General features: G+C 42.5%; 1 protein-coding gene, 1 non-coding gene and 1 pseudogene across 2 annotated transcripts; 1 reads left to right on the top strand and 2 right to left on the bottom strand.

Annotated features, from left to right (window-relative positions):
* Positions 1 to 27446: 27446 nt before the first annotated feature.
* Positions 27447 to 79665, bottom strand: LOC121547034 (annotated as a pseudogene).
* A 2102-nt stretch (positions 79666 to 81767) lies between these two features.
* trnap-ugg lies at positions 81768 to 81848 on the bottom strand. The gene has a single exon. It is a non-coding gene; the product is annotated as a tRNA-Pro (tRNA).
* Positions 81849 to 86821: 4973 nt separating this feature from the next.
* On the top strand, positions 86822 to 138235 carry LOC121547033 (protein shisa-9A-like). Its single transcript, XM_041858130.2, has 4 exons — positions 86822 to 87718; positions 89049 to 89155; positions 130537 to 130680; positions 134941 to 138235. The coding sequence occupies exons 1-4, from the start codon at positions 87201 to 87203 to the stop codon at positions 135999 to 136001; spliced, it is 1830 nt and encodes a 609-aa protein (XP_041714064.2). The 5' UTR covers positions 86822 to 87200; the 3' UTR covers positions 136002 to 138235.
* Positions 138236 to 144179: the final 5944 nt, after the last annotated feature.

Below are 144179 nucleotides of genomic sequence, written 5' to 3'. Positions count from 1 at the left end.
AGAACCACACCGGCCAACATAGAAACAAATGAACTAGAAAATCACCCTAGCACACAAAACACATAGAAACAACACACCCTGGCTCAACATAACAGAGTCCCAGAGCCAGGGCGTGACAATGACATGGCAGAATAGGCAGGCTTTAAACTGGCTGTTGGCAGAAAAAGGTGGAGTTTGTGTTATGTTTGGGGATGAATGTTGTACCTTCATTCCCAATAATACTGCTCCGGATGGTTCATTCACTGAAGCAATGACTAAGCTCAAAGGACTACGAAAAGAAGTTAAGGACAATGCTGGGCATGACGCTCACACTTGGGATTGGATGGACTTAACTTTGGGAAAGTGGGGAGCAATGTTTACAAAAATGGCAATCATGATAGGCATAGCACTTGTAGTAATGGGAATGGTATTTTGTTGTGTACTGCCTTTGTTGAAATCACTTTTGATCCAAACCACAGTAAAGCAAATGACTGTACAGACAATTGTTAATAAGTCAACCAAAGAAATACACCCTGTTCAGGGAGCTCCAGGACAGTATGTTAATGAATATGGAAAGCCCTGTAATATTAAAGTAGGACCAATGGACTGCCCATTTGGGAATCCTGAATGTCTGTATGGTGTTGTCCCTGTGGGGTGGATGGGCCTGTCATGGTTACAAAGCTCAACAGCAACAATTGGAGGTTAGCTTAGAGGGAAACCTTCCGGATTTGTACCCAGTACCCGACTGGGCTCCTTGTCCTCATCAGGATGGGTCAGACAATGAGGAAGATACATTGGTCTGAATATATATTCTTATAAAAATGTAACCACAGATGGCAAGGCTAAGAATAAGTATATGCACATGCTTACACTCATTTTATGTTAACTTTTGTTTTATTGGTTGGGACTTAGAAAGTCCCAAAGGGGGGATTATATGGATGATTTTCTATATATGGATGATTTTCTAGTACATATGTTGTAGAATTAAACACCTATATGCCTTAAATGCTTATGGATTGAGAACCAGTTTAAGGGTTAAAACAGAGCAGAGACATTTCTTTAGTGCAAACGCTGTGCTTTGATAACTCCCCTGCAGCTGGTCTGGGTATGTCAATGACATGTGATGGAGATACAACTCCTCGTGGTGGCTGTGTGGAGATTGGAGTAACAATGGAACTAGTGTTATCATTTGTTTGTAGCTTATGACCTGAAACATAGCCACATGCACATAATCTCAAGGGTCCTGGGAGGGTGCTTTTGGGGATTGGCTTAAATGTATGTGGTTGAGAATGGGTTATGTGCCATGACATGTTTAAACCATGTTTAAGTATTAATTGATATGTTTTATAATGTGTTATGAAATGATAAAGGTAAAACAGAATGAACATGATTGATACTTTGTACTCCAGATGTATGTCTGGATAGTGAATATAGTCAATACAGAGTGTGATTGTTCTTTAACGTACGTATGTATATCATTTTTGAGTCACGCCACTAATAAGAGACAGAAGCCCCACTTAGAGAAATGCTCTAGCCTCGTGAGTAGCCAACATGTGATACTGAAAGATGTTATTCATTCACATAGAGAGGAGTAACTATGTAATTTGTATAAGCATGACTATGCATTTGTGTCTGTATAAAAGGAGAGCTCCGGGTCAGGGCAAGCAGTTGTTCCATGGAGCAAGCTCGGCTTTGTTACGCAATAATAAAGTCCAATTTTTGGATTCACAAGCTCCAGTTTCTTGAGAGATATTTTTGAGTTGACTACTTTTGAGTCAAATATTTCTACGACAGTACATACACAGCTATGCATAATGTAAAGTACTGTAAAACTGTGGATTTACTGTATTTTAGAGAGTAATGGAGATGGAAGCCAGGCAAACTGCACATACATTCATCTTTGTGGATGAAGCTGGATTCAACCTGGCAAAAACACGCCGCAGGGGAAGAAATGTGATTGCTGTTACACAAACCACTCATTGGCCCCTACAATACAGAGAGGCTCATTTATTTTCTGGATGACCTGCATAATCGACTTGTGCCAGCGGAGGAGAGAGGGGCAAGAAACTCCTCTACCTTCGTTGTTGTGTGGGAGAATGTGGCATTCCACCACTCTGCTGCAGTCACAGACTGGTTTGCTGCACATCCCAGGAAGTCAGTACTATTCCTGCCTCCATACTCCCCCCTTCCTAAACCTCATGAGAAGTGTTTCCCTGCGTGGAGGTGGAAGGTTTATGACCACCATCCACATGACCAGATGTCCTTACTGGATGACACGAATGTGGGGTGTGGAGACACTTCTCCTGAAGACTGCCAGGGTTGGATTAAACATTCCAGAAGATACTTTCCAAGATGCATCGCCAGAGAAGAAATAAGATGTGAAGTTGATGAGAACTTGTGGCCAAATGCAGGAGAGAGGGAGAACTAGAACCCTCACAGTACTGTAAAGTATGAGTGATTATACTATACATGTATAATGTTTGAATGTTTAAAAAAATTAAATATTATTGCAGCCCTGGAATTTCAGGATTTAGTTTTTGTTTCAACTTTTATTTTTCACAAGTAAATTACGATGTGCAAAGATTATCACGAGAATTTCTATCTCTATTTCAACCTAAGCTTGAATCATTACCAGAGGTTGTAAGGCTCTGGTTTTAATCATAAATGATTCAAGGTCCACAACCAGCAAGAATGATCTGTATTTTTATTCATGGCGAGCTCTGGCGCCAAAACCCATACACTCCTGTTTTATACCCCTTGACACACAAAGGCACTTTGCTCCGCCCACCTTTAGGAGGCTTTTTTTAACCCATTTTCTCAGTCCCCTTCACCCTGGAATGTTTAGTCCTGCCCCCTCTGTTAGTGGGTTGCCACTACATTATAACTCTAACACCGTTCACACATTTATACTGTATTTGGGGTTAAATCTTTTAGTCATTATTCTTAAAATACAAATTAATCTAACAATCCACCCCTTTGATTAGATGTTTTCACATTCAGGATAAATTTATTTTACAAGCATGATTAATCTCAGAGATTACGTCAGAACTAATAAACATTTCATCCAATTGCGGTCTTTCAGGGTCCAAATCCTCGTCATCCACCAAGCCTGGAGGATCGTTTTTCACATTCCCCTGGTCAGAGTCCGGAGTCAGTCCATCTCTCATTATTGATTAGATACTGCATTTCACCAACGCCTGACTCACCAATCCTCGGACACAGGGAACAAGACAACAACCACATAATACAAGAATACCCATACAAACACTGACCGCTCCTAAGATGGTGGCTGCTGTGGTTTTCCATTTACCAAACATTTCATCAAACCACCCTATCCACAATGTACACACTTCTGAGTTCTCAGTTCATTCTTCACTTAGTGCAGTTAATTCTGTAAGAGCTCTGGTGACTGTCCCATCCAGTGTGGTATTGTTAGGGATAAATGTGCAACAATGGCTTATCATTCTATAGACACCGGCCCTTTCTGCCTGATCTAGAACCAACCTCTACTAAGTTATGAGCGGGATGGCGGATAATTGCTCGGAGATCCCCTTTACTGCATCTCTAGTCTGATTAATAAATCGTTGTTGGTTGTAATAATTTATCCAATCCACATTCTTGTTTATTGTCACCCACCAGAAAAATGTTGTGGTAAAACCCTCCCATATTTGATTCATAGCTTTGTATTCGTCTGGAACACCCCTGGGGATGCCTATACCATCTATCCAAATTGGGCTATTTCCTTCCTGACCTATATTTCTCCTCCTCCTGATTATTCTTCCTGTCACTGGTCTTTGATGACTAATTCTTACAGGTTTGGACCAACAATACTGGTGCACAGTACCCACCCATCCTTCTGGTAATGTCTGTCGAATGCTCCCTTTGTTAGTACATGCCCACCACACATCAGTCAGAGGGATGGTAAGGTTCATAATTTTTCCCCTCCCTTCCTTATCTAAATCAGTCACATTCATTATCTCCTTACAGCCATCAAAATCACCCAAGTTACGGGTGCCATTTCTATGTCTGTAACACTGGTATTCGCCAGGAGTTAAAGTGAATCTAGATGGGCTGGCCGAGTAAGTCAACTTTGCCAGCCCAATCCCTGTGCAATTTGGCTCTTTTTGATTGGACCCCAGGTCTAATACACAGGGAAACATTGCCTTTGGCATTGGGGCGGTCAACATTGTCGGTCGCCCAATGGAGCATACATAACAATTGGTCTCCCCCAAGGCCCTAGCGGTGTACTTCATCCACTTTAACCAGAGATTCTCATCAGGGACCCCCTCCACTTCCCCTTGGTTCCATTCTTGGAGGAGAAAATCTTTCATAGTGGATGGGTTAGTCGAATTGACTCCGTCATCCCTTGACTGATCTACTTTCGGTCCTATTGCTATTAATGGATTAATGACAGTACCTGTGCCCTCCATATCTTTTGACTCCATCAAATGTAATCTTAGACAAGTATCCCGTCCGTATTCGTCTGCGCAAGCCCAGTAAGTTCTTTTCATGTCCTCTTTAGTGACCTTTACTATTGTTACTACCATCTCCATGAGGATGTCGTTATACCTTCTTATCCTCCATCTGGACGTCCAGCCCCCCCCCCCGTTTTTTGGGACATCTAGTACCTATCTTCCTGATCTTATTGCTAAATCAATGATCTATGCAATAGCTGTTTCGCCTTAGATTGTACCTTCCTCTGATTACTGCAGCTCATTGCATTAATTTAGTTTAAAATATCACCCAACAAATCATTCCATCCCACAGCATAGCAAACACCACCCATGAACTGCTGAAAATCCCCTAAATTCAACATAACAACCCTTTATAAACATCATGTTGTTTTTTATTTGAAAAACCCAATTGAAAAACAACAATCAAAGATAGCCAGGCTCAACTTAATTTGGTAGCTCACTTTTATGAGCTAAATACTGCCTAACTTCACTACTGCTCCCCCTCACCCTTAGCAACATTCCAATGAGATAAACTAATCTCTTTCTCCTGGTTATACATTTTGTTAACCATCAATTACCATCAGTAATCTAAAGATGGTAGTACACACAAAACATGATACAGATATCCCCAGTCCTAACCCATCAATAATGTTTGTATCAATCTAATTCCTCATAACTAATCCATAAAACCACTCAGAATTCCTCGAGTATGCAATGATTATTTAATTGATTACCCTAAATCTGCTACATGTGATCTCATCTCAAATGATCCATTATCAATTATTTGATCAACCCCCTAGGAAAATCTCTCTCCCCTTCTATTACACAATTCAGTTATTTTTACCTTTAACTTCATACTTATAACCAATGTTTTTTCAATCCATCATCCTAATAGTAAAAATGATATCCCATTGTTCACGTAACGAAACTAAAAAAAATTTTTTTGAATCCACCATTTATTTTCATCCACCTCTGGTGTTACTCAACCTATACAATAAAGTAATAACCATTTGAATTCATCAAAGCACTTCCTCTCAGTAAAGTCTCCAGACCTCCACTTGAAACTTTCCAGCTCAATCCAACTCGCTTGACTGTCTCCACTTTCTCCAGCCAACCAGTGCCACTAATAATTTTCCTTTGTCCTCAACTCAACCCTCACAGCTCTATCGCCACTTCAGTTCGCCATCCAATTTCTTCAACTGTTCTCTCTGATTCGGCCCTAATCAATAAAACAAACACTTGATATCGTTGATAAGCATACATTTAAGGATGATATTCCTATCATCTGAACTATGTACTTTCATAATGTCATTCGTACTTGTAACATATTTTCATAGACCTATCTAGAATACTACTAAAGCTATCTAATGCAACTTTTAATACACGTAAAAACTCTGTCTCCCTACACACCCATTCCCTATTGAATAAGTGAGTCTTTAACCCCAACCACGCTTCAAATCTTCCATTCAGCATTAACCAACCAAATACTAAGTAGTATCCAGTTACCATTCATACCAGCCGTTGAATTCCCTCATACACACAGATTTCACCTTATGCCATTCAAATGCCCAACAAAACATAATAGTTCAATGGAACCCTCTATTTGCTCTCTACTATTTATACATTACTTCTATAACCACTTTAGTTATGGTCCGATTACCCATTAAACCTTATCACATAACCTTATCACCTAATCAAACAACGGCACAACCTTAAACTCATATCGGCCGACTGGTAGCCCAGTAACCAAGAGCACCGTGTCAGCAACCGAGAGGTCGCCGGCTCCAATTCCCGAGCCGACCAGGCGAAAAATCTGCCGATGTGCCCCCGAGCAAGGCACCCAACCCCCACTGCTCCTGCAAGTCGCTCCGGACCAGAGCGTCTGCCAAATGACCAAAAATGCAAATGTAAATATTCTCTACTTTCTCACTCATGACATACGTCTAAGTTTGGGTGAGAAAGTTCATACGTATATATCGTTGGAAATTTATAGGTACCTCTCAAATAATCGCCCGTGGTATTTTTAGCCAATTCTTAATCGACCACGAATCATTTCTTCAAACATTTTACCCGTGGAACCAAAAAAATAGACTGTCCTATCTCCGACATTGCCCTTTCCTCTACCCCTGCAGTCACGATGGTTATGACCTGTTCTGTTACAATATTTACACGGGGCCTTACACTCCCTTGCCAAATATTCCTCTTTGTTACAGTTAAAGCACTTCCTCTCTCCTTCGCGCTTCCAAAATACCCTCGCTGTCTCTAGCCCCTCCCCTCGCTGTTTTTTCAAATCCGTTCCACAGTTTACATGCATCTGCTTAATCATAACTTCTAACTTTTCCACATCGAGATGCCCAATAAATCCATACCTCTTCTCCCAAATGGATCCATAAAACATATTTCTTCGATCTCTTCCTAACATATATCTTTCATCCCCCGTTAATTATCGGACCTCTTTAGAATATTTATTTCCCATGGTAGAAAAATAAGAAATCCTCCCGTTTAGTAATAATTCAATCCACAATTATTTTCCTAGGAGTTATTATTAGATGCGTCTCTTGAGCCAATGTTATGATCTGCTTTTGTAATTAACCATTTAAATTATCTAACCCATAACCCAGAGGTTTTTTTAAAACTCCGGTTTCATGAAAGGGGTCAGATAATAATTTTTTCTCATGCAATCTAATTCAGTCCCTCCTTGAAACAATTATCACGTATTTCGATGGATCATTAAGTCTCACACGTATACAACATTTAAAGATTTATTTCTAACACTATCCGTAACCTAGAGGTCGTAACTGCTCCAGTTTCATGAAATAAACAGAGTTAGAGCAAATCCCCAGTTGTTTACGTGACTTTTGACCTGTTTAATGTATCTATCGCACACAATGAAAATTATCCCCCTTCCTGTTTATATTGTAAAGACTGTATCTTGTACAATCTCAATATTAACTAGATTATTTTGGTAATAGCTATTTACCTAGGGTCAATTACGGACCCCCCTTCCTTCCATTATAATAATAATTATTTCCTTTGAGATTTTGGTAACTATTCTCTGCCCTTCACAATAATTACTATTCTTATACAAGTTCAAATAATTACACCAAAACCCATGAATAAAAATAACTGACCTTTTCCTTGCAGTTTGGATTTAAATGATTTTTCAAACTCGTTAACGTCTTTATCATTCATAAGATTAATCACCGGCCTGTTTATAACCTTAACATCGAAGGCCAGGACTATTCTCCACGGATGCAATCACCCGCCCGTGCACGGTTTCGGTGTCCTTAGAATGACAAAGACGTATTTAAGCTCCGCTCGAAGGACCACTTGTCACAAGAATTTCTATCTCTAATTCAACCTAAGCTTGAATCATTACCAGAGGTTGTAAGGCTCTGGTTTTAATCATAAATGATTCAAGGTCCACAACCAGCAAGAATGATCTGTATTTTTATTCATGGAGAGCTCTGGCGCCAAAACCCATACACTCCTGTTTTATACCCCTTGACACACAAAGGCACTTTGCTCCGCCCACCTTTAGGAGGCTTTTTTTAACCCGTTTTCTCAGTCCCCTTCACCCTGGAATGTTTAGTCCCGCCCCCTCTGTTAGTGGGTTGCCACTACATTATAACTCTAACACCGTTCACACATTTATACTGTATTTGGGGTGAAATCCTTTAGTAATTATTCTTAAAATACAAATTCATCTAACAAAGATATAGAACAAATAAAGGCTATTGAAGCAAATTGCTGCATTTCTGAATCATTCTTGTTACATATACTTTAGTACGGTCAATAAAGTGAAAAGGTGTTATTCTTATTCTATAATGAAATACTGATTTATGTGACAAATCATTCAAACTTCAAAGAGGAAAGTTAATCATTTATGTAATGCTCCCTGTTGTTAGTGTTTTTTAGGTCAGTGTGTTATGAGTGACAATGTATGCTTTCTGAGTGAGAATTGTTGCCAGTGTTATAGTGGAACAAGCTTATTTTGAGACATGTATGAAGTGTTTTGGTGGTTTTAGTGAGTTTTGGAGGTGAGATTAACTGTTTGGCCAAGATGCATGTTGATAATGCAGACTGTGTGAAGAGTTTTGAAAAAGTGGCTTCAGTATTGACCGATGCTTGATAGCAATTGAAAAAAACTGTAATGCAAAAACGAAAGTAGGGTGGTTGGTCAGGGTGGATGGGTGGGCGTATTCGTATAATGCAAATGTCCAGCAACCCAAAGTTGCGAGTTTGAATCATTGACAACTTTAGCATTTTAGATAATTTGCAACTTTTCAACTACTTACTACTTTTTAGATACTTTGCCACTACTTAGCATGTTAGCTAACCATTTCCCTAACCCTAACCTTAACCCTTTTAGCTAACCCTTCCCCTAACCCTAACCTTAACCCTTTAACCTAACTCCTGAACTTAACCCTAAACTTAACCCTAATCCCTAGTCTAGCTAACATTAGCTAGCTAGCTATGTTACCCACCTAGCTAGAATTCGGAACATGTCATACGTTTTGCAAATTCATAACATCAAATACAAATTAGTAATTTGTAAAATATCATACGAAATGGGTGATGGACATCCACAAATTAATACATACAATATAAACATAACATACTGTATCATACTAAATGGAGCGTCTCAGATTTACTTACAGAATAATATGAAATGCTCTGAGACCAGGTTGGCTTCAAAGGTAGGATTCATATATGCCTAATGTAAGCCTAAACTATGAGTATATCAAAATCAATCTCTTTCTTGTGCTCCTTACATTCTGTTTGGTGCCTAACGTTAAGTTTTTAAAAGTTGGGAGCAGTGTTTATGTGTTTGTGGGAGAGAGAGTGGTGTGTGTGTGCGTGTGTGTAAGTGAGAGAGCAGGTTTCAGGCAGTGTTTTTTGCCACACTAACCATGTTTCCATCCAAATATCTCATGTGGATGAATTACCTGACGCATGACAAAAGTCACGACCGAACTGATGGAAACATGAAATGCAATTTTATAAATGCCAACAGACAATTTGTTCATTCTGCATGGTGGAATCTTTTTATGTCGGTAAAATTAATTATGCGAGGAATGGCGGTGGAAACGGCGTTATGCACAAATATTGATATACCACTGAACAAAAATATAAACGCAACATGTAAAGTGTTGGTCCCATGTTTCATGAGCTAAAATAAAAAATCCCAGAAATGTTCCATATGCACAAAAAGTGTATTTCTCTTAAGTATTTCTGTCTGCAATGAAAGCCCTTTTGTGGGGAAAAACTCATTCTGATTGGCTGGGCCTGGCTCCCAAGTGGGTGGGCCTGGCTGCCCAGTGGGTGGGCCTATGCCCTCCAAGGCCCACCTATGGCTGCACCCCTGCCCAGTCATGCTGAAATCCATAGATTAGGGCCTAATTTATATATTTCAATTGACTGATTTCCTTACTTGAACTGTAACTCAGTAAAATCTTTGAAATTGTTGCATGTTGTGTTTTTATGTTTGTTCAGTATAATAACCATCATATTGAAGTAAACGTGGAGTCACGCAATTATATGTTGTGTGGTCCACGCACTACGATTTGGGAAAGCATGCAGTTTATTAGGCTACAGAGTAAATAAATTAGGATGAACTTCACAGGGTGGTGAATGTGCAAGGTGATGAGCTTGATGCTCCTTTCCAATAAATATTGAGTATGTTATTCTGGTAACATGATGATCGATGCTTGGCTGCCGTTTGACAAATACAAATAATATCGCTCTTATCCATAATAATCTCATAATGTAGGTAGGCTACCCCCACTGTATCTGCGAGCTGTTGGCTAGATCTCATGTGCCAAGACCAGAGTGGGCACATTTGCGATATAACAGTTTTTGTGACAAAACCATCAGTAGAGTTGAAAATGCAATGGAAACCCATTTAACTTGTATTTTTCATTCGGTACATGGGAATTTAATGGTAAAAGTTATTTTCATGTCCACTACATCATCACGCACAGCCTTTTATTGTTTTATGCAGATTTGAGAATATTCACATGAAAATTTGTTGCAAATTGGATGGAAACCTAGCTACCGACATGCAGATCATTGTGGATGTATATTCCTCCAGCCAAATCACAGGTAGGCCTTTGCAAATATGAGCAAATCAGCCATTCTATGCAGTATTCTATTATAGTGAACAGTGAGAAGTTAAATTCAATATGTGTTGTATTGAGAAGAAGTGTGAACATCACTAGGCTGGTTTCCATTGACCCAGGTTTATTTCGACAAAAGCAATGTCGCAAAAAAAATCCCTGGACATGTGTAATGGAAACGGCAGGTATAGGATACATTTTCTAAAGATCTACAAAAATTGTATCCGTTCGACAAGTGTGGATTTTTCTTCTGTCTAACTTTCTTTATTGCAAAAAAATGATGATGGAAATTGTGTTTTTCAAATAAATTATGATTGCCGAATCATTTTGAAGGTAGGCCTGCGCGGGGCACGTCACAATAAAGCTCAACTCCACAATTAATTCTAAATGCCTACATCTTGCAAAATCAATTTTTTCACTATAGAAAAAGTGTTTCTTTGCAGGACAAGGATTGTCCTGACTTTCAAGAATGCTTGAATTGCTTCGCCTTGCTTTTCTGTTTGGCTGGCTAGTTTCACCAATTATTTAAGATCTACTGTACAGGGGTGCAAGTTTCACCATGGCACAGACCCTGGAAATACCTTGGCACATGAGAATTATTAGAATATGGCAAGTATTAGTGAATTATTGCATTCTATCCATGCTGGCTTTCGCGAGCTACCTGAGACATGAAACAGATAGGTCGGAAGGCATACAGGCTGTCACCAATTTATTAATGTGCAATTTGCCTAAATGGGTAATGAAACACTTTGTTATGATGAGTTTCTGGTATTGAGAAGTTCAGGATGCAAGAGAGCAGTCAACACTCAGCTGGAAGTTTGATTTACATTTATTTCAGTACTGGATCATATAATAAGACAAACGTGCTTTTGCCTCTTATCATATGACTGACTTCCTTACCAAATCTTTAAACGTATATAATGCCCTTCCAACCTACTTTTATCATACCCAGTTGCTAACTATTACTAACTGCCACTCACTTCCTACATATCATTCCTCTCCCTTGGTGTCGTGTGGCACCTAGCCAGGCCATTCCATCACGCACCCATCCTAAGATTAGCACCAGTGGCACCCAATCTATCTTGGCACACTGACCTTCTGTTCCTCAATCGTGACACCACTAACACATGGTGTGTCCCTGTTCATTATCACTCATTCAGCTTAGGAGTTTACACATAGTAATGAATATTGTATCACAAATCATCATATCAATACCCATTTTCTTTATTTTTTGTTGTTGCAAGAAGAATTCCATTATTTAAACATTATTTAAATCACACAATTCACACCACTTCCACAACAGTATATATTATCCCCTGGTGGTATATATCCTTGGAGTCTAACTATTCCACATAACTGAGAATTCACCCCTCCCCTCCATTCTCTATATTTGAATCTAAACAGATTCACAATATATTTAATCAATAAAGGTATACATTCTCAGTCATCTGGATCATGCCTGATCAAACATCTCAAACCACTTATTAATTTGGCCTGAGTAAAAGATCATTCCATGATTAAAACTATATATTCATGCTACATATCTATTTGTTGAAAACCTTACTGATATATAAGGAAAACAAATCCCACATAGAATATACTCATACATGCTACTCAGAAATACATTCTTAACATCATAACATCATCCAAGAAAATAGATTATTACATTACATATTTTTAAATTACATGCAGATTATAATATCATCAAATGAAAATATCTAAATAAAAATAACGTCAGCCGTCTTCATCCATGTTCTATCAGAGGAACCCCAAGCTTTTCTCTGGTCACTTGGGGGCGCTATCTGATCGACTGAGGTAGCCTTCTTTCCACAGTTTCATCCTGTAAACCTTAAATTCCACGCTATACTTTTCCAACCTAACATTACCCATTCCTCAATTAGCATTATCAATGGACTCTACACTGGAATAAGATGATACAGAATAATTATTAGTACTCTCTCGCCTTGCATTAATATTGACTGATACATCTCTAGCTGTAATCACTGGCATGTTAGTAATCGTATGTACAGATCTCAAAATCAATCCCCGAAAAATTGGAAAACAACACCCCATAACTATAGCTACAATAAGTACTATTGCCACTTTTGGACCTAGAATGCTTGCCATCCATGTTCCTATTGAATTAACACTAAAAAACCTTGAAAAAACATAAACAGCGTAAAAATTACCATATCCCCCCACAATCTTTGCATCTCTATTTGTACTCTTAATGCCTTCCTGTATGTCTCTAATATTTCCCATAGCTTTACTTAAATTCCCAAGACCTTCTGATTCCGATGGTAAGGAAGTACAACATGTGTCACTCCAAACAATTGCACACACACCCCCTTGAGCAGCTGTAATAGCATCCAATGCTATGTGATTATCAATTGCATATTGTCTAATGAGTGCCATCTCAGAACCAATAGCTTGAAAACCCATAACGGTTGCATTAGCCACTCTAGCAACATCATGACGTGTCAATGCAATGAGATAATGATTGGAATATTGTAATTCTGTATTCCCAAAAATAGTCTTAAAAACTAACTGAGTACGTGTAAATATTCAAAAATGTTGAGGTATTGCATTGCCAAATCAATAGGATTCGAAATCTTTAAATGTACATAACCAAGAAGTTCCGAAGCATCCCTTCTAAAACGTCCAGTAATGTTCGTATTTACAAATTCAACAGGCTGAACCACATAGATGAGGTCGTTTAAAGTACAGACTCCACATATTTCCCTGAATAGTGGAGGAAGAGTAGTCCATATATTATTTCCACAACACCAAAAAAAACCTGGAATCGGTAAAGTTCCCACTTTTGAAATGCAATATTTTCCCCCCATATCCTTAAACATCATGAGACATTGAGAAGCTCTCAAAAATCCAATATCTATTGCTGAAACCTCTTCTCTCTGTCTTCCCTTTACGCACACATCAAATACAGAAGATGCATTCACCATAGCTGATACTTTAGTGGGCACAATTGATAAATCACTAGATACTTGAATGTTATCTTTATCATAGAAGATCGGACATCTAGTAACTGATGGCAAATATTCCGGAATCGCAAATATGGTTGAATGAACTTTATGCAAATCTATACCATTCTCCTGTCTTACAGAAAGATGTTAGAATAAATAACATATTGTCACGATCGTCGTAAGCAACGGACCAAGGCGCAGCGTGATATGCGTACATCTTTTAATGAGTACTTATTTTAACAATAACAAAACCATACGTGAAGTCCTAAGGTTAACAAAACACAAACCTCTCCGGAACAAGATCCCACAAATGACAAGTGCAAAACATGCTGCCTAAGTATGGTTCCCAATCAGAGACAACAAGCCACAGCTGCCTCTGATTGGGAACCACCCCGGCCAACAAAGAAACACATGAACTAGAACATGAACATAGAACACTAAACATAGAAATTAACACCCTGGCTCAACATATAAGAGTCCCCAGAGCCAGGGCGTGACACATATTGAGACATCTTATGAAGAATCCCCTCATTCTTGATGATCATGTTATTGGTTTTGCCTATGTAAATGTTATTGGGCAAAATTATCGGTCTGACTGATTGTGATCCCATCACAGGATGCGTATTCAATACATACTGATAAGCAAGAATGCATAGTGTTGGCAAGCCTTATGACCCCTGAAGTGGTACAGCCCAATAAGGAAATACATCCTCAGTTGATTTGGTAATTAGTGCACACACATAACATGAATTTTAAGTCAACTTTCTAAGTTTCTGCTTTAAAGTTTTATACCACAAATTAGATGCTATGGGGTGAATAGAATGTACTTGTGACTCAATATTCTCATAGATAATATCTTCCTCCTTTTCTACCAATTCAGCATTCTCGTCCTCAGGTAAAGTCGCTGGCCATGTAATTGGAGCATCTATAACCCCAAATACCACTTTCCTTGGTATCCAATAAGGGGCACAAACACCTTGCCAATATTGTGGAAGGTAGGTATATAAGTGATCTCCACAATACCATACCATGCTATCAGTTGCTGGCCAGGGCAAATTGGTATCCAAAAAATCCTTTTTATCTGGACATCCCTGTGTAATCCCCATTTTGTATAGAATTGTATGACTAGCAATCGATGTCACACATGTTAGAGGTAGAACTTTCTGTTTAGTCCTAATTGCCACTGGTTGCATATTTGTTGGTGTCAACACTTTCCATAACTCATTACAATAGTCTACGGTTGGTGTGTTAGCACCTGTTGCTGCTAATGACATTAAAAGTATTAATACTTCCTTGTCTTCAATAGATTCATTTTCAACCTTAACACCGGTTAATTCCTCACTTAGAACTACAAAAGTCACATTATTCACATAAAAAGGCTTGCTCCCCGTAGCTCTGAGAGGATAATATAAACAATGCATGTCATCCTCAGACACAGGAACATGTTCCATTACCTCCATTTCTATGTACCCATCAGGCTGACTAACCTGTCTATGTGTACGCTGATGGTGCTGTTCATGGACGATAAGTCTCATGCCCATATTTGTTGTCCTATATTCATGTTTCAAACGTCCATTCTCATCATCAGATTCTCTTGACACATTATTATCAATAACCATCTTCCCCCTCTGCTCAGAATTATCAATCACTAGCCCCCTAGAGATAACATCTGTCAGAGTTATAAGGCCTATGATAAATGTTACTGATGCCATATCTCCACTTATCCTTCCTAGGAGTTTGCATCTCGCCATGGTTTCTCCCTGACTCCTCCAGAAACACCCTCCTTTCTCTCCACCACCACCTAGGTATGATAAAAAAACACAAATACAACAACAAGCAAAGAAATGATATAGAATATAAGAATAACACAACACTATACTGCTAATCAAATCCTATACATATGTCTTCCCAATTTCATTCCTTCCCCAACTCCTCCACTGTTGGTGTCTGTGCCGTGGGTGCCCCTTTAAGCCTGGATGCATGTATCCACTGTGGTTGACCTCTAACCTTAACAGCTGTACGTGTTACCAGAAGAACCTGAGTTGGACATCCATAACGTGGCTCTCCTTGAATAACCACAGGTTTTAAACTCGTACCAGAACATAATCTCCTGGCTGAAAATTGTGTATCGGTTTCTCCCCTGGTGAAGGAAGGGAATCGATTACCTGTTGAGAATATTTGGAAACAAAAGAAAACAAATGTTGAACATAATTTTGTTGCAATTCCTGTAGCTGTGTTATGTCCCCCCACTGGATTCTCCTTCATCAACGCACCTAGAGGAAAAGGTCTAGCCATCAACACTTCATGAGGAGACGATCCAGTACACGCATTAGGCATTGCTCTTATTGATAAAAGTACTAAAGGTAATGCTACCAACCAATTCATCCCTCTTGCTAGATGTATTTTCATCAGCTTATCTTTAATCAATCTATTAGTGCGTTCAACCTGAGCTGAGCTCTGCGGAGAATAAAGAACATGAAACGTCCACTTAATCCCTAAAGCTGCTGATAACTGTTTAGTTATTCTGGACGTAAAAGGTGTGCCATTATCTGATACAATACCAATCGGGATTCCAAACCTAGGAATAACATGTTCCATCAAACACTTCACTACTGTTTGAGCATTCTCTTTCCTTGTCGCAAAAGCTTCTGTCCATTTAGAAAATCTATCCACAATTACCAGAAGATATGAATACCCCTTATATTTCGGCATATGCGTAAAATCAATTTGTAATTGCTGAAATGGACCCTCAGGTTTTGGTAAATGTTCCCTTTTAGGTGGATTGATGCATGGATTACATCTAGCACAAATTAAACATCTCTGTATAAATTGTCTAACTTGTTTCTCCAAACCTATCGTAAAAAATAACTTATTTATATAAGCTCTCACGCCCTTGTACCCTACATGTGTTACTCCATGAACATAGGAAATAACAGAATCATAAGTCAACTTTGGTAACGAAATTCTATCATCAATATTTCCACAAACCTTCTTCATCCTTCTTACAACCATTCATTTCCCATAATCTTAATTCATATTCAGTCGCTTGGTTCTGGAAAGACCTTAAATCCTCTCACGTGAACGGAGGATCTGCTTGACTAATTAGTTGTACAGCTATCAGTTCCTTTTCCATTCATGGTGGAAGATCCAAACAAAGCTAAGCTGCATCATGAGCATATTTATCTGCTAAATTATTCCCTCTTGCGATCTCCGAATCTTCCTTAGAATGACCTTTACATTTTACAATTGAAATGTTAGCGGGTAACATCATAGCCTCAATTAAACTTTTAACTAAATCGGCATGCTGAATATGTTTTTCTGCATTCGTTACAAAACCTATATTTTCCCATATTTTACTAAAATCATGTGCCACTGAAAAAGCATATTTTGAATCAGTGTATATGGTGACAGTTTTATTCGCAGCATAAATACATGCTCTTGTTAACGCAATTAATTCAGCAGCCTGAGCTGATGAAACTGGTATTTTATATGCATCAATGCACTTTCCTTCATCGTCCACAACTGAAAATCCTGATAATACAGTTCTATCATCTGGTCTCACTGCTGAACCATCACAATACAAAACCAGATCATTATTATCTAATGCCGTCTGTTGTAAATCAGCCCTCATGCTAGATGTTGAATTAATGACTTCCATACAATCATATATGATATCTTCATGATCTATAACACTTTCAACTCCATGTAATAATCCTTTTAGATTTAAAGCTGGATTCGTATGTGTTGCAGTAGAAATAGTCAAATATTGAGTTCCAGTCAAAATATGTTCGTAATTGCTACGCCTCTGGCTAGTCATGTGTTGTGTGGTTATGTTTAGAAAAATGATATTCACTGTGTGTGAGGTGTGTAAAATCATTGGATGTGCTAACACAATAGTTTGGGATTTCTCTACCATTAATGCACCAGCAGCCACTGCCCTCAAACAAGGTGCCATCCCTTTAACAATCATTGGTAATATCTTACTATAATAAGCAACAGGTCGCATACCTCCTCCATGCATTTGAGGCAAAACAGCTGACACAACACATCCATCGTCTGACACATATAGATGGTAGGTCAGATTGTAATCCGGTAAACCCAGTGCTGGAGAATTGCATAAAAGATACTTGATGTGCCGAAAAGAGTGTTTCATTTAATCAGTCCATACAATATCCTCAGGAGCATCCTTCTTCATTGCACCGCGCAGCATCGAATCATACACTGCGTATTCAGCCAACCAAGGTCTGCAATAATTCACAAGTCCCACAATAAACAACATTTCAGTCTTATTCCTTGGCCTTTCAATGTCTTTGATCGCTTGCACCTTCTCTGGTGACAAAAATCTACATCCATTGCGTAGTATGTATCCAAGATAATCCTTACAAAACTGCAGCTTTTCGAGTGACGCTCTGTGACCCCCATTAGCCAGATGCGTGAGTAGTACAATGGAATCCTTTACACACTCTTTCGCATATAGAAACGTACTGTAAAAGCGTCAAATTGCATGGGAGAGACAATTGAGCCAAGTGCCTATTTACAGCTGAACTATAGACTGCTGCTGAATCAATAAATCCCATTGGTAGACAAAGCCAAATATATTGTTCCCTTCTAAATGTAAAAGCAAACAACGGCTGTGTTGTACAGGGATGGAGAAATATGCCGAGCATAAATCAACAACAGTATACCATTTAGAATTAGCAGGCAATGCTGTTAATATTGAATTAACATCTGGCACAATCGGAGATATCGGTATTATGGCCTCGTTAATTTTCCTGAAATCCTGTGTAAATCGATATTTCTTACTGCCTGGTTTTAGAATTGGGTTTATAGGTGTATTATTCGGTGACATGCCTTTATAAACCACCCCTTGTTGTAGTAGACTTTCAATAATTGGACTAATGCCTTCTTCTTTTTCCTTAGATAAAGGATATGGTTTAATAAAGACTAGATACTTATTTGGATTAATCTTTGCCTCATAAGGGGGAACATCAATTAACCCCACATGATTAGCATGTAAGGCCCATAACGAAGACGGTACACCACTTAACACGCATGGAGGACATAAAGTGATGACATTGTCCTTGTCTATACCAATCACTGGTTTAATGTCAATCTGTAAATTCTTTACAAAAAAATGCTTTGGTTCCAAACCATAAGACCAGATAATACAACTCTTGTTTCGCTCCTCTCCTGTTGGTGACAAAATGATATATTTATTAAAAGAAGTAACCAAAGCATCAATATCGTTAAAATCATTCCTTACTGCACATGCAAAAGTCACAATATTATTAGACGTATCTTTCCATAACAATAAAAGGCAATTTGGTGATATGAAGAGATGTTGTGGAATTTCCTGCATTGTATCTACAGTGGGGGAAAAAAAAAGTATTTAGTCAGCCACCAATTGTGCAAGTTCTCCCACTTAAAAAAGATGAGAGAGGCCTGTAATTTTCATCATAGGTACACGTCAACTATGACAGACAAAATGAGGAAAAAAAATCTAGAAAATCACATTGTAGGATTTTTAATGAATTTATTTGCACATTATGGTGGAAAATAAGTATTTGGTCAATAACAAACGTTTCTCAATACTTTGTTATATACCCTTTGTTGGCAATGACACAGGTCAAACGTTTTCTGTAAGTCTTCACAAGGTTTTCACACACTGTTGCTGGTATTTTGGCCCATTCCTCCATGCAGATCTCCTCTAGAGCAGTGATGTTTTGGGGCTGTCGCTGGGCAACACGGACTTTCAACTCCCTCCAAAGATTTTCTATGGGGTTGAGATCTGGAGACTGGCTAGGCCACTCCAGGACCTTGAAATGCTTCTTACGAAGCCACTCCTTCGTTGCCCGGGCGGTGTGTTTGGGATCATTGTCATGCTGAAAGACCCAGCCACGTTTAATCTTCAATGCCCTTGCTGATGGAAGGAGGTTTTCACTCAAAATCTCACGATACATGGCCCCATTCATTCTTTCCTTTACACGGATCAGTCGTCCTGGTCCCTTTGCAGAAAAACAGCCCCAAAGCATGATGTTTCCACCCCCATGCTTCACAGTAGGTATGGTATTCTTTGGATGCAACTCAGCATTCTTTGTCCTCCAAACACGACCGAGTTGAGTTTTTACCAAAAAAGTTCTATTTTGGTTTCATCTGACCATATGATATTCTCCCAATCCTCTTCTGGATCATCCAAATGCACTCTAGCAAACTTCAGACGGGCCTGGACGTGTACTGGCTTAAGCAGGGGGACACGTCTGGCACTGCAGGATTTGAGTCCCTGGCGGCGTAGTGTGTTACTGATGGTAGGCTTTGTTACTTTGGTCCCAGCTCTCTGCAGGTCATTCACTAGGTCCCCCCGTGTGGTTCTGGGATTTTTGCTCACTGTTCTTGTGATCATTTTGACCCCACGGGGTGAGATCTTGCGTGGAACCCCAGATCGAGGGAGATTATCAGTGGTCTTGTATGTCTTCCATTTCCAAATAATTGCTCCCACAGTTGATTTCTTCAAACCAAGCTGCTTACCAATTGCAGATTCAGTCTTCCCAGCCTGGTGCAGGTCTACAATTTTGTTTCTGGTGTCCTTTGACAGCTCTTTGGTCTTGGCCATAGTGGAGATTGGAGTGTGACTGTTTGAGGTTGTGGACAGGTGTCTTTTATACTGATAACAAGTTCAAACAGGTGCCATTAATACAGGTAACGAGTGGAGGACAGAGGAGCCTCTTAAAGAAGAAGTTCCAGGTCTGTGAGAGCCAGAAATCTTGCTTGTTTGTAGGTGACCAAATACTTATTTTCCACCATAATTTGCAAATAAATTCATAAAAAATCCTACAATGTAATTTTCTGGATTTTTTTTTCTCAATTTGTCTGTCATAGTTGACGTGTACCTATGATGAAAATTACAGGCCTCTCTCATCTTTTAAGGGGGAGAACTTGCACAATTGGTGGCTGACTAAATACTTTTTTTCCCCACTGTACCTCAATTACTTTATCCGAAAAAGGCATATTTACAATCTTCATGGAAATTATCATTGCAGCCGCTGCTGCATGGCAAGAAGCTAATCTTTTTATCCCTTCCATAGTAAATAAGTTTGGCGATAACTCTGCCTTAATCAATGTAGTTTTCTGCAAGTATGTATGTTGAGTGCTATTAGAAAATAATTGCACAACTCGGCTGAATGTTTACCTCAATGCCCTTTGGTGAGCAAAAAATGGTCGCATTCAGTTTACTTAGAAGGTCTCTTCCCATTAACGCCATCGGAGTTGTAGCACTTACTATAAATGAATGTTGAAAATTACTATCATCCAAATCAATTTGCAATGGGAGAGATATAGGATCAATTTGCGGAGTTCCACTAATTCCGATAGACTGGACCTTCTGATTACTTAAAGGACATCTTAAATCTTGTTGCCTTATACATGACATGGTTGCCCCTGTATCAATTAGAAATGGAATTATTTTACCAGATACACATAAACTTAACTGTGGTATTTCTAATGGGCTGTTCGAACTATGTAATTGTGGTGCATTTATCATGTATTTAACTTCCTCCCCGCCTATCGGTGTTGAATGTCATTTCCCCCATAATAGATTACCTGGCATGTCCTCTCCAAGTTTATTCTGGGCATCAGGGTGCGGTTTGTCAGGAGTCCAATTCCCCCTCTCTCTATTTCCATATCTCCTTCTCTCCTCTTGTAATCTAACGTTACACTCTTTCCACCAATGCCCCCATTGTTTACAATAATTGCACGTATCCATATCTCTGTTAAACCTCCGTCTTCCTCCTCTGGAATTACCGTTTGACCTGCCTCACCCTTGATTATTAGTATAAGGTACGAATTGTCAATTTTTATGCTGCTGATATGGTACCAGTTTATCCTGTTGTCTGTATTGGGGAAATTGCAGTGCCTGAATTGTAGGTGTCTGCTCATTGAATAATCCTACTGCCTCTAATTCCCAAATATTTTTTAATAACTGTAATGGTCTTATTGTATATATTTCAGGTGTTGACAATTTAAGAGTATATGCAGACACTTGGTCCAAGCCATTCAAAAACATGCTTACGAAAAAAGTGTCCTCCACATCATTTATTTCCAATTTAGCGTCCTCTCTCCATGTTTTTTGAAAACGTGTCGCGTATTCAGACATTGTTTCATTTGGTTTACGTCTGCAATTTAACAATTGTGAAACATCCCTTTCCTGACTAGCATGTTCTTTTAAGAAAACAGTAAGTTCCTCAATGTGTGTTTCTTTATGATCTCTACTTAACCACGGAAACCTATTATATTATCTCCCGGTCCATCATTATCATATGATAAAGTCTGACATGAGGTTATCAATGTTTCCATGTTAACATTTGGCATTAGAGTATTTAGAATGTATCTGACTTCTTTACCACTCATCCACCCATGCATTAATGCTGTGCGCCACCAATTCATAAATCCTAATGGGTTGATTAATGGCTGCGGCGCATCTTTTATAATTTGAGAAATTTCAGCTAACGTAAGTGGTTTATCCAAAACCCTATCTTCCATTACTAAAAGTTGTGCCATAATTTCTTCCTGAAAAAAATACCTTCTTCATCCTGTCTATTTCTATCTCTACTTGCCAAATCATCCACCATCAATTCAACTCTTTGACAAATATTTTCCATCTCAGTTTCTAAAATACAAGAAAAAACACCTTTTATATATTTTGTCTGGATGGCTGAGTTTGGGTCAAGTGTAATATTTTTCTCTATTTGGTACCGTTCTATTGCTTCAACGAAGAATTGCATCATTTTATTTGCTAAACTATCGTTGAAATCAACCTTACAGTTTTGTTTGAGTATTGCAAATATCCTTTTATATTCACTATCTACACACTCTCTAGTATATCTAATTTTTTTAATGTTTATTCATCCCTTTTGACCTTTAAACCTTCTTTCTGCTGCTTTGCAAGCTTTACCAAATAGTTTTAACCACAAATTCCTGCATTCCTTTCTCCACCGTTTGATTTCAAAATTATCTATTTTGACTATAGGAAACATGTAGATTGAGCTGATTTTAGGAATACATTTTTTCATAGCCTGACTTCCATAAGATTCTATAAATAACCACTCATATATATCGCTATCCTCTTCTATGTCAATACTATAAGCTGGAGGCTGACTAGAGGTCGCTAATTGTGGATACATGCCTTTAATGCTTTCCGACCCTTTAATAGCCCCTATGGATTGAGCCTTTTCAGAAGGTAAATGATGTTGTTCCATTGCCCAATTACGTAACTTCCTAACAGATTTTTCCTCCTTCCTCATTATATTTACCGGCCATTGTGCACTCATTAAATCCCATGCGGTAAAGACCTCTTTCACGTACTCTAAGTCCCATTTCGGGTTGCTTATGGCTGTATTATCAATTATATACTTACGTGCGACTTGTAATTTATCCCTTTTAAAACTACCATCAAGAGGATAGTCATTATCTGTCCATGCTGATAAATCACTAAGATATGGTTCCACATAGAACTTTTTTTTATTTAATTAACATCCAGTCACGTGGTGTTTGATGTTCAATGCTCTTAAAAGAGATATGTTTTAGATGCGGATTTGTCTGCAACAATTTCGTCATAACTTTCCGTTCCCTTCTAGGTAAATCTAGCTCTGATTTATGCTTTATTGTTTACTGCCCGTATTTGGTATACTAAATTGACTCCCCATTGTCGCGTATATTTGTTTATGGAATATTAGTAATTAAATGTTTGAATCAAATCTCCACCTCGATCTTTAGTAACATTTTGTTTACCTATGTCTACCATTAGTGCTTATGATTCAATATATTACATTTCACTGGCTCCCTCTCCTGGCCGTTTTGAGTAATTAGCAAGGTACAAAGCCTCTCTTCCGTTTATGACGATTTATTACGTCAAAGGTCCGTAACCTATTCCTTTTATACCCAATGTCTTTTATAATGTACTTTTACATTACGGGACTAAATTCCCACTCTCTTTTTGATGTACCTGTACATTAAGGGTACTCTGCGCCCACTCATTTTATAATGTACTGTTTTACATTAACGGAAACAAATCCACTCTCTCTGTCCTGCACCCACTAGTTTGTCCTCTCTTGCCTTTACTCAGTATTTTAAACACACCATATTTTTGAATCATAGCACCATGTCATTGTCCCATTTGATATTCTCCTTAAATCCATTATACACAACTCAACACCACTCATTGTCCCCCTTTTAAAATATCGAATTTTAAATGTTCGTTACAGCTTAGCTTTACCACAGATAAGCAGATTTTAACATAATAATAGAATGAAAGTCTGCTTACCTGTTAGTTTGTCTGTAGACTGTATCGTGTTTGTGACGGCAATCTGTTATGATGAGTTTCTGGTATTAAGAAGTTCAGGATGCAAGAGAGCAGTTGGAAGTTTGATTTACATTTATTTCAGTACTGGATCATATAATAAGACGAACATGCTTTGCCTCTTATCGTATGACTGACTTCCTTACCAAATCTTTCAACTTATATAATGCCCTTCCAACCTACTTTTATCATACCCAGTTGCTAACTATTACTAACTGCCACTCACTTCCTACATATCATTCCTCTCCTTGGTGTCGTGTGGCACCCTAGCCAGGCCATTCCATCACGCACCCATCCTAAGATTAGCACCAGTGGCCCCCAATCTATCTTGGCACACTGACCTTCTGTTCCTCACTCGTGATACCACTAACACATGGTGTGTCCCTGTTCATTGTCACTCATTCAGCTTAGGAGTTTACACACATTAATTAATATTGTATCACAAATCATCATATCACACTTCAACCACTACATTTTTATTCGACAGTGTATTATTCATTTTCTCGGGTGTGACTTCATTAAGTTTCATCGACACAAGATAGTTAAATGGAAACGCACCCTAGCCTGCAAATGTCGCATCTATTTTCTATGCAAACTTTCTAAATGTCGACAGAATATCACTGGACAAGCTAATAGAAACATAGCTAGTGGCAGGTTTTTTGTGTTGCACATGCTCATAACGTTTAGAAAATGGGAACAAGCGTGGGGTGGGCGGAGCACACAGGACACTAGCCAACATCATTTTTCCTCCCGTGGTATCGCGATACTACTCGGTATCGTGATACTTGGCCTGTTTCGTTAGTAAAATGTTGGTATTGTGACAACACCATTTTAAAATACTTTAGAATTATTTGGACATGAAGCATGAAAATGCTAAACAGTAGAACCGTTTTTCCTCTCTGGAGTAAGGTAAATCCAGCACATTCTGCGACTGATGACCTTGTACAATACAATGGGGCAGTGCTTATTCACAGTAGGCTACAGGTCTTGATTGATTGATTTATTGAATTTATTAGACCATAAAAAAAATACATACATAAGGGTCTCCAGCCAGTTATCATATACAATTTAAGAAAATCATCAAAGACAACACAATAAATGTCACGATCATTAACGGAAGATACGGACCAAGGCGCAGCGTGATAAGCGTACATTTTATTAAGTACTTAACACGACACAAAACAACAAACAAACGATACGTGAAGTCCTAGGTTACACAAAACAAACCTTTACGGAACAAGATCCCACACCGACTAGTGCCAAACAGGCTGCCTAAGTATGGTCCCCAATCAGAGACAACGAGATACAGCTGCCTCTGATTGGGAACCACCTGACAACATAGATCTAAACGATCTAGAACATCAACATAGAAAATATAACACAGAAACTACACACCCTGGCTCAACATTTCAGAGTCCCCAGAGCCAGGGCGTGACAGTACCCCCCCTCAAAGCGCGGACTGCGACCGCGCCACACAAACACAACAGGGTAGGGGCCGGGTGGGCATTCCGCCTCGGAGGCGGATCCGGCTCCGGCGTGACCACCACTTTCTCTCCACCTCCCCGTTGCGCCCCTGATCTGGTCTGGCACCGCTGACTGGAGCTGGCCCCGACGACGGTGGATCAAACCGTACAGGCTCCGGAGTGGATCCGCTGACTGGAGTTGGACCAGACCCCGGTGGAGCTGATTGCTCTGGCTTCGGAGTGGAGCAGCTGACCAGTGCCGGACCAGGCACCGGTGGAACAGGCACGGGCCGTGCCGGACTGGACACATGCACCACTGGCTTGGTGCGGGGAGCAGGAACGGACCGGGCTGACGACGCGCACCACTGGCTTGGTGCGAGGGGCAGGAACAGGCCGGACCGGGCTGGCGACGCGCACCACTGGCTTGGTGCGAGGGGCAGGAACAGGCCGGACCGGCTGGCGACACGCACCACTGGCTTGGTGCGAGAGCAGGAACAGGCCGACCGGGTTGGCGACGCGCACCACTGGCTTGGTGCGAGGGCAGGAACAGGCCGGACCGGGCTGGCGACGCGCACCACTGGCTTGGCGCGAGGGGCAGGAACAGGCCGGACCGGGCTGGCGACGCGCACCACTGGCTTGGCGCGAGGGGCAGGAACAGGCCGGACCGGACTGGCGACAGCGCACCACTGGCTTGGCGCGAGGGGCAGGAACAGGCCGGACCGGGCTGGCGACACGCACCACTGGCTTGGCGCGAGGGCCAGGAACAGGCCGGACCGGGCTGGCGACGCGCACCACTGGCTTGGCGCGAGGGACAGGAACAGGCCGGACCAAGCTGGCGACGCGCACCACTGGCTTGGCGCGAGGGACAGGAACAGGCCGGACCAGACTGGGAACACGCACCACTGGCTTGGTGCGGGGAGCAGGAACAGGCCGGGCTGGAGAGCGGAGAGCTGACACAACCCGTCCTGGCTGAATGCCTACTTCCACACAATACGTGTGAGGCATCAGCACAGCATGTGGCACTGGCGCAGGATATACGGGACCGAGGAGGCGTACTGGAGACCACGAGCATTGAGCCGGCACACCCCGTCCTGGCTGAATGCCCATCTTTGCACGACACGTGCGTGGTGCTAGCACAGGACGTACAGGACTGTGCCGGAACACTCGCGGCACAGTACGTGGCTCCGCATAACACGGAGCCTGCCCAGTCACACGCTTCCTAGCCTGAGTACGGGGAGTTGGCTCTGCTCTAACCCTAGGCTCCGCCAACCACCCTTTTAGCCCCCCCAAAAAAAATTATTGGGGCTGTCTCTCGGGCTTCCTCCTCGGCCGGTATCCTCTGCGTTGCCGCTGCTCCTCTCTATAGCGCGCCTCCACAGTCTCCTCCCAAGGACGGCGATCCATTCCGGCCTGAATCTCCTCCCAAGTCCAGGATCCCTTCCCGTCCAGGATCTCCTCCCAGGTCCAGGCTGTCTGTTCCTGGACACGCTGCTTGGTCCTCTTTTGGTGGGACCTTCTGTCACGATCGTTAACGGAAGATACGGACCAAGGCGCAGCGTGATAAGCGTACATTTTATTAAGTACTTAACACGACACAAAACAACAAACAAACGATACGTGAAGTCCTAGGTTACACAAAACAAACCTTTACGGAACAAGATCCCACACCGACTAGTGCCAAACAGGCTGCTTAGTATGGTCCCCAATCAGAGACAACGAGATACAGCTGCCTCTGATTGGGAACCACCTAGCCAACATAGATCTAAACGATCTAGAACATCAACATAGAAAATATAACACAGAAACTACACACTCTGGCTCAACATTTCAGAGTCCCCAGAGCCAGGGCGTGACAATAAAGCTTAAAAGCTTATTTCCATTGTGGTCCATTAAGACTTTCTCTCCACTGTCTGGTGTTCTGGCCCTCAGTCAGTATTCACAGATTCAGAGTAGCAGTGCTGGATCAGTTTTGCCTTTGAAATCATAAGGAATAAAAAGGGAGACCTGATCCTAGATCAGCACTCCTACTCTGAGATGCTTTATGAATTGGGCCCTGATGTTTTATGGTCCGGAGCATGTCCTCTCCTCTGATTGGCTCAGGCCTTCTGTAGTTTCCTGAGGTCCTCGTCCATGCCCCGCCCACTGAGCTGCTCCAGGCTGTGGTAGCGATGGATGACCTGGTCGGCGGTCACTACCACCACCCTGGCAGCCTATAGCGGAGCTCATGTCCAGGCCGTTTTGGAGCCCCCCCCGCGTTACGGTGGTAGTGGCCGGAGAACACCGCCTTCTCTCCTACACAGCACAACACAGAGAGAGAGAGAGCGAGTGTGAGGAAGAGGAGGGTTATCATCAAAGCTTTTGAAATGAGATCTATTTGACTCTACACTCACAAGACCTGTTATGCCCATTCACAATATTGGTGTTTTGTCCAAAAGAAAACAGTAACCCCAAAAAGTATTGACAGTATCGATTAATAATTTATTAGCATTTATTAACCTTAGGTGACATGGTGTCTGTCTGGTGTCTGGCTCTGTTGGTGTTGTTGTTGAAATCTTGTTCTGTTCCTCCATACAGCTGTGACGAGTACTGAGTATACGAAGAGGCAGGACGCAGATGCAGGAATTAACAAGGTCAAGCTTTACTTAACAATGAGAAAGAGAAATAACAAACATAGAGTAAATGACACGAAGCTTAACAATCACACACAACATCATACAGAACAGTCCAGGGCTAAATAGGGGTGGTGATGAGATGATGAGGTGCAGGTGCGCTGGAGGTGATTAGGGTGCGTTGGGTTTCCATTCCGGTGTTGCCGAGGTGGTGCTCTCAGACCGGTGGCTCAGTAGACCGGCGAATCAGAGCGCCGGAGGGGAGCAACGGGAGGAGATGTGACAACAGCTCCAGTCTGCATCCTGTCTACATGCATATGCAGAGCTAAATGTAACATATGCAAATTGTCCCTGATAAGGGTATCTGCTCTGCATATCATAGCAATATATTCATATTAGCTCAATATAATTGCATAATGAGATCATTGGCTATGCCATATCTGTCAGATAGACTGAAAGCGAACGCCTGAGAAAGGAGAGAGGGAGGGGGTGGGAGAGGGGAGACAGAGAGAGCGAGGGAAAGAAAGAGCGAGAGCAAGCAGAGAAACTGAACTCATTTTTAGAATATTTTTGGAAAATGTAGAAACTGTTACTCGGGGGTACGTTTTTTTTTTCAATTTATTTTCCATCACAGTCGTCATCGTCATTATTGAAATGATTGCTATCACTTCCCCTGAAGCGGTGTTTCTGCAGCGCTCTGTTTCTGCAGCGAAATAGAAGGCAGTGAACTGATTGCACACTCACACTGGTTGGCCAAGCAAGCCCCAGTCTGAATAAGAAGCATAAATGAGTTTTCTCTTTTTGTGAAGGTGTGGGCATGTGTGTGCGTGCATGCTCTACTGTGAGTTCAATCCAGGTTTTGGCAGACAGAGGAAGTAAGATGTTCCGTTTCTAACAGTAGAGCAGTAGCTAGACTGCTGCTCGCTTGCTGCCATTCCTCTGAAGTAATACACCATAAACACAACAGATGCCAAGGATATAATGAAAACTGGCAAAAGCTGGCAACAAAGAACCTCAATTCCGGTCTACAGTACAAATGAAGACATCACTCATGTCCTGGAAATCGATCCATAACACTAAAATAACATCCAGAAAACCCTGGAGTTGCTTTCCAAGAACAGCCTTTTTTTTCTGATCAGCAACATTCAGATTCTACAGACATTTGTCCTGCACAGTGCATATCACCAAAAACACTCTTGGGATTATCACTGAGAAAATAAATATAAGTTATATTAATAGCAAAACAGTGGGTGCACACACTGCACCATTGAATAATTAATCGAATTTAGATGAAAATGTATGATAAACATATTATTTTTGCAGGCTAAATTCCTTTGCAATCAAAACCCAAAGGCTATGGTCCTAGCGTATAGTTATGCCAATGCACCCCTCTGTTTTCCTGTGGTACCCCACGGCAAAGTCATTTAGGACACTACGACAGCTCCCACTCAACCACAGAGGGTCTGCCAACTAAGGTGGGGGTTAATGTGTGTGTGTGCGCGCGTGTGTGTGTACACTGCCAATACTGCAGTCCTCTAACAGTCCAACAGAACTACAATTAGACAAGCCTTCCAAACCTAAACCTAGAGAAACCAAAAACAACAACAGAGGGTAACGTTTGATCTAGATTTTAATCACTAGGATTAATCATACTGTAATTACAGGGGGGGAAACATTCTCAAAAGTTGAACATCACTCATCAACATATCAACCAGCATGCAAGTACTGTACGCATTTCTCAACCTTTCTGCCGCCCCTAATAGATTAAGAAAATGCAAACGACAGCAACATGACGTAAGCATCAGAGAGAGAGAAAAAAAGCAATTCTCAGGAGGAATAATAAGATGAAGAAGTGAATCAGCTAGACGAAAGAAGAAAGAAATGTATGTACTTTTTAAACCAGTATGGTTTCCTCTGAGGACCATCTCAGTAGAGCTGCATCCAGAAGACTGTCATAATTAAACACATCAGAACGAGAGGGGAGAGGGAGGGAGAGAGAGAGAGCTAGGAAGGAGTGAGAGGGAAGGAGAAAGATGGCGCGCTAGGAAGGAGGGAGAGATAGTGAGTGAGAGGGAAGAGATGGGGAGATACAGAGAGAGAGAAAGCTAGACAGCAGGCAACCAGCCAGCCCAGTCTGAATCAGCCATACCTCTCTCTCTTTCTACCTCTCTCTCTACCTATCTCTTTCTCCCTCTCTCTTTCTTTGTGTGAAAGACGTTTCCCATTGTGATGTCCTACCTTGGGATTATCAATGCGTGAGACAGAACAGTTCAGAGTGTTCAGATAGAAATGTATTGTGTACATTATTTGTGATTCATTGTTGAGAATAGGGAGTTGTAAGAGCTCTATTTAGTATTTGTTCTATCTTCAGTTGGCACAGCAGGACAGGAACTGTGCCTACCCTGCCTAATGCTTGAAGGGTATCACGATCTGAGGGTTTGGCTGTCACAAACCTTACACAACCATCCTATCATTGTCTGGAACACTGGAGTTGAGAAAACTCTAGGTACCCTAGAATAAAAATAAAAAGCTATGTTACGATAAAATCATCCTAAATTAATTTCAATGCATCAGCTTTACACCATCATGTAATGAGCTCATAAAACCAAAGAATTAGAATTAGAATTATTATGCATAAAGCAAGCCATGTCACTTTTAACACCTCTGTCAATGTTGAGGAGGAGCATTCAGCCTACTCTGCTCTGGTCCTCTTGATAGCGTGGTGAAGCATCAGGATGAATTGGTGGTGATCACTTGTCAACAGCCAGTGTTACTTGCTCATTCATATCTCCAGCTAGAGTCAGACCTGCTGGGAATCCTAATGGGAAATTAATGACATGATAAACATCTTCACACTCAGTCTGTCTGTCTGCACTCACAAGTGTTATTAGTCACTGGCTCTAATGTCCCAGTCAGTCAGTCCCACTCAACACCAGACAGGGAAACTCAAGAGCACTGGCTGTTTCCCTTAGGAGTTTTTCCTGACCACTTCATTAAAAGGATTGGATAAATAAGTGATCCAACCTGTTCAGATCATTGATTTCTTCAAGGGCAAATCTCCATCCTCTCCAGGTAAGGACCCTGTAACTCCCACTCTCACACTGTTCGCCCCTCAACAGAGATGTCACTGACACATCTGTAAGACTGTGCAGAGTGTGTGTGTGCACGTGTGTGTGTGTGAATGCGCGTGCATTCGCACCCTTTGTGTGTGCGGTAGAGGGCGGGTGTCATTAGAGTATTGAACTGGAAATAATTCATAATGAAAGCGTGTCTAGCTGTAGATAATTTGCATGACAGAGGGAGGTACAAAATGAAGTAGCTAGTGTGGGGATTCTCATCTATAGCCTGGGCCTGAGAGATAAATCACTCATCCAACATATCGCTCTCTTACTTCTTCCCAAATGGCACCCAATACAGAGGACTACTTTTAACCAGTCCTTTTCATGATGAAAAGTAGTGCAATATATAGGGAACAGAGTGCCATTTGGGACTCAGCCTCTGTCTCAGGATCCCTTTCCAATGTCACCCCACACACACTGCTATTGTAACTACTACTGTACTGTGTGTTCCTGTGGTGTGTGGGAGTAGATCAGAGGTGCACAGCTTCAGTCCTTGGAGGCTGCAGTCCAGCTGTTTTCCATCCTTGCCTTTTATCCAGAGACTTATTCCGAAGTGATTTCTGATTTCTACTCTCTATCAGTAACAAAACAGTATACATTTCCACCTGCCTGGGAAACCAGATATGTACATTCTCCAGCTCTCCACTCTCAGTAACATCAATGAAGGGCCAGGGAGAAATGAAAAACCAGTTAACACAGTGGGGGAAAAAAGTCAGCCACCAATTGTGCAAGTTCTCCCACTTAAAAAGATGAGAGAGGCGTGTAATTTTCATCATAGGTACACGTCAACTATGACAGACAAAATGAGAATTTCTTTCCCAGAAAATCACATTGTAGGACTTTTAATGAATTTATTTGCAAATTATGGTGGAAAATAAGTATTTGGTCAATAACAAAAGTTTCTCAATACTTTGTTATATACCCTTTGTTGGCAATGACACAGGTCAAACGTTTTCTGTAAGTCTTCACAAGGTTTTCACACACTGTTGCTGGTATTTTGGCCCATTCCTCCATGCAGATCTCCTCTAGAGCAGTGATGTTTTGGGGCTGTCGCTGGGCAACACGGACTTTCAACTCCCTCCAAAGATTTTCTATGGGGTTGAGATCTGGAGACTGGCTAGGCCACTCCAGGACCTTGAAATGCTTCTTACAAAGCCACTCCTTCGTTGCCCCGGGCGGTGTGTTTGGGATCATTGTCATGCTGAAAGACCCAGCCACGTTTAATCTTCAATGCCCTTGCTGATGGAAGGAGGTTTTCACTCAAAATCTCATGATACATGGCCCCATTCATTCTTTCCTTTACACGGATCAGTCGTCCTGGTCCCTTTGCAGAAAAACAGCCCCAAAGCATAATGTTTCCACCCCCATGCTTCACAGTAGGTATGGTGTTCTTTGGATGCAACTCAGCATTCTTTGTCCTCCAAACACGACGAGTTGAGTTTTTACCAAAAAGTTCTATTTTGGTTTCATCTGACATTCTTCCAATCCTCTTCTGGATCATCCAAATGCACTCTAGCAAACTTCAGACGGGCCTGGACATGTACTGGCTTAAGCAGAGGGACACGCTCTGGTCCCAGCTCTCTGCAGGTCATTCACTAGGTCCCCCCTTGTGATCATTTTGACCCCACGGGGTGAGATCTTGCGTGGAGCCCCAGATCGAGGGAGATTATCAGTGGTCTTGTATGTCTTCCATTTCCTAATAATTGCTCCCACAGTTGATTTCTTCAAACCAAGCTGCTTACCTATTGCAGATTCAGTCTTCCCAGCCTGGTGCAGGTCTACAATTTTGTTTCTGGTGTCCTTTGACAGCTCTTTGGTCTTGGCCATAGTGGAGTTTGGAGTGTGACTGTTTGAGGTTGTGGACAGGTGTATTTTATACTGATAACAAGTTCAAACAGGTGCCATTAATACAGGTAACAAGTGGAGGACAGAGGAGCCTCTTAAAGAAGAAGTTACAGGTCTGTGAGAGCCAGAAATCTTGCTTGTTTGTAGGTGACCAAATACTTATTTTCCACCATAATTTGCAAATAAATTCATAAAAAATCCTACAATGTGATTTTCTGGAGAAAAAAAATCTCAATTTGTCTGTCATAGTTGACGTGTACCTATGATGAAAATTACAGGCCTCTCTCATCTTTTTAAGTGGGAGAACTTGCACAATTGGTGGCTGACTAAATACTTTTTTCCCCACTGTAGGTGATTCGATAAATAACAGTCATACATTAAAATAAGTCACATCACGACACCATCCTCCTTATAAAACAAGCTTTGTTTCCAGAAGGTATCAAAATTGTCAATAAATGTTACACCCACAGAGCTGCAATAGTCTCGTAGGCAGTTATGGAGGGCTAAAAGTCTGCTGAAACATTCAATGCCACGATTTAGGGAGGGCAGAGGGCCAGATACAGTGGCTTGTGAAAGTATTCACCCCCCTTGGCATTTTTCCTATTTTGTTGCCTTACAACCTGGAATTAAAATGGATTTTTGGGGGGTTTGTATCATTTGATTTACACAACATACCTACCACTTTGAAGATGCAAAATATTTTTTGTGTGTGAAACAAACAAGAACTAAGACAAAAAAACTGAAAACTTGAGCATGCATAACTATTCACCCCCCCAAAGTAAATACTTTGTAGAGCCACCTTTTGCAGCAATTACAGCTGCAAGTATCTTGGGGTATGTCTCTATAAGCTTGGCACATCTAGCCACTGAAGGAGCTGGAGCAAAACTGCTCCAGCTCCTTCAAGTTGGATGGGTTCCGCTGGAGTACAGTAATCTTTAAGTCATACCACAGATTCTCAATTGGATTGAGGGGTCATTGTCCTGCTGGAAGGTGAACCTCCGTCCCAGTCTCAAATGTCTGGATGACTGAAACAGGTTTCCCTCAAGACTTTCCCTGTATTTAGCGCCATCCATCATTCCTTCAATTCTGACCAGTTTCCCAGTCCCTGCCGATGACTCTGGGGCATTTCAGAACAGGTGTATATATACTGAGATCATGTGACAGATCATGTGACACTTAGATTGCACACAGGTGGACTTTATTTTTCATTTCACTTCACCAATTTGGACTATTTTGTTTATGTCCATTACATGAAATCCAAATAAAAATCAATTTAAATTACAGGTTGTAATGCAACAAAATAGGAAAAACGCCAAGGGGGATGAATACTTTTGCAAGGCACTGTATTATGGGCCCTCATGAATACTAAATCGAATACTAAATCATGAGATATGAATGGGGAAACACACAACTCATCTTGGTCATAGTAGTAGTACTTGCCTTATGTCAATTCACATCATGCTTGACAACACAAAGGAAACATGGATTCAACTTTACATCATCTTATACGTAGTTAAAAGGATACTGCGAGCAATGCTACTGTACCTGTAGACTTCCAGTCATTGCGCTAATGCTAGTTAGTATTGGCTTGTGAAACTACCACTAACTTCCTTCATACTGCACACAGAGACATAAAAATGGGTCCATGAGGTCATCTGACTCTGGGTAAGTAAAATATCTCAGTATCCCTTAAAACGTCCCCCATTCTGAGAGCACGAGGAATAACAATGCTCATGCATCTATGGATGCCCATTCAATAGAAATGACTTCAGAGTCCGACACAATACAGTAGAGAGAGAACCCTCATCTTTCCCAGTCCGTAAACACACCGAAACCTCCATCACCTAAATTGAACAGTGAGAGTCTATGTGCGTGCAACAAGTTACACATTCCCCAGAGGACACTGGACATTCAACAACTTCATTTTGGTTCCCGTCCCCTGGGCTCTGACACGCAACCTGGTGCTACACTATACATTACATTATCACCAATCTCTGGTCCCACGGCTATACATCTCCTACCTCCATCCCTCACCCTCTCAGGCTTAAAACAAGGGGGTTAAAGTCTTATCTCCTGCCTCTAATCAAATCCCTGGGGATGATAAATGTCCCTTTAGTTTAAGAGAAAATGTTCAGCTGCTGTTAGATAGAGACTAGGATTGCGCCCCAAATTACGCCCTATTCCCTATATACACTGCTCAAAAAAATAAAGGGAACACTAAAATAACACATCCTAGATCTGAATGAATGAAATAATCTTACTAAATACTTTTTTCTTTACATAGTTGAATGTGCTGACAACAAAATCACACAAAAATGATCAATGGAAATCAAATTTATCAACCCATGGAGGTCTGGATTTGGAGTCACCCTCAAAAAGTGGAAAACCACACTACAGGCTGATCCAACTTTGATGTAATGTCCTTAAAACAAGTCAAAATGAGGCTCAGTATTGTGTGTGGCCTCCACGTGCCTGTATGACCTCCCTACAACGCCTGGGCATGCTCCACAGTCTGTGGTGCAACGTGGCGTTGGTGGATAAAGCGAGACATGATGTCCCAGATGTGCTCAATTGGATTCAGGTCTGGGGAACGGGCGGGCCAGTCCATAGCATCAATGCCTTCCTCTTGCAGGAACTGCTGACACACTCCAGCCACATGAGGTCTAGCATTGTCTTGCATTAGGAGGAACCCAGGGCCTACCGCACCAGCATATGGTCTCACAAGGGGTCTGAGCACCGCCAGCATTCAAAAGTGACCAAACATCAGCCAGGAAGCATAGGAACTGAGAAGTGGTCTGTGGTCACCACCTGCAAAACCACTTCTTTATTGGGGGTGTCTTGCTAATTGCCTGTAATTTCCACCTGTTGTCTATTCCATTTGCACAACAGCATGTGACATTTATTGTCAATCAGTGTTGCTTCCTAAGTGGACAGTTTTGATTTCACAGAAGTGTGATTGACTTGGAGTTACATTGTGTTGTTTAAGTGTTCCCTTTATTTTTTTGAGCAGTGTAGTTCACTACTTTTGACCAGGGCCCATAGTAGTGCACTATGTAGGGAATAGGGTGCCATTAAGGATGCAGCCTAGCTCAGCCTGGGAACCCGTGGCAGGGTAGGGTGGATAGGAGAGGAAAGGAGGAGAGAGCAGAGTAACACACTTAGAACAGGCTTATCTATCTCCGCTAATGAGTTACTGTATGTACAACTCTAGCGCCATTAGCTATGTTGGGAATTCCAATGTGTTTTAGAGAATACAACAGGGCTGAATGCTAACGAAGGTAGCATGAATCTGTGATGGGAGCTAGAGTAGATACTACCGAGACTGCTGGGGGCATCCTAATTATTAATCTGTATGTGGAGGGAAGGGGTGGGGTGCTCTGACTATACTAAAGGCAAATTAACCAAAATATACCTATGAGACTTTAACGACCTGAACCCTACTCTTTACAAAAATAATAGTTACCTTTCCATTCAAATTCTGCACTGATCACATTTCAAAGGTGATTGAGTACCACAATTGTTATTATAGCTGAACAGAAACTGGGTTAGGAGCAGTATACTATTCCATGGAGGGCCTATGTGATATACTAAACAGTATGTATGTGATATACTGAACAGTATGTATGTGATATACTGAACAGTATGTATGTGATATTCTGAACAGTATGTATGTGATATACTGAACAGTATGTATGTGTTATACTGAACAGTATGTATGTGATATACTGAACAGTATGTATGTGATATACTGAACAGTATGTATGTGATATACTGAACAGTATGTATGTGTTATACTGAACAGTATGTAAGTGTTATACTGAACAGTATGTATGTGATATACTGAACATTATGTATGTGATATACTGAACAGTATGTATGTGATATACTGAACAGTATGTATGTGATATACTGAACAGTATGTATGTGTTATACTGAACAGTATGTAAGTGTTATACTGAACAGTATGTATGTGATATACTGAACATTATGTATGTGATATACTGAACAGTATGTATGTGATATACTGAACAGTATGTATGTGATATACTGAACAGTATGTATGTGTTATACTGAACAGTATGTATGTGATAAACCAGGGGAAGACTAATAGGTTTTACCCCCTATATGTGCAGCTGCCAGAATGCACATATATATCCTGAGAATGTTTCCTGCACACGCGTGCACACAAACAGATGGAGGAAACAGACTCTCTATAGCTAGATGTCGAGGAACACAAGGTACAGTACACATTCTGAGAATATACAGACAGTAACGTATGGAAGTGATGTGGGAATGAGTAACATCTAGGAAATAAGACTATTTACCATGAACAATAAGACAGTGGGAAAACACCCTCTTACCCCCTGCAGTTTTCCCAAACATATGGAACATAACACTTATTTTGAAATTGTGCTTTATTTAGGGATACAAAAAAATGCCCTGCAGTGAAAAATTATTCATAGGTACTAGCCAATTTTCCAATAACAGGAACAAATTGTCTCTAAAAACTCAATATTTCCTTTGGAGTCTTAGTACCAAAATACACTGAAGCCTGCCTGCCTACTGCTGTATAATGCAGGCAGAGCAGAACAAATAAAACACTGTGTAAACAATAGCTGAGAGACCCTAACCCGTATCTCACCCTGATGATTAGGAATGATAGGAATAGCAGCACCTCCTGGTTACACACAGAGAGGAGGCCGATCACAGCTCTATGCCTGCAGGCCAGAACAGACAAGCTAACACACAGAGAGAAGAGGCTGATCACAGCTATATGCCTACAGGCCAGAACAGACAAGCTAACACACAGAGAGAAGAGGCTGATCACAGCTCTATGCCTGCAGGCCAGAACAGACAGGCGCCTTAGAATAGACAATATGTACAGTAGACAATATGGTAGCCTTGTACATTACATTTACATTAAAATTTTTGTCATTTAGCAGACGCTCTTATCCAGAGCGACTTACAGTTAGTGAGTGCATACATTATACAAAAAAAAATTTTCATACTGGCCCCCAGTAGAGTAGACAACATGGCTCACATCACTGGGAGAACATTGTCTGTGTGTGTGTGTGTTATATTATTATACTGTACATCTCAGGGCTCCAAACAGACAAGGGTATGAGTGTGATGGTTAAAGGCCCAGTCGTTTAACACTCATCTCACATGAAACAATCACCCACAAGGATAAGGGGGCAGAGGGAACACTTATACATGTACTAATGAGGGGAATATGAACCAGGTGTGTGTAACTGACAAGACAAGACAAATGGAATTATGAGATATGGAGCGGCAGTGGCTAGAAGGCCGGTGACGATGAACGCCGAAGCCTGCCCGAACAAGAAGGGGAGGCAGCTTCGGAGGAAGTCGTGACAATAATACTGTGAAAAAGTGAAAATTATGATAATACCCTTTTAGTGTAAGAGCTCTTTGAAAAGACCGTCTGGAATGTTAGCCTGTTTTGGTGGGATGGAGTTTTGGCCTGCCTGGTGACATCACCAGGTGGTAATTTAGTTAATAGACCAATAAGAAAGAGTTACAAATCTCTCTGCCAATAACAGGAAGTTTTCCGTTTTCCTCTCCCCACTCAGACCACTCAAGCAAGATTTTTCCTAGCTAAATTCTTGCTTGAGACATTGCTCTTGCTAAGAAGCTATTTTTGTTTCTTTTTTTTTACCATTTTAATTTAAAACAATCACAGTAAGGAACTTAAATGTTACCTAGAAATGATTTGATATTGAAATAAAAACGCAGCATTGGGCCTTCAACACTCCAATTCCCTAGGCTCTAGTCTATCACTGTACTAGTATAACAACTGGGGAAATATTAGTGTGGATGAGTTAAACAACTTCATCTTGATATTATTTTTATATGAGCTTGACATGTTGGTAAAAAGAGCAGAACCTGACATCATTCTTTAAATCTTACACAATCTGTTCCTGAATAGAAGTGTTGAACGTTTGCACTCAGGCTAGAATGAATGGTGCGTGTGAGAAAAAATATCTCAGTTCAAACCACGAAAAATAAAAAAAACAAGGAGGCCGAGATGCATATTTTTTTAATCCATGCTCTAAGGAATGCAAAACGGGGAAAGTGCAAAGTGCTAAACAAAAAAACAGCATACATTTCGGCTTTTACACCTTGTTACGGATACAGGTATCCTGTGTCTTTTTTTGTTTTTCCTCTCCTTCTGCCCTAATCACAGGTGTCCTGTATGTTCCTGATTGGTGGTCGTTGGGGTGTCTGCTGATTGCTAAGGTGGACCAATCAGTGAACATTCCTCTGCATTGCACCACCTGTTTCTGGTTTTTCAATCACACATCCCATTGTTTAAAAGCCGGAAAGTTGGTAATTTTGTTAGAGACTATTTTTCGTATGTGAGTATGGATACTGTGGTGTCCTGTGTTTTGTTTACTCACTAAGTTGCTGGTTACTCTGTTTGGTAACTTTGTTAGACTATTTTTCGTATGTGAGTATGGATACTGTGGTGTTTTGTGTACTCACTCATTTGCTGGTTACTCTGTTTGGTAACTTTGTGTGTTTCTGGGAAAAGGGGAATTTAAGCAAGTTGCCCTTGGGCGTACATTACCCGTAGGAAGAAAACTGTCTAAAAACACTAGTTAGACCTGAGCGGACCACCCACTGTACTTTTGTATGATTAGCAGTAGCTTAGCGGTTCTTGAGGCAGGCAAGATCAGTTTAGGGGTGTTTTACACTATTGTTTCATTTCTTGGGTCCTGCTCAGCCCTTTTTCCCAAACCTTTACCGTGTGTTCAAAAATAAACCTTTTATGTTTGACGGTAGTTTATGGTTGTTGTGTAGTTTTTGTTCTCACTGTTCCATGTCACGATTCTAATTTGCATGAATTATGTTACGGGTCTCTTCTCCATCCACCCTAGATGTTTAAAGCCACGGGGTTCGTAACATAATGTGGGGGCTCGTCTGGGCTCTATCTCATTGATACTCATGCAAATTAGTTAGTGTCTGGTTCAGTGTTGAGCTTGGCAGCTGTAACTACCTGTTTTTTTTGTGTTCAGTATTCGTCGGCTCGTGTTGCTAGTTTAGGATGGCTACTTTTGAGTTGGATGCATTTTTGGAAAACCCTACGTGGGAGGTTTTTGAGAATTGCCGTAGAGTGGATCTACAGGCTTTGGCTGACCACTTTTCTGTACCCATATCAAGGGTTTTAGTGAAAGCAGAAGTTAGGAAAGCAGTGTTAGAGATATTATTGAACGAGCGAGTGCTTGAATTACCGCCGCCGGACCCTGCTGCTCCTGTAGGGGATGTGGTTGCTGCTCCTGTAAGCCCATCGGTGTCTGAGGACGAGGCTAAGGCTCCAGCCACATTGCCCCGTTTTGACCCACTCTCCCCACTGACTGACAGTGATGCCAGGATGGATGTCCGCTCGACACTGCTCCAAATGGAGGCGGAAGAGCGAGCACAGATCAGGCAAGACAAGCTGGAAACGCGTAGGCTTGATCAGGAACTGGAGACGCGTAAGATGGAACTGGAGACGCGTAGGCTTGATCAAGAACAGGAGACGCGTAAGATGGAACTGGAGACGCGTAGGCTTGATCAAGAACAGGAGACGCGTAAGATGGAACTAGAGGCAGAACAGGAGACGCGTAAGATGGAACTGGAGATGCGTAAAATGGAACTAGAGGCAGAAACAGCGAGGTTAGTCTCTGCTCATACTATGTCTTCTAGTGAGCCGTCCTCACCAGCTGTGTCGTCTGCTACTTTTGATATTAGTAGACAGATCACCTTGGTACCTGTGTTTAGGGAGTCAGAGGTTGATTCCTATTTCATTGTTTTTGAACGTATAGCGGCAGCATTGAAATGGCCCGAAGAGGTATGGTGCCTATTACTTCAGTGTAAATTAACAGGTAAAGCCCAAGAGGTTCTGTCAGCGCTACCTCTTGAAGACAGCTTGAATTATGACGTGGTCAAAGCTACTGTTCTTCGTGCCTATGAGCTTGTTCCTGAGGCATATCGACAGAGATTTATGTCTCATAAAAAGGCTTCTACTCAGACTTATGTGGAGTTTGCTAGAGACAAAGGAAATCTGTTTGACAAATGGCACAGTGCTAGTAAGGTAACTGATTTTAACTCTCTACGGGAGTTAATCTTGTTAGAAGAGTTTAAAAATTGCTTACCCGAATGCATTGTAGTTTATCTGAACGAACAGAAAGTATCCTCACTGTCGGAAGTGTCTGTATTGGCAGACGAGTTTGTGTTGACGCATAAGAGCGTGTTTTCGGCTCGTACAGGGCCGCAGAGTTGCTAACTTTTAGTCCTAGTCGACCAGCAGTACATCCAGCACGCCCAAAATATGTGCGTCACTGTTTCTATTGTCATAAGGTGGGACATATGGTTAATGATTGCTTTCTGCTAAAACGCAAACAGGGGATGCCTCAGCACGCCAGGCCGCCAACGGGTGTTGGGCTGATTTGTACGGTTGTAAGGCCGGAATCAAGACAGGGGCCTCATAGTGAATGTGGTTTGAAAGTCCCTGTCCCAGATCACAGTTATGAACCGTTCATTTTTGAGGGGTTTGTTTCTATATCAGATGACGAAGCGTCTCAGCGTCCAGTTAGAATCCTCAGAGATACTGGTGCGGCGCAGTCGTTCATACTATCTGATGTGTTGCCCTTGTCCAATAATACATATTGTGGTTCCAGTGTGTTAGTACAAGGAATTGAAATGGGATTCGTCCCAGTGCCATTGCACTTTGTGAACGTACACTCTGAGTTAGTCAGTGGAGTGTTCAGAGTTGGCGTACGTCCTATGTTGCCAGTAAAAGGTGTGACATTTATAATGAGCAACGATATTGCCGGAGGAAAGGTGATACCCGTATTGGAGGTATTGGATGAAAGTGACCAGTCTCTCTCCGAGGAGCTGGCACAGGGTTATCCAGATGTGTTCCCCGCTTGTGCTGTCACACGTGCTCAAGCACGACAAGTGGGTGAAGTGATAGATTTGTCGAACACGATTCTATTCAGAGAGTGTGACCCAGAGGATAGTTTGGGTGCTACCTCTGGTAAGCTGGTGCAGTCTGACCAACAGTCCAGAGAAAGAAAGAAGGATGTGGAAATTGTTGCTGAGGCAATACAGTTACCAGTCACTCGTGAGCAGCTGATCGCTAACCAAAAGGTTGACATTAGCCTGGCTAAATGTTTTTCTAGTGTTGTCTCAGAGGAGGAGCTAAAGAAGAAAAACATGGCATACTTCATTGATGGTAATCTCCTCATGCGTAAATGGACATCCCATGTTGACGCTGGCGGAGATTGGAATGCTGTTTACCAAATAGTGATTCCTACAGCCTTTCGACAAAATGTTTTATCCCTCGCTCATGATCACCAGTGGTCCGGACATCTGGGAGTCACCAAGACTTATGATCGAGTTTTGCGACATTTCTTTTGGCCTGGTTTAAAACAAGATGTGGCTCAGTTCTGTCGGACTTGCCACACCTGTCAAGTAACTGGGAAACCGAACCAGGTTATTTCCCCCGCGCCTCTTTGTCCCATACCGGCCATAGGTGAACCATTCGAACATGTGATGGTTGATTGTGTTGGACCATTACCAAAGACAAAATCTGGGAACCAGTTTATGTTGACGATTATGTGTGTGGCCACCAGGTACCCAGAGGCCATTCCTCTGCGAAGGATTACTGCTCCGGTGGTGAGTAAAGCGTTGATCAAATTCTTCTCAACTTTTGGGTTACCTAAGGTGATACAAACTGATCAGGGTACAAATTACCTTTCTAAACTTTTCAAACAAGTGTTAAAATCCTTGTCAGTTACACACTGTGTGTCAAGCGCATATCACCCAGAGTCTCAGGGTGCGCTTGAACATTGGCATCAGACACTGAAGTCTATGCTCCGTAAATATTGTTTGGAATCTGAAAAGGAATGGGATGAGGGAGTTCCTCTAGTTTTGTTTGCTGTCCATGAGACAGTAAAGGAATCCTAAGGGTTCAGCCCAGCTGAACTGGTGTTTGGACACACCATGAGAGGACCTATGAAAGTCCTTAAGGATCAGTTTTTATCACAAGAGTTGTGTGTGAAAGAAAATGTGTTGGACTACGTTAGTCGCTTTCGTGAGCGCCTACATGGTGCCTGTGCTCTAGCAAAGGAAGCGCTGTCTTCCTCACAGAGACGGCTGAAACGACACTATGACACACAGGCTGTTTCTCGTTCACTGCAGCCAGGTGACCAAGTTCTTGTATTGTTGCCGGTGCCAGGAGCGTCATTGTCAGCACGTTTCTATGGTTCTTATGTAATTGAAAAGAAACTAAGTGAAACTGACTACGTGATACAGACTCCTGATAGAAAACGGCAATCTCGTGTGTGCCACGTTAACATGTTGAAGACATACCACACCAGACCCGTCACTCAGATAGACTGTCCAGAGAAACTGGCCGAGTCGGCTGTCTCTATTGCTGCTACGGCTGTAGTGGGAGGTCATGTTAATGATGTGGACGGAGATGGTTTGGAGTTGCGCAATACTCAGCAGCAGTGTGCTAGATTGCCCAATTCAGAGATGCTGCTGTCTCTCCCGTCAAGCCTGATTCATTTAACGGACGGACAGTCAGATAATATTGTGAGACTATTACACAGCTTTCCATGCCTTTTTAATCCGCCACAAAAAGGGGTCGGATAATGTGTTGGCAGATGCTTTGTCTCGTGTTTAATGATCTAGTTTTTTTTTTTTTTATCCCGTCAGGATGCTGTTGATCTTTGAATTTTGGGTGTTGTGATGGTACGTGTGTCGCAAACCATTGTGGTTTGCTCTTTTAAGGGTGGGAGTGTTACGGATACAGGTATCCTGTGTCTTTTTGTGTTTTTCCTCTCCTTCTGCCCTAATCACAGGTGTCCTGTATGTTCCTGATTGGTGGTCGTTGGGGTGTCTGCTGATTGCTAAGGTGGACCAATCAGTGAACATTCCTCTGCATTGCACCACCTGTTTCTGGTTTTTCAATCACACATCCCATTGTTTAAAAGCCGGAAAGTTGGTAATTTTGTTAGAGACTATTTTTCGTATGTGAGTATGGATACTGTGGTGTCCTGTGTTTTGTTTACTCACTAAGTTGCTGGTTACTCTGTTTGGTAATTTTGTTAGACTATTTTTCGTATGTGAGTATGGATACTGTGGTGTCCTGTGTTTTGTGTACTCACTCATTTGCTGGTTACTCTGTTTGGTAACTTTGTGTGTTTCTGGGAAAAGGGGAATTTAAGCAAGTTGCCCTTGGGCGTACATTACCCGTAGGAAGAAAACTGTCTAAAAACACTAGTTAGACCTGAGCGGACCACCCACTGTACTTTTGTATGATTAGCAGTAGCTTAGCGGTTCTTGAGGCAGGCAAGATCAGTTTAGGGGTGTTTTACACTATTGTTTCATTTCTTGGGTCCTGCTCAGCCCTTTTTCCAAACCTGTGTTCAAAAATAAACCTTTTATGTTTGACGGTAGTTTATGGTTGTCGTGTAGTTTTTGTTCTCACTGTTCCATGTCACGATTCTAATTTGCATGAATTATGTTACGGGTCTCTTCTCCATCCACCCTAGACGTTTAAAGCCACGGGGTTCGTAACACACCTTCATCAGTGCTGTACAAACTAATTAAGAGGAGACACATACTTAAGACGCACCTGTCACAGGTGCAACAGGTGCAGGTAACAAGACGCACAGGTGCGTCTTCTTAAGTATGTGTCTGTTCTTAATTAGTTTGTACATGACTGATAAAGGAGTAGAAGCCGAAATGTATGTATTTTTGCATCTCTGCCTCCTTGTTTTTTTCATTTTCATTGTTTGTATAGAAGTGTTGAAAGTAATTTAATCCCTACAATCTTCCCTTTTAATTTGGATGTTTTCAAAGAGGAGTAACTTTCCTCTCCATCTGAGCAGTGGGAACAAAAAACCCACTAAAACGGCTCATTATAAATGACACCATTTTTACATTTTTAGTCATTAAGCAGACGCTCTTATCCAGAGCGACTTACAGCGGTTGAACATACATTACTGGAGGAGAAATACAGTCTGGCTGTCCATGCTGCTTTTAAATAAAACGGCATCATCAGCCATGAATCAAATTCCTGTATTCCTACCATACTAACTATACGAACTGATGAAGGCTGTACTGTACAGAACAGAAGGCTGTCATCTATAATTAAAAAGATCTACATGCCCTATACGTAGTCTGAATTTATAATCAACTCCAGAACGCGTGTGAACAAGTGTACGGATGAGAGAGGGAGCATATAAGAGGTGATATACAGTAGGAGCATATGATGCAAGACCGCTCTGTCCCAAGTCTTATCATGTTTTGTGAATCTTTAACTAGTGTTGTACAGGAAGTAGTGTGACATGATGGTGTACAATACAGTAATTATCTTGTCACGTTATAGAAATGTTGGTCCCACCATAGACCATATACTATAGTAATGCCATGGTTATATTCATGCAAGCTGAAAACAGGTATAATAGTTGTGAAAAAGTACTGTCTCGCTACCTGCAATGTAATTACACAGTACTTACATGGGTATTACCCTGTAACTACTCGGGTAAAAAGTGTGCGTCCAGTAAAGTGGTACTGAAGGAGATAGGAAGTTGGCCTGTCCAGATAAAAGATGAGATACTCTCCTTCAAAAGTTAGTTACCCTTGTCTCGAAACCTATAAGCCAATAACAACCGGCCCTGATTAGTGTATTACTGCCAATAGCGAGTGAGTACATTGATTAGTCCAGTTACTGTACTGTGTTCCTCCTTGGTCTGCCTCCGTATGACTCGTCCAGAAGTAAACCTGTTGTTACACTAATCCCATCTCTTCCTGCTGTGAGGGCTGTGTTACACAGCTACATCTGGGCTGTGTTCACTAAGCACAAAACGGAAGGAAACCACTTCGGTTTTTAAACCACTAATTGACCAACATCAGTTCAATTATTTTAATTCCATTAAAAAAATAAAATAATGTTAGCTCGATGCGCACATTGCACAGTTTCGCTGAATTTTTTTACATTTTAGTCATTTAGCAGACACTCTTATCCAGAGCGACTTACAGTTAGTGAGTGCATACATTTTCATGCTGGCCCCCCGTGGGAATCGAACCCACAACCCTGGCGTTGCAAGCGCCATGCACTACCAACTGAGCTGTGCGATGTAGTACGGCGTTGTAGTTTCCAACAGGCCAATATTCTACATAGTTAAGCACATAAAACGTGGTAATTAACTACAGTGACCATAATCCATTGAGCATCTACTTGTCTGGTCTGTGTTTCTTTTACGCTTGCTGTGGAAAAGACAGAAGAATGAATGATCGTGAGGTGAGGGCCCATAATACAGTGACTTGCAAAAGTATTCATCCCCCTTGGCATTTTTCCTATTTTGTTGAATTACAACCTGTAATTTAAATTGATTTTTATTTGGATATCTTGTAATGGACATACACAAAATAGTCCACATTGGTGAAGTGAAATGAAAAAAATAACTTGTTTCAAAAAATTCGAACTAAATAAATAACGGAAATGTGGTGCGTGCAAATGTATTCACCCCCTTTGCTATGAAGCCCCTAAATAAGATCTGGTGCAACCAATTACCTTCAGAAGTCACATAATTAGTTAAATAAAGTCCACCTGTGTGCAATCTAAGTGTCACATGATCTGTCACACGATCTCAGTATATATACACCTGTTCTGAAAGGCCCCAGAGTCAGCAACACCACTAAGCAAGGGGCACCACCAAGCAAGCGGCACAATGAAGACCAAGGAGCTCTCCAAACAGGTCAGGGACAAAGTTGTGGAGAAGTACAGATCAGGGTTGGGTTATAAGAAAATATCAGAAACTTTGAACATCCCACGGAGCACCATTAAATCCATTATTAAAAAATTGAAAGAATATGGCACCACAACAAACCTGCCAAGAGAGGGCCGCCCACCAAAACTCACGGACCAGGCAAGGAGGGCATTAATCAGAGAGGCAACAAAGAGACCAAAGATAACCCTGTAGAAGCTGCAAAGCTCCACGGCAGAGATTGAAGTATCTGTCCAATTTAAGCCGTACACTCCAAAGAGCTGGGCTTTATGGAAGAGTGGCCAGAAAAAAGCCATTGCTTAAAGAAAAAAATAAGCAAACACCTTTGGTGTTCGCCGAAAGCCATGTGGGAGACTCCCCAAACATATGGAAGAAGGTACTCTGGTCAGATGAGACAAAAACAGAGCTTTTTGGCCATCAAGGAAAACGCTATGTCTGGCGCAAATCCAACACCTCTCATCACCCCGAGATGTTTTTCATCGGCAAGGACTGGGAAACTGGTCAGAATTGAAGGAATGATGGATGGCACTAAATACAGGAAAATTCTTGAGGGAAACCTGTTTCAGTCTTCCAGAGATTTGAGACTGCGTCGGAGGTTCACCTTCCAGCAGGACAATGACCCTAAGCATACTGCTAAAGCAACACTTTCGTGGTTTAAGGGGAAACATTTAAATGTCTTGGAATGGCCTAGTCAAAGACCAGACCTCAATCCAATTGAGAATCTGTGGTATGACTTAAAGATTGCTGTACACCAGCGGAACCCATCCAACTTGAAGGAGCTGGAGCAGATTTGCCTTGAAGAATGGGCAAACATCCCAGTAGCTAGATGTGCCAAGCTTATAGAGACATACCCCTAGAGACTTGCAACTGTAATTTCTGCAAAAGGTGGCTCTACAAAGTATTGACTTTGGGGGGGTGAATAGTTATGCACGCTCAAGTTTTCTGTTTGTTTCACAAGAAAAAATATTTTGCATCTTCAAAATGGTAGGCATGTTGTGTAAATCAAATTATACAAACCCCCAAAAGGCAACAAAATAGGAAAAATGCCAAGGGGGGTGAATACTTTCGCAAGCCACTGTATATACAGAAGTATGTGGACACCTGTTACGAACCCCGTGGCTCTAAACGTCTAGGGTGGATGGACATGAGACCCGTAACATAAATTATGCAAATTAGGAGTGTGGCATGGAATAGTGAGAACAAATAGGACACAACTACCATCAAACACACATGGTTTATTTCAGAACACACGGTAAGGGTTTGGGAAAAAGGGCTGAGCAGGACCCAAGAAATGAAACAATAGTGTAAAACACCCCTGAACTGATCTTGCCTGCCTCAAGAACCGCTAGGCTACTGCTACCATACAAAAATACAGTGGGTGGTCCGCTCAGGTCTAACTAGTGTTTTTAGACAGCTTTCTTCCTACGGGTAATGTACGCCCAAGGGCAACTAGCTTAAACTCCCCTTTTCCCAGAAACACACAAAGCTACCAAACAGGGTAATCAGCAATTAAGTACGTACACAATACACAGGACACAACAGTATCCACACTCACATAAAGAAATAGATTCTAACAAAGTTACCAACAGGGTAACCAGCAACTTAGTGAGTACACAATACACAGGACACAACAGTGTCCATACTCACATACGGAAAAAGTCTCTCTCTTTCTCAACAAACACAAGACTGGTTTTTATACAATGGGATGTGTGATTGAACAAACGAGTAACAGGTGGTGCAATGCACAGGAATGTTCACTGATTGGTCCAATCAGCAGACACCTCAACGACCACCAATCAGGAACATACAGGACACCTGTGATTAGGGCAGAAGGAGAGAAACACACAAAAACACAGGATACCTGTATCCGTAACACTCCCACCCTTAAAAGAGCAAACCACAATGGTTTGCGATACACGTACTATCACAACACCCAAATTCACAAATCATCCTATCGGGATAACAAAAAAAAACCTAGATCATTACACACGAGACAAAGCATCTGCCAACACATTATCCAACCCCTTTTTGTGGCGGATCTCCAAATTATAATTTTGCACGACAAGTGCCCAACGCATAAGGCGTTGGTTCTGGTTGTACATCCGGTGGAGAAAAACTAAGGGGTTATGGTCAGTATACACTATCACTGGTAATGCACTGGAACCAACATAAACTTCAAAGTACTGCAGAGCTAACAACAAAGCTAGAGCTTCTTGTTCAATGGTAGAATAGTTTGTCTGACATTTGTTAAATTTCCGTGAAAAATAACAGACAGGATGGTCCACTCCACTCTGGTCTTGCTGCAGTAGAACAGCACCAGCACCTCTGGCACTTGCATCTACCTCCAGTTTAAACGGCCGTTCAAAATCTGGCGCAGCAAGAACAGGAGTACTACACAAGAGTGCTTTAGCAGTGTTGAAAGCAGTACAACAATCTTCAGACCATACAAATTTTCTCGCCGGACTGAGCAAATCCGTTAATGGAGCAACTACCGCAGAGAAATTTTTACAGAAACTACGGTAGTAGCCAACCATCCCTAAAAAACGGCGTAGCTCTCTTCTGGTGGTAGGTGCGGGAAATGCGTTTATAGCTGAGACCTTGGCATCTACAGGGCGCACCTGACCATGGCCGACCTGTTTACCAAGATACGTAAAGGTCGCTCCTACCAAGTGGCGTGGCGGGAAGCTGTCTCCGCACCACGTGCTCTCACCACTGGTGTCCCCCAGGGCTCGGTTCTAGGCCCTCTCCTTTTCTCCCTATACACCAAGTCACTTGGCTCTGTCATATCCTCACATGGCCTTTCCTATCATTGCTACGCTGACGATACACAACTAATCTTCTCCTTTCCCCCTTCTGATAACCAGGTGGCGAATCGCATCTCTGCATGTCTGGCAGACATATCAGTATGGATGACGGATCACCACCTCAAGCTGAACCCCTGGCAAGACGGAGCTGCTCTTCCTCCCGGGAAGGACTGCCCGTTCCATGATCTCGCCATCACGGTTGACAACTCCGCTGTGTCCTCCTCCCAGAGTGCGAAGAGCCTAGGCGTGACCCTGGACAACACCCTGTCGTTCTCCGCCAACATCAAGGCGGTGACCCGCTCCTGCAGGTTCATGCTCTACAACATTCGGAGAGTGCGACCCTGCCTTACACAGGAAGCGGCGCAGGTCCTGGTCCAGGCACTTGTCATCTCCCGTCTGGACTACTGCAACTCGCTGTTGGCTGGCCTCCCTGCCTGTGCCATTAAACCCCTACAACTCATCCAGAATGCCGCAGCCCGTCTGGTGTTCAACCTTCCCAAGTTCTCTCACGTCACCCCCCTCCTCCGCACACTCCACTGGCTTCCAGTTGAAGCTCGCATCCGCTACAAGACCATGGTGCTTGCCTATGGAGCAGTGAGGGGAACGGCACCTCTGTACCTTCAGGCTCTGATCAGTCCCTACACCCAAACGAGGGCATTGCGTTCATCCACCTCTGGCCTGCTGGCTCCCTTCCTCTGCGGAAGCATAGCTCCCGCTCAGCCCAGTCAAAACTGTTCGCTGCTCTGGCACCCCAATGGTGGAACAAGCTCCCTCACGACGCCAGGACAGCGGAGTCACTCACCACCTTCCGGAGACATTTGAAACCCCCACCTCTTTAAGGAATACCTGGGATAGGATAAAGTATTCCTTCTAACCCCCCCCAAATTGTAAAGTGGTTATCCCACTGGCTATAGGGTGAACGCACCAATTTGTGAGTCGCTCTGGCTAAGAGCGTCTGCTAAATGACGTTAATGTGCCCTTGAGCAAGACACTTAACCCTAATTGCTCCTGTAAGTCGCTCTGGATAAGAGCGTCTGCTAAATGACTAAAATGTAATGTAAAAATGTAACAGTGGCCTTCCCAAACTCGCACTTTGCTAAGTTCAGGGTTAGAGAAGCGGTTGCTAGACGTTCACACACTACCCTTAGAGTGTTAACATGATCAGACCACTCAGTTGAATAAATTACCAGATCATCAAGGTAAGCACTACAATTAGGAACTCCAGCCAATACTGTGTTAACCAGGCGTTGGAAAGTGGCTGGTGCGTTCCGCATCCCAAATGCCATAACAGCATATTGTAGGAAGTGATCTGGGGTCACAAAGGCAGAGATGTCGGAGGCACGTGGGGTTAACGGCACCTGCCAGTAACCTTTAGAAGATCTAGTTTGGTTACATAAGTAGCAGCACCAACAGTATCAATACAGTCATCCAGTCTGGGTAACGGGAACGAGTCGGGCACTGTGACAGCATTGACCTTCCGATAGTCCGTACATAATCTGGATGTCCCATCAGGTTTAGGAACCAGAATGCACGGAGAACTCCAAGGACTTGAACTTGGCATAGCCAGGTTATTCTCCAGCAAATAACCGACCCTCACCCCTCATTATCTTTCTCTTAGCGACGTTGACACGATAAGGATGTTGCTTGATAGGTGCAGCGTTTCCAACATTAATGTCATGTTCTAACACATTTGTACATGTAGGAACATCATTAAAAAGACATGGAAAGCTGTGTAATAGTCTCACAATATCATCTGACTGTCTGTCCGTTAAATGAATCAGGCTTGACGGGAGAGACAGCAGCATCTCTGAATTGGGCAATCTAGCACACTGCTGCTGAGTATTGCGCAACTCCAAACCATCTCCGTCCACATCATTAACATGACTTCCCACTACAGCCGTAGCAGCAATAGAGACAGCCGACTCGGCCAGTTTCTCTGGACTGTCTACCTGAGTGACGGGTCTGGTGTGGTATGTCTTCAACATGTTAACGTGGCACACACGAGATTGGCGCTTTCTATCAGGAGTCTGTATCACGTAGTCAGTTTCACTTAGTTTCTTTTCAATGACATAAGGACCAGAGAAACGTGCTGACAATGACGCTCCTGGCACAGGCAACAATACAAGAACTCGGTCACCTGGCTGCAGTGAACGAGAAACAGCCTGTGTGTCATAGTGTCGTTTCATCCGTTTCTGTGAGGAAGACAGCGCTTCCTTTGCTAGAGCACAGGCAGCATGTAGGCGCTCACGAAAGCGACTAACGTAGTCCAACACATTTTCTTTCACACACAACTCTTGTGACAAAAACTGATCCTTAAGGACTTTCATAGGTCCTCTCATGGTGTGTCCAAACACCAGTTCAGCTGGGCTGAACCCTAGGGATTCCTGTACTGTCTCACGGACAGCAAACAACACTAGAGGAACTCCCTCATCCCAATCTTTCTCAGATTCCAAGCAATATTTACGGAGCATAGACTTCAGGGTCTGATGCCAACGTTCAAGCGCACCCTGAGACTCTGGGTGATACGGCGCTTGACACACGGTGTGTAACTGACAAGGACTTTAACACTTGTTTGAAAAGTTTAGAAAGGAAATTCGTACCTGATCAGTTTGTATCACCTTAGGTAACCCAAAAGTTGAGAAGAATTTGATCAACGCTTTACTCACCACCGGAGCAGTAATCCTTCGCAGAGGAATGGCCTCTGGGTACCTGGTGGCACACACATAATTGTCAACATAAACTGGTTACCAGATTTTGTTTTTGGTAATGGTCCAACACAATCAACCATCACATGTTCGAAGGGTTCACCTATGGCCGGTATGGGACAAAGAGGCGCGGGGGAAATAACCTGGTTCGGTTTCCCAACTACTTGACAGGTGTGGCAAGTCCGACAGAACCGAGCCACATCTTGTTTTAAGCCAGGCCAAAAGAAATGTCGCAAAACACGATCATAAGTCTTGGTGACTCCCAGATGTCCGGACCACTGGTGATCATGAGCGAGGGATAAAACATTTTGTCGAAAGGCTGTAGGAATCACTATTTGGTAAACGGCATTCCAATCTCCGCCAGCGTCAACATGGGATGTCCATTTACGCATGAGGAGATTACCATCAATGAAATATGCCATGTTCTTCTTCTTTAGCTCCTCCTCTGAGACAACACTAGAAAAACATTTAGCCAGGCTAATGTCAACCTGTTGGTTAGCGATCAGCTGCTCACGAGTAACTGGTAACTGTATTGCCTCAGCAACAAGTTCCACATCCTTCTTCCTTTCTCTGGGCTGTTGGTCAGACTGCACCAGCTTACCAGAGGTAGCACCCGAACTATCCTCTGGGTCACACTCTCTGAATAGAATCGTGTTCGACAAATCTATCACTTCACCCACTTGTCGTGCTTGAGCACGTGTGACAGCACAAGCGGGGAACACATCTGGATAACCCTGTGCCAGCTCCTCGGAGAGAGACTGGTCACTTTTATCCAATACCTCCAATATGGGTATCACCTTTCCTCCGGCAATATCGTTGCCCATTATAAATGTCACACCTTTTACTGGCAACATAGGACGTACGCCCACTCTGAACAATCCACTGACTAACTCAGAGTGTACGTTCACAAAGTGCAATGGCACTGGGACAAATCCCATTTCAATTCCTTGTACTAACACACTGGAACCACAATATGTATTATTAGACAAGGGCAACACATCAGCTAGTATGAACGACTGCGCCGCACCAGTATCTCTGAGGATTCTAACTGGACGCTGAGACGCTTCATCATCTGATATAGAAACAAACCCCTCAAAAATGAACGGTTCATAACTGTGATCTGGGACAGGGACTTTCAAACCACATTCACTATGAGGCCTCTGTCTTGATTCCGGCCTTACAACCGTACGAATCAGCCCAACACCCGTTGGCGGCCTGGCGTGCTGAGGCATCCCCGGTTTGCGTTTTAGCAGAAAGCAATCATTAACCATATGTCCCACCTTATGACAATAGAAACAGTGACGCACATCTTTTGGGCGTGCTGGATGTACTGCTGGTCGACTAGGATTAAAAGTTAGCAACTCCGCAGCCCTGCTCTCCGTCCGAGCCGAAAACACGCTCTTATGCGTCAATACAAACTCGTCTGCCAATACAGATGCTTCCGACAGTGAGGATACTTTCTGATCGTTCAGATAAACTACAATGCGTTCGGGTAAGCAATTTTTAAACTCTTCTAACAAGATTAACTCCCGTAGAGAGTTAAAATCAGTTACCTTACTAGCACTGTGCCATTTGTCAAACAGCTTTCCTTTGTCTCTAGCAAACTCCACATAAGTCTGAGTAGGAGACTTTTTATGAGACCTAAATCTCTGTCGATATGCCTCAGGAACAAGCTCATAGGCACGAAGAACAGTAGCTTTGACCACTTCATAATTCAAACTGTCTTCAAGAGGTAGCGCTGCCAGAACCTCTTGGGCTTTACCTGTTAGTTTACACTGAAGTAATAGGCACCATACCTCTTCGGGCCATTTCAATGCTACCGCTATACGTTCAAACACACTGAAATAGGAATCAACCTCTGACTCCCTGAACACAGGTACCAAGGTGATCTGCCTACTAATATCAAATGTAGCAGATGACACAGCTGGTGAGGATGGCTCACTAGCAGGCATAGTATTAGCAGAGACTAACCTCGCTGTTTCTGCCTCTAGTTCCATTTTACGCACCTCCAGTTCCATCTTACACATCTCCAGTTCCATCTTACGCGTCTCCAGTTCTGCCTCTAGCTTACGCGTCTCCTGTTCTGCCTCTAGCTTACGCGTCTCCTGTTCTGCCTCTAGCTTACGCGTCTCCTGTTCTGCCTCTAGCTCCATTTTACGCATCTCCAGCTTGTCTTGCCTGATTTGTGCCCGCTCTTCCGCCTCCATTTGGAGCCGTGTCGAGCGGACATCCATCCTGGCATCACTGTCAGTCAGTGGGGAGAGTGGGTCATAACGGGGCAATGTGGCTGGAGCCTTAGTCTCGTCCTCAGACACTGATGGGCTTACAGGCGTAGCAACCACATCCCCTACAGGAGCAGCAGACTCAGGCGGCGGTAACTCAAGCACTCGCTCGTTTAACAATATCGCTAGCACTACTTCCCTAACTTCTGCTTTCACTAAACCCCTTGGTATGGGTACAGAATAGTGGTCAGCCAAAGCCTGTAGATCCACTCTACGGCAATTATCAAAAACCTCCCACGTAGGGTTTTCCAAAAATGCCTCCAACTCAAAAGTAGCCATCCTACTAGCAACACGAGCCGTCGACTACTGAACACAAAAAAAAAACAGGTAGTACAGCTGCCAAGCTCAACACTGAACCAGACACTTACTAATTTGCACGAGTAGCACGGGATGGATCCCGGATGAACCCCCACTTTATGTTACGAACCCCGTGGCTCTAAACGTCTAGGGTGGATGGACATGAGACCCGTAACATAAATTATGCAAATTAGGAGTGCGGCATGGAATAGTGAGAACAAATAGGACACAACTACCATGAACTACCGTCAAACACACATGGTTTATTTCAGAACACACGGTAAGGGTTTGGGAAAAAGGGCTGAGCAGGACCCAAGAAATGAAACAATAGTGTAAAACACCCCTGAACTGATCTTGCCTGCCTCAAGAACCGCTAGGCTACTGCTACCATACAAAAATACAGTGGGTGGTCCGCTCAGGTCTAACTAGTGTTTTTAGACAGCTTTCTTCCTACGGGTAATGTACGCCCAAGGGCAACTAGCTTAAACTCCCCTTTTCCCAGAAACACACAAAGCTACCAAACAGGGTAATCAGCAATTAAGTACGTACACAATACACAGGACACAACAGTATCCACACTCACATAAAGAAATAGATTCTAACAAAGTTACCAACAGGGTAACCAGCAACTTAGTGAGTACACAATACACAGGACACAACAGTGTCCATACTCACATACGGAAAAAGTCTCTCTCTTTCTCAACAAACACAAGACTGGTTTTTATACAATGGGATGTGTGATTGAACAAACGAGTAACAGGTGGTGCAATGCACAGGAATGTTCACTGATTGGTCCAATCAGCAGACACCTCAACGACCACCAATCAGGAACATACAGGACACCTGTGATTAGGGCAGAAGGAGAGAAACACACAAAAACACAGGATACCTGTATCCGTAACAACACCCCTTCAAATTAGTGGATACGGCTATTTCAGCCACTCCCGTTGCTGACAGGTGTATAAACTCGAGCACACAGCCATGCAATCTCCAAAGACAAACATTGGCAGTAGAATGGCCTTACTGAAGAGCTCAGTGACTTTAAACGTGGCACCGTCATAGGATGTGGCTCCTGAGTGGCGCAGTAGTCTAAGGCACTGCATCGCAGTGCTAACTGTGCCACTAGAGATCCGGGTTCGAATCCAGGCTCTGTCGCAGCCGGCCGCGACCGGGAGACTCATGGGCGGCGCACAATTGGCCCAGCGTCGTCCAGGGTAGGGGAGGGAATGGCCGGCAGGGATGTAGCTCAGTTGATAGAGCATGGCGTTTGCAACGCCAGGGTTGTGGGTTTGATTCCCACGGGGGGGGGCAGTATAATTATTTTTTTTTAAATGTATTCAGTGGTGCGTGTCGCCAGCCCGGTCCGGCCTGTTCCTGCTCCCCGCACCAAGCCTGTGGTGCACAACGTCAGCCCGGTCCGGCCTGTTCCTGCTCCCCGCACTAAGTTAGTGGTGCGTGTTCCCAGTACGGCCCAACCCGTTCCTGCTCCCCGCACTAAGTTAGTGGTGCGTGTTCCCAGTACGGCCCAACCCGTCCCTGCTCCCCGCACTAAGTTAGTGGTGCGTGTTCCCAGTCCGGCCCGACCCGTTCCTGTCCCTCGCACCAAGCCAGTATTGCGCGTTGCCAGCCCAGTCCGGCCTGTTCCTGTCCCTCGCACCAAGCCAGTGGTGCGCGTCGCCAGCCCGGTCCGGCCTGTTCCTGCTCCCCGCACCAAGCCAGTGGTGCGCGTCGCCAGCCCGGTCCGGCCTGTTCCTGCTCCCCGCACTAAGTTAGTGGTGCGTGTTCCCAGTACGGCCCAACCCGTTCCTGCTCCCCGCACTAAGTTAGTGGTGCGTGTTCCCAGTCCGGCCCGGCCTGTTCCTGCCCCTCGCACCAAGCCTGTGGTGCGCGTCGCCAGCCCGGCCCGGCCTGTTCCTGCCCCTCGCACCAAGCCTGTGGTGCGCGTCGCCAGCCCGGCCCGGCCTGTTCCTGCCCCTCGCACCAAGCCTGTGGTGCGCGTCGCCAGCCCGGCCCGGCCTGTTCCTGCTCCCCGCACCAAGCATGTGGTGCGCGTCGCCAGCCCGGTCCGGCCTGTTCCTGCTCCCCGCACCAAGCCAGTGGTGCGCGTCGCCAGCCCGGTCCGGCCTGTTCCTGCTCCCCGCACCAAGCCTGTGGTGCACAACGTCAGCCCGGTCCGGCCTGTTCCTGCTCCCCGCACCAAGCCAGGGGTGCGCGTCGTCAGCCCGGTCCGGCCCGTTCCTGCTCCCCGCACCAAGCCAGTGGTGCGCGTCGTCAGCCCGGTCCGGCCCGTCCCTGCTCCCCGCACCAAGCCAGTGGTGCGCGTCGCCAGCCCGGTCCGGCCGGTTCCTGCTCCCCGCACCAAGCCAGTGGTGCGCGTCGTCAGACCGGCACAACCCGTGCCTGTTCCACCGGTGCCTGGTCAGGTACCGGTCAGCTGCTCCACACCGGAGCCTAAGCAATCCGCTCCACCGATGTCCAGTCCAGCTCCAGCCAGCGGGGCCAGACCAGACCAGGGGCGCTACGGGGGTAGCTAGAGAGTGGTGGTCACGCCCGGAGCCGGATCTGCCTCCGAGGCGGAATGCCCACCCGGCCCCTCCCCTGTTGGGTTTAGTTGGCGCGGTCGCAGTCCGCGCCTTTGGGGGGGGGTACTGTCACGCCCTGGCTCTGGGGACTCTTATATGTTGAGCCAGGGTGTTAGTTTCTATGTTTAGTGTTCTATGTTTATGTTCTAGTTCATGTGTTTCTATGTTGGCCGGGGTGGTTCCCAATCAGAGGCAGCTGTGGCTTGTTGTCTCTGATTGGGTGCCATACTTAGGCAGCCTGTTTTGCACTTGTCATTTGTGGGATCTTGTTCCGGAGAGGTTTGTGTTTTGTTAACCTTAGGACTTCACGTATCGTTTTGTTGTTTTGTTGTAGTGTATAAAGTACTCAATAAAAGATGTACGCATATCACGCTGCGCCTTGGTCCGTTGCTTACGACGATCGTGACAGTTTTTTGGAGGAATAATGGTCTGGGGCAATTTTTCATGGTTCGGGCTAGGCCCCTTAGTTCCCGTGAAGGGAAATCTTAGTGCTACAGCATAGAATGACATTCTAGACGATTCTGTGCTTCCAACTTTGTGGCAACAGTTTGGGGAAGGCCCTTTCCTGTTTCAGCATGACAATGCCCCTGTGCACAATGCAAGGTCCATACAGAAATGGTTTGTCGAGATCGGTGTGGAAGAACTTGACTGGCCTGCACAGAGCCCTGACCTCAACCACATCGAACACCTTTGGGATGAATTGGAACGCCAACTGCGAGCCAGGCCTAATCACCCAACATCAGTGCCCGACCTCACTAATGCTCTTGTGGCTGAATGGAAGCAAGTCCCAGCAGCAATGTTCCAACATCTAGTGGAAAGCCTTCCCAGAAGAGTCGAGACTGTTGGCACCAACTCCATATTTAATGCCCATGACTTTGGAATGAGGTGTTCGACGAGCAGGTGTCCACAAACTTTTGGTGATGTAATGTATCTCTACCTGAAAATACATTATATAAGTGATCGATAGTTGGTCTTCAGCAGTCATAAAAGTATGCCTTATTTACTTTGAAGATCCTAAAAAGTAGTGATTTTGTCAGACAGCATAGGCAGCAGCTCTATAGAGATGAGTCATCAAATAAAACAAATGCAATATACACAACAACTGAAATATTTTATTAAAGTAAAGTCATGTGAATAAATCATGGTTAATAAGCAGTAATGTGCAGTCCCTACCATCATGGGACTTTTATTAATTGTTTTATTCTGTGTTGTTACAGCATTCAACCCATATAATACATAGTGCATTTAATGTTTAAAAAAATAACCGAAACCGAAATCAAAAACTGTGTTTATTTTTAATAATCAAACCGAAACTGAACTGACCTCAAAAAGCACTAATCGCTCAGCACTACTACCTGTTAACTAAAGGTTGTTGGGTGAATCCTAATTTCCACTGAAATCTCATTATCATGTTGACATCAATGTATGAAGTGAAAATACATTTTTAGTGGAAGTTAGGATTCTCTCCTAAATAAAGGTTCAATCAAGTTAACCTCTACGGGATCGGTGTCCCGTATATGGGACGGTTGAGCTAGCGTGCGCTAATGTGAATAGCATGACTGTTGTAAGTAACAGCAAACTTTCCAGGACATAGACATGTCTTATATGGGCAGAAAGCTTACATTCTTGTTAATCTAACTGCACTGTCCAATTTACAGTAGCTAGTACAGTGAAAAAATGCCATGCTATTGTTTGAGGAGAGTGCACAACAACAAAAAACGTATCACGGCAACGGGTTTGATACATTCACCTCTGAAGGTAAATAATGTACTTACATTCAGTAATATTGCTCTGATTTGTCATCCTAAGGGTCCCCGAGATAAAAATGTAGCATAGTTTTGTTTGATAAAATCAATTTTTATATTCAAATGTAGGAACTGGGTTCTACAGTTTGTACCCCTGCTGTCTCTGGCTCCACACCCACCCCGCCCGGCCATCTAGATGTGTGAAAGTTAGTGTATAAGCTAATGATCCATCATCCAATCCTGGGAGTGTGCAAACTTACATTTTGTATTACCACATCATTTCTGTATGTTCTCTATAGTTATGTACTTGAAAATGTATAAATTTACCAATTCGGCACATTTGGGCGGACTTGATACAAAATAGTCCAGGATTGCAATGCTTCACTGGATCAATCTGAAACTTTGCACACACACTGCTGCTTTCTAGTGGCCAGAATCTAAATTGTGCCTAAACTGCAATATTATATTGTGGCTTTTCTCTTGCATTTCAAAAATGATGGAACAAACAAAATAATAGAAAACGCATGTTTTTTTGTTTGTATTATCTTTTACCAGATCTAATGTGTTATATTCTGCTACATTAATTTCACATTTCCATAAACTTCAAAGTGTTTCCTTTGAAATGGTATCAAAGATATGCCTATCCTTGCTTCAGGTCCTGAGCTACAGGCAGTTAGATTTGGGTATGTCATTTTAGGCGAAAATTGAAAAAAAGGGTCCAATCCTTAAGAGGTTAAATGACTAATATTAAAGTCCTACCTGCCCGTTTGAAGCTGTCTATGAGGCTCTGCCTCGTGGCGGTCTGGAGGTTTAAGTAGTCGTCCTCCTCATCGGGGGTCTTCAAGTACAGAAGGGTGTGCTGGAACACCAGGACGTGTTTGGTGGTGACTCCAGGCCCCTGGGAGGTCCTCTGCAGCTGGCCCTCTAACCAGGCCTCCTTGGCGTCTTTCAGGTCGGGGCACGCCGACATATCAAAGAACAGCTGGGAGTTGAGGACCAGACACAGCCACCCGCCAACCTGGAGATCAGAGTGAGACAGTGTTAGGATTACAGTATAGCTTAATGTTATTTAGATAATGTCATTATCAAATCAAATCAAGCTTTATTTATACAGCACATTTCAGACATGGAATGCAACGCAATGTGCTTCACAGGAAAAAAACTAATAAAAAAACCCAATGAAAATAAAAACTTAAATATTTACTACAGAACAAACATAAGATGATAAAAAACTAAAGAATAACAATAAGAACTGAAGGACTAAAAAGCCCCCTGAGGAAAAGCAAAGCTAAAAAGGTGTGTTTTAAGATCTCTTTTAAATGTCCACAGTTTCGGCCCCCCTCAGGTTCTCTGGCAGGCTATTCCAAAGGCTGGGGGCATAGTAACTAAAGGCTGCCTCTCCATTCCTTTTGGTCCTAGGCTTTGAGATAGTTAAAAGGCCAGTGCCAGAGGACCTGCGGGACCTACTGGGTACATAACTTAAAAGCATGTGTGACATGTATTGGGGTGCATAATCGTGGATTGATTTAAAAACCAATAGAATAATCTAAAACAGAATAATTCTAAAACTCACAGGCAGCCAGTGCAGAGACCTTAAAACCGGTGTAAAGTGAGCTCTCCGTTTTGTATTGGTCATTACCCGTGCTGCAGCATTCTGTATGTTTTGCAGTTGACCAATGGCTTTCTTGGGTAGACTAGACAGGAGAGCATTACAGTAGTCAAGCCTGCTTGTAATACAAGCATGGATGAGTCTCTCTGTATCAGCCTGAGAGAGAAACGGCCGCACCTTGGCAATGTTCCTCAGATAGTAAAAAGCTATTTTGGTCACATTCCTAATATGTGATTCGAAATTGAGTTCAGAATCTAAAATGACACCTAGGTTTTTTACATGTTTAGAGCATCATTTGTGGGACTGTCCTTGTCTATCAGTTTATCAGTGTTTTGTTACTTGTCATGTTTTGTGTTATTTGTGGACCCCAGGAAGAGTAGCTGCTGCTTCTGCAAAAGCTAATGGGGATCCAAATACATAAACAAATAAACAAAACAGTAGTAGGTTAATTCACGTTTGATTAAAGCGTTAGCTAAGGGGTGGCACTCTGTCCCTACCAGTCATGTTACAGGCCAATTGTTCCTATCCGGTTCAAAAGGACCAGTGTTTATGTAAGGGTTTTGTACAATAACCATCTACAGTACGTTTTCATCTCACTCTAGCCACCCACCCAGAAGCTGAAGTAGTCGTCTCCCCAGGCGTTGCAGAACTGGGCTACAGTCTCCGGGGTAGGTGTGTTACCCAGGTCAGGGTTCTCACTGACAAAGACCAGAGGGATTGAGGGGTCTGTACCCCTCAGATCCACCTTCAAGTCCGGCTTGAGAATTGGATCAATGTTAGTTGTTGGTCTGGGAACAGTGGTAACATTTAGTTTTAACTTCCCAGGTTTTTTTTTCTCCATTTAAAGTTTGGGTGGACATTATGGCCTGTTCACATCATTCATTACCGTCCACATAATAACAACGGAGAAATTGAACAAAGTGAATTTATCCGCTCTGTGAATAAAGTAAGGAGAAAGAGTAAAATACGTCTATTTATAATTTACAATCAAACAAACCCATCAATGCATAGCAAAGTATTTCTTCCTTCCTTCCATCCGGTTTTTATTTTTTCATTTAGGTAATTATTTTACTGCCCTACATTTGGAGTTAAAATTCCTTAGAAGTTTGGATAGGGTTGGTTTCATAAGACAAGAGCATTTCCGGCAATATGAATTGTGTTTGAAGTAGAGAATAATAATTGAGTTAAAACAAAACAAGATAAAAAAACAAAGTGAATTTTCACCTCCCTGCTATAATTAAGTGAACCTTTCTATATTCCGACACACGCACGCACGAGCACAAACACATAAACACACACACACACACACACACACACACACACACACACACACACACACACACACACACACACACACACACACACACACACACACACACACACACACACACAGGAAATGGGAAAATGAGAATAGCTCCTTCTGTAATTTAAATCTGGTGCTTGTATTCCCCATTCAAGCAGCTGTGGTGTCTGTAAAAGCATGCATTGCTTTTATTAACATTTGGGGATCCTCGTGGGGTGGAGAGCCCAATCAGCCCATATGTCTTGTAGAAAGGAATGGATGAGCAGGCAATCCTCTGATGACTGAAGTGGAGACAGGATAGGCTAAACCAGATCAGAGAGCCATCTGGACTAACAGTTACAATGCAATAACATTATTTAATCAGAGGAATATTTATCGTAAACAGCAACAAAATCAATCAAGTAAGAAAGAATAACAATCAAATGAGGTACAATGACTGCCAACTGACTGCTGATTGCTGATGTGAACAAAGGGACAATACATGGAGTCTGGTCTGAAGCTTTCATTAATATGTATAATTATGTCAAATACTACTGATAAATAAATGTTTCTGTCCTCTTAAATACATTTTCAAAACAATAATAAAATACTAAAAAAGGAGCCCTCACCTACAGACACAGATAGGCTACTGTTGTTAGATCCACCACACTACACCAAACCAAATCAAATCAAATTGTATTTGTCACATGCGCCGAATACAACAAGTGTAGACCTTACAGTGAAACGGGGGGGGGGGAGAATGCAAATAGTCCGGGTAGCCATTTGATTAGCTGTTCAGGAGTCTTATGGCTTGGGGGTCGAAGCTGTTAAGAAGCCTTTTGGATCTAGACTTGGCGCTCCGGTACCGCTTGCCGTGCGGTAGCAGAGAGAACAGTCTATGACTAGGGTGGCTGGAGTCTTTGACAATTTTTAGGGCCTTCCTCTGACACCGCCTGGTATAGAGGTCCTGGATGGCAGGAAACTTGGCCCCAGTGATATATTGGGCCGTACACACTACCCTCTGTCAGAGGCCGAGCAGTTGCCATACCAGGCAGTGATGCAACCAGTCAGGATGCTCTCGATGGTACAGCTGTAGAACCTTTTGAGGATCTGAGGACCCATGCCAAATCTTTTCAGTCTCCTGAGGGGGAATAGGCTTTGTCGTGCCCTCTTCACGACTGTCTTGTTGTGTTTGGACCAAGATAGTTTGTTGGTGATGTGGACACCAAGGAACTTGAAGCTCTCAACCTGCTCCACTACAGCCCCGTCGATGAGAATGGGGGCGTGCTCGGTCCTCTTTGTCCTGTAGTCCACAATCATCTGTTTGTCTTGATCACATTGAGGGAGAGGTTGTTATCCTGGCACCACACGGCCAGGTCTCTGACCTCCTCCCTATAGGCTGTCTCATCGTTGTCGGTGATCAGGCCTACCACTGTTGTGTCATCGGCTACTGTTGTTAGATCCACCACACTACACCATACAGGCTACTGCTGTTAGATCCACCACACTACACCAGACAGGCTACTGCTGTTAGATCCACCACACTACACCAAACAGGCTACTGCTGTTAGATCCACCACACTACACCAAACAGGCTACTGCTGTTAGATCCACCACAATACACCATACAGGCATTAGCTGCTATGAAACGTCCATGAATCAGCAGCCCCAAACCTGCTCAGCTGCAGGTCCCGGCAGAGATCATTGCTGGGCGGTCAGCCTTTTTCATGCTGCGGTTCAAGTTAAGTAGCCTACCTCTACTCTCCCAGTTGGGTGTATGTGTGGTCTCAATGAAATAGAGTAGGCTGCCAATGCATTGGCGGATAATCATTTGGCAGTTATCTTTCCAATGAAATGAAATTAAATATGATTAGACTATAGTTTACTACAGTGTCTTTAAATAAATATTGTGAATGGAAAGAAGTGGAGGGCGCTCAACCAACGTGAGTTGAGGTGCAATCCATTTTTTAAATCATAATTGAAAAGGAAAAGGTGCAACGCCGGCATAGGCTACCCAGGGAGATCGTTCAAGATTGACATCGAAATTGGACGTCTATCCATGTCCTGAGGACGTCGGGAAATGCCTTCAAAACCGACCACTAGGGGCAACAGTAAGCGCTATTACATCAAGTAGGCTTGGGTTTTGTTAGGGGGTGGCGTATGGGCATAATCCCATGAGTCTGGATCAAAAGCTTTTGTGTTCAATCCCAGTTGTGGACACTGGTTTTAAATTTTTGGTTTTAACCCTAACCCTAACCCTTACCTTAACCATTCAGAATGAGTCCCTAACCTTAACCCTTACCTTAACCATTCAGAATGAGTCCCTAACCTTAACCCTTACCTTAACCATTCAGAATGAGTCCCTATCCTTAACCCTTACCTTAACCATTCAGAATGAGTGCCTAACCTTAACCCTTACCCATTCAGAATGAGTCCCTATCCTTAACCCTTACTTTAACCATTCAGAATGAGTCCCTAACCTTAACCCTTACCTTAACCATTCAGAATGAATCCCTAACCTTAACCTTTACCTTAACCATTCAGAATGAGTCCCTAACCTTAACCCTTACCTTAACCATTCAGAATGAGTCCCTAACCTTAACCCTTACCTTAACCATTCAGAATGAGTCCCTAACCTTAACCCTTACCTTAACCATTCAGAATGAGTCCCTATCCTTAACCCTTACCTTAACAATTCAGAATGAGTCCCTAACCTTAACCCTTACCTTAACCATTCAGAATGAGTGCCTAACCTTAACCCTTACCTTAACCATTCAGAATGAGTCCCTATCCTTAACCCTTACCTTAACCATTCAGAATGAGTCCCTAACCTTAACCCTTACCTTAACCATTCAGAATTAGTGCCTGACCTTAACCCTTACCTTAACCATTCAGAATTAGTGCCTAACCTTAACCCTTACCTTAACCATTCAGAATGAGTGCCTAACCTTAACCCTTACCTTAACCATTCAGAATGAGTCCCTATCCTTAACCCTTACTTTAACCATTCAGAATGAGTCCCTAACCTTAACCCTTACCTTAACCATTCAGAATGAATCCCTATCATTAACCCTTACCTTAACCATTCAGAATGAGTCCCTAACCTTAAGCCTTACCTTAACCATTCAGAATGAGTGCCTATTCTTAACCCTTACCTTAACCATTCAGAATGAGTCCCTAACCTTAAGCCTTACCTTAACCATTCAGAATTAGTGCCTAACCTTAACCCTTACCTTAACCATTCAGAATGAGTGCCTAACCTTAACCCTTACCTTAACCATTCAGAATGAGTCCCTATCCTTAACCCTTACATTAACCATTCAGAATGAGTCCCTAACCTTAACCCTTACCTTAACCATTCAGAATGAATCCCTATCCTTAACCCTTACATTAACCATTCAGAATGAGTCCCTAACCTTAACCCTTACCTTAACCATTCAGAATGAATCCCTATCCTTAACCCTTACCTTAACCATTCAGAATGAGTCCCTAACCTTAAGCCTTACCTTAACCATACAGAATGAGTGCCTATCCTTAACCTTTACCTTAACCATTCAGAATGAGTCCCTAACCTTAACCCTTACCTTAACCATTCAGAATGAGTCCCTAACCTTAACCCTTACCTTAACCATTCAGAATGAGTCCCTAACCTTAACCCTTACCTTAACCATTCAGAATGAGTCCCTATCCTTAACCCTTACCTTAACAATTCAGAATGAGTCCCTAACCTTAACCCTTACCTTAACCATTCAGAATGAGTGCCTAACCTTAACCCTTACCTTAACCATTCACAATGAGTCCCTAACCTTAACCCTTACCTTAACCATTCAGAATGAGTGCCTAACCTTAACCCTTACCTTAACCATTCAGAATGAGTCCCTATCCTTAACCCTTACCTTAACCATTCAGAATGAGTCCCTAACCTTAACCCTTACCTTAACCATTCAGAATGAGTGCCTGACCTTAACCCTTACCTTAACCATTCAGAATTAGTGCCTAACCTTAACCCTTACCTTAACCATTCAGAATGAGTGCCTAACCTTAACCCTTACCTTAACCATTCAGAATGAGTCCCTATCCTTAACCCTTACTTTAACCATTCAGAATGAGTCCCTAACCTTAACCCTTACCTTAACCATTCAGAATGAATCCCTATCCTTAACCCCTTACCTTAACCATTCAGAATGAGTCCCTAACCTTAAGCCTTACCTTAACCATTCAGAATGAGTGCCTATTCTTAACCCTTACCTTAACCATTCAGAATGAGTCCCTAACCTTAAGCCTTACCTTAACCATTCAGAATTAGTGCCTAACCTTAACCCCTTACCTTAACCATTCAGAATGAGTGCCTAACCTTAACCCTTACCTTAACCATTCAGAATGAGTCCCTATCCTTAACCCTTACATTAACCATTCAGAATGAGTCCCTAACCTTAACCCTTACCTTAACCATTCAGAATGAATCCCTATCCTTAACCCTTACATTAACCATTCAGAATGAGTCCCTAACCTTAACCCTTACCTTAACCATTCAGAATGAATCCCTATCCTTAACCCTTACCTTAACCATTCAGAATGAGTCCCTAACCTTAAGCCTTACCTTAACCATACAGAATGAGTGCCTATCCTTAACCCTTACCTTAACCATTCAGAATGTGTCCCTAACCTTAACCCTTAAGTTCTAAATTTGACATTTGGAGAAATGGAACGATACAGAGCAGCAGGAGGAACAAAAACACTTCTAAACTTGACCTTTGGAGAACGTGGATGAATGTCTAACATGCTGACCACACCACCCGTGTCGCGTGCGCGAGCGTTGCAAAATATATTTACACATACATGTTATTTAATCATTGCACCCACACTGCTCACGCGCGTCAACGAGCGTCTGCATAGCCAGGCGTTAAAATAGATCTTGGTTCTATTTGTGACGCTTGATGCGCTGGAAGTCCCATCTCTCCCATCTCCTCATTGGTTTTTAGGAGCATATACACACGTGGGTGATTGAAAGATGAACTGAGGTCCACACTCCAGTCCAGTTGGTGGTGGTAATGCACCTTAAAGTTGGTTGCCAACCGCCATATAAAGTCCAAAGAAGAAGAAGCCTGAAGGAGTAGAGATTACTAGAAACGAACTCGGTTTACCCTTTTATCTGTGAATTAATTGTCGGAGTAGACCTTGTGCATTTCAGGTAAAATAACAACCCAATGTTTATATCCCAGGACAAATTAGTTAGCAACAGCAAGCTAGCTAGCTAAATTGCCATAAATCTTTAATGCTTTTTGACCTGTCCCCAAATTAATATAGTTGGTTCAGAGTTCATTTTGATATTTCAACCTGCGTGTCTTGATCGCGTCTGGTGTTGGTGGACGAAATCAACATGCGCGCGATGGCACTCGTAACTGCAGTGAGACTGTGAGAGCTTGTTAGCGTGTGGTCTCAATGAAATAGAGTAGGCCAGGGTTCTTCAATTCCGGTCCTGGAGGGCCGAAACACTTCTGTTTTTTATTTCTACCTGGTAGTTAATTGCACTCACCTGGTGTCCCAGGTCTGAATTAGCCCCTGATTAGAAGGAGAGGATGAAAAACAGAGGTGTTTCGGCCCTCCAGGACCGGAATTGAAGAACCCTGGAGTAGGCTATAGCCTATGCATGGGCGGAAAAGCACGGGGCACTTATCTTTCCAAGGAAATGTGCTTCCTAAATATGATTAGGCTATAGTTTACTACATTGCTTAGAAAAAATATTGATCAGCCATATTTGTCTTTGTCTGAAAATCGTCCCACTCCTAAAACATAGCTCAAGAGAAAGTCTCTCCAACTCTGCTCTCTTCAAACTACGTCTAGCCTATTGGCTGATATAGCCCGGTAATACTGATAGCCTAATATAATGGGCCACGTGAGAATCTCTGGTAATTTACCCTATTTCTTCGGTTATTTTTGTGCATTTTTATATTGCCTATAGGGCGCAAAATTGCTGGGACCATGGCTGGCAAGTGAGCTGTGTCACATACCCCTAAAATAACATTGCGGGACTGCGATTGGGTTCGGGACCAGTTCTTGCGGTAGCAGGTGGAAGTCAGACAGAAAGCAAGAGGGTTTGGGCAGGTGCGATATATGAAAAGTTGTGTCTGCGGGTGGGAGCGGGATGAATAAATCAGTGCTGTGCAGACCTCTAGCCCTAGCCCTGCTACAGTTATACCTCATCAATCTGCATTTGGGACAGGTCAATTCCACTGTAGCAGAGTGATGATGAGACTAAGATGATTACAAAGTTATACAAACAATACAACTCTATGCACAATGACTACTTTTTTCAATTTCCACTGCAAATTTTACAAAAACACATTTCCTTGAAGAACAGTGCAGATGCAAAGATTGGTAACAGAATGACAGTTTGTGCTGTTTGTGCCATCCTTCTGTTACCAAACTTTGCATCTGCACTGTTTTAAAAAAATGAATGTGTAATACATTTTAAAGTGAAATATCGGAGTCTCAGCATTATTATCATGGAATTGCCCAACACTTCAACTGAGATTCATGAAACATGGCTAGCTATGAATTCTGTAGACACAACCCCATTAAGGCATTGACAGCAACTGTAACCTAGAACCACATGTCTAGCCGTGATGCTGATTTTCATTCACCATCGATCTCTGATCTTAAAGTCAGTATATATGTGGACCACAGGAAGAGTAGCTGCTGCTATTGCAACACTAAGGCCACTGGCTTCTATGATGGTATCATTTTATTTAGACATTGAAAGGCACAATTTAATAGGCTGAGCTGAGCTGGGCTCAGAGAATATCTGAGAAAGAGAGGATTTTGACAGGTCTAGATAAACACATTCCCATGGGACTGCTGAGAAAACTATAGTCCTGTACTGTATACCTCATCCTTGGCTCAAGCATTTAGGAGATTGAATGGTTCTCTAGCTGCTAGTCCTTCAGTCTAGCCAAATGCTGTATTTAACCTATGTATCCATATTCATCAGACTGCAGACTGTGCTTAACTTCACATGCTGTACAACCTTGTCCTTGAGAAAAAACAAATGCATCTAAAAGATTAAAAAGCTATAACAAAACAAGAGCACAGGCAGCATTACAAAGTACTTTACTGACTTCACTATGAATCAACTGAGCCAGCCAGTGCATTCTGACACAGATGCACCAGAGACAGTTAGTTCTAACTCCTCTCTCTGGTGGTTCTGAAACACATCCCCCCCCACACACTCCTCTCTCCCCTCCTCTCCTTTCCTCTCCGTTGTCCCCAAACCCCTCATAAACCCATTAGAAGCTCTTCCCATTGGAAGTCCCCATCAGCAAAACACACACTCACACACACACTGTGCTGTGCACACACACACACAGAGACACACACACAAAGCGACACATTGCAATGACTACTACACACACGCTCACACACACGCTCACACACACACACTACTCACAGAGCCTGATTTCCCCAATCTCTCTCCTGTCCAAATTATGTGCTGCTGCTGCTCAATTCCACAGAGTCCCAATTTATCTGCCTTCAACAGCAATTAGGGGGCTTCCACATGGGTGGAGGGGGACTGTATGGCTCAGTTGGTATAGCATGGTGCTTGCATCACCAGGATTATGGGTTCAATTCCTGGGGCCACCCATACGTAAAATGTATGCACGCACGACTGGATAAAAGCGTCTGTTAAATGGCATTCAGTATATTATTATATTCTATACTACTGGGAGTCAGAGACGAACCTCACTCTTACCTTCCCCCGTTCATGTGCTCTTCTGTCGTCCCCTAACCAACCCCTGAAGTCCTTTGTAGTGTTCATTAGGAGTGTGTTTAGTCCAGCACGTTGCTTTTATATAATCATATTTTCTTCTGTCAATAATAGCAGCACGGAAGGGGATGGTGACAGAGGATATGTTTCCTCTGACAGCTGCTAGTTAGGGAAGAAGACCTGTGGATTGCTGGAGTAGGGGGTCAGGGATGCGCATTTTAACTGAGCCCAGCATGGAGCCTTGTGGTACACCACAGGTGGTTAACAAAGGTGATGGTTGATCAAACTGTCAGTCGATGAGTCCTTCAAGGCCCTGTGTTTTCCTGATCACTACAGTGATAATGTACGGTGTTGAAGGATACAAGTAGAGAATTGAATTAATTATGTAGCCTTTCTCCCTTCGTGGTGACTGAAGAATGGTGATTTTCGGTACAGGTGTCAACAAATTGTCTGCACATTGCGATGCCTACCCATTGAGTATATACCTTCTAGTTGTTATGGACTGTGCACCATCCTGCACACCCCTTTACACAGCACATTTTGAAATCATTATTTTGGACAAATTCATTTGCGGAGAAATAAGACGTGTTTTCACACAATAAAGTGAGGTATCCAAACAAGTTGAGAAGGGAGATGTTTACTCATAAAGGACAAAGATACACCCAGCCAGGAGACATTTGGGGCCAATTTCCTTTCTTTCCCTGACAGCACTGTTTGTTGACAGGCAACTTCCTCTGGCCAGCAGCAGATTTTTTTTCTGTTTGTAAATAAACACAAACCGTTTTTTGGGGAAATCAAATGTCAGTTGGGGAGTGTTGCCTGGCGATGACCCCCCCCACCAGCAGTGGGAGCCATGGAAATGGCTGTGCGTGTGACGGATGTGGCTTGTAATACACCTGGCACACACAACCTGCTCAGGCTGCCTGACGGTAACTAAGAGAGATGGCAGGCTGTTTAAAATGTCCCCAAACCCCAGGCGGTTAGACTGTCACTATGCGTTTGATAGGGACATGCAATATCACGGTGACCTATAAATGCAACTGATCAGGGAGGGAAGGAGGGACGAAGAGGAATGAGAGGGAATCGTGCCCGGCTTAAACTGTGCAGTCACTGAAAATATTTGATACTTACCGAGCTACCGATACTTGTCCCTCGTCATTTAGCTAAATGTGCATTCTGCAAAATGTGGACAAACATACAAATACAGAAATATTCGACCTTTTTATATAGTCACAATAATATCATGTTCATGAGAACTATATTGGACACATATAGTATACAGCACAGAGAAGACACAGACAAGCATGCCTGATGACTTCTGCAGATGCACATCAGAGCCACAGATTCCACAGATCCAACCTTGGAAGGCAAAGCACCCCACGGTCCCTAATTGTCATGCAAAGGTAGTTCCGTTGGTAAGCAGCACATTGGCGTGCAACAATATTATCTCTGCAGTGGGTCTAGCCTGCCGATTCCTCTTACCCTGTTATCAAATTAGTCAGCTGGACGTCAAACACTCACCAAGCTATAGCCGCTCATTTAATTACATTCACCACCAGCACCTGTTTCCAGCTAATGCCTCTCAGGCATACAGAGAACACCGCTCAAACTTGTCCTCCTCTTTAAAACCATACAGGGAAGGATGGGTTTTTCTGCTTTTTTTCTTACACTGACAAATGGGAGTTTCGTTTTCCTTAAGGCCCAACAAACCTCTGCTGTGCTTTCTCCTAAGCCAGACTCAGATCTATTTGAGTAGATAAAACTAATCAATTTTCCAAGATCTACCATTGTGTGAAAATGGCTCAGAGGCAAATACTTCCTTCATATATTTTCGATAAAACATCACACAGATACAGTAGCGGGGAGGGAGTCTACTGTTAAGTCCGCCGGTATCAAGAGGCGGCTCATTCTTCTGCCTCTCATAGAGAACATTCTGTAACGATTCCAAATGCTCTAGCGTTCTCAAGAGTGCCTACATTTAATCAGAACAATCTCAGTGGGGAAGGGGAATCCATTAATCATTATGTAACAGCCATATTCCATTCCCTTTATAGACCCATATAATATCAGAGACTTTCAAACTGGTCTATCAGAATGTCAGTAACAGTGCATCTGCATAGCTGCTGGACATAGAACTGTTATGTTCACATAACTGCAATGAAATGTGCCGTAGCAAAACTATACTCTTCCACTCACAGTTGTTGTTATGAATACAAAAGACGGCATCATGTCGGGGACAGTGACACAAAAAGGATCCCATCATTGTCAAAGCATGACTGGACTACTCTCTTCTATACAGTATGTCTACCATCTGAATACAGGTAATATCCTCATGTTCACACCTGTTAAGGGTCAGGTGTGTTTCCTTTTAACCTTGTCTTACCTAGCATGGACCAGGTCCCCACACAGCACCATGAACTTGGGCCGGCAGCACAGCTTGTTGACGGCCTCCACAGCCTGCTGGGTCAGCTGGACCTCTTCGGCCCACTCGTCCCCTCCCCGTCACGGTCCCCCTCCCTCCAGGCCTTCATCAGAGCAAGCTGGGGGTCTGCAGCCTGGATGAAGCAGAATGGAACTCTCCATTCCTTCTGCTCTTCTGGGAAGGTAGGAGAAGAGGAGAACAGGGGAGAGAGTCATGCCAGAGACATTGGATAAAAGATACACTCAACATACGTTGTTTGACACCCAATCTCTCCTCTGTTCATGAAAGTAATGCCAGAGTGATAGTCCTAATAGCAGTATTCTTCCAAAATGGTCCTGTAGACCCACAGGGGATTTTGTTCTAGCCCTTACTAGTCAATTAATCATCAAGCCCTTGAATCATTTAATCTGGTATGTTAGTACTGTCTGTAACAAACAGCCTACACACCCTGTGGGTGGGTCCAGGACCAGCACTGGAGAAGAATACTGATGTAACAGTTATTATCATAGTCGTGTTTCCTCTCTCAATAAAGAAAAAGGTAAATTAATTAGGCCTAACAGAACTATGGATATTGATGCGTGCATGGCAAAGTGTTTTAAATAATCTGGACATTACATAACGGGATCCATAACCTACAATAATCTCTCTCAAATATTCAGAAAAAAAGGCATTTGCTTTTCACAGAGATAGGCAGGCATGCTGCGCCGCCAGCCTGAGGACCTAAGACGGATCTAACATCGTTTTTAATGGATTGCCCTTATTGCATGAAAATGGCCAGCAGAAACAGACATCCACTGTCTGTACAATGTGTTAAGAGGAAAGAAAAACAAATGCTCTCTCTAGTCTGGTAAGCATTACTCATTCTGTTCTAGAACTCAAAAAGCTATACGCTGGGTATACATACATAGGACTACACACACACACACACACATACACACACACACACACACACACACACACACAGTACAGTATACAGTGCCTTGCAAAAGTATTCATCCCCCTTGGCGTTTTTCCTATTTTGTTGCATTACAACCTGTAATTTAAATTGATTTTTATTTGGATTTCATGTAATGGACATACACAAAATAGTCCAAATTGGTGAATTTAAATGAAAAAAAATAACTTGTTTAAAATAAATAATAAATAATGGAAATGTGCCACGTGCATACAGTGGGGAAAAAAAGTATTTAGTCAGCCACCAATTGTGCAAGTTCTCCCACTTAAAAAGATGAGAGAGGCCTGTAATTTTCATCATAGGTACACGTCAACTATGACAGACAAATTGAGGGAAAAAAATCCAGAAAATCACATTGTAGGATTTTTAATGAATTTATTTGCAAATTATGGTGGAAAATAAGTATTTGGTCACCTACAAACAAGCAAGATTTCTGGCTCTCACAGACCTGTAACTTCTTCTTTAAGAGGCTCCTCTGTCCTCCACTCGTTACCTGTATTAATGGCACCTGTTTGAACTTGTTATCAGTATAAAAGACACCTGTCCACAACCTCAAACAGTCACACTCCAAACTCCACTATGGCCAAGACCAAAGAGCTGTCAAAGGACACCAGAAACAAAATTGTAGACCTGCACCAGGCTGGGAAGACTGAATCTGCAATAGGTAAGCAGCTTGGTTTGAAGAAATCAACTGTGGGAGCAATTATTTGGAAATGGAAGACATACAAGACCACTGATAATCTCCCTCGATCTGGGGCTCCACGCAAGATCTCACCCCGTGGGGTCAAAATGATCACAATCAAAAATCCCAGAACCACACGGGGGGACCTAGTGAATGACCTGCAGAGAGCTGGGACCAAAGTAACAAAGCCTACCATCAGTAACACACTACGCCGCCAGGGACTCAAATCCTGCAGTGCCAGACGTGTCCCCCTGCTTAAGCCAGTACATGTCCAGGCCCGTCTGAAGTTTGTTAGAGTGCATTTGGATGATCCAGAAGAGGATTGGGAGAATGTCATATGGTCAGATGAAACCAAAATATAACTTTTTGGTAAAAACTCAACTCGTCGTGTTTGGAGGACAAAGAATGCTGAGTTGCATCCAAAGAACACCATACCTACTGTGAAGCATGGGGTGGAAACATCATGCTTTGGGGCTGTTTTTCTGCAAAGGGACCAGGACAACTGATCCGTGTAAAGGAAAGAATGAATGGGGCCATGTATTGTGAGATTTTGAGTGAAAACCTCCTTCCATCAGCAAGGGAATTGAAGATTAAATGTGGCTGGGTCTTTCAGCATGACAATGATCCCAAACACACCGCCCGGGCAACGAAGGAGTGGCTTTGTAAGAAGCATTTCAAGGTCCTGGAGTGGCCTAGCCAGTCTCCAGATCTCAACCCCATAGAAAATCTTTGGAGGGAGTTGAAAGTCCGTGTTGCCCAGCGACAGCCCCAAAACATCACTGCTCTAGAGGAGATCTGCATTTAGGAATGGGCCAAAATACCAGCAACAGTGTGTGAAAACCTTGTGAAGACTTACAGAAAACATTTGACCTGTGTCATTGCCAACAAAGGGTATATAACAAAGTACTGAGCAACTTTTGTTATTGACCAAATACGTATTTTCCACCATAATTTGCAAATAAATTCATTAAAAGTCCTACAATGTGATTTTCTGGATTGTTTTTCCTCATTTTGTCTGTCATAGTTGACGTGTACCTATGATGAAAATTACAGGCCTCTCTCATCTTTTTAAGTGGGAGAACTTGCACAATTGGTGGCTGACTAAATACTTTTTTTCCCCACTGTATGTATTCACCCCCTTTGCTATGAAGCCCCTAAATAAGATCTGGTGCAACCAATTACCTTCAGAAGTCACATAATTAATTAAATATAGTCCACCTGTGTGCAATCTAAGTGTCACATGATCTGTCACATGATATGTCAGTATATATACACCTGTTCTGAAAGGCCCCAGAGTCAGCAACACCACTAAGCAAGGGGCACTACCAAGCAAGCGGCACCATGAAGACCAAGGAGCTCTCCAAACAGGTCAGGGACAAAGTTGTGGAGAAGTACAGATCAGGGTTGGGTTATAAAAAAATATCAGAAACTTTGAACATCCCATGGAGCACCATTATATCCATTATTAAAAAATGGAAAGAATATGGCACCACAACAAACCTGCCAAGAGAGGGCCGCCCACCAAAACTCACGGACCAGGCATGGAGGGCATTAATCAGAGGCAATAAAGAGACCAAAGATAACCCCGAAGGAGCTGCAAAGCTCCACAGCGGAGATTGGAGTATCTGTCCATATGACCACTTTAAGCCGTACACTACACAGAGCTGGGCTTTACGGAAGAGTGGCCAGAAAAAAGCCATTGCTTAAAGAAAAATAAGCAAACACGTTTGGTGTTCGCCAAAAGCCATGTGGGAGACTCCCCAAACATATGGAAGAAGGTACTCTGGTCGGATGAGACTAAAATTGAGCTTTTTGGCCATCAAGGAAAACGCTATGTCTGGCGCAAACCCAACACCTCTCATCACCCCAAGAACACCATCCATGGTGGTGGCAGCATCATGCTGTGGGGATGTTTTTCATCGGCAGGGACTGGGAAACTGGTCAGAATGGAAGGAATGATGGATGGTGCTAAATACAGGGGAAAAACCTGTTTCATTCTTCCAGAGATTTGAGACTGGGACGGAGGTTTACCTTCTAGTAGGACAATGACCCTAAGCATACTCGAGTGGTTTAAGGGGGAACATTTAAATGTCTTGGAATGGCCTAGTCAAACCCCAGACCTCAATCCAATTGAGAATCTGTGGTATGACTTAAAGATTGCTGTACACCAGCGGAACCCATCCAACTTGAAGGAGCTGGAGCAGTTTTGCCTTGAAGAATGGGCATAATCCCAGTGGCTAGATGTGCCAAGTTTATAGAGACATACCCCAAGAGACTTGCAGCTGTAATTTATGCAAAAGGTGGCTCTACAAAGAATTGACTTTGGGGGGGTGAATAGCTATGCACGCTCAAGTTCAGTTTTTTTGTCTTATTTGTTTGTTTCACAAGAAAACATATTTTGCATCTTCAAAGTGGTAGGCATGTTGTGTAAATCAAATGATACAAACCCCCAAAAAGTCCATTTTAATTCCAGGTTGTAAGGCAACAAAATAGGAAAAATGCCAAGGGGGATGAATACTTTTGTTCAAGCCACTGTACACTTTCTCTCTCTCTCACACACACACACACACACACACACACACACACACACACACACACACACACACACACACACACACACACACACACACACACACACACTACTGTACACAGCAGGACTTCCTTGCACATCAGAATCTTCAACATTTAACATGCATCTCTCTACCAAATGAGCTTATGATAATTATTTTCTCCAGAGAATCATGGGCAGCAAATGAAAGACTGAGAATCTCAGAACTCGGAACAGAAAAAGAGCTTTGTCTTTGGTCTTTGTATCTTCGTTTAGGAAGTAATGGGGAACATTCCCTGCTTCTATGGTTAACAGTAAGGGCAATTACGCCACTTTTTTACCTCATATTCGTTATCTCCAGCACCATACCAGTGTCTACATATGCGAAAACAGCACATTTCTATTATCTGTTGTTTAAAAGATAAGAAGAAAGGTCCTAAAAAATGCTTCTCTGTGACATCAGGGGGTAGAATTAAAAGTAAGGAAAACTGTGATTTTTAAAACCTGCAACAAGTTTCTAGCCAGAGGGAGGGTATTTCCTTGCTCCCCAAGTCACCACGGATTTCATAGTGTTTGAAAATCACTATTTTTAATGTATATATTTTCTGCAAAAAGTATAAATATACCGTTTTCATATATATATATAGACACTGGTATTGTGCTGGAGATAATGAAAATGAAGTTGAAAAGCATTGGAATTGCCCTAAAACATCAGATTTATTAAACACAACACTAACTTACTTCATGACTATAAAGTCACGTTACCTCTATCTACGTGTACATATTACCTCGACTAACCTGTGCCCCTGCACATTGACTCTGTACCGGTACCCACTGTATATAGCCTCGTCACTGTTATTTTATTGTTGCTCTTTAATTATTTGTTATTTTTCTATTTTATTCTTTACTTCAGTTTATTTAGTAAATACTTTCTTAACACTTATTTTTTCTTAAAACTGCATTGTTGGTTAAGGGCTTGTAAGTAAGCATTTCACTGTAAGGTCTACTGTCAAAGGCGTCAGTGAAATGCGGTGGGCGAAGTCAAACGCAGGACACAGAGCTGATCCGAAAACGTACTTTACTAGAAAGTAAACTGAGAATACACAATCTCCACACAGGGAGGAAATAACCTGCACACTAACGACTGCCGATCACGAATACAATCACACACAACACACAGTGTAAGACAGAGGGTTAAATAGGGAAGACAATACAACATAATGGGAAACAGGTGTACACAATCAAGACAGAACAAGTCGAACACAGAAACATAGATCGGTAGCAGCTAGTACTCCGGTGACGACGAACGCCGAAGCCTGCCCGAGCAAGGAGGAGGGGCAGCCTCGGCTGAATCAGTGACATCTACACCTGTTGTATTCAGCGCATGTGACAAATAAAATGTGATTTGATTTAAATGCACAATCATGGCATGGGAAATAGCAGGGTATTTGGAGGGATCAAGGTTATGGCAAATACTAACTTATTTTGACACTACAAGTGTATGTTCATATAATTATCACTGAAGACAAGATGTTGCTTGAGTACTTTCATAGGTTGAAAACTTCCCTGAACTTTTACAATTCAGCAAAATCCTTATGCTGCTAAAGTTGATGCTGCAATATAATGGAATATCCTGCATCAGCATATGGGACATAGTTCACTGATCTCTCCAGCACCAATTGGATACATGGGTTTCCTCCCATCCCTAGATATATAACAGGCTAAGCCCTCTCTTTTTTACTGCCTCATATGAGACAGACACATGATTTGTACGGCTTTCATACTAGCCTAGCCTGGTACCTTTTAACACTAAACAAACTTTACAGTAGTTTGCATCTCAGGAGTCGCTGCTGTGTGAATTATTTTTGAGGTAACTTTAAAAAACTTGAATAGTTTTTTAAACAAGGAGACAAAACTCCCATGACAGCCGATAAGTACACGTAACTTTGTGCAGATGCGCTGAGTGAGCGTCACTTCAAACATAAATCGGAGAGATTTCTCAGGTGGCAGATGGTACGTTCAAACAATACTAATCATAATTCAAGATGAAAGCGCTGAGGGCCTTTTTAATAATAAATAATAATGATATATGGAACTTATGTGAAATTCCCACTTGATGAGAAAAATCTATTCATTTCACCATCAGTTTGTGGTGCTGAAAAACTAACAAGGTTTGTAGAGATGTGATTGTGCAATCAGCAAGGCTGTCAGAGGAAGAGACTGTATGCAAATCTGACTAGTCTGAACACTCAAATGCCTCAGTCTGAAGCTTGTCCAGAAAGGGCCCATTCTGCCCAGTCCGTTCACTTGTCAAAGGTCAAATGTCTAAGTAGATAGGGTCTTCACTGGTTACCACAGCTACAAAGTCATAATTATGGCTAAACCTAACCTTAACCACACTGCTAACCTTATGCCTAACCTTAAATTAATACCAAAAAGCAATTTTTTGTTTTCACACATGTTTATGATATAGCCGATATACACTGAACAAAAATATAAACGCAACATGTAAAGTGTTGGTCCCATGTTTCATGAGCTGAAAAAAAGGATCCCAGAAATGTTTCATATACACAAAAAGCTTATTTCTCTCAAATCAAATGTTGTGCTCAAATTTGTTTACATCCCTGTTAGTGAGTATTTCCCCTTTGCCAAGGTAATCCATCCACCTGACAGGTGTGGCATATCAAGAAGCTGATTAAGCAGCATGATCATTACACAGGTGCACCTTGTGATAGGGACAATAAAAGGGCACTCTAATGTGCAGTTTCGTCACACAACACAATGCCACAGATGTCTCAAGTTTTGAGGGAGTGTGCAATTGGCATGCTGACTGCAGGAATGTCTACCAGAGCAGTTGCCAGAGAATTGAATGTTAATTTCTCTACCAACGTCGATTTAGAGAATTTGGCAGTATGTCCAACCGGCCTCACAACCGCAGACCTCGTGTATGGCGTCTTGTGGGCGAGCGGTTTGCTGATGTCAACGTTTTGAACAGAGTGCCCCATGGTGGCGGTGGGGTTATGGTATGGGCAGGCATAAGCTACGGACAATGAACACAATCGCATTTTATCGATGGCAATTTGAATGCACAGAGATACCGTGACGAGAACCTGAGGCCCATTGTCGTGCCATTCATCCGCCGCCATCCCCTCATGTTTCAGCATGATAATGCACGGCCCCATGTCGCAAGGATCTGTACACAATTCCTGGAAGCTGAAAATGTTCCAGTTTTTCCATGGCCTGCATACTCACTAGACATGTCACCGATTGAGAGTGTTTGGGATGCTCTGGGTCAACTTGTTCGACAGCGTATTCCAGTTCCCGCCAATATCCAGCAACTTTGCACAGCCATTGAAGAGGAGTGGGATAACATTCCAGGCCACAATCAACTGCCTGATCAACTCTATGCGAAGGAGATGTGTCGTGCTGCATGAGACAAATGGTGGTCACACCAGATACTGCTTTTCTGATCCACCCCCCTACCTTTTTTAAAAGGTATCTGTGACCAACCGATGCATATCTGTATTCCCAATCATGTGAAATCCATAGATTAGGGCCTAATGAATTTATTTCAACGAACAGATTTCCTTATATGAACTGTAACTCAGTAAAATCTTTGAAATTGTTCCATGTTGCGTTTTGCATCGGCTGAAAGTTGACTGCATTCAATTTGGAACCGGGCTGCCTCCAGGGCGTGAGCCAGGTGCTCGCTATGTCCGAAGGTGACGTCGGCTCAAAACAAGTGACTTAATTAAGTCCTCTGTAGCTCAGCTGGTAGAGCATGGTGCTTGTAACGCCAAGGTAGTGGGTTCGATCCCCGGGACCACCCATACACCAACCAAAAAAAAATTATGCACGCATGACTGTAAGTCGCTTTGGATAAAAGCGTCTGCTAAATGGCATATTATTATTATTATATTATTAAGCACATGTTGTAATTAGTAGAATTTTGTGTTTTTCCATGAACAAGTGATTGCTTTTGATAAAAAACGTTTATCTGCCTTCCCAATGAAAACTAGTTTGAAAATTCAAACATTTATTTGATAGAAAAGAGGAGATGTATATTTCTGGACAATGCACCATGCTGCGTTATTGACAACATGACCGAGCCCTGCAGATTACTGTTCGATTTGACGGGTGCTCCTCGTTCCCCGCTTTCACCCGATGACGTGCCAGGCCATTGCCCGGTTCAACCCAGGCCAGCGTAAAATAACTCCCTCCCTGACTGACTTCCTATCACACCATGACCAACCAATCCTAAAATAGGCCTATTTAAAGCCAAAATCCTTAGTTGCTACGTCCATTTTTGTACTTATAAATTAATGATATATACCCATTGATTCTTGAAGAATATAACATAAATGCCTCATACGCTTAGTTCAACTGTCCTACCCCATCAGAACCCAACATGTAAGCTTATTTTTCTTTAATGTTTCTTAACGGAAATTTAAACAAACACTGTATAGCCTCAAAACATGTTTAAAACTAGTTTATACATTTGATATCTGTGATGCGTGATTTGAAGGAGTCAGGCGCAGGAGGGTAAATCACAGTATACAGAGTTTATTCTGTAATCCATCGTAACCAGTCCAGTGCGCAAAACAGGCGCACTGGAACAAACATGCACACGGGGAAAATACCCTGGCAATACAAAATACTGAGCTCAACCGAGCTCCTAATCCTCACAAAGAACAATCACCCACAAGGACAAGGTGGCAGAGGGAACACATACTAATGAGGGGAATATGAAACAGGTGTGTGTAATTGACAAGACAAGACAAATGGAATGATGAGATATGGAGCGGCAGTGACTAGAAGGCCGGTGACGACGAACGCCGAAGCCTGCCCGAACAAGGAGGGGAGGCAGCTTCGGAGGAAGTCGTGACAATATCATAGATGGTCATATCTCTGTCTATGAATTTGAGAGTGGTTACATTTCTCCAGCCCATCCCTTAGCCCATCCCAAAACAGGGGCGGGGATGTTTTTTGTTATTGTTTCAATTAAGGATTCTAGCTTTAAAAAATATGATTTGAAGGTATTCATAACACCACATGTAATATGCCATTGGTTTTGGGCAGAGACCCGTTTTGGAGTTATGATAAGGTAGCTAAACAGCAATAATGCAACTCACATTTACAGCTATAGGCATTTGTAAATCATAATCTTCAAAATCAAGGGATACATTTCAGCAAAACAAAATTGCAAAACAGATGGATGTTAGCTAGCCTACTATATGGTCAGCTAGTTAGATTTAGCTAGCTACTTTCAGTCAGTCTTTTTACATTTACGTCATTTAGCAGACGCTCTTATCCAGAGCGACTTACAGTTAGTGAGTGCATACATTATTTTATTTTTCATACTGGCCCCCCGTGGGAATTGAACCCACAACCCTGGCGTTCCAAACACCATGCTCTACCAACTGAGCTACATCCCTGCTGGCCATTCCCTCCCCTACCCTGGACGACGCAGGGCCAATTATGCGCCACCCCATGGGTCTCCCAGTCACGGCCGGCTACGACAGAGCTTGGATTCAAACCAGGATCTCTAGTGGCACAGCTAGCACTGCGATGCAGTGCCTTAGACCACTGCGCCACTCGGGAGGCCATCCTGATGTTGATCCTATTTTGTCAATGTACGGTGAGGGAACGGTGAACGGCCAAGTAGCATAATAACGATGTCCGAACCCCTGCCTAGTTCTACAATTTCTACAACAACCCCCGGCCTTGTTGCTGACGAAACTCAGAGGGAGACTTCCAGAGACTGACGATATACTTGTGACTTGAATTATGTAATTCATGTGAATTAATAAAAGGAGCATGAAATTCAAATTTGTGATTCAGCTGTAGACTCATCGCTTGTGTTGAATCGACTACATCAGCTATCTATTACATTTGCCTGGCTGCATAACTTGTCTGTAGCAGCCCGTGTGGCTGACTGACTGCATCTGGGAGCTGTATCTTGACTTTCTCCGTATATATATACAGTATATATTTAAGCAATAAGGCCTGAGGGGGTGTGGTATATGGCCAATATACCCCGGCTAGAGCTGTTATTTCGCACGACGCAATGCGGAGTGCCTGGACACAGTCCTCAGCTGTAGTATATTGGCCATATATCGCAAACCCCCGAGGTGCCTTATTGCTATTATAAACTGGTTACCAACGTAATTAGAGCAGTAAAAATAAATGTTTTGTCATACCTGTAGTATGGTCTGATATACCACGGCTGTCACCCAATCAGCATTCAGGGCTCGAACCACCCAGTTTAAATATAAATAAATATATATACAGTGAGGGAAAAAAGTATTTGATCCCCTGCTGATTTTGTACGTTTGCCCACTGACAAAGAAATGATCAGTCTATAATTTTAATGGTAGGTTTATTTGAACAGTGAGAGACAGAATAAAAAAAAAAAAATCCAGAAAAACGCATGTCAAAAATGTTATAAATTGATTTGCATTTTAATTAGGGAAATAAGTATTTGACCCCCTCTCAATCAGAAAGATTTCTGGCTCCCAGGTGTCTTTTATACAGGTAACGAGCTGAGATTAGGAGCACACTCTTAAAGGGAGTGCTCCTAATCTCAGCTTGTTACCCGTATAAAAGACACCTGTCCACAGAAGCAATCAATAAATCAGATTCCAAACTCTCCACCATGGCCAAGACCAAAGAGCTCTCCAAGGATGTCAGGGACAAGATTGTAGACCTACACAAGGCTGGAATGGGCTACAAGACCATCGCCAAGCAGCTTGGTGAGAAGGTGACAACATTTGGTGCAATTATTCGCAAATGGAAGATACACAAAATAACTGTCAATCTCCCTCGGCCTGGGGCTCCATGCAAGATCTCACCTCGTGGAGTTGCAATGATCATGAGAACGGTGAGGAATCAGCCCAGAACTACACGGGAGGATCTTGTCAATGATTTTAAGGCAGCTGGGACCATAGTCACCAAGAAAACAATTGGTAACACACTACGCCATGAAGGACTGAAATCCTGCAACGCCCGCAAGGTCCCCCTGCTCAAGAAAGCACATATACATGCCCGTCTGAAGTTTGCCACTTAACATCTGAATGATTCAGAGGAGAACTGGGTGAAAGTGTTGTGGTCAGATGAGACCAAAATTGAGCTATTTGGCATCAACTCAACTCGCCGTGTTTGGAGGAGGAGGAATGCTGCCTATGACCCCAAGAACAACATCCCCACCGTCAAACATGGAGGTGGAAACATTATGCTTTGGGGGTGTTTTTCTGCTAAGGGGACAGGACAACTTCACTGCATCAAAGGGACGATGGACGGGGCCATGTACCGTCAAATCTTGGGTGAGAACCTCCTTCCCTCAGCCAGGGCATTGAAAATGGGTCGTGGATGGGTATTCCAGCATGACAATGACCCAAAACACACGGCCAAGGCAACAAAGGAGTGGCTCAAGAAGAAGCACATTAAGGTCCTGGCGTGGCCTAGCCAGTCTCCAGACCTTAATCCCATAGGAAATCTGTGGAGAGAGCTGAAGGTTCGAGTTGACAAACGTCAGGCTCGAAACCTTAATGACTTGGAGAAGATCTTCAAAGAGGAGTGGGACAAAATCCCTCTTGAGATGTGTGCAAACCTGGTGGCCAACTACAAGAAACTTCTGACCTCTGTGATTGCCAACAAGGGTTTTGCCACCAAGTACTAAGTCATGTTTTGCAGAGGGGTCAAATACTTATTTCCCTCATTAAAATGCAAATACATTTATAAAATTTTTGACATGCGTTTTGGGGGATTTTTTTGTTGTTATTCTGTCTCTCACTGTTCAAATAAACCTACCATTAAAATTATAGACTGATCATTTCTTTGTCAGTGGGCAAACGTACAAAATCAGCAGGGGATCAAATACTTTTTTCCCCTCACAGTATATATACTGTATATACAGTGGGGAAAAAAAGTATTTAGTCAGCCACCAATTGTGCAAGTTCTCCCACTTAAAAAGATGAGAGAGGCCTGTAATTTTCATCATAGGTACACGTCAACTATGACAGACAAAATGAGAAAAAAAATCCGGAAAATCACATTGTAGGAATTTTTTATGAATTTATTGGCATATGATGGTGGAAAATAAGTATTTGGTCAATAACAAAAGTTTCTCAATACTTTGTTATATACCGTTTGTTGGCAATGACACAGGTCAAACGTTTTCTGTAAGTCTTCACAAGGTTTTCACACACCGTTGCTGGTATTTTGGCCCATTCCTCCATGCAGATCTCCTCTAGAGCAGTGATGTTTTGGGGCTGTCGCTGGGCAACACAGACTTTCAACTCCCCTCCAAAGATTTTCTATGGGGTTGAGATCTGGAGACTGGCTAGGCCACTCCAGGACCTTGAAATGCTTCTTACGGCTTCACTCCTTCGTTGCCCGGGCGGTGTGTTTGGGATCATTGTCATGCTGAAAGACCCAGCCACGTTTCATCTTCAATGCCCTTGCTGATGGAAGGAGGGTTTCACTCAAAATCTCACGATACATGGCCCCATTCATTCTTTCCTTTACACGGATCAGTCGTCCTGGTCCCTTTGCAGAAAAACAGCCCCAAAGCATGATGTTTCCAACCCCATGCTTCACAGTAGGTATGGTGTTCTTTGGATGCAACTCAGCATTCTTTGTCCTCCAAACATGACGAGTTTAGTTTTTACCAAAAAGTTATATTTTGGTTTCATCTGACCATATGACATTCTCCCAATCCTCTTCTGGATAATCCAAATGCACTTCAGACGGGCCTGGACATGTACTGGCTTAAGCAGGGGGACACGTCTCGCATTGCAGGATTTGAGTCCCTGGCGGCGTAGTGTGTTACTGATGGTTGGCTTTGTTACTTTGGTCCCAGCTCTCTGCAGGTCATTCACTAGGTCCCCCCGTGTGGTTCTGGGATTTTTGCTCACCGTTCTTGTGATCATTTTGACCCCACGGGGTGAGATCTTGCGTGGAGCCCCAGATCGAGGGAGATTATCAGTGGTCTTGTATGTCTTCCATTTCCTAATAATTGCTCCCACAGTTGATTTCTTCAAACCAAGCTGCTTACCTATTGCAGATTCAGTCTTCCCAGCCTGGTGCAGGTCTACAATTTAGTTTCTGGTGTCCTTTGACAGCTCTTTGGTCTTGGCCATTGTGAAATTTGGAGTGTGACTGTTTGAGGTTGTGGACAGGTGTCTTTTATACTGATAACAAGTTCAAACAGGTGCCATTAATACAGGTAACGAGTGGAGGACAGAGGAGCCTCTTAAAGAAGAAGTTACATGTCTGTGAGAGCCAGAAATCTTGCTTGTTTGTAGGTGACCAAATACTTATTTTCCACCATAATTTGCAAATAAATTCATTAAAAATCCTACAATGTGATTTTCTGGATTATTTTTTCTCAATTTGTCTGTCATAGTTGACGTGTACCTATGATGAAAATTACAGGCCTCTCTCATCTTTTTAAGTGGGAGAACTTGCACAATTGGTGGCTGACTAAATACTTTTTTTCCCCACTGTATATCCCCATGGCTATCACCACGAGAGCATGTATGAACTTCTGCTGAATAATACCATCTTCATCATAATTATAAACTACTGTAGCTCTGGCACTGGCACACGCTATTTGTCTCCCCCAGCTCTCTCGGTTTCTCCCATCATCTTATTTAGCCTTGTGTTGGGGAGTAGGCTATCAGGACCACAGACAGAGACTTGTTGAGCAAAATAATTTCAGCACTATGGACAGCTCGATGCCTCGAACAGAAAGACGCTAATTTGCGATAATATAGACATGGTTCTGCACAGTATTTTCTTTTAAGATGAGGTGAGCTTTTTGAACAGGTGAAAGGCAGTGAGTAGAATATGATAGCCTATGGGAAATATTAATTTTATACAAGGGAATTCATTCCTAAAGGAAATAAATCCGCAGAACTCTATAAACTAATGTTTGTGAGGCATAAAAAATATAATTTCGTGATGAATAGAGAAACGTCTCTGGGTATGATGTCACTGTGCATAGAAAGAGACGATTGTATGTGTGGACTCTTAGTCAGGCCAGTGTATAAAAGCATTACCCTACAGGTCGAGTTTAAAAATGAATACATTCTGTATGTGTAGCCTATGCTACTCAGGCTGGCAAAACAACCCCCCTATAACCCACTCTCTAATTTCATTTGGAAGTTACCATAACAGAAATGTCTGCATCCGTTACCATATTTTGTCTGTGCGCAAATTATGAGAAGGAAAAAACTGAATTGCTAGGCAGCACAACTCGACCCACTGTCACAGACATGTTTAACAATACAGTGATCTCTCTTTCTTCTTCGGAATCCCTCCTTCCCTTCTCTCCTCCTCTCTTTTTGCGCACCGTGCTCTACCACCTCAGCTCTTATTCGCTCACTCGCGCTCAAAACATTTGTGCAGTTAGTTCTAGCTTCATCGACTCTTGTGCGTGAGAGCACGCTGATGGATGTGAGAAGTGAAGTAGCCTAGGTTAGATAACATCATGGAAATACTTTTATAACACTTGTAGAGAGATTGTGCACTGGGGAACAATTCTAAGGACAATATCCATATAAATGCAACGTTTTATTTGGAAAAAATAACAACAAATGGTTCTCTATACCTTCATGGATGACGAGGACATTAGTGAAAACGCTCACCAACACGGATGGCAGTGTTCTGCAATGTGCATGTATGTTTTTGGACTTTTCATAATACCAAGACCTTACGCTCTTCTTCTTCTTCTTCGAGTGTCTTCTGAAATGCGCTAGAGGAGCTGAAAGGAAGGGGGAAAAGGACAGCACAATGAGGGGGAAATACTTTCTGCTCGGTTACTTGTTGGTCAAAGTTATGGCGCTGGTCTGCAAAGCAGACGGAGAAGCAGGACAACTGGAGGGCTTTGTCATGATGACGATGTCCAACGGATCCAAGGAGGACGAGGGCGCAGGCTTCTCGGAGCCCCCGCACACGGAGGACAGGTGCCGGGGGTACTATGATGTGATGGGCCAGTGGGACCCGCCGTTCGTTTGCAAAACGGGCGATTATCTGTACTGCTGCGGCACCTGTGGCTTTCGGTTCTGTTGCTCCTACAAGACCTCGCGGCTGGATCAGAGCACCTGTAAAAACTACGACACTCCGGTGTGGATGATGACAGGTCAAACCCCGTTTAAGAAAAACGACCTGCGGCACGACCCCACCAAAGATAAAACGAATTTAATCGTGTATATAATCTGTGGAGTAGTCGCTATCATGGCACTTGTTGGGATATTCACCAAACTCGGCCTGGAAAAGGCGCACCGACCCCAGAGAGAGAATATGACTAGGTGGGTTTCTGTGGTTATGCTGCTGTTGAGCGCGCCGCGAGCTCCTTTCATGCGCTTGTTTTCAAGGAGCTCGCTTGGTGCACACATGTAGGCTAGAGCGCGCGCCACAATAATATTTAACGCTTGAGTTCTAGACTCGGGCTTGCCAGCTTTATATTGGTAAACGACTCTAGGCTACCTTATTGTAATAGCCTTGTCCCTGAAAGTAGGAAGCGAGGATCCAATCTAAATGTGGTTCTTGTTTAAAATTATAATAAGAAATCCCCCAATCAATTACTTTTACGCGCACAATAAAGGCCTCTTCAATGGACAGAAAGTAGCTGTCAGCGACAGTTTATCAATTGGACTAGATTGCATAATGTCATCAGACACTTGTCCACGATGGCTCACCTGTGTGGGCTGCTTGCCTGCTTCACTCGCAGAGAGCACGGGGGCGTGTGTCTCTTGCAGTGGAGAGCGAGGCCAATGCTCTCCACATGCGCATGTTAACTCAAATTAACTTATTCATATGAAAATGTTAAATGTTGTTTTCTCTTGAACACCATGCCCTGTGCACACAACTGTGCACAGCCTGGTCTAATAGACTAGACATATCATAGTAAAGGTAAATCCGAGACACTAAAATGTGTATGATATGTTATGTTTGGTATGGTTACATAAGACAGATGGTTAAGTGGCTGGTCTGGGTGGTCTAGCGTTTTCGAATCTCATCATGGACAACTTTAGCATTTTAGCTAATTAGCAACTTTTCAACTACTTACTTATTTTTTCCTAATTTGCAACTACTTAGCATGTTAGCTAACCCTTCTCATAACCCTAACCATAACCCTTTTAGCTAACCCTAACCTTAAACCTTTTAGCTAACCCTTTAACCTAACTCCTAAACTTAACCTTAACCCTAACCCTAACCCTAACCCCTAGCCTAGATAACGTTAGCCAGCTAGCTAACGTTAGCCACCTAACCACCTAGCTAGAATTCGTAACATATCATACATTTGCAAATTCGTAACATATTGTACGTTTTGCAAATTTGTAACATATAATACGAAATGGGTGATGGACATCCACAAATTAATACATACCATATGAAACATAACATATCATCCTAAATGAAGTGTCTCAGATTTACGTACATAATAATACGAAATGCTCTGAGACCAGTTTGCAGCGCAGCGGTGTTTGGCATAAAATCAAGCACTAGGCATAATTCTTCATTGAACATATTACTTTGTCTGTCTGGCTATTTCTTACATCTGGATGAATGGCAATCTCTCTCTCTCTCTCTCTCTCTCTCTCTCTCTCTCTCTCACACACACACACACACACACAGGGCTGTCCAGAGCGTGTTACAGGTCGGCTGTCCAGGTGAGCAGTTCCAGGGGGAGGACACCCTTGGCATGCATGCACAGCACTATGACACAAGGGCCAACAACCTCCGTAAGTTTCACAGTTTTGGCCCCTATAAGCATAGGTTTTTGGTGGTGATGGTTGTGGACAGCTGTGTGTGGATGTATCTGCAACTTCAGAGACATTTGAGACTGGGAGGGTTGGCCATGAGGGCCCCAAACAGATAATAGCAAACATAATGTGGGCAGGTTGCCTTGTTTCATATTGTACACTGACTCTCAATGAAGCATTTGGTCTCTGTATGGGTATGATGCTTGTATCATAGCCAGATTTATTAGTTTCAAGTGTGGCATTCATTTTATAATCTTAGATGGAGTCATGTGGAGGGAAACAAACTGCCTTATGCTTTAGAAATCCAGTGGTAATTCACAGTTTTATTTTGTCCCATGCCTACATGATTCAATGATTCAAGATGTGTAGGAGAGAGAGAGAGAGAGAGAGAGAGAGGGAGAGAGAGAGAGAATGGAATCTATTTCTGTTGCATCCTGTGGGCTGCAACCACAGTTATGGGCTTTGTGTAAACAACTCAGAAACACAGAAGAGGCTTAATCTAGAGTAATTCATACACATTCCATACTGCTGTACCAAGTGATTCTGATTCCGGTACGATTATATCACCCCCTTTTGTGGCTGGATGTGTTTCGTCCTAAACATTGACAAATTATTAAAACACAAAGCAAGCGGCACATCTAAGCCCCCTCCTACCTGAAAGGATGTATTTTGAGACGTACTGACTGAAACTGAGAGTGTAGCTGACAGTGTTGTTGTCAGTGGGATTTGTTCTATTTTCTTGATACTATCAAACACAATCTGACTGACACACCTGATCATCCGGTGTGACTGTACTGGGCTCCTAACAGCTCTCCTTCGAATCATTTTAAAGTAGGGTCCTTTGTCTCTAATGTCTTCTGGGGTGCTGGTGTCTTCTGTCATCGATTATATCTAGAAATAACTGCCACTGATGCTTTGAAGAGGCAGATGTACCAGGTCTATCCCGCAATAAATAAAGGTTAAATATATATAGATAGAAGTACCAAACATGGGGGGACATGTGTGGAAATCTTAAACAAGGCTCTAGTCTAAAGCAAGGCTCTCTGAAGTATGTATAGTAATGTATGCTGGTTGGATGTGGTCCTTGCTCTTTTCTTCTGCTGCTCTGAGGGAACCCAGAAATAGGATAATATCACCTGGGAGGCCTGGCTGGTGAAATTGTGATTATTAGTGATGTGGAACCCTGCTCCACTCTTTAGTCTGGGGACTTGTGGGTAATCATGTGGTGTTATTAACCCCTGTGATCTGATTAGATCCCCAGAGAGGCTTCATATTGGTTTAGAGGTCTCTACCAGCCGGGAGACGGATTTATCATAGAGAGAGGGATGGATGGAGGGAGTTCAGCTGTGTACCTGTCTTGTTGATCACATTCTATTTTTAGAGCAGACCATGTATTGATTATAGCTTATGGCCAGATTACCCTATTACTGACATTATCAGCAGATCCCATCTTAGCTGTCCTCACCCAGCTTTGGAGAAGAAAGCCCAGGGCAGTTTGTATGGCTGATAGTCATAACAATGCCTCTTTCTGCAGGGCAATGGTGGATAACAAGCATTTTCTCCAAGCACCTCTGAGTATTAGCTAAGGACAAGACTAGAGCAAGCATTTTGTTCCTTATGTCGCTTTGTTTTGACAGCATATGGGATGTAATGCGTAAAAACCCTTTACCATGTATCGCACATGTGAGACATGTCTCACACACCACATCAATGAGTAATACGTCAGATGTCTCCATGTTATGTTAGACCCCATGAGGACTGGGGCCTCTGCTCTGTACCCCTCTACACATTAAAAATTAACAGTTTAGCCTTGGTGGCTCGGGGGCCCTGAACCAAACAGCCCTCCTATCCCCTGCTGGGCTGGTGATCACACTTTCATGTAATCTCAAAACTGGATACTTTTTTAGAATTCTTAAAGAGCTCAAAATCCCATGTCTCTAAGCCTTCAGCATCAAAGCACAAAGTGAGAGATGGAGTGAGAGACGGAGACAGAAATAAAGAGGGAGAGAGACACAGAGAAGGAGAAGGAAAAATGGGGAGAGAGAAGGAAAGAGAAGGAAAGAGAGAGAAAGTGAGAGAGGATGACATGTCGAGACTGTCGGAGAGGATCAGTGCAATGTCAAATATCTTTTGAGTGACAAAGTTGACATACTGCAGGCAGAATGTAACCTCGTTTACATCTGTGAAGGGCAAAGTGTCATAAAAATGATATATAGTCACTGCTGCTTCTGGTAGGATTTCAGAGAAAAAGTTTGTGCTGTTTTGTCACATTGTCAATCAACCTAAACTCATGAGGTGGGACATTGAGAAAAATAGGATAGAAATGGTACATGAGAGCCCGAGGAAGAGAGCAGGGTAGGCTTTCCAGCCGTGGGCTGACTGAGACAGTGATCTGTATTCACAATTCACGTTCACAAAGGTAATTACCTGGCTAGCGGTTATAATCTTCCCTTAAACATCTCCAGATATGAAGTATGAAATCTCTAATAAGTAATTGCTTGGAGATTACAAAGCATGAAGAAAGGCTCTGTCTCCAAAACACTCTCCACTCTTGGATTTCTCTAACCTCATCTACTGTTTATTAATTATGCTGAAATGTATCACCTGCAGCTATTGTGTGTGTGTGTGTGTGTGTGTGTGTGTATGTGTGTGCAAGTGGGTGTGCGATTGTGTCTAAAATGTAACGCTACTGCTGGGTTTATCAGATCACACAGTTCCGTTGAGAGATACAACTTTACCCTGACCTCTAAGTCACCCGTCACCTAAGACTTGTGTCAGTTCTTATCCGGACTCTTCCATCCTGAATCCTACACAGACAGGCATCCAGGGAAGCAGCTACAGACAGGCACAAAGCAAATGAAAATAAAGAAAATTGTCATTTTCCAATCAAGGTGAAAGAACAGGAGCAAGCTAAGGATAAAAGAATGTTCAGCAACTCTAGGAAGGACAATAAGAGTTCACATCAAAAATAGTTATTTATTATTGGCAAAAAATGTGACCCACCACCTGGATTCGGTCCTATGTAGCAACATTTGAAATTGTGTTTTTTACATTGGATAAAAGTAGAGACTCCGGGCTAGAAAATGGTATATAATACACTGCAGTTGAGGAACAATGAGAAAGTAATTCTGCTTAGAAAATTCAGAAACAGTAACCCCAGTTTTGAGAAAATGGCCAGTGAATGTTTTGGTACACCTACTGGAGAGCTCTTCTTTGTCTACACCCATTCAGCATTGTTCACACCCTCTTAAGCCGTAGCCCAATCTCTTTAAGGATTCACAGTGTAGTAAACCACCAAAGATTTCAAGTAGTGAAAGTAGTAGCAAAAAGTAACAGTAAAAATAAACTGTATCTAGTCCTTGGCCTATATCCTAATCTGATTTTGGTGCAGGTCATGTTGTTCTTCACATTACCGTCTCTGGTAAACACACACTATATAAAATAAAATTAAAATGTATTTGTCACATGCACAGGATACAGAAGGTGTAAACGGTGCAGTGAAATGGTTACTTGCATAATGGAGTCTTTTTATCTAGCTAGCTAAACAGTGAACCATAATCCCAACTCTAATGCCGCATTCAAAACAACTGGGAACTCAGAAAAAAAAAACTCTTCCTGGGATTAAAAAAAATAAATTCCAACTCGGGAACTCGGGCCTCTTTCTAGAGCTCCTACACAGATCATACACGTAACTTTAGCTAGCGAGCCAGCCAGCTAACGTTAGCTAGCTAGCTAACAGTACGCTTTAACTTGCAATGAAAATGACTTTCTCACAAAATTAGAAATGTATAATATCTGAAAATGTAGCTAGACTCTTACCCGTATACATGGATGAACACTTCTCCTTCTGTCATGGATGCCATGGTTGCACTTAGTTTGAAGATGTAATCCGGAGACAGGTGTTTTATACAACAGCCTTCTTTCTGTGTTCTCTTTTTGGACTCTCCACATTTGGCAAACATCTCTCTGCTTCACCGGGCATTCCACTGATTTCAAAACTCGGTCAACTTCTTCCATGACAACGACACCGTTTCTTCCCCACCATTGTCATCAGAAGACTCTACAATGTCTGGTTCAATGAAAATGTTTTTACCTAAATCAGGGATTTCCTCATTGTCTGATTCATTTTCAGAGTCAATGAGAGTCAGCATGGCACGATCATCTTCCAGAAAGTAGTCCATCACAACGTTTTCCCACTGAGCTTTGTCTATAGCGCTATTAACTTCAGGGCAGCAATGTTGAGAGTAGTAGCAAAACTTTTTCAGTTCTTTATGATATCTTTAAAAAAAAGCTGCGGTAAACAGGATTATCCACACATACTTAGCAGCTCATGTTTGAGAACTCTGTTTATTAAGTTTTACACACACACAGACAAGACAAAGCAATATAAATAATATACTCAACTAGACAAAAGTACAAATAATACATATATAAAATAAAAAAAATAAAAAAATAATAAAAAATAATAATAATAATAATAATAACTTTAAAGATACCATACTTTAGACAAGTTAAACACACCAGGCAGAAGGCTACAAAAGGTTAAAGGGCAATCTATAGTATAGGGACAGAGCAAACACCTCACCATTGTTCCTGTAAACAGTTAAGGGATGGGGTGGAGAAATGCAACCACTCACAGACAGTCAAGGCCACAGACCAATCATCCACTGGACCAAAAATAAAAAGTTACAATGCTTTAAAATAAAAAATGAATATTGATAATTTTATGTAGGCGTGAACAGAATTAAAAAATAAAAATAACTGGGAAAAACAAGCTCACACCTTAGTCTCTGCCCGGGCGAGATGAACAAGGCATCCGCAGGTCACAATCAATAAGCACATCAACCTTAATGCCCCCCACCCCCCCCCCCACAAAAAAAAACACAGAGAAATGCTCATCCAACCCCTAAGTCACAGGGGGGTCAAATACAGACTTATTTTGGTTTTAATAGGAATGCTATCCGAGGATGGACTGTTTAAAGTAAGACCGGAATGGAGCCCAAGCCTCATTAAACAGTTTGGGGTTCCCACGTGAATTGAATTTAATTTTTTCTAGTTTCAGAGAGCACAACACATCTCTCACCCAATATTTATAAGATGGGGGAGCTGCCATCTTCCAGTTCTGTAGTATTAGCCGTCTAGCTAAAAGAGTTGTATAAGCAACAGTGTCCGACTGGATTCTTGACAGGGGGGTGCTTATGGGCAGTACTCCAAAAGGGCTGTAAGGGGAGAGGGATCTATAACAGTGTTATATATATCAGAGAAACATTTAAATATTAATTCCCAGAAACCTGACAGTTTATGACAGCCCCAGAACATATGCAACAGTGTGGCCGGTTCAATTTTACATCTGACACAGGTAGGATCAAAATCAGAGAATATTCTTCCAAGTCTGGCCCCAGACCAGTGGATACGGTGAACCACCTTGAATTGAATGAGGCTGTGTCTAGTGCTAAAAAGAGGACGAATGCACCCTGCGCAGCACAGATTCCCAGGTGTCTTCCCCAAGTTCCTCCCCCAAATCCTTTTCCCATCGAGTCTTTAAAGGCACCAAAGAAGGGTTCTGTAAGTCATGAATGATTGTATATACATCTGAAATTGCGCCCCTAGGAAGCTTGTTCAGCTCCAGGATGCTCTCTATAGCTGTATTCACAGGCCTATGGGGAAATTCAGGTGTGTTAGCTCTGACAAAGTTCCTAGTCTGGAGATAGCGGAAAAAGTGGGATTGGGGGAGGTTGAACCTTTCCTGTAGCTGAGCAAAAGAGGCAAATGTATCATCAAAGAATAATTGGGCTAGTGAGGAGAGGCCTAGTGAGTGCCAGATGTCAAAAGCCCCATCATTCAAAGATGGAGGAAATAAAATGTTCTGATTGATTGGGCCTGATAGAGAAAAGCCTCGGAGGCCAAAGGCTAAGCGGAACTGATTCCAAATTTTGAGAGACTGCTTTACAATTGGGTTGACACACCTTTTGCCTAGGGACACTGGGAGAGACGAGCACAACACAGAAGAAAGTGCAGCAGGTTTACACGATTCAGACTCCATCTGGACCCAGATTGGTCTAGGGCCAGTAGGATCAGTCTGCAGCCAGTACAGAAGGGCTCTGAAATTTGCAGCCCAATAGTATGTCTGAAAATTTGGTAGAGCTAAACCCCCAATGACTTAGGCTTCTGTAAATGTTTTCTACCAATCCGTGGTACCTTGCCATCCCAAATAAAATGCATGAATGTTTGATCCAGTGAAATAAAAAAAAGATTTTGGAATAAAAATGGGTAGACATTGAAATAAATATAGAAATTTGGGCAACACACTCATTTTAATGACATTAATCCTTCCGATAAGAGAAAGAGGTAGCGCATTCCAAAAAAGCAAAAGATTGTTTCAAACTGTCTGCTAGAGCAACCAAGTTTTCCTGAAACAGATTTGAATATTTCCTTGTCACTTTAACTCCCAAGTAGGTGAATTGATCCCGGACAATCCTAAACTGAGAGCTTGTAAAAGAGCACTTTAAAGCAGCCTTGTTTACAGGAAAAGCTCACTCTTGCCTAGATTCAGCTTGTACCCTGAGATTGATCCAAACCTTTTAAGAACAGATAAGGCGCGTGGCAATGAGGTATCAGGGTTAGAGATAAACAAAAGGAGGTCATCCGCATATAGCGAGACTTTCTGCTCTGAGCCCGTCCAGATTATTCCTTGAATGGCATCATTAGAGCGTAATGCAATGGCGAGAGGTTCGATTGCCAAAGCAAACAACAAGGGGGAGAGTGGACAGCCCTGTCTGGATCCGCGGTGCAAGGGAAAATAGTCAGAGGACAAGTTGTTAGTCCGTACCAAGCCATGGGGGAAAAATAAAGAATCTTTATCCACGCAATGAATTTGGGGCCAAAGCCAAATCTATAAAGGGTGGCTGTTAGGTAATCCCACTCAACGCGGTCAAACGCTTTTTCTGCATCAAGTGAGACCACCACCTCTGGGTCCTCCGACGCAGGGGAGTACAGTATATTCATAAGGCGCCTAATATTGAAAAATAAATGCCTATTTCTCACAAAGCCAGTCTGGTCAGAGTGTATTACTTGATGCAGCGAGCCTTCCATACGGATGGCTAAAAGCTTGGCTAGGATTTTGTAATCACAGTTTAAAAGCGAGATTGGGCGAAAGGATCCACATTCCAGAGGGTCTTTGTTTTTCTTTAATAGTAATGAAATTGAAGCTTGATAAAGACTAGGCGGTAGCTTTGAGGTATTAAGGCACTCTGCAAATAGTCGAGACAAGAACGGGCAAAGCAGACCAGAAAACGTCCTGTAAAATTCGGTTGGAAAACCATCCGGACCCGGTGATTTACCTCTTTTCATTGCGGACACTGCTGTTGCAATCTCCTCAGGTGTAAATTCTTCTTCTAGATAGTCATGGGTGTCTGTATCAATTGAAGGCATATTCAGGCCATTAAAGAAGGAATCAATCAGCAAAGGGTCTTGAGGGGATTCAGAGGTGTATAGCGCAGAATAAAATTGTTTGAATTGATCATTGATCTCTTTATGTATAACTGTGGTGGCACCAGACGGGGTCCTTATTTGTGGGATTAAACGTGAGGCCTCAGATTTACGGATCTGATGTGCAAGGAGTTTACTGGCCTTGTCGCCTTGTTCATACACTCTGTACCGAGCTCGCAAGAGTAGCTGTTCAGCTTGCCTGGTAGAAAGCTCATCAAATTCAGATTGGAGTAGTTGGCGCTCTTTATGCAGATCAGAGGAAGGAACCGTGGCATACTTCTCATCCAATGTGGCTATGGATTCGCTCAGGTCCCGAAGTCGCTGAGAGCGAACTCTGTTTTGGTTGGCTGTATAAGAAATAATTTGGCCACGTAGGGTATGCTTTGAGAGACTCCCATATGGTAGAGCAGGACATACCTGGTGTTGAATTAGTTTCTAGGAATAAGGTGATTTCAGAAGAAATGAAATTGACAAACTCCTTATCTGAGAGTAAAATGGGGTTAAGACGCCATTGATAACACATAGGAGGTCGCTGGGGAAACTCTAGTTCAAGCACTAATGGTGAATGGTCCGAAATAACAATACTCTTGTAAGTACACTGCCGAAGGTTAGGCAAAAGTTTTTTGTCCAAAAAGAAGTAATCAATCCGGGAGTATGTTTGATGAACATGAGAATAAAAGGAATACTGTCTATCTGTAGGATAATCAATAAATGAGAATCTAAATTGGGTATAGCAGACAAAAAGGAAGAAATGAAACTTGTGTCATCCCAATTGGGAGCATAAACACTAGCCAAAACAAGAGGGGTAGAAAACAGTTTACCGGTTACTATGACGTATCGTCCCTTAGGATCAGCGATAACCTCAGAAGCTACAAAGGGAGTGACTTTATCAACCAAAATGGCAGCCCCTCTTGATTTACTATGAAAGTTAGAGTGGAACACTTGACCAACCCAGTCCCTACGCATCCTAAAGTGCTCACCAGTCCTCAAGTGAGTCTCTTGTAGAAATGCAACATTTGCATTCAAACCCTTTAAGTGTGTCAACACCCTCTTACGTTTCACTGGGTTATTAACCCCTTTGGTGTTCCACGAAATGTATTTGATCGCATTGTTTCGGCCCCTCTGGGCATTCCCGTTATACAACCCCGTCATTAGAGCATAGAATGGAAAAGCAATGAGCGCCCAGAAACCCCAGAATAACTTGTCTCAGAGTAATAATGTACGGTGGTAGATGTTGAGAAAAAGTACCGAAAAAAAAAAAAAAAAAGACAGAATGACAACATTAGAACTGAACAATTCAACCCCTCCCCCCACCCCCTCCCCCCATCCCAGACAGTACCTCCCCAAACGAGGTACAAGCCTAAATAGAGCATGTTCTCTTCGCACAGTATGTCTGTGAGAGTGCGGTCTTAAACCTAAACCCACAGTCCCGCTCTTTAAAGTCGTGTTTTGTTAGTGGATCAAACAGCAAAAAGAGATAATCATTTTTTAAATAAAAGAAATTAAGGTGAATCCCTTGTGCAGACGAAATTACAAAAGCACCACTTGTAGATGTATATAATTATAATTATATTCCCAGTCTTATAACAGGCATTTGAGAGAGAAAATAAAGAAAATAAATAGAATGTGTAACGGCTCTCAGCCGAAAACCTAATTTGAAGTAAGGAAATCGTAGTAAGACAATCAAAAAAGATAATAATTATTATTATTATAATAGTTGTCTAGTTGAATGCTGAGACAACTTACAACCAAGACCAAAAAAACTACGTGTGCGCAACGTTTAACGCTTGCTGGGCATAAATGACGCTCTGAGCCTTAAAATTTAAGTGAAGACCCCCAAAAAACGTGTCGCCTCGGGAAGCATTTACTGTTTACTGGGTCAATGCAAACGGATGCAGTAAGCAAATAACCAAGAATATTTTGAGTCACTGAGACACTATGTAAACAAACTGAATAGGTGAGCAAGACAGCCTAGAAAACACAGGAGTATAGTAAAACCGCAATACAATGAGATTAAAATGACTGAATGCTTGTAAGGCAAGCACACTAGATGATCAAAACATTAGATCACATCAAATAAGCCTGAATGGGTACGCCAACCCCCCAACTATACAAAATTAGCATGTTGTAGCTAAACATAGTTGTACCACAGGTGGGTTACTTACTATCCACAGTTCGCTAGCAATGCTGAACTATGAGCAAGTTCAAGACTTCTTGATGTGACGTTGAATGTGAGAGAGAGCCTCATCCGGAGATTCAAATGTGTAGTCTTTACCATCATGAGATAGCCATAAACGGGCCGGGAATCGCAGTCCATACTTCACACCTGGATGGTCCCGAGTAGTCGTTTGGCCTGTCCGAAAGCTGCGCGCTGCCTGGAAACAGTGGGGGAGTAGTCCTGGTAGATGGAGAAGCTCTGTCCTTGAAAGCTCAGAGTGGTATTGCGGGCTCGTCGGAGAATCTCCATCTTCTCACGGAAAAAGTGCACTCGAAGAATTATGTCACGGGGCCTCTCCCCATCCCGGGGCTTTGGGCGCAGCGACCGGTGGGCACGATCAATCAGGGGCTTTTCATCCAAGGCTAGAACATCCTTCAGCAGCCCAGAAACGAAATCCGTGGCGCGAGGCATTTCCGCTGACTCTGGGACTGATACCAGTCTCAGGTTATTGCGGCGAGAGAATCCCTCCAAACTTACACAGCTCTCCTTCACCTTTTTCAAGTCCGCAGCTAGGCGTTTCACGTCAGCCTCCAGGGATGTAGTTAAGTCGGAGACATTTGTAGCGAAGGTCTCCAGTGCTGCAATCGTTGTAGTGTGCGACTCCATTGTTGTTTTGAGTGATGCGATTGCCGGCACCGTCTCGTTCCGCAGGATGGTTAGATCTGCTTTTAAAGTATCAGAAACCTCCTTTATTCGGGCCTCAATCGTAGCAACCACCTCCGTTTTCATTTCAACCATCTCAGAGCGTAGTAGTTTGATGGCCTCGAGAATGTTCACTTCAGCGCCGCCAGGCTGGCCGCCCCTCCGGGTAGAGTATCAGTCCCCGGGTCGTCAGGCTCAGGGGAGGGCGGTGATGAGAGTGTGTCTTGTAGGCCGGGTTTTCTCAAAGTCATGTTTTTGGCCTTATGTTTCGTCGACATGCTGATATTTGGAAGTAAAGTAGTCTTGGTTTTTACGGGAAGGGATCACCAAAATAATATATGAAAATAAATACGGTTTTGCTGCAAAATTCACATAAATTTTAAAAATACCACGGGAGCAAACGGAAAACACGTCAGTCGCACATGGCGTCCCTCCAATTCCCCAGCAGCTCATGTTAAAGACAGAAGCATGCTACATGGCAGACCAATCCGAACTCATCTCTCGGCATGTCCAGCCCAACTATTATCTCAGCCAATCATGGCTAGCGGGAAGGTTCCTGTATTTTTCCATGGCTAAACCAACAATGCTCGTTATTTAACAATTGTATTCGTATTTACAGATGGCATACAAGTTTGTTATTAAGGCACATGAAAGTTTACATGTTCTAGAAGGCATTTCTGCCCCCCAAAAAACACGTTAAAATGCCTCTCCTGTGATGTAGTAATGAGCAACATACGCCTAGTTTCTTGAAACCGGTCACAAATGTATACTGTGAACTTCCATTGTCCTCCTAAGAGTTGCTGAATGTTTTTTAAAAATTCATTGTCCACCTAAAAGTTGCAGAATGTTTTTTAATCTACAGACAGACCTAGGCCCCACGTGCTCCTCCGTTCCTGTGCCCTAGCTCAGGCTAATTACCCTAATGTGGGTCCCCTCAGCAGCACCGGAGATCCATTAGGCCTTGTTCATTAGGGCTGTGGGCCTCCCAGCCTCCTCAGACGGCTCTGATCGACCAGACACAGTAATCAGCTCAGAGTCAGACACATGGGGAGGCTGGGACTCACTGCTCCTTGGAAGAAGTAGAGTAGAAAACATAGAAAAAGGAAGTGAACTAAAGTTGAATAAGGGAAGTAGAATAGCCACATGCTGTTTAAATGCTTTCAGAGATTATTTAACCATCTAAGGATGTTTATCACGGAGGGAAGTTCCCCTCTATGTCCTGATTGTCCTCTATCTGACTGATTACTGGACTTGGTCTTAACGTATCACTCTGTTCCTATGTATAACTTTCTATCTTGTTGTCATGGTGTAATAACAAAATAAGCTGTAAGGAGGCTGAATATCTCAGGGTGTAATCAGCAGACTATCATCTGTCCTTGTATGACCCTGGGGAATATTAATCCGTTAATTTACAGGCAGAGACTCAAATCACATTTTTGACAGGTAATTACGTGTGTGTGTGGCTTCTGCATGTGTGTGTGTTTGGCTTGTGCGTGAGTGGGTGTGTGCGTGCATGGGTATCTGCTCATGTGTGTGTGTGTGGAGTGGGTTGGAGGAGGGCAAGTGAATAATAGCCTGTCATGTCTTCAAGGGAGCGAGTCATCAGACATTTGTATTACTACGCCCATCTACATCAATATCAGTAAAAAGATTAGCATTCCTCCTTTGTATGTTTGAACAGTCGGGAATCCATTGAATTGTAATTAAATGCTACAGTGAGTATATCTTATTACACCGTTTAATTCATTTGAATTAAGATGTTCACAAATATTAGGATTATGTGTTTAATCTGCAAAAGGAAATTATTTTTCCTCTGATTTTAAATATCTTAAGTTTTAATGTTGACAGCCATGTCACCTGATACTAATACCCCAGGGAAATTAGGGAGGACATTTTTTATTGATTGAGGCTCAGATTATGATGCATATGGAATACATCGATGTAGCTCATACTGAAAAAAAAAGATGCCAAAATGTCCGTTTTGCTCCTCTGGGGTAAAAACAATTGGGGATCCTAATAAAACATTAAATACTAATATTGAAGGGAGGCAAATCTGAGAGAGGCATTCTAGCATTATTTAGCTTCTGTATGTGTCTACACAGTAGTATTTAGCTTCCCGAACATGTGGCTGAGTTAGTATTAGTCTCCCTAGCATGTGGCTGTGCTATACAGTGAGAAATCCCCTTAATGTCTTGCATTGTTGTAGGGTTTTCATCATATTTTCAGTGAGAATTCCATTTTAATCCTCTTTCATTACAAGTACATTATGTTGATAAACACCTCTGTATGTAGGTTTGCATTGCAAAATTGTATTGTGAAGAAAGGCTATACAGAGTTTTCATGTTGGTTCTAAGCTCTGACGCTACAGAACATACTGGCAGTTCTGGTTCAATCTCTCTGTACATGGACGGAGAAGTTTGTCTCACTTTCTCACTCACTCACTCACTCACATACACTCACACTCTCCCTCCCTCAGGATTTGCCCTGGGGGCAGGCAGCAGATTCTCTTGGCTAACTGACTAACGCCACCAGCGATGTCATATTACTGGCAGGGGGACCACCCACTGAGGGCAAATTTTGTGATGTACCACCTCCCTCTCTCTTAGGGCACCGCTCTATGGAGAGTTGGCCCCTTCCCCCCCGCCTAGAGACTCTCTGGCAGCAGCTCTCTGCATGCCTCCTGGGCTCTGGCCCAGCCCGGGGAACAGGGACATGTGGTGGCAGTGAGAAGTGCGTCACGGAGCTGGGCACATTCACAGGTCTACTGCTGATCTTATCTATTTAGGATTGGTGGTTACACACACTGAATCCTGCTGCTTTCTGGGTTTTGGTTTTGACAGACTTTGATCTGTAATTAGCTTGCAATTGATTTGGGAGCATTTACAGGTATGTAATGATTATAAAGGCTTCATAAAGTCTTCATAAAGCATTTGTAAGTTATGCTGTACTTTGTTTGAAGTGTGACCTTTTTGATTGATGTTTTTAATTAACTAGTAGTTTCTTTCATCAGTAATGTATGACGATAATACCTGCCACCCATGGCTAAGTAGCTAGTAAACATGTTTTACAATTAATAGAGACGTACAGAGACATATACTGTAATTTACATTTTCATAGTGGCCTTTAAAGTAATAATCTTTCTTCATACTGTCGGGTCGTAACAGTATCTCATTTCAAGCCAGATTTTCTCAGTGTAAAAAAAAGTGTTTTGTTTGACAGGTAATACTTCCATCAAAGGTCAGGACTGTCCTTCAGAAACTCTGATACCTCTGATACCTGTCACCTTGAATCTGAGACGATCACTCACAGAGACACAGTGCAGTATCAAAGAGATTGGTCAAAGGTTTTAATGTTACCCTTCCTGATTGAATGTATAATATCAAACACTTTCATACGACCTTCAAAAGAAATCCAGGGATAAAATCTGTTTGAATAGATGAGATCAAATGATAGCTTGATCTATTATCACGTATATCATTCCCTTCACTCTTCTCATAGATTTGTGTGTGTGTGTTTGTGAACCTGGTGACTGTTATGGAAATGATGGCAGTTTCTCTGCCTTTTTGTCATCCACTGTCTAATGCATATATGCAAATGCACAATTTCAGGATCTCCGCAGATGAAGCAGATCATGTGCACTCTGTCTGGGATTGTGCAGAAGACCAAACAGTTATGAGTTTCTGCTTATTATTGGAAAATCAGATCTGCCCTCAAGCCAAGATTCAGTACAATACAGTGGCGGTCAGTGCCGTTTAAGATGAGTGAGGACAATTTTGTTTTTCATGAGCATGGCCTTATTTCTATTACAGCATATTTAAAAATACCTTGGATGTCACTGTCATTCTCTCTAGAAGTGATATTGAATTTGCCCCTAGGATTCCTGGAAAATAAAAGAATACAGGACTTGAAAGGGTATTTTTCCCCGATATGGTTTGTAGCCCGAAGGGGAGTAAGACGTGTCACACATCCTCAGGACCACCTCTCTCCGGAATATTGTTCTGGGAGCCATGCTTTGCAGAGTGCTGACGGCTCAGGAGAGAATTCTCCCAGTCGGTCAACTGGTGCTGGATTCCGACACAATGGTTGTTGTTTTGGTGACGGCTTCGACTTCCCTTACGGAGAACCCACGTTTTCATGTGATCTTATGTGCAGTTAATGTGATAACATGTGACAACATGTAACGCAACATGTGAAAACATTTGATCACATGAGAAGTGTTCCAGAAACACGTTTTCACATGATTTCACGTGAAATGTCACATGAAATCCTATGATCTTCCACATGTGAAATCGTGTTTTTCTGTAAGGGTTTAAAATTAGTCAATGATTCTCAGTATGCAAAGAACTGTCCCGGGCCCAACAGAAAATCCCTATTATGTCAAGTGTAAACATATTCGACAAGTAGATTTGACAGGTTGCATCAGTCTAGTAGAATTTAATTTGAAAAGATAATAGCCGGTTGGATGATGCGTCATTGATAACTGATTCCTTAAGGGATTTGGCTGCAGCTTTATTGTCATACAATACTATCATGATGAGAAGACTTGTCCTGGTTGCCCTGCTGGGCAGTGTGTGTGTGTGTGTGTGTGTGTGTGTGTGTGTGTGTGTGTGTGTGTGTGTGTGTGTGTGTGTGTGTGTGTGTGTGTGTGTGTGTGTGTGTGTGTGTGTGTGTGTGTGTGTGTGTGTGTGTGTGTGTGTGTGTGTCGGTGTGTCGGTGTGCATGCGTGTGCTTGTGTGTGTGTCTGCATGACGCACACTCGCATTTGCAGTTGTTTTAGTATCATATAGAATTGCATCTATCCTAACCTCAGTCACTTAGCATGTGTATGTGTGTATTGATTTTAATCAGTACCTGTGGCTCTTTCAGCCTCCACACCTCCATCCACCTCCACCCGTCTCCCTCCCCTCCACATCTTGGTTAGTTGACTGATTGTGTGTTTTGTTGCCATAGAGAGGTCTCCAGACCTGCATTCCTCATAAAAACATTTTACAGGCATAAATCATGTATAATTCATTGCATGTATGTCTGGTTTCTGTTATTGACCTAGAATGTTTATTTTGTGGCAACTCTCTAGATTGTAATGCATTACTCACTGTTCTTGGATAAATGTACTATTATTGTAAGTAAGAGAAACGGGAATATCATTTTACATGTTGTCATAGGAATGCTGCGCTTGCTACGGTTTTCTGTATGGTATCTACACTACAGCACAGTACTGCATTACTTACCGTATACCCCTCAGTTTGTTAATCATGTAAATATAATTAACAAACTTCAATGTTTCGCAATTAGCTCCAAACTTGGCAACATGTATGTTTATGTACCCAATCATAATTCATGACATATCATAACTTTCCATTGACATATCGTCCTGATGAAAAACAAGGACGTCTCTATTCTCCCGTCTCTCGTCTCCTGGACCACAACAGACAGCTGAGGGTTTGTTTATTTGTTTGCTTACTAAAATGATTTGCTAGCAGCAGGAGAAGGCCACAGGTTGTGAATGGTAATGAGTAGAGAGAGAGTCTTGCTGGTAAAACTGAAGTTCTACCGTTGTGGCACCGTGTAATTTTCTCCTGAGGCAGTGATTGGCATTAATTACCTAACAGGTGTTAACTGGGATGAATCTCATAATTAACTATTTTAGAATTTTAGTTCACTCGGAGTGTGTGTGTGTGCGTGCATGTGTGTGCGTGCGTACACTCATGCTTGTGTGTGTAAGCATGCATGAAAGCATGCATACCGAACATACACAGTTCCTTGCTGAGGGCGCTGAGTTAGTTCTGCAGCCCTGCAGGCAGTGGGGCTGAGCCGAACGGCCGCGGTTCCATATGGGGTTTCCTAGCGACCCACTTCTCCCGCCATAAAAAAGTAGTCCCTCCCTGGCGCTGCTTCATATTAGGAAGAAGGAGATCCTTTGTCTTGGTTTGACCAATATATTTTTCTCCACGTTGCCAAGACGCTGCATGGCAAAGCACACCCAAATCTACTGCTCATTCTGCTTGTGCCCTCACCAACAGAGCCACATACGCTGTGTTCAGTAACCTAGTTTTATCTCTACTAAATGTGCTAGCTTGTATTTTTATCCAAGGGAGTACAGTTGTCTTCTTTGAGTTGATTTTCAGATCGCCACTAAGTTACATGTTTAGTTTGAACTAATAATAAAAATCATGTGCATCTAGAATGTAGATGGATAGGCTTGTCTTGTCTGATGCAGGGCGGAAATCACTGGTGAGCTAATATGCCCTTCTCATTGCTGCATTCCTTTGGGATGCTTCTGCTCCTCCTGAAAGAAATGCCTCTGCATCTTTAATGAGCTATAGGAGAGGAAAGGTATCTGCTGCTGGAGTGTTGACCTAGTCTCTCTGTGTCAACAGACTTTGCAGCAACCTTCAGCACACAGTGGCCCATCACTGCTTTCCAAACACAGAGAGAAATGAGAGCAAAGTGAACAGACAGAGCAACAGAAAGAAAAAAAGACGGACAAGTAGACCCACACATGGACAGAGTGACAAACAGACACATACTATAGGCACACACACACACATCAAGCTCCCCATGCCCCCAAAACACTTTTCTGAGGTTTAGTGTCTCTTATTATGATGTTTTTTAATAAAAGCATTTTCTCTCAATAATGGAAAGTGAACCTGTAAAAAGAGCAGCTTAATCATGTTCAATTTCAGCTAATTATAGTTTCACTGCTGCCTTTCACAGACGCTAATCCCCATGCTGGGTAAAACATCTCCAGAAGACTCCTACCCAGCTACCCTATCTGGGCTGATTTAGAAAAACATCAGTACACAGATTAAAAGCATGAAATAGCCTGAAGGCCCGAACAGGAAGGGAAGGACAGTGTCGTTTAAAGAAGAGGAGGACCGACTTACAGTATTATCTAAGTCAGATCTCACGGTTTTACCTATTTGATTCTGACGTTTATCCACGTTTTTCTAAGCGTCAAATTACGAAGTTAAGAGTTTAGATTTTTTATAGGGTTAAAACATTAAGTTTAGGCATTCATTATGAATGGGTAAGTTTAGGGTTAAGGTTTGGGATAGGGTTCAAACATAACAAAAAAAATATTAGTGTCTAACATGAACACGCAGCCTTTCGGATCTGGATTCATTGGATTATGCCCAACCACCACCCCCATCCACAACACCCTAGCAAAACCCAAGCCTACAGTTGTGGTCAAAAGTTTTGAGAATGACACAAGTATTGGTCTCCACAAAGTTTGCTGCCTCGGTGTTGATGATGGCAATTTGCATATACTCCAGAATGTCATGAAGAGTGATCAGATGAATTGAAATTAATTGCAAAGTCCCTCTTTGCTATGAAAATTAACTTAATCCCAAAAATACATTTCCACTGCATTTCAGCCCTGCCACAAAAGGACCAGCTGCCATCATGTCAGTGATTGTTTCGTTAACACAGGTGAGAGTGTTGATGAGGACAAGGCTGGAGATCACTCTGTCATGCTGATTGAGTCAGAATAACAGACTGGAAGCTTTAAAAGGACGGTGGTGCTTGAAATCATTGTTCTTCCTCTGTCAACCATGGTTACCTGCAAGGAAACACATGCAGTCAGCATTGCTTTGCACAAAAAGGGCTTCACAGGCAAGGATATTGCTGCTAGTAAGATTGCACCTAAATCAACCATTTATCGGATCATCAAGAACTTCAAGGAGAGAGGTTCAATTGTTGTGAAGAAGGCGTCAGGGCGCCCAAGAAAGTCCAGCAAGCGCCAGGACCGTCTCCTAAAGTTGATTCAGCTGCAGGATCGGGGCACCACCAGTGCAGAGCTTGCCTTGGAATGGCAGCAGGCAGGTGTGAGTGCATCTTCACGCACAGTGAGGCGAAGACTTTTGGAGGATGGCCTGGTGTCAAGAAGGGCAGCAAAGAAGCCACTTCTCTCCAGGAAAAACATCAGGGACAGACTGATATTCTGCAAAAGGTACAGGGATTGGACTGCTGAGGACTGGGGTAAAGTCATTTTCTCTGATGAATCCCCTTTCCGATTGTTTGGGCCATCCGGAAAACACCTTGTCCGGAGAAGACAAGGTGAGCGCTACCATCAGTCCTGTGTCATGCCAACAGTAAAGCATCCTGAGACCATTCATGTGTGGGATTGCTTCTCAGCCAAGGGAGTGGGCTCACTCACAATTTTGCCTAAGAACACAGCCATGAATAAAGAATGGTACCAACACATCCTCCGAGAGCAACTTCTCCCAACCATCCAAGAACAGTTTGGTGACGACCAAGGCCTTTTCCAGCATGATGGAGCACCTTGCCATAAGGCAAAAGTGATAACTGTGGCTCGGGGAACAAAACATCGACATTTTGGGTCCATGGCCAGGAATCTCCCCAGACCTTAATCCCATTGAGAACTTGTGGTCGATCCTCAAGAGGCGGGTGGACAAACAAAAACCCACAACTTCTGACAAACTCCAAGCATTGATTATGCAAGAATGGGCTGTCATCAGTCAGGATGTGGCCCAGAAGTTAATTGACAGCATGCCAGGGCAGATTGCAGAGGTCTTGAAAAAGAAGGGTCAACACTGCAAATATTGACTCTTTGCATAAACTGAATGTCATTGTCAATGAAAGCCTTTGACACTTATGGAATACTTATAATTATACTTCAGTGTACCATAGTAACTACTGACATAAAGATCTAAGAACACTGAAGGAGCAAACTTTGTGGAGACCAATACTTGTGTCATTCTCAAAACTTTTGACCACAACTGTACTTGATGTAATAGCCCTCACTGTTGCCCCTAGTGGTCGGTTTTGATGGCATTTCCCGACTTCCGCAGGACATGGACAGGAGTCCAATTTCGAAGTCAATCTTGAGCGATCTGCCTGGTACAGAAAGGCAAGCGGATGCCTTTGACTCACTTGTTTGTGATTTCTCTTTGTTTTTTACCAGATCACTTTTTTAAAATATGTATTTATTCAGGTTTTTCCCAGTTTTCAGATTTCAGATTTCAGATTTCATGATTTACAATTTCAGATTACTTCATACAGTTACATACATTTAGATGGGTCAGAGGGTCAGGTCCATTCAAGGTCATGGACACTTTTACATTGTTAAAAGGCAGTGAGAGTTTTACCTGAGAGAATTTGATGTGAGTTTGAGAGCTAGGGTTTTGATGCTACCACCACAATGTTCTAAAAGTCCCCTTTCATGAGCCCAATGTTGATTCACTGGTGCATTTATTGATGATTAGATGATGATACTTTAATGGACTGTAGGCTATCTCCAGCCTAGCACCTCAAACTGTGCAATAAGAAGCGATTTTTGTAAAATCAATAGTTTTTTTATAAAACACTACAGAGGTTTTTTTTACACCCGGTGAAAGATTAGTTTGCAGCGTTGCCGTGTGAAATGTGAGCCTGTTTATTAGTGATTATTCCTGTTTATCCCCAAACCCACCAATAATCACTTGCCTCTTTCATCCAGCTTCTGTTGCTCAGGGATGAACTGCAGAACTGCTGGCAATCGAACAGCTCCACTCTATCTTCTCTCCTCAGGGCCGAGAAACTCCCTCAGAGAACGGGCTCTGCCTGGCACTGTCTCTCACACCTGCCAAGGTCTACAACACAAGGCCATGCAGGCTGAGGCTGGCTGTATTAGTAATTTAACGCCCAGTCGTTTCACAGGAGCCAGACTGTTACACTCTAGGCCAGGGATGGGCAACTTTGATAGGGGTGGGGTCCAAAAAAAATCGGAACTCATGTCTCTCTGAGGATATTTACATTTACATTTACATTTTAGTCATTTAGCAGACGCTCTTATCCAGAGCGACTTACAGTTAGTGAGTGCATACATTATTTTTTTTTCATACTGGATGTTTACATTACATTACATTACATCACATCCCTGTCTGTCTTTCTGAGGATGTTTTCATCACATCACATCCCTGCCTGTCTGTCTCTCTGAGGATGTTTCATCACATCAAATCCCTGTCTGTCTTTCTGAGGATGTTTTCATCACATCACATCCCTGTCTGTCTTTCTCTCTGAGGATGTTTCATCACATCACATCCATGTCTGTCTCTATGAGGATGTTTACATTACATCACATCCCTGCCTGTCTGTCTCTCTGAGGATGTTTCATCACATCACATCCCTGTCTGTCTCTCTGAGGATGTTTTCATCACATCCCTGATGTCTCTGAGGATGTTTTCATCAAATCACATTACATCCCTGTCTGTCTCTCTGACTGAGAGGATGTTTTCATCACATATCATCCCTGCCTGTCTCTCTCCGAGACCTGTAGGATGTTTTCATCAAATCACATTACATCCCTGTCTGTCTCTCTGACTGAGAGGATATTTCATCACATCACATCCCTGTCTGTCTCTCTGAGGATGTTTTCATCACATCCCTGATGTCTCTGAGGATGTTTTCATCAAATCACATCACATCTCTGTCTGTCTCTCTGACTGAGAGGATGTTTTCATCACATCTCATCTCATCCCTGCCTGTCTCTCTCCGAGACCTGTAGGATGTTTTCATCAGCTGTTATTAAGAAGGGCTGCTGGCTGCTGACTCATACAGCTGTCCAGGAACCGTGAGCAGGCAGGGAATATAACTCACCCTGACGGTGGCAAAGAGCTACTCAGAAGGCCAAAACAAAACGCTCTCAGCAGACCACTCAGGGAAAATCAGAGAGTAAAAACTAAACACGGGTGACTGTCAGCCAGGCTGGCCCCCTTTAAACTCACAGAAACATTCCCAACAACCATGAACCTTTTCTACGCATGTGGGGCTTGGAGAGAACACCTTGAACAATATGAACTGGACAGTTGTTGCTCCGGTCTCTGTGGTGCTGTGGTGGTGGTCCATCACTATAATGACCGAGCTGCTCTTTGTCAATCCTATTGTTTAGTGGACCATTGTTTATCTATCTGTCTGACTGAATAGGCTGTCAAGGAGGAGACACAAAGGCTAGTCACAGGGGAGACAAGAGGGGGGTTCCTGTTCAGTGTCATTCCTGCCCGGAAACCAGAGCATGACCTGAAACAGAAAAGGAAACTTGTAACCACCTAGCATGACAGAAACTGTATGTGTACATTTCATAACAAAATGTGTGTTGGAATTGATAAACTATCCTTTTTGAGAGATAAGATTTCTGTTTTCCTCATAATTAGGTTAGGTCCCTCATTATCCAATTCCTTATTCACCAGACAAGACAATGGTGGAGAAAGCTGCTTGTTTGTGAATCCATCTGGGAAGACTATATTCTACTGTGAGTGAATAGAACAATGGAGATCAATATGTGGTCTACAGAATAGGGATGGAATATTATGACAGGAGCCAAGCGGAATTCATAGCACGATCCAACACGTCGTATCATAGCATAAAAGACACAGACAACTAATCATAGCATGAAAAGTATGGGCAGGACAATGAAAGCAACAGAAGCCAGTGCTGTATCTGTGATCATCGCACTCTAAGCAAATATATGAAACCCTGCACATTTTGTATGCTCCTGTAACAGTATTGCTTCCGTCCCTCTCCTTGTCCCAACCTGGGCTTGAAGTAGGGACCCTCTGAACACATCAACAAGGGAAACAACTACTTCAAGGTCTCGGAGCGAGTGACATCACCGATTAAAATGCTACTATTGCGCACCGCTAACTAAACTCAGTAAAAAAAGAAATGTCCCTTTTTCAGGACCCTGTCTTTCAAAGATAATTTGTAAAAATCCAAATAACTTCACAGATCTTCATTGTAAAGGGTTTAAACACTGTTTCCCATGCTTGTTCAATGAACCATAAACAATTAATGAACATGCACCTGTGGAACGGTCGTTAAGACACTAACAGCTTACAGACGGTAGGCAATTAAGGTCACAGTTATGAAAACTTAGGACACTAAAGAGGCCTTTCTACTGACTCTGAAAAACACCAAAAGAAAGATGCCCAGGGTCCCTGCTCATCTGTGTGAACGTGCCTTAGGCATGCTGCAAGGAGGCATGAGGACTGCAGATGTGGCCAGGGCAATACATTGCAATGTCTGTACTGTGAGACGCCTAAGACAGCGCTACAGGTAGACAGGACGGACAGCTGATCGTCCTCGCAGTGGCAGACCACGTAACAACACCTGCACAGAATCGGTACATCTGAACATCACACCTGTGGGACAGGTACAGGATGGCAACAACAACTGCCCGAGTTACACCAGGAACGCACAATCCCTCCATCAGTGCTCAGACTGTCTGCAATAGGCTGAGAGAGGCTGGACTGAGGGCTTGTAGGCCTGTTGTAAGGCAGGTCCTCACCAGACATCACCGGCAACAAAGTCACCTATGGGCACAAACCCACCTTCGCTGGACCAGACAGGACTGGCAAAAAGTGCTCTTCACTGACGAGTCGCAGTTTTGTCTCACCAGGGGTGATGGTCGGATTCACGTTTATCGTCGAAGGAATGAGCGTTACACCGAGGCCTGTACTCTGGAGCGGGATCGATTTGGAGGTGGAGGGTCCGTCATGGTCTGGGGCGGTGTGTCACAGCATCATCGGACTGAGCTTGTTGTCATTGCAGGTAATCTCAACACTGTGCGTTACAGGGAATATATCCTCCTCCCTCATGTGGTACCCTTCCTGCAGGCTCATCCTGACATGACCCTCCAGCATGACAATGCCACCAGCCATACTGCTCGTTCTGTGCGTGATTTCCTGCAAGACAGGAATGTCAGTGTTCTGCCATGGCCAGCGAACAGCCCGGATCTCAATCCCATTGAGCACGTCTGGGACCTGTTGGATCAGAGGGTGAGGGCTAGGGCCATTCCCCCCAGAAATGTCCGGGAACTTGTAGGTGCCTTGGTGGAAGTGTGGGGTAACATCTCACAGCAAGAACTGGCAAATCTGGTGCAGTCCATGAGGAGGAGATGCACTGCAGTACTTAATGCAGCTGGTGGCCACACCAGATACTGAGTGTTACTTTTGATTTTGACCCCCCCTTTGTTCAGGGACACATTATTCAATTTCTGTTTGTCACATGTCTATGGAACTAGTTCAGTTTATGTCTCAGTTGTTGGATTTTGTTATGTTCATACAAATATTTACACATGTTAAGTTTGCTGAAAATAAACGCAGTTGACAGTGAGAGGACGTTTCTTTTTTTGCTGAGTTTAGCTAGCCATTTCACACCGGTTACACTCCCAAGTGATTTTGTATTATTAGGACAATGTTTTGACCCGTAATGATGACGATACCATTTCACTATACCAAACAGATTTTCCTACAAAACAATCATGACTTGTTGCCAGATGTATGGCGATTCTCAAGAGCATTACTTGGAATGAGTGATCTGTATGTGAGTAGTTTGAAATTGGAATAGACTTTAGTAGTTTATATTCTGCAGCAGTATGAAGGCTCTGTGTGCAGGGCCTGGTCTGAAATAGCACACTATTCCCTATATAGTTAACTACTTTGACCAGAGCCCTATGGGCCCTGGGCAAAAGGTGTGCACTATATATATAGTGAATAGGGTGCTATTTAAAACTCAGGCATGTTCTGTATCTTGCCCCGCTCTGAGTCTCCTTTAACTATATTCTCCTTAATGGGAACATACTGTCCTGCTAATGAGAGATGATGAAGAGATGTACATATGGTGACAATAATGGTCACCACAATGTTTAGAAAACAAGCCATGCATTGTACAGCACTGTACTGTGGATCTCACACATTGTCTTCGCCAACGTAAAGTATGACTACTGCAGAACCTATGAATTGACGCTATACAGCAGCTATACAGACTCCTGATTAGTGCACACTTACTGGACAAGTGTACACTTGGAATAAGTGCAGGGAAAGGTATCTGCATAGTCCGGTTTAGTGCAACACTCCAAATTATTGCATATATCAGAAGGAGGCTACTGTAATTTACAGTAGCCAAATATGCAGCTTCAGCATCAGATACTCTCTATTTTTGATGGCCACCTTTATGTGACTAATAGAACACACACAGTAATATCACAATCCGTACAATCACACTCTTACAGATACAGATGTAGGATCTTCATTTGATCACTCTTTTGTTGCTGTGAATTTTCCTGCACAGAAGAAAATCCAAACTTGTAGTGTATTCAAGGTTTAAAAATGCTTCTAAAGTTTGTAATTTCCACTTAAAAATGTTAGACTTGATTTGCCCAAAACAAAAAGTGTATCAACCCCTACAAAGTATGTAAATTAATTATGATCCACATTACAATTCACATTTCCTGTTGCTGCAGGATTATTTTCCTGCTGTATCAAACTGGCTCAAATTAAGATACGGCATCTGAAATGTGAACACACACACACACACACACACACACATATATATATATATATAGGAAACAAAACAACAAATAAAATACAGAAAATGCATAATATACATAATATACATAATACTACATAATCTCCTGCCTCTGCCTCACGCTTCAGAAACAGGAGATGGCTCCAGCTCATACAAGCCAAAGATTTGTGCAAGGCCACCCACCAACATAATACAATACATAATACAATGCAAAATACAAAACAAAATACATCAAAATTGTCTGTGTCTCTTCACAGTCCCCATTGTGCCGTAAGGTGTTCTTTTATCTGGTTTTTTAATCTGCTTTTATTGCTAGCTTGAGTTACCTGGGGTGGCAGAGAGTTACATGTAGTCATGGCTCTGTTTAATGGTCACCACAATGTTTAGAAAACAAGCCATGTATTGTACAGCACTGTACTGTGGATCTCACACATTGTCTTCGCCAACGTAAAGTATGACTACTGCAAAACCTATGAATTGACGCTATACAGCAGCTATACAGACTCCTGATTAGTGCACACTTACTGGACAAGTGTACACTTGGAATAAGTGCAGGGAAAGGTATCCTGCATAGTCCGGTTTAGTGCAACACTCCAAATTATTGCATATATCAGAAGGAGGCTACTGTAATTTACAGTAGCCAAATATGCAGCTTCAGCATCAGATACTCTCTATTTTTGATGGCCACCTTTATGTGACTAATAGAACACACACAGTAATATCACAATACGTACAATCACACTCTTACAGATACAGATGTAGGATCTTCATTTGATCACTCTTTTGTTGCTGTGAATTTTCCTGCACAGAAGAAAATCCAAACTTGTAGTGTATTCAAGGTTTAAAAATGCTTCTAAAGTTTGTAATTTCCACTTAAAAATGTTAGACTTGATTTGCCCAAAACAAAAAGTGTATCAACCCCTACAAAGTATGTAAATTAATTATGATCCACATTACAATTCACATTTCCTGTTGCTGCAGGATTATTTTCCTGCTGTATCAAACTGGCTCAAATTAAGATACAGCATCTGAAATGTGAACACACACACACACACACACATATATATATATATAGGAAACAAAACAACAAATAAAATACAGAAAATGCATAATATACATAATATACATAATACTACATAATCTCCTGCCTCTGCCTCACGCTTCAGAAACAGGAGATGGCTCCAGCTCATACAAGCCAAAGATTTGTGCAAGGCCACCCACCAACATAATACAATACATAATACAATGCAAAATACAAAACAAAATACATCAAAATTGTCTGTGTCTCTTCACAGTCCCCATTGTGCCGTAAGGTGTTCTTTTATCTGGTTTTTTAATCTGCTTTTATTGCTAGCTTGAGTTACCTGGGGGTGGCAGAGAGTTACATGTAGTCATGGCTCTGTTTAATGGTCACCACAATGTTTAGAAAACAAGCCATGTATTGTACAGCACTGTACTGTGGATCTCACACATTGTCTTCGCCAACGTAAAGTATGACTACTGCAAAACCTATGAATTGACGCTATACAGCAGCTATACAGACTCCTGATTAGTGCACACTTACTGGACAAGTGTACACTTGGAATAAGTGCAGGGAAAGGTATCTGCATAGTCCGGTTTAGTGCAACACTCCAAATTATTGCATATATCAGAAGGAGGCTACTGTAATTTACAGTAGCCAAATATGCAGCTTCAGCATCAGATACTCTCTATTTTTGATGGCCACCTTTATGTGACTAATAGAACACACACAGTAATATCACAATCCGTACAATCACACTCTTACAGATACAGATGTAGGATCTTCATTTGATCACTCTTTTGTTGCTGTGAATTTTCCTGCACAGAAGAAAATCCAAATTTGTAGTGTATTCAAGGTTTAAAAATGCTTCTAAAGTTTGTAATTTCCACTTAAAAATGTTAGACTTGATTTGCCCAAAACAAAAAGTGTATCAACCCCTACAAAGTATGTAAATTAATTATGATCCACATTACAATTCACATTTCCTGTTGCTGCAGGATTATTTTCCTGCTGTATCAAACTGGCTCAAATTAAGATACGGCATCTGAAATGTGAACACACACACACACACACACACACACACACACACACACATATATATATATATAGGAAACAAAACAACAAATAAAATACAGAAAATGCATAATATACATAATATACATAATACTACATAATCTCCTGCCTCTGCCTCACGCTTCAGAAACAGGAGATGGCTCCAGCTCATACAAGCCAAAGATTTGTGCAAGGCCACCCACCAACATAATACAATACATAATACAATGCAAAATACAAAACAAAATACATCAAAATTGTCTGTGTCTCTTCACAGTCCCCATTGTGCCGTAAGGTGTTCTTTTATCTGGTTTTTAATCTGCTTTTATTTCTAGCTTGAGTTACCTGGGGTGGCAGAGAGTTACATGTAGTCATGGCTCTGTTTAATGGTCACCACAATGTTTAGAAAACAAGCCATGTATTGTACAGCACTGTACTGTGGATCTCACACATTGTCTTCGCCAACGTAAAGTATGACTACTGCAAAACCTATGAATTGACGCTATACAGCAGCTATACAGACTCCTGATTAGTGCACACTTACTGGACAAGTGTACACTTGGAATAAGTGCAGGGAAAGGTATCTGCATAGTCCGGTTTAGTGCAACACTCCAAATTATTGCATATATCAGAAGGAGGCTACTGTAATTTACAGTAGCCAAATATGCAGCTTCAGCATCAGATACTCTCTATTTTGAGGCCACCTTTATGTGACTAATAGAACACACACAGTAATATCACAATCCGTACAATCACACTCTTACAGATACAGATGTAGGATCTTCATTTGATCACTCTTTTGTTGCTGTGAATTTTCCTGCACAGAAGAAAATCCAAACTTGTAGTGTATTCAAGGTTTAAAAATGCTTCTAAAGTTTGTAATTTCCACTTAAAAATGTTAGACTTGATTTGCACAAAACAAAAAGTGTATCAACCCCTACAAAGTATGTAAATTAATTATGATCCACATTACAATTCACATTTCCTGTTGCTGCAGGATTATTTTCCTGCTGTATCAAACTGGCTCAAATTAAGATACGGCATCTGAAATGTGAACACACACACACACACACACACACACACACACACACACACAGATATATATATATATATAGGAAACAAAACAACAAATAAAATACAGAAAATGCATAATATACATAATATACATAATACTACATAATCTCCTGCCTCTGCCTCACGCTTCAGAAACAGGAGATGGCTCCAGCTCATACAAGCCAAAGATTTGTGCAAGGCCACCCACCAACATAATACAATACATAATACAATGCAAAATACAAAACAAAATACATCAAAATTGTCTGTGTCTCTTCACAGTCCCCATTGTGCCGTAAGGTGTTCTTTTATCTGGTTTTTTAATCTGCTTTTATTGCTAGCTTGAGTTACCTGGGGTGGCAGAGAGTTACATGTAGTCATGGCTCTGTTTAATGGTCACCACAATGTTTAGAAAACAAGCCATGTATTGTACAGCACTGTACTGTGGATCTCACACATTGTCTTCGCCAACGTAAGTATGACTACTGCAAAACCTATGAATTGACGCTATACAGCAGCTATACAGACTCCTGATTAGTGCACACTTACTGGACAAGTGTACACTTGGAATAAGTGCAGGGAAAGGTATCTGCATAGTCCGGTTTAGTGCAACACTCCAAATTATTGCATATATCAGAAGGAGGCTACTGTAATTTACAGTAGCCAAATATGCAGCTTCAGCATCAGATACTCTCTATTTTTGATGGCCACCTTTATGTGACTAATAGAACACACACAGTAATATCACAATCCGTACAATCACACTCTTACAGATACAGATGTAGGATCTTCATTTGATCACTCTTTTGTTGCTGTGAATTTTCCTGCACAGAAGAAAATCCAAACTTGTAGTGTATTCAAGGTTTAAAAATGCTTCTAAAGTTTGTAATTTCCACTTAAAATGTTAGACTTGATTTGCCCAAAACAAAAAGTGTATCAACCCCCTACAAAGTATGTAAATTAATTATGATCCACATTACAATTCACATTTCCTGTTGCTGCAGGATTATTTTCCTGCTGTATCAAACTGGCTCAAATTAAGATACGGCATCTGAAATGTGAACACACACACACACACACACACACACACACACACACACATATATATATATATAGGAAACAAAACAACAAATAAAATACAGAAAATGCATAATATACATAATATACATAATACTACATAATCTCCTGCCTCTGCCTCACGCTTCAGAAACAGGAGATGGCTCCAGCTCATACAAGCCAAAGATTTGTGCAAGGCCACCCACCAACATAATACAATACATAATACAATGCAAAATACAAAACAAAATACATCAAAATTGTCTGTGTCTCTTCACAGTCCCCATTGTGCCGTAAGGTGTTCTTTTATCTGGTTTTTTAATCTGCTTTTATTTCTAGCTTGAGTTACCTGGGGTGGCAGAGAGTTACATGTAGTCATGGCTCTGTTTAATGGTCACCACAATGTTTAGAAGACAAGCCATGTATTGTACAGCACTGTACTGTGGATCTCACACATTGTCTTCGCCAACGTAAAGTATGACTACTGCAAAACCTATGAATTGACGCTATACAGCAGCTATACAGACTCCTGATTAGTGCACACTTACTGGACAAGTGTACACTTGGAATAAGTGCAGGGAAAGGTATCTGCATAGTCCGGTTTAGTGCAACACTCCAAATTATTGCATATATCAGAAGGAGGCTACTGTAATTTACAGTAGCCAAATATGCAGCTTCAGCATCAGATACTCTCTATTTTTGATGGCCACCTTTATGTGACTAATAGAACACACACAGTAATATCACAATCCGTACAATCACACTCTTACAGATACAGATGTAGGATCTTCATTTGATCACTCTTTTGTTGCTGTGAATTTTCCTGCACAGAAGAAAATCCAAACTTGTAGTGTATTCAAGGTTTAAAAATGCTTCTAAAGTTTGTAATTTCCACTTAAAAATGTTAGACTTGATTTGCACAAAACAAAAAGTGTATCAACCCCTACAAAGTATGTAAATTAATTATGATCCACATTACAATTCACATTTCCTGTTGCTGCAGGATTATTTTCCTGCTGTATCAAACTGGCTCAAATTAAGATACGGCATCTGAAATGTGAACACACACACACACACACACACACACACACACACACACATATATATATATATATAGGAAACAAAACAACAAATAAAATACAGAAAATGCATAATATACATAATATACATAATACTACATAATCTCCTGCCTCTGCCTCACGCTTCAGAAACAGGAGATGGCTCCAGCTCATACAAGCCAAAGATTTGTGCAAGGCCACCCACCAACATAATACAATACATAATACAATGCAAAATACAAAACAAAATACATCAAAATTGTCTGTGTCTCTTCACAGTCCCCATTGTGCCGTAAGGTGTTCTTTTATCTGGTTTTTTAATCTGCTTTTATTGCTAGCTTGAGTTACCTGGGGTGGCAGAGAGTTACATGTAGTCATGGCTCTGTTTAATGGTCACCACAATGTTTAGAAAACAAGCCATGTATTGTACAGCACTGTACTGTGGATCTCACACATTGTCTTCGCCAACGTAAAGTATGACTACTGCAAAACCTATGAATTGACGTTATACAGCAGCTATACAGACTCCTGATTAGTGCACACTTACTGGACAAGTGTACACTTGGAATAAGTGCAGGGAAAGGTATCTGCATAGTCCGGTTTAGTGCAACACTCCAAATTATTGCATATATCAGAAGGAGGCTACTGTAATTTACAGTAGCCAAATATGCAGCTTCAGCATCAGATACTCTCTATTTTTGATGGCCACCTTTATGTGACTAATAGAACACACACAGTAATATCACAATCCGTACAATCACACTCTTACAGATACAGATGTAGGATCTTCATTTGATCACTCTTTTGTTGCTGTGAATTTTCCTGCACAGAAGAAAATCCAAACTTGTAGTGTATTCAAGGTTTAAAAATGCTTCTAAAGTTTGTAATTTCCACTTAAAAATGTTAGACTTGATTTGCCCAAAACAAAAAGTGTATCAACCCCTACAAAGTATGTAAATTAATTATGATCCACATTACAATTCACATTTCCTGTTGCTGCAGGATTATTTTCCTGCTGTATCAAACTGGCTCAAATTAAGATACGGCATCTGAAATGTGAACACACACACACACACACACACACACATATATATATATAGGAAACAAAACAACAAATAAAATACAGAAAATGCATAATAAACATAATATACATAATACTACATAATCTCCTGCCTCTGCCTCACGCTTCAGAAACAGGAGATGGCTCCAGCTCATACAAGCCAAAGATTTGTGCAAGGCCACCCACCAACATAATACAATGCATAATACAATGCAAAATACAAAACAAAATACATCAAAATTGTCTGTGTCTCTTCACAGTCCCCATTGTGCCGTAAGGTGTTCTTTTATCTGTTTTTTTTATCTGCTTTTATTGCTAGCTTGAGTTACCTGGGGTGGCAGAGAGTTACATGTAGTCATGGCTCTGTTTAATGGTCACCACAATGTTTAGAAAACAAGCCATGTATTGTACAGCACTGTACTGTGGATCTCACACATTGTCTTCGCCAACGTAAAGTATGACTACTGCAAAACCTATGAATTGACGCTATACAGCAGCTATACAGACTCCTGATTAGTGCACACTTACTGGACAAGTGTACACTTGGAATAAGTGCAGGGAAAGGTATCTGCATAGTCCGGTTTAGTGCAACACTCCAAATTATTGCATATATATCAGAAGGAGGCTACTGTAATTTACAGTAGCCAAATATGCTGCTTCAGCATCAGATACTCTCTATTTTTGATGGCCACCTTTATGTGACTAATAGAACACACACAGTAATATCACAATCCGTACAATCACACTCTTACAGATACAGATGTAGGATCTTCATTTGATCACTCTTTTTGTTGCTGTGAATTTTCCTGCACAGAAGAAAATCCAAACTTGTAGTGTATTCAAGGTTTAAAAATGCTTCTAAAGTTTGTAATTTCCACTTAAAAATGTTAGACTTGATTTGCACAAAACAAAAAGTGTATCAACCCCTACAAAGTATGTAAATTAATTATGATCCACATTACAATTCACATTTCCTGTTGCTGCAGGATTATTTTCCTGCTGTATCAAACTGGCTCAAATTAAGATACGGCATCTGAAATGTGAACACACACACACACACACACACACACACACACACACACACAGATATATATATATATAGGAAACAAAACAACAAATAAAATACAGAAAATGCATAATATACATAATATACATAATACTACATAATCTCCTGCCTCTGCCTCACGCTTCAGAAACAGGAGATGGCTCCAGCTCATACAAGCCAAAGATTTGTGCAAGGCCACCCACCAACATAATACAATACATAATACAATGCAAAATACAAAACAAAATACATCAAAATTGTCTGTGTCTCTTCACAGTCCCCATTGTGCCGTAAGGTGTTCTTTTATCTGGTTTTTTAATCTGCTTTTATTGCTAGCTTGAGTTACCTGGGGTGGCAGAGAGTTACATGTAGTCATGGCTCTGTTTAATGGTCACCACAATGTTTAGAAAACAAGCCATGTATTGTACAGCACTGTACTGTGGATCTCACACATTGTCTTCGCCAACGTAAAGTATGACTACTGCAAAACCTATGAATTGACGCTATACAGCAGCTATACAGACTCCTGATTAGTGCACACTTACTGGACAAGTGTACACTTGGAATAAGTGCAGGGAAAGGTATCTGCATAGTCCGGTTTAGTGCAACACTCCAAATTATTGCATATATCAGAAGGAGGCTACTGTAATTTACAGTAGCCAAATATGCAGCTTCAGCATCAGATACTCTCTATTTTTGATGGCCACCTTTATGTGACTAATAGAACACACACAGTAATATCACAATCCGTACAATCACACTCTTACAGATACAGATGTAGGATCTTCATTTGATCACTCTTTTGTTGCTGTGAATTTTCCTGCACAGAAGAAAATCCAAACTTGTAGTGTATTCAAGGTTTAAAAATGCTTCTAAAGTTTGTAATTTCCACTTAAAAATGTTAGACTTGATTTGCCCAAAACAAAAAGTGTATCAACCCCTACAAAGTATGTAAATTAATTATGATCCACATTACAATTCACATTTCCTGTTGCTGCAGGATTATTTTCCTGCTGTATCAAACTGTCTCAAATTAAGATACGGCATCTGAAATGTGAACACACACACACACACACACACACACACACACACACACACATATATATATATATAGGAAACAAAACAACAAATAAAATACAGAAAATGCATAATATACATAATATACATAATACTACATAATCTCCTGCCTCTGCCTCACGCTTCAGAAACAGGAGATGGCTCCAGCTCATACAAGCCAAAGATTTGTGCAAGGCCACCCACCAACATAATACAATACATAATACAATGCAAAATACAAAACAAAATACATCAAAATTGTCTGTGTCTCTTCACAGTCCCCATTGTGCCGTAAGGTGTTCTTTTATCTGGTTTTTTAATCTGCTTTTATTTCTAGCTTGAGTTACCTGGGGTGGCAGAGAGTTACATGTAGTCATGGCTCTGTTTAATGGTCACCACAATGTTTAGAAAACAAGCCATGTATTGTACAGCACTGTACTGTGGATCTCACACATTGTCTTCGCCAACGTAAAGTATGACTACTGCAAAACCTATGAATTGACGCTATACAGCAGCTATACAGACTCCTGATTAGTGCACACTTACTGGACAAGTGTACACTTGGAATAAGTGCAGGGAAAGGTATCTGCATAGTCCGGTTTAGTGCAACACTCCAAATTATTGCATATATCAGAAGGAGGCTACTGTAATTTACAGTAGCCAAATATGCAGCTTCAGCATCAGATACTCTCTATTTTTGATGGCCACCTTTATGTGACTAATAGAACACACACAGTAATATCACAATCCGTACAATCACACTCTTACAGATACAGATGTAGGATCTTCATTTGATCACTCTTTTGTTGCTGTGAATTTTCCTGCACAGAAGAAAATCCAAACTTGTAGTGTATTCAAGGTTTAAAAATGCTTCTAAAGTTTGTAATTTCCACTTAAAAATGTTAGACTTGATTTGCACAAAACAAAAAGTGTATCAACCCCTACAAAGTATGTAAATTAATTATGATCCACATTACAATTCACATTTCCTGTTGCTGCAGGATTATTTTCCTGCTGTATCAAACTGGCTCAAATTAAGATACGGCATCTGAAATGTGAACACACACACACACACACACACACACACACACACACACACACACACACATATATATATATATAGGAAACAAAACAACAAATAAAATACAGAAAATGCATAATATACATAATATACATAATACTACATAATCTCCTGCCTCTGCCTCACGCTTCAGAAACAGGAGATGGCTCCAGCTCATACAAGCCAAAGATTTGTGCAAGGCCACCCACCAACATAATACAATACATAATACAATGCAAAATACAAAACAAAATACATCAAAATTGTCTGTGTCTCTTCACAGTCCCCATTGTGCCGTAAGGTGTTCTTTTATCTGGTTTTTTTAATCTGCTTTTATTGCTAGCTTGAGTTACCTGGGGTGGCAGAGAGTTACATGTAGTCATGGCTCTGTTTAATGGTCACCACAATGTTTAGAAAACAAGCCATGTATTGTACAGCACTGTACTGTGGATCTCACACATTGTCTTCGCCAACGTAAAGTATGACTACTGCAAAACCTATGAATTGACGTTATACAGCAGCTATACAGACTCCTGATTAGTGCACACTTACTGGACAAGTGTACACTTGGAATAAGTGCAGGGAAAGGTATCTGCATAGTCCGGTTTAGTGCAACACTCCAAATTATTGCATATATCAGAAGGAGGCTACTGTAATTTACAGTAGCCAAATATGCAGCTTCAGCATCAGATACTCTCTATTTTTGATGGCCACCTTTATGTGACTAATAGAACACACACAGTAATATCACAATCCGTACAATCACACTCTTACAGATACAGATGTAGGATCTTCATTTGATCACTCTTTTGTTGCTGTGAATTTTCCTGCACAGAAGAAAATCCAAACTTGTAGTGTATTCAAGGTTTAAAAATGCTTCTAAAGTTTGTAATTTCCACTTAAAAATGTTAGACTTGATTTGCCCAAAACAAAAAGTGTATCAACCCCTACAAAGTATGTAAATTAATTATGATCCACATTACAATTCACATTTCCTGTTGCTGCAGGATTATTTTCCCTGCTGTATCAAACTGGCTCAAATTAAGATACGGCATCTGAAATGTGAACACACACACACACACACACACACACATATATATATATAGGAAACAAAACAACAAATAAAATACAGAAAATGCATAATATACATAATATACATAATACTACATAATCTCCTGCCTCTGCCTCACGCTTCAGAAACAGGAGATGGCTCCAGCTCATACAAGCCAAAGATTTGTGCAAGGCCACCCACCAACATAATACAATGCATAATACAATGCAAAATACAAAACAAAATACATCAAAATTGTCTGTGTCTCTTCACAGTCCCCATTGTGCCGTAAGGTGTTCTTTTATCTGTTTTTTTTATCTGCTTTTATTGCTAGCTTGAGTTACCTGGGGTGGCAGAGAGTTACATGTAGTCATGGCTCTGTTTAATGGTCACCACAATGTTTAGAAAACAAGCCATGTATTGTACAGCACTGTACTGTGGATCTCACACATTGTCTTCGCCAACGTAAAGTATGACTACTGCAAAACCTATGAATTGACGCTATACAGCAGCTATACAGACTCCTGATTAGTGCACACTTACTGGACAAGTGTACACTTGGAATAAGTGCAGGGAAAGGTATCTGCATAGTCCGGTTTAGTGCAACACTCCAAATTATTGCATATATATCAGAAGGAGGCTACTGTAATTTACAGTAGCCAAATATGCTGCTTCAGCATCAGATACTCTCTATTTTTGATGGCCACCTTTATGTGACTAATAGAACACACACAGTAATATCACAATCCGTACAATCACACTCTTACAGATACAGATGTAGGATCTTCATTTGATCACTCTTTTGTTGCTGTGAATTTTCCTGCACAGAAGAAAATCCAAACTTGTAGTGTATTCAAGGTTTAAAAATGCTTCTAAAGTTTGTAATTTCCACTTAAAAATGTTAGACTTGATTTGCCCAAAACAAAAAGTGTATCAACCCCTACAAAGTATGTAAATTAATTATGATCCACATTACAATTCACATTTCCTGTTGCTGCAGGATTATTTTCCTGCTGTATCAAACTGGCTCAAATTAAGATACGGCATCTGAAATGTGAACACACACACACACACACACACACACATATATATATATAGGAAACAAAACAACAAATAAAATACAGAAAATGCATAATATACATAATATACATAATACTACATAATCTCCTGCCTCTGCCTCACGCTTCAGAAACAGGAGATGGCTCCAGCTCATACAAGCCAAAGATTTGTGCAAGGCCACCCACCAACATAATACAATACATAATACAATGCAAAATACAAAACAAAATACATCAAAATTGTCTGTGTCTCTTCACAGTCCCCATTGTGCCGTAAGGTGTTCTTTTATCTGGTTTTTTAATCTGCTTTTATTGCTAGCTTGAGTTACCTGGGGTGGCAGAGAGTTACATGTAGTCATGGCTCTGTTTAATACTGTGTGTTTCCCAGCCTCTGTTATGAACCTGTGGACTGTGAAGAGATCTCTGATTGCATGTCTTGTGTGGTACTGATGAGTGTCCGAACTGTGTGCCAACTGCTTGAACAGACAGTTCAGTACCTTCAACACATCAACACATCGCACAAAGACCAATAGGGATGCAGTCAATCAGGAGAGATTGACATGCATGTTACTGACAAGTGCAATACGTGCTGCTCTGTTCTGGACCAACTGCAATTTACCTACTGTATGTCCCTCTTTGTCGCACATGACCACACAATTGGGCAGTAGTCCAGGTGTGACCAAACTAGGGCCTGTAGGACCTGTCTGGTCACCTGAGATGTCAAGAAAGCAGAGAAATGCCTTATCATTGACAGACCTCTTCCCATTTTAACAACCGTTGAGTCTATATGTTTTGACCAGAACAGCTTGCTGTCTAGGGTTACACCTAGCAGTTTAGTCTCCTCAACTTGCTCAATTGCCACATTATTCAATAATAGATCTAAATGAGGTTTAGTGTTGAGTGAGTGATCTGTCACAAAAACAATGTTTTTAGTTTTGGAGATATTTATCACCAGCCTATTACTAGTAAAAAAACATGACTGGAGCTCTATGTTAAGGGTGTCAGTTATTTATTTTAGTGTCGTAGCCGGCATGTAAACTGTTGAGTAATCAATGTACATAGAGAAACAGGCTTTATTCAAGGTCAGTAAAAACAGAAAATATTGGCCCAAGCCGGCTTCCCTGCGGTACACTACTCTCAACTAAATTTGCATTAGAGAGGATTCCATTAAAGGAAACCCTCTGTGTTCTATTAGATATGTAACACTCAATCTATGATAAAGCAGAGGATGCAAATCAATTATATCAAAAGCTGCACTGAAGCCTAACAAAACAGCTCCCACAATCTTCTTACTATCAATTTCTTTCAGCCAATCATCAGTAATTTGTGTCAGTGCCGAGCGTATTGAGGGCCCTTCCCTATAAGCATGCTGAAAGTCTGTTGTTAATTTGTTTTCTGTAAAATGACTTTGTATTTGGTCAAAAAGTTTGCTAAGCACTGGTAACAGGCTGATTGGTTGGCTGTTTGAACCATTAAAGGGTGCTCTGCTATTCTTGGGCAGTGGAATGTCCTTGCCTCCCTCCAGGCCTGAGGGCACACACCATCTTCTAGGCTTAAATTGAAGATGTGACAAACAGGAGTCGTAATGTATTCCGCTACCAACCTCAGCAATTTACCATCCATGTTGTCAGTACCAGGTGGCTTGTCCTTATTTATATATAGCAACAATTGTTTCACCTCTTCCACCCCCACTTTGTGGAACTCAAAACTACAGTGCTTGTCTTTCATTATTTGGTCTTTATGCATGAATATGAAGGCTCAGCGTTTGTTAATCTTGTCAACAAAAAAAAATATTAAAGTGGTTGGCAATATCAAAGGGTTTTGTTATGAACAAGCCATCTGCCTCAATGAAGGATGGAGCCGAGTTTGCTTTTTTGCCTAGAATTTCATTTAAAGTAGTCCAGAGCTTTTTACTAGCATTCTTTATATCATTTATCTTTGTTCCGTAGTATAGTTCCATCTTCTTGTTTAGTTACGTGATTTCTCAATTTACTGTATGCCTACACAGTAGCCTGTTGGTATATGTGGGCGATGTGCACAAGACAGAAAAGAGCTCTCTCTCACACACACACACACACACACTTCATGTTGCCATGACAAAGTGAAAGCATGAGAACAGGCAATCAGTAGCTGAATCCTGGAGAGGAGGAGGTTTTCCCCTCAGAGAGAGAGAGATAGACACAGCTCTTAAACACCAAACCAAACAAACACTGAATACCACATGCAGCTAGATATGAAGCCAAGCACTAAGCATGGGATACATGTGTACAGTGAGGGAAAAAAGTATTTGATCCCCTGCTGATTTTGTACGTTTGCCCACTGACAAAGAAATGATCAGTCTATAATTTTAATGGTAGGTTTATTTGAACAGTGAGAGACAGAAAAACGCATGTCAAAAATGTTATAAATTGATTTGCATTTTAATGAGGGAAATAGTATTTGACCCCCTCTCAATCAGAAAGATTTCTGGCTCCCAGGTGTCTTTTATACAGGTAACGAGCTGAGATTAGGAGCACACTCTTAAAGGGAGTGCTCCTAATCTCAGCTTGTTACCTGTATAAAAGACACCTGTCCACAGAAGCAATCAATCAATCAGATTCCAAACTCTCCACCATGGCCAAGACCAAAGAGGTCTCCAAGGATGTCAGGGACAAGATTGTAGACCTACACAAGGCTGGAATGGGCTACAAGACCATCGCCAAGCAGCTTGGTGAGAAGGTGACAACAGTTGGTGCAATCTTCGCAAATGGAAGAAACACAAAATAACTGTCAATCTCCCTCGGCCTGGGGCTCCATGCAACATCTCACCTCGTGGAGTTGCAATGACCATGAGAACGGTGAGGAATCAGCCCAGAACTACACGGGAGGATATTGTCAATGATCTCAAGGCAGCTGGGACCATAGTCACCAAGAAAACAATTTGGTTGTTATTCTGTCTCTCACTGTTCAAATAAACCTACCATTAAAATTATAGACTGATCATGTCTTTGTCAGTGGGCAAACATACAAAATCAGCAGGGGATCAAATACTTTTTTCCCTCACTGTATATCACTCCCACTTACATGTATCATATGTACTGTGCTGCTGTTACACTGTCAGTTTCTTCAGCATGTACATGTTCGTACTGTACTGCTACTGTTTCAGCAGAGATTAAGCAAAAGTCCAGATAGAGAACTGTTGTATTCGTGCCGCGATTCATGGAATTCAGAAACAGCGTGAAGGTGAGTCATTCAATACTCCATTCAGACCTCAGAGGCACAAGTAGAGGAGTACAGATACAAACAGTAATGCTCTCATACTGCAGAGTGCTTCATGTGCTGTGCTGTTACTACCTACAGACCATGTGAATGTGTAGTGCTGTTACTGTACTCCCCTTGAACTCAGCCTTCCACTGGGCCGACTCGTCATGCTGATGGACAGGCTGACATCAATGGATGAGATTGAGATGCTTACTGACTGCATGTGTGTCGAGGTGGGATGGTACTGCAAGGTCACAGACTTACTGTGTGTGTGTGTGTGTGTGTGTGTGTACGAACGTTCATGTGACTAAAATGTAATTGTTAGTCTCCTGGGTTCTCTGTTGTGTGTAGATTAGAGCCAGATCAGAAGCAACTATTGAGCCATTCTATACGGTGGAACACAGTGGAAATTGAAGATTGCTGTTTACAGTGATGTATGAAAAGTGTTTACTCCTCTCACAACATTCATCCTGATTTAACCTCTGACTATGGTGTTCTGCTAAAGTGTGTGTGAGTGGGCTTGAAGGTGTGGTGTGACTGCAATCAGTCATTCTCCCTCTCTCTCTTTCTCTCTCTCTCGCTCTTTCCCTCTCTGTGTCACAGACCCTGCATCAAGGATACATTATTAATTAGTCCCAGCTCTAGCTGCCTGTCTGACAGGTATGAAGTTACCAGGTTACAGGTGCTTTGATCGCCCTGCCACTCTGACAGCCCAAAGAGATGAAACCTGTCTGAATCAATAGGCGCTTGTTGCTGAAATGGCTCCCCTTCCTCTGTCTGTCTCTCTGTCACGGGAGGAAGACAAAAGGGTGATGTCGCCGCTGCCTTAAGTAAATAAGACCGCTGCCGCTCTCTCCTCTCGCTTGGGCGGCGCAGCATTTAGCGCTCTGTAGGGCTCTCTGTTTGATTCTTAGACTGAAGCTAGACGAAGCTCCTCGGAGTCGGTTGGGAATATGAATATGAGGACTGGGTAAATCCTCCGATCAGACATACAAAGCTATTTATTTTCTGCTCTCTGTCTCATTCACTCTTTCCCTCTGTATTTGCTCTCTATCTGCTCTCTCCCTTTCTTTCATTTTTCCCTCTTGCTCTGCTCTCTCTATGTACTGTATCTCCTTCTCATGCTCTCTCTCATGCTCTCGCTCTCTCTCTCTCTCTCTCATGCTCTCTCTCTCTCTCTCTCTCTCTCTCTCATGCTCTCTCTCTCTCATGCTCTCTCTCTCTCTCATGCTCTCTCTCTCATGCTCTCTCTCTCTCTCTCTCACTCTCTCTCTCTCTCTCTCTCTCTCTCTCTCTCTCATGCTCTCTCTCTCTCTCTCTCTCTCATGCTCTCTCTCTCTCTCTCTCTCTCTCTCTCTCTCTCTCTCTCTCTCTCTCTCTCTCTCTCTCTCTCACGCTCGCTCTCCACGCCTTCTCTCTTGCTTAATCCGGCTTTCGAGGGACGTAGTCTCTTATAAAGTATCACTTTACCTTGAGTAAGATGGCAATTAATGTTCATCTCCATTACAGTAGGAGGATGGTTCCAAAGGAGAGCTTGCTCTTTTCTTTTTTTACTGTCATTATCACCAGAAAAAAGACACTATCAGACCGGTCATGTATTTACTCTATAGAAACATCAATATTACCAATGGTTCATTATTTTGGCCCATGGTGGGCCGACACTGCGACAATGTAGCCACGCTTGCTGGGTTATGATACAAGGCATGTGTATTGTAAAGTGAGAACAGCTGTTCATAGATGTGTAATATGTCACCACAAGTGACACACCTAATATTTTAGTGTTATTGACATATAACTACAATGGTTAAATGTCACTATCTTGACTTATTGTAATGAGACCATGTTGGTACCAAAGCCCTCTAACATTACTCCATTTTGTGTCTTGTCTCTACAGAGGGAGGTCAGATGAACAACGTAGGTCCAGGTCCCACCATGGGCCAGCCACACCCCTACCCTGCTCTGAGCCAGCTGGCCCACGTCTATGAACAGCAACAACCTGGGAAGGAACTCAACAAGTACGCCTCGCTCAAGCTCGTAGGTGAGTGTCTGCTCTATCAGCTTTGTCCTGCTTTGTCGACGCTGTCTGTGTCTGTAGAGGCCCGGGTTAGACTAAATTAGTAAGTAAGCCTAGGACGAGTAAGCCTTGTTCAAGCCAGAATGGCCCAATGACTAAGCTTGATCAAATACCATTTCTATATATCACCATTGTGTATACACTACATTTCATAAAGGGTTTCTGTATACTGCCCACTTTCGCTGGAACTAAAGACCGATGGTGTCTAATGTAAAAGTCTCACAGTCATAATCAAAAGCAGAATCAACTTGTTTAGCGATTGACATTCTATACATTCCTTTCACTGATGCCATATTTGATGTCTAAACCACTTTTCAATTTCAATACCATAATACCATACGAGCAAAGCAAACAACAACTTTTTTGAGTAGAAGTCGTGCTGTCTTCTTCTTTAGTATGCTAAAGGCAGCTCCCCCAGAAACAAAATGATGGGATCCATCTGGCTCTGAGTACTGTATAATCATAGTCGCTACCTCTGGAAAAACACAACATTGCGGGAATGCAAAATACCCACATCTCTCATTGAGATATTAAATGTAGGAGTAAAGCTCTTAATTTTAAATGCAATTCCCAATCCATCAATTTACCATTCAGTCCCTGACTTATTTTGAACAGATTGTTGTGATTGTTTACACAAAGGCACTCCATTATGCTGGAGCATTCAGAGGGAGTAGAGAAGATGAAGTGTTTTTCTGTTTTGTGTTTATGCCACACAGTTTATATAACCATTAGCTATTCAATCTGAGACAATTAAGAACAGGAAATGTTGACTGATATGGCCCATATCTCCTATGTTTGACTACTGAGCCACATCTATTCAGCTTGGGATTCATGAGGCTATCTGCATACTGGAGTAGGTCCATAATAACAGCAATCTTCTTAGAGAGAGACCTATATTTGCTTATATCTTCCTCCTCCTCCTCTCCCCCCTCTCATTTTCCTCCCCTCCTTCCCATCCTCCTCCCCCACTACCTCCAAGCCTAATCTCAATGTGATTCTCCTTTTCTCATCTTCACCTTTCCGCTCCCCAGGACTCTATCTGATTTAATGTCTGTAATCGAGGGTCTCCCACCCCCTGTATTCAGAGCATTGACTACAGCCTAACTGATAGCTTCTCATTCTAGAGGCGCTCTCCAATGAGATGGCACGGAAATGATTTTAATCTGCTTTAGAGAGCAATGGACGCATAGTCCCAAGAGGCCATCTCCATCTCTTGGAGTCATGAACTGATGATATGCACGTGGCGACGCAGAATAACGAGGGCAGCCGAGCGGGACAGAAAGAGAGAGAGGGAGAGAGACAGAGACAGAAAGAGAGAGAGGGAGAGAGACCGAGACAGAGAGAGAGAGGCACAGAGACAGAGACAGAAAGAGAGAGAGGGAGAGAGACAGAGACAGAGACAGAGACAGAGACAGAGACAGAGACAGAGAGAGAGGGAGAGAGAGAGACAGAGACAGAGAGAGAGAGAGAGAGAGGGAGAGAGACAGAGACAGAGAGAGAGAGGCACAGAGACAGAGACAGAAAGAGAGAGATGGAGAGAGACAGAGAGAGAGGCACAGAGACAGAGAGAGAGAGAGGGAGAGAGACAGAGACAGAAATAGAGAGAGGGAGAGAGACATAGACAGAGAGAGAGAGGCACAGAGACAGAGACAGAGAGAGAGAGAGAGGGAGAGAGACAGAGACAGAGAGAGAGGCACAGAGACAGAAAGAGAGAGAGGGAGAGAGACAGAGAGAGAGAGAGAGTGAGAGAGGCACAGAGACAGAGACAGAAAGAGAGAGAGGGAGAGAGACAGAGACAGAGAGAGAGAGGCACAGAGACAGCGATGATAAATAGTGCCTTCATTTGAGCTGTGTTATTGCATTTATCTGAACTTTAACTGAGCACTTTGTCTTCTCTCCTCCATATTGCTCTGCCCTTATTCCAGTCATCACAAGTGGCCTAAAGGAAAGAGAGAAACACTCTAGTCTGAAACCACAGTGTTGTTTTCCCCTTTTATTCACATTCCCAATGGTAGCTACAGAATCCTCAGGCTGAGAGCTGATAAGCCACAATTCTGCAAATCAATATCTATCTGCAATGTCCCCAAGCGAATCTATAAGGTCACACTATTGGATTTTAAAACCAGACATGGAGAGACGAACTAATAAAAGGGACCCAGTACCCAAAACGTAACCCTGAAGACGGTTTGGATATCTCTATCTTTCACTGGAGCAAATGGCCAATTACAGTATATTGCATTGCAAATACATTTGTGTCTCACTACTCCACCACCCCGATACCGTAGAGACCGAAAGTTAGGCTATGTCTGACTTGGCATTTCTCAGATACTATTGTAGCCTAATTGGAGTTGACACATAATTTACTCCCTACAGTCCCGACGAGCATCCACATTTGAAATGTTTCTGTATGTCTGTGGCCTTTTGTGACGGAGGAACTTACACTGTCTATCTGTAGTCACACATTTCCCTATGAATGTGTGTGTGCCATTGAGCTGACTGTTGCTAGAATGATTTATCTGTCGCCTGACTGAGTTTGATCCCAGAGACGGTTTACTTGCAGCCAGGCAGGCAGGCAGACGCGAAGCGAGCTCACCGTTCACAGTCCCTCACCATGCTCGCCTGGCTCGTTTTCCTGCACTGGAAGGAGAGCAGAGCGATAAACTAGATGTATAGTTGCAGCGGCAAAGCAAACTCCCCTAGTGTGTTAACTTTATCTTCAAGGATGTGAAAAGTGACAGGTCATCCACCATAACCTGAGAGTCACACAAGGATGCTCATTGCTCAACAGCTACGGCTAACGAGTAAGGAGTGAACTGGGGAATGTGAATCACCCATTAAAGAGGACACATTTCTCAGTGATAAGAGAGATTACAGATTGCCGACATGAACGACAGAGAAATTAATGAGGTCAATTTAACGTGACTGAACTGAATGATGTAGGCTAGCTGGAGGTCACAGGTCTTGGGAGACAGGAAGCATCTGCGGCAGAGTATGCTATAGCCTAGATAACGTTCACCTGCCTAGAAGTGTCCTCATATCAATTGATCAGCAGAGTTCAATTTAAATTCTCCTCATTTACAGCATTAACAGTACCTGTGTAGAAGTAGTAGACTGCAGTGTCTGTATGCTATCACAGGGTTTGAACCAAGGCAATATGTGTTACATTGAGGGTTGGAGGCTGTCTGGGTGATTCCAGGAGCGTTGGAAAGGTTGAGCGAAATATAATTCCTTCTGAGCAAGTTTCTCCTCCAGCAGGGTGAAGTAAAAAACATGTTTTATTTCAGGAAACTAACATTCGTAATAAAGTTTGGCATGTGATGAATGTAGCCTGAATGGCATGGCTGAAGTATGTGGATTCCTTATGATCTGAACAATGCTCCATGTTTGTTTTCGTATTATAACGACACAGGATGAGACCCAGATGCAGACACAGGAGGCAGATCGTTCGTGTCTCTGATATGTCTTAAAATACAAGGGGCAGGCAAGAGGCAGGTCAAGGACAGGCAGAAGTTCGTAAACCAGGTCTGAGTCCGAAAGGTACAGGGCGGCAGGCAGGCTGGAGGTCAGGGCAGGCTGAATGATCAGGCAGGCGGGCTCAGTGTCAGGGCAGGCTGAATGGTATAGCAGGCGGGCTCAGTGTCAGGGCAGGCTGAATGGTATGGCAGGCGGGCTTAGTGTCAGGGCAGGCTGAATGGTATGGCAGGCGGGCTTAGTGTCAGGGCAGGCTGAATGGTATGGCAGGCGGGCTTAGTGTCAGGGCAGGCTGAATGGTATGGCAGGCGGGCTCAGTGTCAGGGCAGGCAGAAAAGGTCGGAACCGGGAGGACTAGAAAACAAGGACTAGGAAAAAACTGGAGTACGGAACAACACGCTGGTAGGCTTGACGAGACAAGACGAACTGGCAACAGGCAGACCGAAAACACCAGTATAAATACACAGGGGATAATGGGAACAAATGGGAGACACCTGGTGGGGGGTGGAGACAAGCACAAGACAGGTGAAACAGATCAGGGTGTGACAGGTATGGTATTACAGGAAAGAACCAGAGTTAAAGGTAATGGTAAGTGCACAACCAGCAAAAACTTGAAATGTTGACCTTGTAAATAAAGAGATTACTTTTGGGAGCATATATAGGCTACCAAAGGTGCTATAGGGCCGTAGTTACTGTAGTGTTATAAACTACAAAACCTCCTAAACATGTGCATCTGCCTCTATCCCCATGCAGCGGCCAAGGCCAACGGTGACTTCTACAACAAGCGGCGTCTGATGGTGGAACTGCCATCCAAAGGCGGCCTCCCCCTCCAACACATGAACCCCATGACCAACAACCCTATTTCCCACAACCCAATTAATAACCCCACCATGACCCACAATCCAATGAACAACCCCATGGCCCACAACAACCCCACGACCCACAACAACCCCATGGCCCTCAACAACCCTATGACCCACAACAACCCCATGTCCCACAAAACCCCTATGTCTCACATCAAGCCCATGACCCACAACAACCCCATGTCCCATAACAACCCCATGGCCCACAACAACCCCATGGCACACAACAACCCCATGTCCCACAACAACCCTATGGCTCACAACAACCCTATGCCCCACAACAACCCCATGACCCACAACAACCCCATGGTCCACAACAACCCCATGACCCAAAACAACCCCATGGTCCACAACAACCCCATGGCCCACAATCCCATGAGTCCCATCAGCCCCCTGGGCTCCCTGGGCCCTGAGCCCGTGGCCACCTACATCACAGAGATGCCCAGCAGCTTGCCCATTCTATCCAGCTTCCACCAGGGCTCCACCATGCCAACCGCGCCCAAGATGAACGCACAGAAGCCCCAAAGACTCAGCAGCAGTGGATGTGGTGGCGACATAGTCAGTAATAAAGGTTCAGGAGCCATGACCATGTCCAGCATGACTAGAACAGGGACTTTCCCAGGGCCTCACCGCCACACCGGGACGGTTCCCGGGCCTCACCACCAACAACAACACCACCACCAACATCAAGAGCAACAACACCACCCACTGGCCTACAGCTCCAATACCATCGCAGCCCCCAGGGGGATGGGGGGAGGGATGGGTCTGAAGGGTTGGGATGGGACTGAGACGGTAGGCAGGAGGAAGGGTTACGGTTCCAAGAGGCCCCAGTGTACGGTGGAGCAGATCAACAAGCTGCACAGTCAGTCCCGCTCCCAGAGCCACAGCCAGCACTTCCTGCCCACTCAGCCTTACTTTGTGACCAACAGTAAGACGGAGGTAACTGTGTGAGAGAGTGGGAGAGGGGGACGATGGTTGCCCAAAGCAGAGTCAACTAATAGGCAAAGAGGGAGAGGACAGAGATGGTGGTGTGTAAGGCCCTGGTTGTTTTGTGTCTTTCTGGGAGCGGGGGCCAGAACAGTGCGCCCTGGTGGTGTGGCAGTGTGCTTGCGTGTGCCGTCCAGTATGAGTGGATCACTGCACATGTGACTGTCAGTCAATCCTCCACAGGTCGTCAGTCAGAGGGGAGGGGGGCGGGATTGTATAACGATGACAACGTCCAACAGAAGTATCAAAATCATTGTGTGTGTTATAATATCTCCTGTGTAATGATAACGTTATAGAACAATTACATTTACATTTACGTCATTTAGCAGACGCTCTTATCCAGAGAACAATGACAGTGAAATGTGAATACAGCAACAGCAAAAGGAAACATGAGATTGCCATGGATTGCATTACCAAATCTGACAAGCAATATGAGATCTATGGACACCACAATGGCTGAGGCTAAAACATTGAGCAGGGAAACAACAAACTGTGGGGAAAGGAAAATGCATTCATTACTGAGACTCTCTCCTACAAAGCCATTGAATCAGCCACAGTTTTAGGGCTATGGGCTATGGGCTATGGCTACGAACATTATGGGCTTTGTTCTGTGCTTGTAGCCTTGAAAAGTATCTTGGTCATCAACACAGAGAATGGAGGCCATTGTCCTGTATATTTGAAGTAAAGTACTTGATCACAGCTGGCCCGAAGGCAAGGAGGCTGAAGCATCATCTGGAGGATAGTACTGTGCTCCTGAAAGACTCATCAGTCCCAATGCTGTTCACACAGAGAATCACAGAGAGTCTGTGATCCAATATTTAAAGATGTGACTACAGACCATGGCCATCTGTAGTGATACCGGCAACTTTTTATATTTCCCGTTTTCTCTCTCTTTTATTCTCTCTATCCCGCTGAGAAAAGACAACCTTCAGGTAAAGAAAATGTGAAGAGAGATAAAATGGTTCTGAATCGTTTCTGTTCTACAGTGTATGGCGAGGCCCCGATAAGAACTATGAAACCCTATTGAGAGATATTCCCCCTGAAAGTGTCATCCCTCACGTGTATTATTGCTACACAGTATTATGATTTATATGATGTACCAACATTTGTATTTCTGTTTGTATTTTTGTATGACTGTGTCCTCTTGACCTTTGGCCACCTCTTCACTCTGGCGTTTGTGGAAAATACTGTTACTAGGGCATCCAAATATGAAATGGTCTAAAAGTAGAAGACAAAACCTCTTCAAGCAAATTGAACAGTAAAATCTATACAAGCTGAATCTATAGTCAAATTTCAGCCTATAGAAAGCATACTGCATCCATGTACTTTGTAAACAACATGTGTTTCTTTTCTTTCTCTTCTTTGCTCATGTAAAGGATTTCATGCTGGTTGATTAGCGAGTACCACTTCCTCCCGATTCGGCCCATACCTAGCGCGAACTCTGCCTTGCTAGCACACATGACCAGCTTCCTGAAGCGTCTTACCAGTTGGCACCACACGAAAATCTAGCTATTCGCTGGCCAAAGTGGGGACACTTCAGACTGAGGAGTAAGTTTCACCCATCCCCATGTGCTACATTCACCCCTCAAACTTACTCAACAGCGACCCCAGCTTTGAGCTGAGCGCAACTGTAGATCCGAGTCACTAGGCACCACTGTAAAGGACGTCACGCTGCTTGCTTAGCGAGTCCCACTTCCTTCTGATTCAGCCCATACCTGGCGCGAACTCAGGACCTCTGCCTTGCTAGCACACGTGACCACCCTCCTGAAGCGATTTACCGGTCGGCGCCACACGAAAAGCTAGCTATTCGCTGGCACAAGTGGCGACACTTCAGGCTGAGGAGTAATCTCACACATTCCCATGTGCTACACTCTGCTGGTGGTTCCACTGTGTAAGCCATGATAAATAACATCAATGTTTTCAGGATGTGCCTTATCACAATACTCAATTGAATTAATCCAGCTATGTGGAAATCTGGAAATATGAACCCCATACCGTCAACATTAAAGTTCACACTGCTCTCAGAGCAGCGGGAAGGCAGATGGGGAGGCAAGCACGGAGGGAGGCAAACCAGGCAGGCAAAGGAACTCAAACAGAACATATTTTGCCTGAGCAGTGCACCGGGAAGGCAGGGAGGGAGGCAGGCAGACAAGCAGGGAGGGAGGCAGGCGGGCAGGCAGGCAGGCAGGCAGGCAGGCAGGCAGACAGGCAGGGAGGGAGGCAGGCGGGCAGGCAGACAGGCAGGGAGGGAGGCAGGCGGGCAGGCAGGCAGACAGGCAGGCGGGCAGGCAGGCAGACAGGCAGGGAAGCAGGCGGGCAGGGAAGGTTACAGGCAGGCAGAGGAGGCAGGCAAAGCAGCTCAAGCAGAACATATTTTGTCTGAGCAGCATTCTGCACTCAGCATAACTTAATAGAGAATAGTCATTCTTCACACTGTGTTCTTCCCAGCAGCAGACTCGGAGTGCATTCAGAGCACAGTTGGTCAGCGGGATTTGCTCTCACTCTGAAGTAGCAGTCATACAGCTCTGAGACGCTGAGACGGCAGGAGATACTGGAGTGTTACTAGTGTAGTATACTACTACTTTGTCAATTATTGCCTTCTCAGGACTGTCCTTATAGTAGTGTTATGATATCATAGCTTTATCATTTCCATAGTTTTACCTGGCTTGATTCGGCCCACTCTGTGAGAGCCAGAGTGTATATGGTCCCTAGCAGACCATTCCACACTAGCCCCCATTTAGAATACATGGCCATGCCAATGCATTCCCTCATTCTAAGTGTGCCGGTCTGGATATTGGAATGGAGCCTAATTCCCCCTCATCACATCTGACCCTTTCTTCCCCTCTAAAGCCAGGTGTCTGAAATTAGCAGATCACCGAGCCAGCCAGCTCCTGCCTACCCAGCCTAGTTCCTGATTGACCTGCTGCCAAAGAAAATTGTTTCTGCTCGGCAGAAAGGAGTGAAATTAAGACTGGAAGGTGTGAGTGGCCTAATTAGTGGAATCAGACCCTATCGTTCCCCGGCTCTGCTCTTGCCTCACGGTAGTAAATTTATCGAAGGAGCCGGGTGGTCGATACAATCAGGGCTGCCAGGCGTGCAGCTGAAGTCTTGTATTAACTGCCTGGCTGAATATGATTTAGTATTGTGTAGTATTGTGTTGCTCGTTAATAACAACAATCACCCTGGATTTATATATGGCTTGAACATAAACTACTCCTGATTGAGGGAGCAATCAACATAAACTACCCCTGATTGAGGGAGCAATTGAGGGAAAACTGTACAGTACCGATTGTCACTCAAAGAGGCTACATTAAGGAACTGTGTGAACCCAGAAATATTTTGTGTGTATAATAAATGTGATTTTTGTTCAACCAAGAAGTTTTATCTCAAGCATTTTCTTGGAAACCTGAAACCTTTTTGAAACCATTCTTGTAAAGGTGTCTAAAGGAAGTGACTCATTAGAATGTTGGGATGTTGTTTGAAGCCACTACACCTTTCTTCTCTCTTTCTGTCAAACTTAACTTGGTGGTTTGATTTGATTTTCCTCCTACAACATTAAAGTGAGGAAGTTGAGATAATTACATATAATTACCATCTTGCGCCTATCATCTCAGAAAGGAAGTGACTGAAATTAATCTGTGGAGAGAGAGAGAGACAGAGAGAGAGAGAGAGACAGAGAGAGAGAGAGACAGAGAGAGAGAGAGAGAGAGAGAGAGAGAGAGAGAGAGACAGAGAGAGAGAGAGAGAGAAAAATAATCTAAATCCTCTACATCAGACTCTCTCATTCTTTCAGCTGCTTGCTGTAACGGGGAGAAACTCCACTTGGAAACTCAACATAAAAACTAATCTTGGAAACTCGGTATAGGGGGGATGAGGACTTTCCCATTCAATCAATAAGATATATAAACCTGACGAGATTAAACCTGACCTGATTAAAATACCTGACAGTACTACTTACCATTATTGACATTCATAATATAAAATCAGAATACATAAAATGGTATCTGCAGCCTACACACACACACACACACACACACACACACACACACACACAGTAATCAGCATCAGTAAAGGTATCAGGATTGTAAGCACTGAAAAATAATGGAAGTTCTCTAAATTCTTATAAAAGATTATAATGAGCGATAGAGTGACAGGCATCATGTCCTATTGTCAGCGTCTAATAGCTCAACTGGTAGAGCATGGCGCTTGTAACGCCAGGGTAGTGGGTTCGATCCCCGGGACAACCCATACGTAAAAATGTATGCGCACATGACTGTAAGTCGCTTTGGATAAAAGCGTCTGCTAAATGGCATATTTTCTAAAAATGTTTAATACTGAATGAAACATCAACTGATTATCTACATCCAGACAGACTCTGAGGCCCTTATTATTCTAGACTTCTGTTCTATCGATCCCAGTGCCATGTTTCATTACTGCAACATGTATCAACACATCTCAAACTGATCATTCAATGTAGGACTATATCGATTGAGTCACCCAGTGAGATTACTAGGGTTGCAAAATTCCGGGAACTTTTGATAAAGTCCCTGGTTTTCCATAAATCCTGCTTGGATAATTCCGGATTTCCTGCTTATTCCCTCCTTATTCCGGGAACCGTCCAACTGGGATTTCGGGACAACCTGGGAATTTATTGAACGTTTCCAGAATTTTGCAACCCTACAGATTACCCAACCAAATTTACATTTTAAAATGTATTTGTCTGTGAATGTTATGTTTGTATGATTTGGTTGTACTGAGTATGTATACCAGGTTACATCGAGCCAGCCTAAAACATAGGAAGGCTTATACTCAGAACAGAAATTGGAAGTGTTTACCTGAGAGAGGACAGGGAGAGAGGCCCACTGAAAATGGGTAAATTTATACACTGCATAATATTTTATTATAGACCCTATCCCATACTCTTGTTTGCACAGTAGCTAAAATAATACAGCGCTGCCCCACTGTTGCCAGTCCTGACCTATGATTTGTGAGGTTCAGTTATGGGGTAGCTGTATTTTTGTGTACTGTTAAATTATAAATAGATATAAATAAAGAAATATAGCAACGTTTTGTCAGAGAATATATTACTATAGTATTTGTCTTTTTTAGTTTATGGATTGACTGGAGTTCTTTCTTTTTTTCAACAATTAATTTGATGTTTAAAAATATTAATTTGTCATCTACAGATTGCTATCAGTGTTCTATATTCAACTTTCTTATGTGGCAATAAAAATATGAGTACATAACGTCTGTAAACACTGCATTCTGCCTGTCTCTTTTTCTGTTTATCGTCCTGTTTTTCTGTCCTATTTGTCCCCCAAGAGGTTCTCCCACTATCCCTGTCTCTCCTCTCCTCCTCTCCTCTTCAAGCTTGCTGAGTCCATGCCAGCCAGTTAATGTGTCCTTGGAATTAAAACTGCTGATTGCTGCCAGCTACAGTCAAACCATACTGTTTGGTCATAAACATTGCTTTTACCTTCAAATGAACCGGCGATTCATGAGAAAACAAACACTGTCCTCACCTTTGCAGGTAGGAGACTGCCAGATTTCCAAAGCACTAATTACAGCATGCTGCCAGCGCTATTGGCTATAAAATAGCAGCAGTAGAGGCAATCCTGGGTTTTCCAATCAATCAGGAAAAAAGAAGACCTGAGTTTCATCCCACCATAGAAGCTAACTTCTCCTCCTGATCAGCCGAGCCAAATAACACAGCAATGAGCTAAACAACAATAACAATGAACCAAATAACACAACATTGAACTGTTTATGCAATCTGTCGCTGAAGACAGGGATTTCACAATGCTTTATAACTACTCTATTAGTGTTTCCTGTGCCCGATTCTCTCCCTCTTGCCATTCATTCATGTATTATTTTTGCTCCTGTGAACAGTGAGGAGTAAGGAGGAGCAGCCTGGTCCTCCACAAGTCGACCTGGAGTAATTGTGTCTGAGCCTGGCCCACAGTGGCTCATTTCCTGAGAGAGAGGACAGGGAGAGAGGCCCACTGATGAGCCATATGGTATCCAGGTGCACTGACACACTCCCCTGGTCCTTACTGCCCGTTCACACCACTCAGACCGAGATGTTCATAAAGGCTACAGAGACAGGATGACATCAATTAAAGGCTGAGCTTAGAAACAGCTGTGTCTAATAATCACTGATTTCTAAAGACATACAAAGACCTGTATTGGTATTGTTTGTCCTCTGAAATTAACGTAAATCTGGCCTTTTCTCAACTTGTTCTGAATACATTTTTCAACACCAGTGCTTCAGTGATTAATTTGATATTTCATGTTGATATGAAATTATTTAGGAAATGCTCTTTAAAGCCATTGAAAACTATGATCACTATTTTCCTGCATGTTATTTTCAAACACCTATTTTCCCCACTCAAATGCCAAAGGCCTCTGCGTTTCTTCCCCTCTTGTAGAACATATTGAATAGAATACATTACTCTGTATAGTTAGGAGCTACGATGGGAAGGTCCTTGGGTGGCAGCCACCACTGTGCCCTCTGTGCACCGTGACAGCACCTTTCATTCACACGCACACACACTCACACAGCACACACACACACAGCTTTGTTTTCATGAAATACACACATATACACACACACACTCACACTCACACACACACACGGCAAGCACACACACGCACACACACAAACACACACAAATATACCTGTGTGGTGCCCTCTTCAGTGACACGGTGACAGCACTGTTTATTCACCCCACTCTGACGAGGGTACCCAGGTGTCCCTGTGCTGGCTTCCTGTCAGCAGAGTGAACACACTCCATATTTCTAAAGGAGGCACTCATGTTGTGCCTCGCTACTTATTCTGCGTCACGCTAACTGTGGTATTATTAGAGGGTGGAGGTTGAAGTATGCATACAGGCAAAACTCTGAGAACACAGCCACCTGGTAAACCGCAAAATTATAAACCTTATGAAAACTGAAAGGTCAACTGAAGCACTTGGGGGTGGTAATAACGTTTGCAGTTTTTCTCTCTTCATCCATGCTGAACTTTAAAACTGGAAATGTACTTTGTGTGTATCTTTCCATTTTGGTTTAAATACTTTATATGAATTGGCCAGAATCATGTGGCTAACTGTGGTTCTCTCCTCATGCCCTGCAACTGTACAGTGCAAGCATACCCCATGACTCTCTCCTATCCCCATAGCATTCGTTAGTGTTTCCAAACTCTCAAATACTCTCCTACTTATGACCTCATCAATAGAGATACCACTGCTTCTTTAGTGTTTTCCAGTCAAGTGTGAGTGTCTGCTGGTGGTCAATTTGACAGCTGAATTTGAGGAGACAGAGGCATTGCAGGACTCAACAATTCCTGGATGAAAGCCAGCCGTTGCCAGGGTGACCGAACTTGTGCCTCCTATGAAGAAATCGCTTTGTATTGTTTCCAAGGCAACAACTGTAGAGAGAGAGAGAGAGAGAGAGAGAGCGAGAGAGAGAGAGAGAGAGAGAGAGAGAGAGAGAGAGAGAGAGAGAGAGAGAGACAGAGCGACAGAGAGAGTGAGAGTGAAAGTGAGAGTAAGAGTAAGAGTGAGAGACACAGAGAGAGAGAGAAGAGGGAGGCTGAGGGTAGAGTGGGTAGAGCTATTGGGTTCGGTTAGATTTTTCTTCCCATGTCTGTGTTGTTTATGTTCAATAGTTATTTGCGTGGGCAAAGTCATACGATATAAATCCCCCAAAACAATGTTACTCAGCAGATTCTATTTAGTCAGGTCCATTGATATATCTTACAGAGGGTAAGATACAATGGTTGACGATGTTGGAGGTGTTTTTATGTGCAGTTGTGGAAGAGACTGTAAACCCAAAAGCTCTTTCCAGATTATAGAATGGGATATGAAAAAATTAGATTTACTGTGGGGATGATTCCATTTTAAACTAACAACAACTTCAAAGGCTTTATGAAGCCTTTATAAAACCTTTATAAAACCTTCATAGATTCTTCATAAAACATTTCTGAGAAAATGTCATGATTTACTGTGGGGATGATTAGGGCTGTGGCTGTCATGATATTTTGTCAGCTGGTTATTGTCATGCAAAAGACTGCCGGTCTCACAGTAATTGACCGTTAATTAACATAAACATGTTTAGCAACTCCAGGCCTCCACACATACAAGC

This window comes from Coregonus clupeaformis, chromosome 31 (genome assembly GCF_020615455.1).
Source record: "Coregonus clupeaformis isolate EN_2021a chromosome 31, ASM2061545v1, whole genome shotgun sequence".
NCBI lineage: Eukaryota > Metazoa > Chordata > Actinopteri > Salmoniformes > Salmonidae > Coregonus > Coregonus clupeaformis.
Note: the sequence above shows the minus strand (reverse complement) of the source record. Positions and strands in the feature narration are given on the sequence as shown.

Coding starts and splice junctions, on each gene's coding strand:
- LOC121547033 (XM_041858130.2), top strand. CDS start 87,201: ATGAGGGGGAAATACTTTCTGCTCGGTTACTTGTTGGTCAAAGTTATG. Junction 89,156..130,536: donor CACAAGGGCCAACAACCTCC/GTAAGTTTCACA, acceptor TTGTCTCTACAG/AGGGAGGTCAGATGAACAAC. Junction 130,681..134,940: donor CGCCTCGCTCAAGCTCGTAG/GTGAGTGTCTGC, acceptor ATCCCCATGCAG/CGGCCAAGGCCAACGGTGAC.